We start from the raw sequence: 144,179 nt of genomic DNA, 5'->3' as shown, positions 1-144,179 counted from the left end.
GGAAAACCAAATTAAAGTTAAAGAGGCTGCTAACTCCTAGCACAACCTCCCAGGTTAAAAAAATGAAGCCAATGAGGAAGTGTAAAACATTGCATTTCCTTGAGTTTCCACTTGAGGCTGTCTCTCAAGACCAAGGAAACCTTATTATATTAAATGCTTATTTTAACAGTAGAAATAAACAAGTTTTTGTGCTTAGCTTATTTCATTATAGGTCAAAAATGTATGTGGTATTATAGGCATAACAAGTGTTGTGGCTTATTTAACTGGCAGGCGGGCGCATTGTCACTGTCAAGGAAGCTAGGCTTTACTTCAGGTAAAACTTTGAGCTTTTTAATGTTGTTTTCATTGTGTGAAATATTCTAGCTAGATGGCTGTGTTTCAGGAACCAAGATGTTCATTTGGCCTGCCTTAACTCCGCCTCTTTTCCTTTTCTGGATTGGCCAGAATGTGGCTGGTGTCAGTATTTCCCAAATGCCATCCGCTATTGTTATGTTTCTAAACTCCTCTTCAGAAACCAATGGGCAATGTTCCTGAGACTATATCCATATTTTTAAAAAGTCTATGTGCAACTCCCAACATCCCCTTTAAATAACATCATCAGTTATCTTATCTTGACCCTGACATCTGGTTATTGTCTATCTTAACATTCACAGCAATGATATGCTGTTACTTGATAAGTCAAGCAGCTAACATGTTTCTGTGTGAATGTTTGTGTTCACCTCTGATGTGTAATTGTTAGTCCCCCAGGTGTCCTGGATGACAGCAACAGCAGCCAGAGCAGCAATACTGCCCAGGAGGAGAAGCAGCACTGCTGCTACCCGACACTTGTAGCCCCTTTGCCGTTTGGAGGGCATTTCCTGTCTGTAAGAAAAAGGGTTAAAAAAAAGGAAGCGAGAATTGTGCTTATTACTTAAGGCATTTTAGCTTTCTGTGAAGGCATGCAAAGAGGTTTGAAAAGTGATGATGGGCAGAAAATTTAACACTTTATTGTGTTGGAAAAAAATGTTGGCAGCATTAAATGTTTTGACATCAGCAGTATCAAACACATTAACTGGCAAATAAAAGGATACAAGGAAGCAAAATGTGAAAAATCAAGAGTAGCACTTTCCAGCCCGAGTGAGATCCCTGCACAGCAAAGTCAGAATTGGAAAATTGTTGAAACTTTTTTTATGATGTGCAAATGAGAATACAAGCTTGTCTTAGTAAAAGATGTGTTGAGGAAATTGGGCCGAGGAGAGATTTAACAGAGTTTTGGGTGATGTTATTTTCATAGAAAGATAAAAAGGTTTGCACCTTCTAAGCCTTGGAAGCAAGAGGAAAACAGGTTTGGAGAGCGCCGGTAAACAGCGAGCAACACATTTGCTGCTGTCTCATGAAAGCCTTGCAAATTTTAGCCTCAGGCCTTGGTTGTGTTGTTTATAGAAACTTCAAGTGTATGTGCAATTGGACTCCAACACACTAATGATAACCTTCCAGATAAAATTTGAATCCACCTGATTTTAAAAAAAAACACAGCACTGATTGTAAGGCCCTGTGCTAATCCCAGTGAGCTGTGAGAGCTGCTGTGGAGCTCATTAATTATTACATAAAATAATTATATTAAGGACTAACACCTGTTTCTAGAACAAACACTTTATGTTTAACTGCAAGCAATAGAAGGATACCCCCCCCCCATGTAACTATTCTCTTTGAGTTGAATGTATACTCAGTGACGAGAAACAGTTTCATGCCAGATCCACCATGTGTGCTTTGATGGGATGGAAAACACTGCTCACTAAAAAACAATATTTCTCTTACCCTTGTTCTAACAACAAAATAACACACTCCACATGTGATCATATAGATGTGTGCAATATGGTTGCAATTATTCCTCATGACTTTGAATTAACTCGTCCCAAACACAAAGTGCAGCTGTTTCCTCTTACAAAAAAACACACATTCTTCTACATGCATGTTGAGCAAATGTTTCTTGTTTTCTGGAGTTTCCTCTATAACTTGCACGCAATGTGTGCCAACGTTGTGCATCTCATTATTTCTTTGTACGAACATCATGTGTATTTATTTGAATGTGTTTATACTACATATCTAAGCATTGTGAAGTTATGTAATAGAAAAGACTGGATATTTAGATTGTGGTTTTTTTATGTTTTTTGTGAAATCATGAAAACAACGAGTGTCCCAGCAACCGTTAGTAAACCAATCCCTTGTTTGAACTTGTTGAGATTCCCACATCATGCTGTCTTTTTTATGATGTAATTTCAACCTTGTTTTGACTGTGAGGTAGTGTTGCCTCAGGTGTTATTATCACTGTGAAACATGGCTTTCAATGTCTCCCTCTCTATATCTCACTTTTAAGTGTCTCATAAATTCCGTTTTAAGCTGTATTAATTACAAACTAAATATTTAAATCCTCCGCTGTCATACTGTAACAACACTGCAAAGGCGATGTCTGTTATTCTCTCAATATCAGCTTTCAGAGTGCTGCAGCAAAGTCAGTAAATACAAGCAGGTCAAAGCTGTTAGGCAAGGTGGGATTAAAAGCTGACAACATGCCTCTCTGATGTCTCTGAGTTTGTCTTCTTAACTATACAGTGTTATTGTTAACCTTGGATACCAACAATATCACTTACAGTAACAAGTGTAATTCCAGATTTGTTCTTTTTTAGGTGATATCTCTTTATAGCCGCGACCCATACATTTTTATTTCCTGAGGTCGTTTTTAAAAACACAGGACATTGGAGGGTGCCTACATCAGCTTTTTACATTTTCTAGTTCCCTTTAGTTTATCATTTGAAAATGAAAATATATGCCACCACACTGCCAAGATTACTTACATGTTCTTTTCCCACTCAGTGAAGTAAGTTTGTGTGTTAATGTTGCTGCATGTCAAAGCATAAAATACTGAACAAGCATCAATACTGTATATATTCAGTGCAAAACAGAATGAAAAATGATATTTTTCCTTTTTTAACATCTTTTTTCTTGCACCCATAGTTTAGCATGAGGAAAAAAATCTTCTTTTTAAGTAACATGCGCTTATTGATCTCCAGCTTCCCTGGCTCTGCTGATGGTAATGTAGTCATTAACATCAGCGTCCTGTTGACTCCAGGTTGCCTGAACGCTGTCAGTAACTTAAAGTGATATCCATTACAAAGGTTCAAGCATTTACACTAGTAACCTCATTATTTATACACTCTGACGGACTATTATTAGGTTTGTAAATGATGTGTTCCAAAGCAGGTTTAGTCCAGATCCTCTCATTGACATGACTTATAGGTTGAACTTTCTTTCATCAAACTGGCTGCTATAAATAATGACATAAGCAGACACGGGTAACCATGATTACTAACAACAGGGCATACAAAGATTTCACACCTTCCTCTAACTTAACACATCACTTTACATTAAAAGGTGAAAGGCCTTTGGTACTTTGGTCCAGCCAAGAAAATATAAATATTTGTTTAGATGATATCATTTTTTAAAAGTCTGAATCAGATTAAAAGTAGAAAATTTAAATGTAAAATACAAACAAAATACAAAATTCTATATTATAGAAAAGATCTGATGCATCATTCACCTTGTTCTAAATAAATTATATTGGCTTTAACTGTACTAACAAAACCCAGATAAAGAATAACGTGGACATGTGGAACAGCCAAAACTTACTCTTCATTCATGCAGAAGGTAAACAGTAAAATAATTGCAATTGCAAAGTTTACATGGAATTATGGGTAAACCAAGGAAATCAGCAACCAAGACTAAACTTTGCATTTGACCCACAGTGTCCCTTTAGTAAAACTGCTATCTGAAGCTTGGATGAAATAACTCAAAGTTATTTACTTGTGCTGTCTCTTCTGCCTGTAGAGACTGGTCTGAGTGTGATGACTGCAGATTAAAATAACTTCTCATAAATTAACCCTTAGTAGAGCAGTCTGTGACAGTTAATCACGTTAAACAATGACTCTAACGGGTAAACTGTTTTGTTGACAGGTAAATACATGCATGTGAGACAAAGGAGGTGTGTGTGTTTGTGTGTGTGTGTTTGTTTGTGTGTTTGTTTGTGTCTTACCTTGAGGAGCAGGTCTGTAGATCCTGGCTGGGAGTTCGACTTGGATGTCTGTGGAGAGGGGACGAGAGGAAACCAGGTTTCAGAAAAGGAAAGGCAGACAGAGAATAAGAAAGAGACAGAAGAGCAAGGGAGTGTGCTGTGAGCGGCAGAGATCTAAAGAGGAGTGGCCAAGAGGAACAGGAGTGTTGTACCCCAACAAAACACAGAGTGAGGGAGAGAGGGATCATGGGTGGAGCTATGTACACACACACACACACACACACACACACACTCCACTTTACACCACACCTACCCCACCAGAGATACAGAGCAGGAAGCCCAGCCAGTGAGTGATGCAGGGCCATTCCTGTTGCCCTAATGATTAAGCACAGATACCAATGTATGAAACAAAGTGAGAATAGAAAGAGGGACCTAATTGATCTAATCAATAAAATAAAGTGCAGTGTGGCTGGGTATCTTCTGCACAGGCTATTACTAAGACAGCTCTTATTTACCATGGCCCAGATGTGTTGGTACTTGTAGCTCCTGATTCCACGTGAATCTCAAGTTCTTACAGTGAAAACTATGAGTCATTCTTCCATTTAACAAAGTTGTGTGGAACAAACCGTACATTGTGCAATAATCCAGTATGCTACTTTTTCATGCAGGTAGAAAAAGGCAGAAAACCTACTTTTCATTGTGTTGCTTGTATGTGTCCGAATGGGCAATTTCCGGAAACATGAGAACGGCCAGCATTTTGATGCGTGTCTGTGTATGTCTAATAAACCCATTAGTGGGAGGGGGGAGGGTCGTCAAAAAGCATCAGCCTTCAAAGTACATCTTAATGGACAAAATAACTTGAACATGCCCTGACAACACATCTAAACAACCTTTAGAATTTGTATACAGACTAAACACTCCCCATTCCTCCATTGTTTCTTTTATGTATTCATTCATTCATTCACTATGACATTCACTCAGTTAATCATACCCATTCACCAACCTTTTTTATGCTTAATGTTTACAGACAAAAATTACATCCGGAGACGTTCTGTTTTGCCTCAAATCTCAATGAATTGAACCAAGACCACATTGTTCTACTAAAGGGACTCCATTCAAAGTCAATGTGCTACTCACAGAGGGTGTTAGGCAGCCCCTGAAAACAGATGCATGATATCTTGTGGAGCTCTGGAGGGTATTCAGGTGAAATAGCTCCCGTGACAGCCACCTTAGTATGTCAGCTGTGGCTCACAAGCTTCAGTTTGAACACAAATATAGATTACAAACTAGGAGGAAATGTGTTTAAAAGTTACTGGAATTATCGAGTTGCATTATGGGACGTGTAGGATCCATTTTTTAGGAGTTTGACTAATAAAAGACAGGCTTTCTTTTTTTAAAGCTTTTTTTCAGGATGCTTTATCTGATGCTTTTTTATGACCTTCAAAAGCAAAGGGTCCAATGGCAAGATTTTTTTTATTTCCAGTCATAGTTTTTTGTCATGTCTGTTACAGCTGTCAGTTCTGGTGATTTACAGTCGCAGCAGAAACTCAGAAATAACATTTTTTTTTCCCTTTGCAAAGTTCCATGGTGAGAGGTGTACCCTTTCATCGGGATGTCCAGATGGGGCCACTGAAAATCTTGGGGTGGCACACCAAAACCCAAATCCACAGCTTAATTTCATGTATCTGAAATGCTTTTGTATTTTATGGTATGGGCTGAAGACTATTGCAGACACATGTCTGTGTAGGTCCATAGTAATCCAGGTCATGGTAAAAATGAAGCTTGATCCAAAGGCAACTGGACTTGGTTAAAGATCTTGAAGACGTTTTACCTTTCCTCCCAAAAGCTTTTCCAATTCTACAGTCTAACTAACTGGTGGACGCAAGAAATGAAGCCTCTGTCCAGGGTGACTTATGAGAGTCGTTACCTGAGTTGTTGACTTAGGGCGCACTCACACGAGGCAATCCGTACCGTGCACACCTCACCCCTAAAGTCCAGTTTGTTTGACTAGTGCTTGGAAGAGGTGTGCTTCGGCACAGTACAGTTCATGCACAAGCACAAGCACAGGTACACAATGTGGACAGCCTTCATTATGGAGAAATCCTGTAGATTTTTATGGTTGTAAATGACTCAAAATAAGTCAGTAGCTGTCACGCTCTCTGTGTTGTTCTCAGATGTGCGCACTTGGACTTGGACCACACATTCCTTATATATTATTTTTTAGTCTGCCTGTCTTGTAAACTAATGTCTTGTAAGCGTCATGAACAAGTAAAGTCATGCATGTGTTGTATAACGACGTTATTGGCCCGGTTACTCTTGGAGCATTGTGAGTGCAGGCCAGCGGGGGAATGGGGAGTGGGGACAATCGTGCTTAAGCACAAGCGGGAAAACTTTGCCTAATTTTGCCTAGACTGGTCAACCCTCCCGGTCGTCTGTGGGTCAGTGGGTCAGTGGGGTCAGTGGGGTCAAAAGTTTCAAGGTGGGACTAGGGCTTCAGTTATCTTGAGAGAGAAGTCTAAACAGGTGATATATGGTGTTTCAGACCACCACCCCTGTTAAGGGATGGTTTTTCCACCTCAACACAGATGGAAACAAACCATATATTCAGTGTTAACACCCCTTTCAAACCAACAGTCTTCACTGGCCAGGATGTGCACTTTGTCATCTTCACAGGAGTGTCCTTTGTCCTTCAGATGTAAGTAGATAGCAGAATACTGTCCTGAAGAGCTGGCTCTCCTATGCTGTGCCATAAACAACATTGCTCTGCTGATGTCTGGGAGTTCTGCCTCAAGGTGTTGGATGGTTTGAAGCTTTCCAGGATGTTGTGTCTGTGAAATATCCTCTTTGTTTTTTGTTTTTTTAAACCTGATGGTAATGTCTACTGTACTGTACCGTGAACTTCATTCTATTTGACCCAGGTGTCATCCACTCATCTATACCAGTGGACTGGGGTAGTTACCTTAGTTGCAACGGCCTAGCCATACTGTAGCAATGAAAACGACACACAGGAGTCTCCTGTTATTTGGATGGAACCATTGATAAAAAAAAAAAAAAATCAACACAAAATGGATATTACTCCCTGTAGCTTTAACTTTCTAGTATTCCTTGTTTTTTTAATCAAAATCTGTCTTTTGAACAACTGTATGTTTCACATTATTAGGTAAATACTGATGTTATATTAGTTTGTTTCTGATTAGTCTAATATCATATTTATATTCAAGTTAGGATAAAGATACTGGCACCTTTACTCGCTCTCTTACATATATTCAGCTCTTCAGGGATCCTAATCAAACTGTCAAACTAAGTCGTCTGTCACATGGGAGAATACAACCCACCTTTACCTTTACAATCTCAGCCCTGGGCTTCTGTTGAGTTCACAAGGAATGTGAACAACACTCAACGATCAAGTTTTTTGGGGCTCAAATTCCAACCTACCTCATCTCCTTCATTCAGCACTTTTCGTTATGTCATATTTTTGATTTGACATATTCATCATATATTTTTTAAAGGTTGCTGATAAAATATTCATTTTCTGCCTCAGCTGCACAATGTTTACAGTAACAAATATGCAGACACAATGTATGGTCCACTTTATATGCTTTATAAATCCAGTAAATTCCTCATCACTTCAGCTGTTGGTGGTCTTCTGGTATCTGCTTTGAAAGAAGACATTGATTGGCACTTACTGAATGAAGATGGATTATTTTCAGCTGCCTGAAGTGAGACCTGGAACGCCCTGGTCTGAATGAACCAGACATACAGTTTGCTAAAAATTAGATTTTCACATGGAGAGGAAATAGAAGAAGGGCAGAGAGCTGCTGTTTAACTGTTCGTGTGTTGAGCCTCCTGGATACAGATTTCACAACTCTACTATACTAGTACTGCTGCTGGACTTGTACTATATTGTTGGATACTCACATTTTCCTCACAGAACAGATGCTTCAAGTTCAAATCCTGCAACACTTATTGAGGTCATATGTGAGTTATCATGAAGGCTGCATGAGTCAGAGCTAAACAATCACATTGTGTTTCCTCCTTGCGTATTTCCAAACCAATGTTTTCATTATTTCAAAGTTTGCATTGTCAACATCCTCATGTTCTGGTTTCTTTGAGCGTGATGTTCTCCACATTTTGACAGGAGTTTGCCATAGTTGTATCTTGGGGCACTTTTGACCAGATCCAAACATTTGGTTGGAAAATCTACAAAACGCTCCACAGGACTGTGTATCACGTTGCCTGCTTTGTCATGCACCAGCACTAGACACCAACAAATGAGACCCACTCCCAAAAACAGAGAAGGGCACAAATACATGATAAATGACAAATTCCTTGTAATCTTCAAATTCATTTTAGTAAATATAATAATGAGGAAATGTAAGGCATTTTGTACAAATAATTAGTAATTTGGCTTTACTAAAATGTATTTAAAAAATGGATATGATCATGTTTTAGATTTTAGTTTCCCATGTTTCGGGCTTCTACTGCTTTTTTGGATGCAGCCATAGCCTCTCCCTATTTCTACCCTGTAGTCCTTCTACTGTTCAGGCTTCTGTGTGTCCCATGTTGGTTTCTTTATGTTTCTGCATGAGTGTGTGTACGTGTCATATACATTACTTCACATAATGCTATTCACCTGCACTGCAAACCTGCCTACAATTAATAAACCTGCTTTCCTCCAATCAATGCCAGAATTATAATTCTACAATCAGGCCTGCTTTATGCTCTACAACATAACACCAACGTTCTCTTTTAAGACTATGGGTTATTTTTTAACCCCTTTGTGTGCTATTAAAAAGAAAATGTTTTGTGTTATGTTTAAAAGAAAAGGTGATTATTGTTTCACTGCAATATAAAACACAATTATAATCACATTTGACGTTGCAAAAGGAGAAATGGTATAATGAACTTTCCCTCTGCTGGAGGCACTTTACAGCCTCTATGAGTCAAATCTTGGCAGTGAAGCCCTTGCATCCACATATTCCATATAAGCATTTCCATATTATATTTCACATATACAGCTGAGCTAGGCCTGAGTGGGAGCGCTAATAGCCTATAGCGGTTATGTTGCGCGCCCCATGTACAGAGCCTATAGTCCTCGTTGCAGCAACTGGGGGTTCGTATCCTCAACCCTTTGCTGCATATCATCCCCTACTCTCTCCTCCCAACATTTCTCTGCAAGCTATGCCTGAGTTTCCTTCATTGTTACACAATACGCATGTTTTCATAAATGTGTTGTGTATTTCTCACATCAGCCTGATGGTCAAAGTAAAACTTGTGAGCTACAGTCACTCAGATGCAAGTCTAAATAGTTAATGTAGATAATAAATTACTGGACATCCTTTGTGTAATTCAATCATGTTATATTTCTTTTTCTTCTACATAATATATAATACAGTGTTGTACAGACTTCTTAACACAATATGGAAGGTCCATCAGTCTCTCAACATTACCAATTATAAATGAAGACAGTTGCTGGTCCTCTGAGATTCGCAAAGCTGCCCAGAGTGTGTGTGTCTGTGTGTATGTGCGTGTCAGAATCTGTGCTTTCAAAATGAATCCCGGCCACAGGCTAAGGCAGGAAATGTTGTGGTGGTGTTAAGGCTAGATCAATTAGTGGACAGAGGCACTTCAAATCCGCAAAGAGACCCTATAGACTTGGCAAGGCTTGGTAATGTGAATATCTCTTTCTTAATCGGGTTTGACCCAGCCCTGTGTTCTCCCATTTGTCACTCATTTGCTTTCTAACATTTTCTTGTTTTCTCTTCTGCATATGCTAAATGTTTGCAAAACCACTCCTTTGAACAGGTCGTTTCTCTGTTACACACTCTCTCTTGACTAATGGGAGTTTCACAGATCTTAAAGTTATATAAGGAATTAGATAGTTATACAAACACACAGATGTGTGCTTTGTACCTTGCAAATGTACACATTGTACGAGTGATGTTGAATGAATATTAGCATGGCTGTTAGTCAACATCACTCCATATTCACCAATATCACAACAGCTGTACAAGTAGAACATAATCTTAGGAAGTTAAAATCAACATTAAATTGTAATTATTTTGTTTATTTATTCTTGGCTTCACCAACATAACTAGTTCTGGAGACTGACAGAGACCGGACAATTGCAAAGCAATGGGAAAAACAATTCTGCACTCTTGCAACTGTGTGTGTGTGTGTGTCTACATGCTTCAGCAGACCAGCAACCGTTTGTTCAAAGCACCGGGCTGATGCGGAGTGATACTCTTAATGAAAAGTCGTAATCATGCATCAGCACTTTTAAAATAACTTGTCCATACGTGGTCAAAATGAACTGTTTGTGCGTTCTGCTGTGCCACTGGTAGAAAATGATCCATTAAGAATCTGTGTGGGTGGCTCATTTCTTGGCTGGTGCACTTTAAATCCAACAGGGTCCTCACTGTGGTGGTTCTATTGACAATAGCTTACCTCTGCACAGCAGAAAACTCTCCTCCTCCTGCTGCTCTGATGTACCAGAGTCATCAAAGACGTAACACAACCCAATGTCTCATGCAGTCTAAAGCCGTGTAATAACACTCATCACACTATTACATTTTCAGAAAGGAAACACTTATCCTAATTGAACTCAAAGAATTAAGCGCAATCAGTGTACTGTTCAACACGGGGCATTAAATGCAGGACATGTAACGTGATCTCTGAGGTCTCAAGTATAGCTGTGACTTCAGATTTACTTATGTGCTGGAAGCTGCTCGGTTGAAATGTTTCCCAGTTTATGCCTCTCAAGTGAGAACGTGTCTGTGGCAAGCAGTCAATAACCAACAACCATAGAGGATACATTTTTGAAAGGAGAAGAGGGTGCCATAAAAACTGGAGCAGACATTGTGTATTGGCCTGATGTGGGAAAATGTGTTTTATGATGACGTGTAAAGCTTTACATTAGTGCGTAATATCAGAACTTTTTTTTGTGGATTTTTTTATTGATGTTTATCGTTGTCATTTACAATAAGGCAAAAACTAAATGTGGTAATAGAACTTTTGACCTCCATCCCTTTCTATGAATTTTTTCTTAATCCAAAAAACTAAAGTTTCCCTTTTTATATCCCATAATCATTTTCGCAGACACAAATCATTTCACATGTAGTAAATACAGTCACTGATGGAAGTCAGGCAAGATGTGACAATGAAACTCGCGTATAATCCAATTTAAAATTGATGAACCTGAAGTGTGTCTGACTTCAAATGTTACACACATTTAGATGACTCTGCAGTAGTCTTATTAAATAATAAATGTTGCTGGCAACAAATATTAGTGACTCCAGCTCTGTTTTGCTCTCAGCCAACTCCTGAGGGGAAAATATATGGCTCTTTAGCTGCAAATGCCCTAGTATGTCACCCAGAAGATTGCTAACGATCTGTCAGCAATCTGGTATGAAACAGAATTTAATCTTTTATACTGACAAAAGGCACCAAATATGACAGGAATGAGAACGGGAAAACCAATATTGTAAAGTTACAGGACAGAAAAACATTGTTGTAGAGATATTATTATAAGAAAAAAGTGGGAAGGACTACATACTGGGCTGATAATTCTCTGGTACTGTCCCCTAAACAGCCCTTTCTCTTAAAGGTAGGTAAAGTAGTCGTGTGATTCATTGTTGATATCGTTACACTGATTATAGGAAAATCAGCCCCTTGCTGACTCAACAGACACACAAAAACAGCAAATTACTGAATCCTGTGTCAGTAGATAATGGATAAGATGGGCTCATAAAACATGCATGCAAAAATATATAGAAAATACTGAAGATAAAAAATGTTCTGAAAATAAAAACGATGATTATGTAGTGAAGACATACAGTATGTATTCTTCTTGTTTGGGTTTGCAGTGTGGTTAGCCCAAATCCTGAAGCATGTTGACATATTTTCCCCTGATCTAAAGGAGATGGTGATGTCTTAACACACAAATATAGTAACTTTTGTTTATACATAGTGCACACCAGTATATTGTATATGTAGTCACAGAGTGTCAGACCTATCACTGTAAAATACCGGATACCCTGTAATCAAACACTATGATTGTACATAAGACGATTTAAAACTAATGTTTATGTTCAATAACTTAATCATGTAAATACAGTAATATTGTCCTCATCAATCTGTAAATGTAAATACTGTAAAAACTCTACCTCATGTAAATTAAATTCATCACCTGTTACATAATTACATATTTATTATCATGTTCATTTCAGCATTTTTGCACTACTCATCACAGCACTAAATATATATTTAATGTTGTACTTTTAGTACATTGAGAGCACAGTTACTGAGGACAAATTCCTTAAGCAGTCATGGCCAATAAAGCTGACTCTAATTTTGATTCTGATGCTTGACACCCAAGATGTGACGGTCTCGGGTGTGTAGCGGTGTCCTCCTGTGGTCAAATGACGCAACTGCAACTGAAGGGACATTACAGTAATAGGCCCTGCATTACATTACATAATTTATCTTACATAAAACTCAAAATGCACAACTAAATAGTAAAAAAAAATCAAGAATACTTTTTCAATGACAGGGCAATGATTTAAATATTTTTCTCTGTTATTTACTTCAAAATCTAGAAACAGAATCATCTTAACAGCAGCTTTTTAAAAAGGCAGTCTTTACTGGCAAAACTTATTTGGGCAAACTTATTCACCATGTGAGCAATTGTTAATGGACTGAAAATACATGTCTTTATTTACTTAATATAAGAAAAATCCTATCAATTTAAGATTTGAGACACATCTTATCTCTCTAACATCAAGCAATAAAAACATGAAGCAAGTTCTTTGATGTGCGTTCTAACAGCGGGGTCAGGTTATGGCAAGCAGTGAGGAGGAGTACGAGGGAGGAGCGCGTCTCTTAATTTGAGGGGGAATATCTGCCAGTGGGCAAAGGTGTCACCTCACACAAAGCACCGATCTGTCAGAGCAATCAAAGTTTATTGTGCCATTAATCATTGACGGATTAACGATGCCACGGGGAGTAAATGATACCAGCAGCCACCAGGTCGCTGCTCATCTGTAAGATAGCATTATTTTATAGTAGGCCTACTTGCTCATTCAGTTGTAATAGCATTTTGTGTTGTATGCCACTAGGACTAAGTAAAAGTCTGCACAATCACATGGCCGGAGCTTCTTCATCTAATATATCTCAGAGGCAATAAAAAATAATAGGAGACTCAGATTACCAGGACTTTTAAAATGCATTCATTTAAGTCATATCTTTATATCTAAGCCCCAAGGTGCAGATGCGATAAAGTATTTAGTACCATAGTGTTATTCTTCAATGAACGTGCAGAGAAAACCTGCATTTCATTAATGTCAGTGTGTGTTTCCCTGGAAGTACGCATGATGTCTATGCATTCCACAAGTCCTCTTTGTACAACAAAAGCTTGGATCTGACAGGGAATCTCTCATTTCTCACCTTAGGAGATGCCACATTTAGTGCAGCCATGTGTTTTGACACAATACAGAAATTATTGTATTCTGTCCCCAGCACCAGTCAGCTACAACATATAAGGATTTTTTAAACATTAAGTTATCAAAGTTAGACCCATGGATAATTTCTGTGCAGGCAAATGTGATTCTCTGTGTGGTATTTGCTGGCCAGAGTTGTTTATTTAAGACACAAAGAAACTACTGCAGTAAAATGTGACAAACGGGGTTGCTAAAATATATGTTATATATATGTACAGTAGATAATATTATAGAATGTATAATGTTTCCCTAGAATGCAGTTTTAGTTGATTATTATTACAATAACTTTTTTAAAGACAGCACCTTTGGTCGCGCTATGAAACGGTGAGGGAAAGGAGAATGATGGTGTGATTTACTGTGTGTGTGTGTGTGTGTGTGTGTGTGTGTGTGTGTGTGTGTGTGTGTGTGTGTTGGTGTGTGTGCTGCCTGCATTGTTTTTTTTAAGCGTGGTGGACACAGGGTGGAATTATTTGCAGTTAAAGTCTGTTATTAAATGTATATCCTGACTTTAGAAGAAAGGTAGAAGTAAGGTAAATCTGATGCTGTGTCTTTACAAAATAAAGTTTCTTGCTATAGTTATTCATTCAACACTGTCACTGGGTCGAAATGCCCCATTGGTGCTTGGTCAAGTTCCATGTTTTTTATTACATCAGTGCTTTGCGTACCCATTACAGGACAGAACTTTGGACCCAATGAAATTTAATTAGTAACTTCTCATAAATGTTAACAGATCTGCAAATTGCTTTAACGCAACTTAAAATATTCCTGTACTTCTTCAACATACTGGCATGGAGTGCTTTACAAGACAGTGTTGTAGTACTCGAGTCCAGGACTCAGACTCGCGTTTGACTGAAGTCCAGATTTTAAGGATTTACGACCCGACTGGGACTCCAGCACTAATGACTCGAACATAGACTAGAAGTGAAGCATTTGCTGCATTCAGACTCTGAAGATGCAGAGGAGGATTATTGATAAAGACTGAGTTATTCTTGTTAGTGTGTTAGTTTTTTGGATAAGGCCTGAATGATGTATTCAAGGCTAGTTTTTGACTAGCACAATACATACTACTGTACAATAGTACTGTACAATACAGGTTGAGTTCACTCATGAACTCTGACCTCTATAATAGCATTTGGTTGTCCCAAGTGTCCCATCATCATTAACAGTTTGGCCTTAACAGAACCTTTCTTTCCTTAACTGGACCCTTAGTCTTTGACATGTTCTTGACCCGCTGTATTTTTGTAAATGTTTATTTACCCTTCACTTCTAGTTTAGAAAAAAAAAATCTACCTGTCTACTATTCCTGTGTCATAAAGTGTCAACCTGAAGAATGTTCTTAATTTAGCTTTAACTGCAAGTGAGAGGAAATGCCAATGTCATCAGGGGTTAAGATTTGACCTCTAATACTGAATCCCTATCTGTATTTATAGAACACGGGCCTTTGTCCTCAGGGATTAGAATGCTCAGAGGAAGCTGCGCAGCACAGCATGATGGTTAGTTGTGTACCCACGCCTGTCAACTAGAATTGAGAGCACTGAAGAAGACGGACAGCAGGTTAAATCAGGCGGCATTTTTACAACTCTTTTGCTGTATGGCTTCGAAACATAACCTTTGATTGTGCCTAATAATTTGACATCTTTGTGATCCTGATCTATTTTACACATCTAATTAATAATACAAAATGAGATCTAAACACCATGCGTACTATGTTCCACTTTAATCAAATAAAGCAATCCAATGCAGCACACAGCCAACTTAAAGGTCCCATATTATGCTTTTTCTGGTTTTATATGCTCTTTAGTGTGTTTTCCAAGTGTCCTGTGCATGTTTAGGCACATCTATGTGCAAAAATTCAAAGTCCGCGGAAACGCGGCTTCTCCTACCTCCTCCTGTTAGCTCTCTAAAATATAGAGAGCCTAATTTTCAGTTTTCATAATCAAAAAAGCCATACCAGCTTAATCAGAAAAAGGGAGAAAGGGCAATTATTTTCCTTAAATCAACTTTAGCATTAGCTGCATATAACGCTCGGTTCTAGCCCCCCTCAATAAAAATTTGTCAGTCCGACGTCATTGTCAGTGTGAGATCACTGATCTAAGCCCATTGGCTCGTTGTGGCAAGCCCTGCAGCTCATGTTGCACGCCCGTTAACTTCTGTAGCACGCCCACGATATGCCGTAGCCTGCAGTAGCACATTAGTGCTAAGGTGCTAATGTTTATGCTCCCTCGGACGGAGCCAGTGGCTGCATTCCCAATATGGTAAAAGAGGCGGGACATTTCCGAGAACCGTGCTGAGCGACTGACCAATAACAATAGAGCGGATCGGCAGACCAATCAGAGCAGACTTGGCCCACGTGGGGTCTAACAGTGTGGGCTCAGCAGAGTGTAGCTGCCGGACTCAGAGCGTAGAGGGAGCAAGGAGGAGCAGTACATGAAAACAGACACTTTTTTCAGACTTTAGCTATTGTGAACGTACAAAAGTAGATACATAGATTAAATATACGAACCCCAAAAAGGGCACAATATGGGCTCTTTAAACATCTTGATCCCGGAGTGGACTTTGACCCAATCAGATGAATTTACAATAAGGTTCAGTGATTTCACACAATGAATTTATATCTCCTGGCACACATATAAACACAATCACAGACCCACAAAGTGACTTTATATATTTCCATGGATATGGATAAAATGCAGGATACTACAGAAATGTTGTTTTAATTATATTTGATCATCATTGGAATCTGTTAAACATTGTGGTTTGAAGTTAACCTTACAAGATAAGAGATTTATACAGATATCAGACTACCGTAACACACAATGCCAAATTATACTGAGCTATTGGACACCAAATGAATTTTTCATCTTGATTTCCAACCCTTTTTTTTAACTCGACTGATCGTTCTTTTTTTTCTGTCTGGGTGTATACATTTAATACTTTATGGGATCAACTACAGCATAAATAAATCCTCAGTTTCCTCATCTCTTTTCATTAGAACTAAACAATAAATAGCTCTGATTTTTACCCAAGTGGTTAAATGGTTACCCAAAAAGTAGGATTATTTCTGATTTACCATTTGATTTATAGGCTGAGAACGTGATTCTCTTGTGCCACTGTCATTTTAAAATACTACGCTTCTGCCATATAAGACACTAGATGGATCAATAATGAGCATTCTGTAAAAAACAAGACAAAAGACAAATTACTCGCCTTGCTTTGCAATTATATTTAACATACAAGTACAAGTACTAATGCCCGTAGACAAGGGATTCAGCCTGATAAGGGAGCATTTTATTTATCTCATTTTATGAAGCCACTCTTACATTAAACATTATATCCAGATAAGAGACGTTAGAGTTTATCTTTGTCATTCATTTCACTAAACATATCCACAAAAAATAAGCCACCATTGGCTCAAAGATTTTTACACATACAATGTGAATTACATTCATTGCAGCAATAAATACAATAAAAACAATTAGCATAAATCTATTAGCAGACCCTGAGCCAAATTAAAACTAAGAAGACACAGAAGCAGCAAAGACAAACAGGGGATTGGTGTAAGGAGGACATGACATACACATCTCACTGTGGGGAAACATTTTGTAGCAAGCAAAATTCATATTTATACTTATTATGGATTGTTGTAGATTATTTTGACCAACATCAGTTTGCAAAATCAAAAGATTGATAAGCCTGGATTACTCGTCTGCAAACAACAGAACATCTGTTGAGTGAGCTGTAAAATAGTTGTTCTTTCCCTTTAAGACATTTAACATCTGCAAAATAAATCTTAGTCCTGACTTTGGTCGTCATTCCGGCACCAGTGGACTATGAGCGGTTTCATCAATGGCTGGGCTCCTGTAAAAGCTCAAAGGTCATCTGTGTGATGTGCCGCCATGCCTGCTCGATGTGACGTGATTCGGTAGCGCGAGAGCAGATGGCGAAACGCAGCACAAAGCTGCCAGAGAGCTGGCAAGGCACTAGGTGGATCTCTCTGTTTGTATTGATCCTTTTCAGCAAGTTCTGGTTCCGCTCATTGGAGCCCTAAGAGAAAGAAAGAGAGCACAGAAAGACATACAGCTAAAAACATAATTTTCCTGCCTTATGAACCCTTTGGGGTGAACTGTTTGTCATTATACATTTTATTATGTTTCCTAAACTGAAAGCAGTGTACTTAATCAGAACTGCATTGTAACATGTGAAAGACAATGAGCAGATTGTTCTCTGCTATGAGAGCACACAGGCTTTTTTGAATGATGTAACATCTGATGATATTACCTTAAGTCTGAAGCAGACCAGTCCCATGATGACCTCAGCACAGATCTCAAATCTTTGGTCTGCTCGTACCAGACTCTCAAACTCCTTGGCCAGGGCCACTTGCTGAAAAGAGATGACAAAGAAATCACTGATCCATAAGCTCCTCCACTCGGTCACATAACGTGCATATGATGAAGAGTCTTGTGTCTGAAGTAATCATTAGAGATCTACAGTAACGTCTAATGTTTATTTAGATGATTAAAGAAATGGCACAATTCATTCTTGGTTTCAGGTTGGTATCATAAAGTCAAACAAACGTTGTGTTGAAAAGGTGTTGATTTCAAGCTGTTTCATAAATTTACTCACCAATTCTACATTTAGAATTAGAAGCAATTATACCAGAGGCATGCTATCTAATACTTTCACTAGATGGCAGTGCTGTATCATTACATGGCACAATGCTGTCATACAGATAAAAGGACTTTGCCCAACTGTCGTCCCTCAATCTCCTTTGCTTCGGACTATAACCATCTGTAACTTTCAATGACCAAATCAAAAGAGAAAAACTAAGTGATGGTACAGATCCTGGCAAAGGAAGCCCAGTTTAAACAAATTCAAATGAGAAATAAGTAGACATGAAATAGTTCAGGTTTTTATTTTAATCAAAACTGGTTTTCATGAAATGTTATTGCACTCCTTTGGAATAAATTAAAACAGCAGTGTGCAGTCAAACATGCTCATTCATTCACAATCACTTAGAGGTCAATACAAGCTAATATACACTTACTGGCTCAATGTGTGATTTCTGCTTTGTTTACCCCTCACATTAAAATGGTATTGTATCTCTCTTTTTCTGATGGGGGGTAAATTATTAGTGTTTATGAAGACAAAAGACTATTTTCTCCAGAATAAAAGACAGCCCCTACGACCAGTATTCACAAATTCTGTATTTGCATTTAAGCATATACATTAGATGCTACTAATTTAGATTAAGCTACACTGGACCAAAAGCAAAGACTCAAACTGCTTACTCTAATCTAGAAGACAGAAGATGTACAGTAGAGTATACGTCATTAGTTATAGCTGCAGGGATCAATCCTGCTTCTGCCGCTTCATTTAAAAATGGAGAGTAAACACAAAACAGACTCACTTGATTGACAGAGAAGACTGGAGGGAGGAAGAGGAACATGAAGGGAGAGACAGGCATGCAAGGGGGAAAGCATCGAAAGGAGACTGCGAGGGGGGAAGGGGGGGGGGGGTAAATGTTGGAAAATGTTGCTATAAAAAGAAGAAACAGACCAGACAAATATGACTGACAGGAAGTGCTGATGGAGGCAGAGATGAAGGCACTGAAAGGACTTTAGTGGTAAGGAGGATTAGCTAGTGAGGCAAGGGAGGAGGGAAGGAAGAGATGGAGAGAACGGGTGGCATTTCCTATAAAGACCAATTATGTGTGATTGTCAGAAGTGATTTTTATACAGAAGGGATTGATGGAGTGAATGAAAAACGAAGACTTCTCACCAGTGTTAGCAGTGTGCTTATCTTTAAGTCATTTATAATAAAGGAGGTCAGGGCGCGGTTTAAGTTGTTATCATAACGGGATTGAAGCAGTGACATAACACCCATCTTTTGCAACTATGATTCCAAAATGATCATGAAACCTCAGTAAACACCTACACTGTGTAAAAACAGCAGCACAAGATGTAAAAATCATATAAAGTTTGACATTGTCTTGAAACCACGACTGTGAGGAGTTTTTAGCGGGTTAAGAAATGAACTAAATTTGATATTTGTTTTGGTAGTTATTTTAAATGACTGTTAATGCTGCATCTACAGGTAAGGTGTCAAACACAGTGATTCGTTGCATGCTGCTGAACCAGTCTTTTTTGACATTTGGCATAACAACAAGTCTTAATTAGTGATACTCTACCATAAAAAAAATACCCTGCTACATTTCAGTGCTCCTAATTGTTTTCACTGCAGGGGATTTCTACCTGAAAATGTCAGGTGCTGTTTTGTGTGAGGGCTAAAAAGATATGGATCTAAAAGACAATGGTCAGAATTAGGATCCAGGAAGTAAAGGGTAAAGACACGTGGACTCAAAGAAATCAGTGGAGGGGATCATTTTAGCTGGACTCTTACCTTGCGTATGTGGGCCTGTATGCCTGACAGCCCGTACATACGGAAGACAAACCACATCTTCAGCGAGCGAAATCTTCTTCCGAGTGGAATCTGCCAATGCTGCAAGGAGAATATATATTTAAACTGTGAAAGTTTGATGTTTGCTATGGTAACCACATTTCCTGAAAATTGTGGAAAGAAACTAAATCTTGTATGACCTTACCCTATAATCTGTGACCAGCCCTGTTAAAGGAGAAAATGCCCAGGATCAATAAAAACTGTCCAATCACATAAACAGACCACATTTCTGATACATAACAACTGTTGCTTCTGAAAGGGATTTATTCCATTCTGCGGGTGTTGCTGTCATGATCCCACCCACTTTATCTCACTGATCGCAGGACTGTCGGTCCACACACGGACTAATATCTACAGGAAGCTCATCGCTACAGAAGGGAGCCCTGTGTTAGCTGCTGCTAATAACCTCTAATTAGATTGAAGACGCCGGGTTGCGTGAGTGAAGGCTTTTGTAAGGTGCTGCAGTGATGTAGGAGGCAAACACAGCTTGTCTTTTGTGGCAGCCTGCTCATCTGTCAGACAAATTATAGTGCAGATCTGATTCCATCTGCAGGCTGAGCATTTGCACCAGCACAGAAGCTGCAGACACATATTCACACGGACACTGAATCACATCATGGGGATTTCGAGGTCTAATTTGTTACATCTTTGGCAAAATTTGTAGTCTTATCAAGTCTTTCTGAAAGCACACTCACACTTCCATGAATATAGGGTGTAATAAATAAATAAGCTGTCAAGTAGATCAGCTAAACTTTAGCTAACAAAGAATTCAGAGGCCAGAAAAACACTCACATTCACATTTATACTCCAATCCTAAACCCTGTTGTTAACCTGTTTAAAATGTGGCTAAAACAAGTCCTCTAACTGGCATGATTGCCGTATGAACAGTCATTTATAGAACCACAATGAATCCAATCTAATCAGTGTTTTCTGATTCAAATCAGTAATGACTCTACCTGACTCCTGGTTTTCATGTTTCAGGTAGAGTGGCTCCATCTTGAAGGCTCCGATGATGTCTGCCCTTTTCTTCACCCTAGGAAGAAAAATATACTGACTCTACATATTCTAAAATAATCAAAATAAAAAATATAAAAATTCAGGTTCCTTTCTTTTTGAGGAAAGTACTCCAACATGATTGTGGCCCTACAGTAGATTTCACACAATATAAAGCAATAAAAGTTTGATAGGTTTGGCACTTGTTTCTTGACACCCTTGTGTTAACTAACAACATGAATGTCATAAAGTAGTATATCCAATCCAATCCAATCCACTTTATTTATATAGCACAAGTTTAAACAAACACAAGGTTTCCAAAGTGCTGCACAAGAGAGTAAAATAGAGATAACAAATAAATAAAAATATATAAAAATATGCATGTGTACACATAAAACAAATACAGTCACATAAAACACATAAAATCAACACTCTACGTGGGGGTAAAAGCCAAAGAAAAGAAGTAGGTTTTAAGAACAGTTTTAAAACGAGATAGAGAAGAGGCCTGCATAGTATATTGTAATACCTTTTCATGGTTTAATATGTTGTACTAGACTGTCAATTGTATTGCGTGAAATCTTTAAAAAGAGGTGTCATAAGGATGTAATCAGGAAGTATAACAGAAAATGTTACCTATATCAGAGCATATTTGTTGATGAAGGAAGTAAAAGTTATATCAGAAAAGTGAAACAGAAAATATCTCAAAGGCAACATGTAGCCGCTTCCCCTCAGCACGGTCACACACCTTTGTTTCCGACTCGTGCCGAGCATGTCTCGTTTTGTTTGCCGCTGACAGGAGAGGCAGCTGGAAGGCGTGAGTCTATTTTTACTCTGCAAATGATTCATGTGTTGATGGATAACAGTTTAGAGACGACATTAACTAGGCTACTGGTTGTCGCTCTCAAGGAACCATGAGTCACTCGGAGGTAAACTGTGAAGTATTCTGACTTCTTGCAGAGTTTCCATTGGTTAGGCCTTTCTTTGTAACACACAATACAGACACAGACTGTTTTCACATCATTTCTACACAGTCTATTACTATTATACTACACAATACAGTACATGAGAACAGTGAAGCCTCTTACCACAATGCAGAGCAGTCAAAGTTGACAAGAAGCCATTTGTGTGGGTTGAAGTTGAAAGAATCTGCAAACTTAACAAGAAACACAAAACAGTCACGTTTGATTTCTTCCTAAAACAATGACATTCAAATAACAAAATACTAAAAAATTTTAGTTTTATATCATTTGCTTTAAGTGGGGATTGTATACATAGACTCCAATTAAAAAGATGAAAAAATGACATTAAATAATTGGTCAAGGTGCGCCTGATAGAGGACTATAGCTTCAGAATATGGGGCGCCTGATGTACAGAAGCTATAGTCCTTGTTGCAGCGGCCATGGGTTCAAATCTGACCTCTGCCCTTTACTGCATGTCATACCCCACTCTATCCATCCAACATTTTTCTGACTCTCTTCAGCTGTACCCATCAAATAAAGGCAAAAATGGCACAAAACATTTTTTTTTTTTAATTGGTCAAAAAAGTACTGATATGTCACAATTGTACGTATCAAACAAGCACAATTTGAAAAATGTGTGTTTTACTCCAGCAGAAACACATCATTATACACATTTATTAACCATCACTGACGCAGATTCAACCTTTTCTCCAACATCATCATCTCGACTGAGCAGACACAGTTTATTTGAAATGCAAAATAGGAACATGCAGCCAGCAGCTCACAGGGTGCAGAGAAAATAACCCTTTCCTCGCAGAATTGATTCATACCTTTTTTCCCCTTATCTGTTCTAATCTTATTGTTTGCTATCTTTTGTAATATCCTATTCTGCACCACCATAAATGCAATAACACAGCACAGAGAGACAATGTGAGACAGACTCCTGTCTGACAGTTGCCATGCTGACTAATTCAAAGGGGGTTGGTTGCCTGCTCGCCCATCACTCATATCCTAGCAACAAACCGTCCAGCAGGGCCACACTCTCATCCTAAAAGATCAGGTTCATTCTGCATGTCCCTGAACTATAATTTGCATTGACCTCAAACTGTTTGAAAGTTATGAGCCAAAACTAAAGTCTACAAATTCTACTGAATATTACTGCATGTGGTTTAAGTAGGTTTGCGGATTAGTAATTCACTCTTAATCTAAATTCCATAATGAATTAAAAGTATTGCAAAGAACACTGAAGAAAATCAACAATAAAATTACAAGAAACATATGTATATTTATTTTTTTTACACATCTGTAGCTAACGTTATAGCTATCTATAAGTATGAGTAAGGATGGGACAACAGTTGGTCCTTTTACAATCAAATCAGTTTCCTCTGGTGGCCACCAACATTGTTAGAACTTGTGTGTCTGATAAACGGTGGTTTATAAAGGTCTAACGCTGCCTCAGGAAATTACTCGCTCCTTATCTCTGCGTCTCTGCACAGCTTGGGGAGCAACAGCTGCCTTGGCAAGCCTCAAAAGGCGGATTGATGCTCCTACGCTACCAACGATTGTTCGGCCTATTACTCACTCCTGCGTGCTTTCTCCTTGACATTAACGTTGTGCCATTTTCAAACAGAAAGGAATCAGTCAGATATAATCAGTATGCGCTCAGTGTTGCTTTTCATTTGTGTTATGAGGGATATTTCATGGATAATTGGACAGAAACGGGCTGTCTTGTCATTTAACTGATTCTGTATTTTTGGAGGTGGGTGACTACTTCAGCTATTCTGCTAAAATTCAGCTAAACATCAAGTAATTTTTCTCATGAGAAAACTTGTAGTAAACCTTTTAAAGTAGTCAAACTGAAACTGCAACTTATGTTCTTTAAGTGTTAATGTACTGTATGAACATGAAAGTAAATACTTTTACACACCTCAACACCATTCAGCAAAGGTCTGAACTCAGGGCAGATAAAAGCACTCCCAGCATACGCAGCATCGATGTGCATCCACATGTTTTCTTTATTACCTGGAACAGACAAAGAAGAAAATGTCTCTTAAAAATACATAATCACATCATACAGATTAATATTAAAAAACACTTATCTATTATTGCTTTATTTTAAACTAGTTTTTTTAGCTCTATAAAACTTACTGAATGCATAATTATTGTATATTTGTTTCTCTTTTGTCCACACTTAAGTATGATACCTGGTTCATACATATAAATCTAAATTTGCCCTTTGAAGGATCCTCTTCCTTCTTGAGCCAAAAAAGTGTGTTTTTAAAACAAATACTGCTAACGTGGCTAACAAACTATTTCACATTGACTCACACAAAGGCCCCAGCTCAGTGATGCGATCGAAAGCACATGATGGTGTGGTGCCAAGAGTCGCACAGAACTGAAAGACACAAACACACAGACAATATAACACCCTGAAGTGCTTTCTTAACCTGCTCATTACTTATCTGTAACAAATGTGGCATAGTGTACCTGTGATTTTAAGACATTGGACCTTACATATTTATTTTAATCAGGAAAAGTTCTCAGTAATATATTCAAACAGAGGGTTTTACTCTGGATGATTCAGAGCTGCTGTTTCACTGTTCAGATTATTCTGCTCTGATAGTGATCTGTGGGTCCAGATGAGACCGAGATCATTGTCTTTAACCAGATAGACAAACATTAGGCTCAACAGAAACAATGTTATCCTTCAACAGAAGCCTCAGGGCGTGCACAGCAGCAGTACTGCTAATCATATCACTGTGAGAGGTTGCACGTGTTGGTAAAGCAATCTAATGCCGAATGTGAAAACAATTAACAATATCTGATGTTTGTGATGCTGCTGTATGTTTTTCTCCCTTGTATGTTATCTCTGAGGTAGTTAGTGTATGTTTTTGTCCTTTCTCACATAGAAAGGGATGAGTCCAGCAGCTTTGTCCTCCTCCACCATCTTCTTAAGCGTGTCTCCTCCGACAGCGTAGTTGTTGTCTGTAGGAACCTTCTTCATCACCACTCCTCCAATAAGAGCCGCACGCTCCACTGAAGAATGCGCCTGAGGAGGAATTGCAGCAATTGTGAGAAAGGCAATATAACTGATTTGTCTTGCCCGTCCTTCTTTTGGAAGCCAAAAAGTTCAACAGATAACTCCACATGTAGTGGCAATGATTGTGCACTAGAATGTATTTTATTTGATAGAGAAGATGCAATTCAACATAGTTCCTAGAAAGAGCATGAAATGGATGTGTTTGAACAGAAAACAAGTTTTTATTGTAGCCTTTTCTCATTTTCAACTAGAGATGCACAATCTACTTTTTTTCAGTTCTGATCTGATGCTGATACATATGTACCGATACAGATACTGAAACTGTTTTTTTTTTTTATCATAATGAACAGTGTTAATGTAGTTGGTCTTATGTGTAAGGATACACAAAGCTGTAGTAAACCTGGCATTTCATTTTTTTAAATTTTAAAAATAAATAAATTAAAATGCACAAAAATTAAAATAATTCTAAAGAAATGTATTTGAACTTTGTGCTGCTACTTTTGATCATATCGAAGGAGCTGTTCCATCTCGTCTGAACGTCTTGATGTAGACGATTTGAGGACACTTCTTAAAGTTCGGTCTGAATGTCTTCAAAGCGAGACTGTGCAAGCAGAGAATTTTTAAAATGCCAAACAATCTTGTGGCCGTCAGTCAGATAACCGATATGTAAATTATGTCAATATCGGACACGATACCGATATTAGATTGGATCTGTCCCATCCTTATTTTCAACTCTTGTCCCTAGTTGGGCCTTTACTCATAAAGTCTTATTGTTCTGTAACTGTGTAGTATGGGAATCATTATTTGTCAGAAAAAGGCATATGAATGGGAACCCTTTCTTAACAGACCGTATGTTCATTCATCAAAACACAATTGAAGTCATTCTTGAATATTCACCTAAATAGTTTAAAGACCTTCTGTCAACTTGCATGAGTAAGGCTTTTTTAAATTACAGTTATACCAGAAAAAAAATTCAAACTATACATTTATAGCAAAAATGACTCCCAAGTGATTGTTGAATCATAAATATTGAGGATGATCATTTTAAGACCATTATCATCCTCAGCCCTAGGTTGAATTTTGTTTTACTGACCACCTCCAAAAGAAAAGGATGCGAGAATGAAATAAATACAAATTGTCCAGTTGTAATTGACATTTACACCCTGACAAAAGAGCAGTGTTGTTCAGAAGGGAAACTACAAACAGCTCTCTCAGTAAAGGTCTACGGGGCCCTCAGGCGAATCCCTAACCCAATCACAAAGTCAGCCTGCTATTAAACCTTATCAGAGCTACAGACTGCATGACCCTCTGTCTCAGTCAATCACTGGAAAACTCATTTACTGTTACTGAGGTAACCTTCAAGGATTTAGGATCTGCATTTACCCACAAAGAAAAATAAAGGGAATAAGAGAGAGCTCAGCCTCTGCTTTAAACAGTAGAAGTGACTTTGTACATATCGGTTGTCGTGCTTACTTGTTCAGAGGTGTATGCCACCAGTTCCGAGATGATGGTACCCTCCGATTTTTCCGGCTTTGAGGCCTGGACATGTCGGACGGCTTTACAGCGAGCAGCGAGCAACGACATCAGGGTGGCCTCACTAGCTGTGCCCTGTTGAAGAATAAGAGGCAACTTGTAAAATAATTCTGCTCCAATGTTGTGTTCAGTTCAAAATAAACTAAAGGTACACTTCTGTTTTCGTTGACAATGACAACTAATAAAGCTGGGGATTTTCAAAATGATCTCACAAACAGCCTTTTCGAGATGTGCTTAGAAAAAATAAAGTATTCAGTTATTTGCCTTATCTTGCATCAAATATATACAGATACTTATGATTGTGGAAATGTAAAGCTAGATGTTTGTAGCTTTAGGACCTAAACCCCAATTTCAATTTTAATTAACCCAACAGACACAGCACAGGCAAATATCTGTTGGCTGCTGAAAAACTTTACAGATTTGAATTAACAAATTAACAAATTTCTTACAGATATTTGTGGAGAATTAGAATATTGTTTTCCTTTTTGTGTTTTCTGTAATAAATACTGATGCAAAGCTTTCAATGTGTGTTTTTCAACTGATTTGTAAATCAAAAACACACATAAACCAAATTAACTCACAGCAAGTTCAACATTGTGTTTCTATATGAAGCGGCCTGTGATTTAAAAGCTGTGACACCTCCATCTCCTCATTTAAAGGAGAAAATCACTACAGTTAGTTACTCTGCCGTGAGACAACATTCATCCAGCCTGTTACTGTGAGAATTGTTTGAGGCTATATAATAAAGAGAAGCATGACTTTTTAGGTATCTGGGGATATTATTACAAGAAATCAATGTAATGTTCAAATCATTTGATCAATAAGCACACATCACTTGCCAAACATAAATACAACAACTACAGGATATGACATTTGTGCATTTTGTCAAAACAATTTAAGAGGCAGAGTATAATTAGGCATCTAAACATCGAGTTACTGTGAAGAACTGAAAAGACCAAACCAATAAACAAACCTCAGGCTTCCACACCTCAGGTACCCATGCACACTTCCTGCTTCCTTCCCTTGTTACATGCACGCTAAGCACTAATCTAAGCTGTAGTTTTGATCGTCTATAAATAGTTTCCTCTTAATTTGTAGCTTTTATAAAAGTCTACATGCTCTCCTCCATCCTTACCTAACATGATGTTTAGCTGGTTCTGTTTTAAATGAATGCACTTGACCTCCATAGGCTTCTGTTGCACATTTTCATTTTCCAAGTAAAAAGAGAAACTGCACAGTTGATATCAATTATGAGAAACATTTACTGCTAATAATCAAGCATGATTAAAAAGAAAAGTTGCCTTTTAAAAAACTATAGAGGGATTACACACATTGTTTTCCTCTAATGCTCTGGCAGATCATTCTGTGTCATCTTTTGTCAATTTTAATTTATTTTAATTATAGTCAAGTTGTCTTTTTCCGCCACCAAAGTGTAATGACTCACACCGGGGTAAAAAGGGGAATCTAAGGTCACGAGCGTCTTTTTGAATCCTATTTCCCCTTTGTGTTGACATAAGGTTTATAATAATGGCTGTCACAACAGTCATTAGCCTTGCTGCAGTGAGAAGGACCCCAATGGTTGCTATGGTGAGCGGGTAAGCTGCACTTAAAAAGGAGAGCGGCAACACAGAAACAAAAAGACAACGCACCACATAAACACACACACACACTCACTCACACACACACTCACACACACACACACACACACACACACACACACACACACACACACACACACACAGGTGGTCACAATAGAAAAGGCATGAAATGATCTGTCATCAGAGTGCACTCTCATGCTCCAACACTCAGCATCCCACAAGCACATACACACATATACACACACACACACACACACACACACACGCACACAAATAGATGAAGCTAGTATCCTCTGTTGCCTCTTCGTTTCTGTCAGTGGAACACTAAACTAATGCTTTGCCTTTCGCCACACGAAACAATCCTGTCCCCATCAACGTCATTTCTGCCTGCCTGTGGATGACACATTAAAAGGCAATTTCCTGCCAATTTTCTGCCGGTGTGAGCAAGGGAGAGAGACATCAAATCAATAGCACACAAATTGCTTATGAATATATGTTTGGAGGACATGAATGCATATAACCCCCTTTGTTTTTATTGAAATCAAACTTCTAAGTAAACTTGAGCCATCATTGAAATAGTTCAACTTCCTGTGAGTGTATAAAAGCCGTGAGCCTCTTGATCTGGCTTTACTCATGTTTTAAACTGAAAAAAAGAGTATAAATGGGATTTGAAGTCAGTTTGATGTGAATGTTTTTTTCTCAGAGTTCAAGAGTATTATTGAAAAAAAAGAAATAACCTGGATGACACCTCCTCCATGGCCATGAGTCCCAGCTATAAAATGCTCAGGCAGATTCAGCATCTTCCCCAGCCAATCCAACATCATGGTCTCCAGCTCTGTGCAGGCTGGGCTTGCAGCCTGAGACACACAAACCAGAAATTCAATGCTCTGCATAAATATAAACACAAATCTAGTCTGTAAAATACTAGGTCCAACAAAGGAACAAGAGCTGCAAATTAGCCATAGCTTTAAACTCTCTGTGCAGCACATCAGCTTCATGTTTTGTTTTGGAACTTTGCTAACTGCATCATCCCTATAAAATAAAAATAATAATTAAATACAGATTCAGATTTGGATAAACAGAACAGTGTTTCTTACCCAGGAGAATCCAATGCACCCAATAGCTGTACACAGCATGTCAGCTAACATGGCAGGGTACGAGGAAGCAGCAGGATAGTAGGCAAAGAAGTACGGGCTGTTCCAATGGGTGATCTGAAAAAATAAGTGGTTGCCAAAATAAGTGGTTGCCAAAATCCTTGTTAATACTACAGCTGAAATGAAAAAAAGGGGGTATTCTGGCCTTGTGGTACATGGAAAATATTTAGTTTGTTTATTGGTGTATCATCATGGTGAATCATCATCTTTTACTATAAATGTATAAAGGACAAGGACAATAGAATCTATGCTACTTCTATGCTATAATGTGCATAAAACATCAGGAAAGTCTAATCTCACCCCGGGCATTATGACTCTCTCCACATCTTTTATAATATCCTCATAACTCTCAGGTTCAGTCGGGGCCTCAGTGGGGATCAGGGTACGAAGATATCCTGGTTCCACATCTGGGTAGACCGGTCGCTGTTCTATGTTCTCCAGATAGTCTGCTATATAGTCCACCATCTCCCTCCCTCTGCGCCGAAACTCTGCTGCATCCATGCTATCACTGACACACAGCACAGATAGATACATTCATCTACTAACATGTTCAAATACATATAGAATCAAAATAAAAATTCATTTGATTAATGTATGTGCTAAGTAAACACACACACACACACACACACACACACACACACACACACACACACACACACACACACACACACACCACACATAAATAGGTGTAGTCCTCCTGGTTAATAATTAATATCTTCACCCTGCATGAACTGATTAAATGATTATGACATAACTTCAATACTCCCCATAAAATGTTTTTTTTTTAAATTTTTGAATCAATGCAGCCAATTTTAAAAACTGTTTCAGTTAAAATTTGCCCTATATAAATATATATGTACACACACACACGCACAAACTAACAACATCTCCTTCTCACACACAGTGAGACTAAGCCATGCTCCTTGGCACAGTTTTTATAATCGTGTTCAATTTAAATGCATGTATGAGCCCCTGACCCTCTTAGCAACACAATAAGCCGGACTTATCATAGCTTAGATTACTTTCACTTTACAGAGTGAAGTGAAGAGAAAAGCTTCATTTCTCCATGTTGAACAAGTTAAAGTCTGTTTGTACAGACGACTGTAATAAACTCAATGTCTCATAGCCCAGTGAGCCAAATGGTCATAAACCTGTTTGAAACAAAGCCTTATCAAGATTACCTTGATATCCCCGCCACAATGACTGAGAGACATTAGAATTTGTTCTGTTCTTTAAATGTTTTCAAAGAATAAACCTGTTGCAGTGTATTAACATAAATTCATAGGAATAAAGCACAAAGCTTTGAAAGATATTGTGATACAAATTGTTGGCATACTGACTACTCACATGGCACAATAACAAATGAACATTGCCCCTGGCTCTACAAAAGTGGCTTATCATCCAACAAGTGTTTCACCCTGCACTCTTTCCCTCACAGCACTTATCCTTATCTCAAATAGGATTAAGCATGTTTGTATGCATGTGCGTGAGTGAGTGTGTGTCAGTGTGTGTGTGTGCATACTTACAATTTCAGGTGAGAGCTCCAGCAGTGGTGTTTGGATGGTGGCGTCCACAAACAGACGGACGGACTGACAGACAGGCACGTGGTGAGTTTGTGTGTGTAAGCAGGACAAGAGACATTTGCTCCTTTTATCTTGCCACTAACAGCCCCCACCCCACCAACCCTCCACTGGGCCAGCCAATGGGAACGGGGATCACAGCATATGCAAGAAAGACTGAATCATAGGGAGGCTCTGATGCTCGCAAGCATATACATACAGAATGATGTGTAAATGATCTTTTCAACACTTGAGGTGCCGGTGCTTTGATAAGCACACAAAGTATGAAAATAATTTGGTGACGGAAAAAAACACCTGTTGAATAATCACAGCAAAGTCTATTTTAGGAAAGAGCATGGCAGTACAAGTTATTGTAGCATAGTCTGGATAAATGCTCTATTCTGGTTGGCTGCAGGCTGTCCTTTAATTCCTGATAATGTACACTTAGTAGCCTACTTACAGTGAAATCTGTATATTCACTATTTTAAACTGAGGCACAGCATACTTGGTATTACCATCTTTCTAAAATAAGTACACATAGCAATCACCACAAGTCAAAGACTTGATTTATCATTTGTTGCAACATTCTCACCATCTTAGAAAAGTGATGAGTGATATTTCTTTTGAGTATGAAAATGTTGATAAACAGGAAGCAACTAAAGATTGTGAAACTGACAAGAACATTATGGTTTATTTTAAAATGTTATTTCAAACACGATGTGCAGTGCTTCAGTGACTCATCTTTTGAACACCACAGGACGGCATCTGTAAGACACAAGGTGATAGGCTTACAACCTCCGTCTACACACACTGGTACTATTATTGGTCCTAATAATCATCATCTCACGTCCTGCACAAATACAACTTCTCTCTTCAGGCTGAGGCAGTCAACATGGCCTGTCATGAATATTTCATTGTTGGTCTGAGGAGAGTGGCATCATGGCTCGCAAGCTCAAATTAATGTTTAACAAGCTGTTAAATATGATTAACAGTATGTCCATTGTATGCCATTTTAGTGCCTTTATATATTACTCGCTTATCTTTAGCTTTCAAGCAAGTAGCTGAGCGAAAGTGTGAAGTGTGCAGATTAGAAATGTCTGGGATTGCTAAATCATTTTTAAGATTTGTTCTATTCATTGGATTAGTGAACAGCTTGCACAACTTGAACAACTTTTTTTTGTTAAGCGAGTGACCATGTTATGCAGGAAAATGCCCTTTTTTGGTGTCTATTATCAGGAACTTGAACCAGGTCTCTTTGACATGCGGCAAACAGTGTTTTGCTCCAAGGAGGCAACTTTCTGGAATCAACTCTTGCATTTTTTTTGTTTCAGCCTTAGGTTTTACTCTGGCTCAAGAACACATTATAAGAATGTAATGTAATATTATATAATTATGACAATATTGGGGTATTCATTTGAGGACCAATCAGCATTTAAAAAAAGATTGCACTGTCTAAGATGTATTGGCCAAATAAGGGATGCTCATATTTTAGGTCGATCCTGTTGTTCATATGTTTCTTTTAAAGTTACTGTTGAAATTATTATTGGACTCTAATGATGTTGAGGTGCTTCTTAACTCATGTCATGATCAAGGTTTTGTTTCCTGCATAGTAAGCAAAGTTTGTTTGTCATGAGACACGATCATGAATCCAACATGATACAGAGACATATTTCCAGATGTTTGCTCCCACCAGTTTGTCATTTAAAAGTTATATTTTGACAGATTATTTTCCTACCATACTCATCATTTGTTCAACTTCATCATTGCTGTCAGGATCCACTTCCTACCTTACAGGCTCTTCATTAAATCCCTCATCCCTCATTGATGTTTTCTTTTACTTTGAATAACACTGTCAGCCTAACACCCTGATAAAACAAATGCTATGCAGGGCTTTAACATTTCATCATATTTATTGTGCGTCTGTGGCTTCAGAAACCCATACACATTGATGTAAATATCAGTCTCTTGAGCCTTAGAACACAGATTGTAATACAAGCACCCGTTGTGCCGTTGTGGGGGCTAAAGTTTGATTTCTATGTTAAAATATTTGAATGGTGTATGATTGAAAAGTGTGGGATGTAGCATTTTTGAAACTTTATTTCAATAATTTACAACACAAACTGCTTCTAAACAAATGGAATCAACACAAATTATAAAATGAATCCATATATTTATTTACATTTGAAAGAGCCAACAACATTTAGAATGTATGTATGAAAAAAAGAAAGGCAAAATACCAACACAATAATGCATTTTACAGTAAAAGTAGTATCCCAAATTAAGCCCAACTGAACCCAGAGCTATGGAAGGATAGAAATCAACAAACAATATCTTGGTCTACTAAAACAAAATCAACCGATTCATCGATTAAAAGGGAGACCTACCCCACAAACATATTTGCTGGAGTGGCATTACTTAGAGAGGCCCTTAGGAACTGAATGACGGCAACCCTTGGCCAGGCAGCTGTTTGTAAAAAGTCCCAAACAGGGGCGCATTGCTTAAAGGACGTCAAAGACATAAAATACCTTAAAGCAGGCATCAGGGTCACGCGCTCTGCAACTGCTGAAACGACAAACATTTAGAAAAACTTGCAGCATATTTAGAAAAGCTGCACGTTCAAAAGCAAACTCCCAAAACAAATGCAACGGCTGAAACTCACTGCAAAGACACAAACGTGCTGCAAAGACACAAAAGAACTGCATTAACATCAAACGCGCTGCAAGTACAAGTAACTTACTTTTATTATAAGCTTTAACGTTAGGGTTAATATGAACCTAAGTAAATGTTAAAGTGCACTAAAAGGCCCTTTTGCCGAAAGCAGCCTGATGTGACAAGATAATAATAACGCAGAGTAACATTCTGGTTAACCAAGTGATTAACTTAAACAATGTTACTGTTAGTAGGATATGAGCAGGCGCCCAATTAGCTATTTAACTACAACATTGTGATAGACTGTATTGTATGAACACAGAAAATGTAAGACTGAAAGTCTAAATTAACGTTAGCCAACCAACTAATTAACCATTAGCCTACATTAGCTAACTCTGAACTAAAGCTGGAAATCGTTATGTTACGCCAGCCAACAAGACACAAGTAATGACTTTGCCGTAATTGTTTTGGCATAATTAATAGTATTCGTGTATTGATGTTATTTAGTGTATAATTTATGTTGTAAAATGTATTTTAGGTACTTACCGAAGTGCAACGTTCAATTGAGGGCAGTGAGCGGGACTATTGACCCAGCGCTGAGTTGACAGGTGCAGCTCAGCCGTTGGATCACTTCAGTCAATCTCAATAACCTAATATTGGGTCAATATTCCCACCGTGAACAAAATCAACCCAGTGAAATGACCCAGCAGCCGAGGACCCAGCAATTGGGTCAATGTAAATGACCCAGGATTGCTATTCAGACAAAGTCAATCTACTCTGTGGGAGTCCACAGGGGTCCGTTTTGGGACCTTTATTATTTCTTATCTATAAATGATTGTTAAATATCTTAAATGTTGTTTTTCGAATAAAGTTTGCAGATGATACAGCCCTATTTCTCTCTCATTCAAATTTTAATTTGTTGATAAAGGATGCTTCTGTTGGTTAAACTGCCTTCATGAAATGGTTCATATTAAATAAATTGTCCTGAATATAAAGAATCAAACTTGATCTTTTTCAGTAGCAAAATATGATATTCTTAGGATTTGTCCAAAAGTACAATTGATTCTGTTTAGATGCCACAGGTATAAAAATTGTCCTGAATACAAAAAGTCAGACACTAAGTCCTCATTACACTCACACTGTGTCCTTCCTCATGTTGTCAGTTTGTTAGGTATTCATTCTTGTTACACATTACCTCTACCAGTGTTTCTGAGTGTGTTATTCTTGTGTATGACTTTGTGTGTCATTTACGGGACGCTGGTGGCCCAGTGGTTAGTGCGCACGCCCCATGAATGGAGGCTGTGGTCCTCCAAGCAGGCGCCCAGGTTCAAATCCGACCTGTGGCTCCCCTCCCTCCCTGATCTCCAACTCCATCCACAGTCCTGCCTCTCCAATAAAGGCAGAAAATGCCAAAAAATAAATCTTAATTTTTTTTAAAATATTATTTGTGCGTAAGTTGCAGTATAATATTTTGTGCGAACAAGATATATATATATATATTTTTTTTTTAATTACTTTTTGCGACTTCAGAGGCACCGTAGTGTATCTAAACCTGTCTGTGAATAATCCTTCCTTTTGTACTCTGCCCCTTGGAGTCTGCATTTGAATCATTTTGAGTGTGTGTGTGTTTAGTGGAGGCTCCTTAAGAACACAAGGCAAAGGTATTCCATTCTGCTGTTCATGTCGAAGTTCATTAGTCCTTAATCTTAGAGATCATTTAGAGACCATTCAAAAACATGTTTCACATGGTTTAGTCCTCTGGGAGGCTCTTTACTTTTAGTTTATAGTTTTGTTTTCAAAATAACATGCAAGGGTCTGTGAGAAACAGTGAAATTGTTAAACCACCTTTTTGTTATTCCTTTCAAAGAACGCTAAAATTCTTAAATTTTCAAAATAAATACTGTTCAGCATGAAGCAAAAAGTCGCTATCTTTTAAAAATTTTGAATAAGTATGGATAACAGATGGTTGTCATGATGAGGGATTTCAATTTGATAATGTTTCACTAAAGTTTAATAGCTCTGTGCTTGTTTCAAATTTACAAAGGTCAATAAATTGACCTTATAAATAAAATAAAGAGAATAAATTGTTAATTATGGTTAAATAACGCTTATATAACATGCAAGAATAATTGATAGGTTAGGCTTTAAGTTAAGAATGTCTACATGAAGATAAAGGAACAAAAAAACCTCTACATGAAGACCATGGAGTGGTCCACTGGTCTCAACCTTTTCTAAAAAGAAGTCACAAGTTGGAGGATGGACAAGTAAGTGGACAGTCATTAACCTTAAATAAACATAAATAAAAACAAACAGTTTGGTCTTAATGAAATGGCTTACCTTGATGCAAGACATGCATCTAAATTGGACATCTTTATCAACCATTTAGTAATATTAGTTATTTTTAATAATATTAATAGCTTAATTAAGATGCAAACCCTTAGTTAATGTTAACAAGAGACATTTGTTAACGGTTTCTTAATGTTTAGTATTGTATGAATTAACTGTTAATTAAGGCTTATTACTCTATTAACTAATGTTAATAGCATCCTTAATAAATAATGAATTAATAAATACCTTGGTTAACATGAACATCCTTAGTAAATGATTACTAGACACATTAGTTAACTGTTAGTAACCATTAGTTAATGCTTATGAATGCATTAACTAATCTTAACTAATGTGCCCTTATTGTAGCGTATTAGCTGGAAGGGATATAGAAATATTTTGGAAAATTAATTAATTGTTGTTTTCTATTGTATCTGGGCTATAATAACACCATTTTGCGATATTTTTCCAAACATGACCTTTCTTCTCCAATTTAGAGTCTGTATCTCGGATACGTCGCCCGTTTAGGGTATAAATTCAACATTTATCTCCTTTCTTTTATCTTCCTGTTTTTATATGACCATACCTGTGGTGGGCCTTTACTAACATCTTGCAAACATTTTGATCAGTTATGATAAAAAGACTCCCCCAGTACAGCTGAAAAATGCAGGGGGCCGTCCATCAAACATGTTAACATTGGTTAAAATAAACAATAAAATACATTTAGGAGTCAAATAAACAGTAATCAATATTTCAAATATGTGAGTGACTGTACCTGTTTTATACCCCTATCTGGGCGATGTATCCTTCAGGATACAAACATTTAACACCTGATTATCAAAGCTGTGAAAATCCAATATCATTTTTCAACAAAAACTTGATCCTCCTTAAAAAACCTATTTTCAAAAAAGAAAAAATAACAACACTTAGTTTATTGTCGGTGTATTTGTCATCGCACAGCGCCATTTTGAATTTTGATACAAATTATTTGTATCTATTTGAATGTTGGCATGCTGTCACATGACCTGAGTACTTGACCCACACCTCCCTCCAGCGTTTCTCATGATAGTTAGTGCACCTACTTAATGCCCCTCCACCACAGCCTGTCAAATGTCTTGCACCCCCCAGGATACAAAAACTATAAAAAAAAAAAATTTAGGGTCTAAAAAATTAAACTGAAGCAACCATACATGCTTGGGATGTTGGGGTTACTACGTCTGCAGAAATAACAAGGACTGCAAAGCTTCAGACATGTTAATCTTCCCCTCACACTTAAGGAAACCTTAAGTCTTGTAACTTCATTATATTTGCATGACTTTTAATCCAAAAGATGTGACAGGCTGAGATGGTGTCAAAAGATCAGCTTTAAGTAAGCATGCATCGATGCTGTATTCTTACTATGTGACACTATATTAACATGATTTTCTTTACTTTACATTTTACTTAATAAGGCTATTCTTCCGTTCTTCATTGATTCAAAATGTGTCATTTTTAAATTGTCTCTTATGGTAGTTTGTTTTTCAAATAGTCATTTCACTCTGTGAGCTCTTGAATTTGTTGTGATATTCTACCATCTAGTGGAAAAACAGAGGACTGCTTTCCATACTATTCATTACACATTTACCTTCATAAATCCAGTATAAATAATATATAGGACCTGTTGCTTTAAAGGATGTTATGCACACAAAAACACAAAACAATGCACACAATGGATTCTATAGTATTACACACATACGCGCGCGCACTCACACAGTATTAAGACAAACACAGCTTAGGTTTTTATATCAATGTATTAATGTTTTTTTCTAATTACAATAAACAGAATATATCAGTCCCTTATTTGTACAAAAATACCTGAAAAGGTTACAATTAAGATTTATAAGCCATTCAACTATTTACAGATGAAGCAAAGCACATTTTGAATACAGGAGCTCTCTCTTACAAAAAAGAGAAAAGTTACCGTTTTCTTTTTTTGCATTCCCTGAAATACATAATAGTTTATATTCTTTTATATATAGATATATTTTTTTACTTTACTCATTTGTACAGCCAAGGTATCTTGCACTGTGACAATTAACGAAAATGCACAAGAGTCAAGATGATACACATTTATCCATGTTTGCAGGATAGGGCCAAACTTATTGTTCAGAAAACATGAGCATTGAACTACCTTTTGCCAGACTCATTAGGAGTGTCACTTTCTGAATTTTACACACGGAAAATGAATTAAAACTGCAAGTTTTTTGAGTTCGAACAATCGCCCCTGGACAGTAGCTTTCTGCCATTTGATCTGCATGTTGCGTCTGCTTTGTGCAGACGATGAGGAGTCATCACAGGCAGCATCTATTGTGACACTTGAATTTTTCAGTGTGGGAGGAGATTGGAATCAACTGATCACATAAATGTTTGAAATGTGGTTTAAAATCAGCTCAGGTAGGCAGACCAGTTAGAAAGCCTTCTCACAAGCAGGTAAACTAAAACTCTACGGTGTTAACTGGACTCTTTGAACACAACTGGATCTACTCAGTTTGCTGCAAGGATATCATTAAAGTCAACTAACAGATTGTTGGAACATGGAAAAAAAGATCCCAAGTTAATGCAGCTAAAATATTCACAAGTCACCTGCACACAAGCCATAGAGATCTGATAATCCAGTAGTTTTTAACATGCTCCCAGTTGACCCTGAGCAACCATAGTTACATTCATTTCTGCTAGTTTAAAATCATATCTACATTTTGATTGTTGTTTTTTTTTTTAACAGTTGAAACTAACGTCTGCCTTTTGAATATCAGAACCAAGAGCTGGCACGCTCGACTCGAAAACTCCTCAAAGGCAATCGGTGCTAACTCAAACAGAACACTACAAGCAAAACATGCTAGCACTCGTGATGAAGTATTCCATTGTTGATGATAAAGACAGACGGCAGATGAATGAAATGAAGACCAAGAGCGAAAGACCGTCGTCTGACACAGAATATTTGTTTCCTTTAGCTGCTGTTAATCTTAATCATTAAAATGGAATACTTAAGAGTGCTGAGATTATTTGCTTTTTTTTTTCTTTTTTTTTTAAACCTTTAAATCCTGGCCCTTCACTTGCTGACACCAGCTTTCTTTCACATTAATCAGAAATAATGTGATACTGTGAGGATGACTGTGGAGTGGGTAAACTATTAAAACTTAGAAAACAGAGAGCATTGACCATACAGTGACTTATCATTAGCTTAAATCAACTTTCAGCACCTAGAAAATAATTAGTGTTATTATTAACCAGATTCAACATAATGACTTACAAAGACAGAATCCCTGCATATTAAACTGCATTAAAGACTTCACATCCCTGTTCATTGCAGTTTGAAGGGTTATGAGGGCTGGGGTGTTAATATGCATGTCTTCAATTTGATCTTATTTTAGTGTCTAAGAGGTTTTTGATTACAAATGAATACTTTAGCGTAAAGGGCTTTTATCTACTTCTACATTTCTACAAGTGTGTCTTCTCAAGGCAGTGCGTTAAAACAGTGAATTTTGAGAATGTTGAGGCCAACTCAGTTTCCAAAAGCTTTTTTTTCCCCTTTACTTTGATTGGAATCTATTTATTACTATTTTAAGTGATCATTAATTAGGGATAAGAAAACTTGCGGGTTGGACTTCTTATTTTATTTTCCCCAATGAATCTTGGAGAAATGAGACCAGTAATGGATGGGGTTGAAAAAACAACCCGTTGATTGCTTTGGGAAACTTTGTTTTCAATTTGACAACATTCCCCTTGACATCGATTGGAATGACAATTTCACACCCATGACACTTTGTAACACGTTTTGATGACGACAAGAATAGTTTTCAGATGAAACTCACAACGGGAAACAAAACTCATCCAAAGATGTCATGACAGTAATAATCATTATAATAATCAATCACACTGGTCAATCAATCCATGACAAAAGAAAACAGTATAGAACAGCGCTGAGAAAAATAATATATCTAAAAAGTTCAAGTAATCAGACACATCCCGATAAATAAATACATTTTGCTGCAACAATACTTTAAAAAAAAAAGATTGAGTCATTGAATGCATCTCAGATAAATAAAGGTGACCACTATGCACAGAAAGTCAATACGGTGCTGCTATTCTGCATCTCAGATGTTCAGAAAACCTTAAGACAACCTGAAGGGACATAAATCATGACTGTGGATGTTTCATTTACGGTAAATACAAATCTGTCAGTCTGCTGGGTGCTCAACCAGCCAGATCCACCATCACTGCTTTGACTAAATCAAGTGTTGAAGTGGGGCTTTTTCTTTAGAAATGATGGGAATAGTAGTGGGAAAAATAGGAGATAAGTTGTTAGTCGTGAGAATTTCATGGGAAGGTGATTGTGAACAGTTGACATTAAGTGACAGGTGTGTTTTTTGATGAAAAATATAATACCATTCTAAAAGTACTTTTGGCATTCAACCTAATGTATGTTGTTCACCCAGAATTTTGCTGGTAATTTTTTACCCATTCTTCCAGACATGATCAAGAGGTGCTACAAAGTATCCTTATCTATTTAAAAAGCTATTTGATACAGGCTCCGTTCACTGTTGCTAATTTTAGGAGTTCCATCAAAGACTTGGCCAAAAAACACAAAGTGAGATCCATTCTGTTTTGTCTGACCTTAGCTGGCAAACAAGGAAAACAATCGATCTGTACTGAAATAGCACTGTGTGAGATACAAGGTAGGTGTATCCTCTGCCCTCACACTAATCCAGTTAGACTTTACGTCCTTAGTTTCCAGTCTGGTGCTCTCATTTAAAGTTAATGAAGTTGATCTTCATATGAAAGGTTTACCTGGAGCAGTGTGACCTTTAGGTGTTCTCATTCATGCTAATTTCAGGAATGTGGGTTAAAACTACCAACATGGACCCTGTTGTACTTTAGCAGCCTGAAGTCTGAGATCTTAAAATTCCAGTTTTAAGTTGCTGCCCCCCCCCCCTGCTGAGTTAATTTAACTTCCTCCTCACTTAACAGCATCTAACTTCAACGAGACAGTGGGCCTGCATTCACACAGAGATGGCATGCAGGAGGCAGTACACGTACATGTGATACCATGTGTTCACAAGTACTCGCAGGTAATAAAAGGCAGCATTATATGGAATGTAATGCATAATATTTACTACCATTGTGGAGTCAGTGCACTAAACCATGCTCCTAACCACATTTACTTTATGTTTGACAGCTTAACCACTTCTGGACGCAAATTGGGGAGCTTTACTAGAAATATGAAAAGTGTGAAAGAGAGTCCAGAAGCAGGAGACGTTTAGTTTCAATTGATTTACTGCAAATAAAAAAAACACCTGAAGAAAAATATTAGTGGTTATCCTTCCCTGTGCTGTGGTGAGGAGGATCCATTTAAAGACTGTTACTCTCTTTTTTCCTACTTTACTTTTCAGAACGCGTTTCTTCCTGCCTTTGCTTGCGTATGATTGCATTTGCCGATTTCCCCTTAAAAAAAACTTTCCTGGTTTCTCTTGTCACACCTTGCAATTAACACATCTGTCTTCCTAGTTTCAATTTTGAGCTGAACTACCGGTACTTGTGATTTCACCCTGATAACACCATGTGTATTCATTTTGTGGAGGCTGCATTTAAAAGACTCTAAAGAACTAGAGCATGCGATAAAATAACAAGCACAGCATGACCTTGTCGTAGCTTATGTGAATAATGGAGGGTTGCAAGTTTCCTGAATGCATGAAAAAAACAAAAGAAAAGGAGACATATCAAAGGGGAGCCTGTGTGATCAGAGATGAGTAAATAGAACTCTATGAGAGTTGGAAATGCAGATTTTAGACAGTCTATATTCTTAAAAATACTTTGTATCGATAGTTCCAGATTTTTGACAAATTTCGATCCAGACAGCAACACTCTTTCTGGTGCCTCCAAATCCCATCCAAGTTGAATTTGAACATGTCCTTGCATGCCTGTGACACTAGAGGGTGCTGACACCATCTCAGAGTTCATTGATGCGACGACTTCGAAGTCATGCACCGTCAAAGGCCGCTCCAAGTTCAGTGAGTGCAAAACTTAAGAGACAATCAACTCTCCGCCTACAGTTTCATCTCTTCGTGTGATGAAGCGTGATAAGACTAAATGTTTGTTCTCAGAGAGCAGAGTGGTCCACACAAAGCTTGTCCTGCTGATTGTCCAGTTTAAGGGAAGTAAAGTCGAAAAAAAACCTCGAGGGTCACTGTGTCCGAGCTTATTGATGACTGTGGGTAGCAAGATTGTGGAACATTATGCAACTTTTTTTTTTTTTTGACACAAACGGCAGTGTTCGTTTCCTTAATCTGAGGAACCTTGTGAGCGAGTTGTGCATCCGACTCCTCAAACGTCCATGCAAAACTAAAAGGAATCCAACAAGTCAGCAGTCTCCGGCGGACTCTCAACAATAAAATAAAAAACAACGACAATAAAGAAACATCAGTCATTCACCAGCTTCTTAAAAAGATAAAAACAAGACGAGATTCTTGTTGTTTTGCTTGTTTTAGGCAGAGTCAGGTCAAGTGATAGGACTTATAGGGACTGATGATCGCATGATGTCATAAGGCCACGACGGTGCACGGGTGTTTGAGTTTACAAGGCAGCACTCCTCTGTTGAGCTGGTAGAACTCCACCAGCTGGATCAGGTCGGTGAATTTGGTGGCGCCGTCGTCAAGGCTGAAGAAGACTTGGCCGTCCTCTTCACACTGTCGAGAGACAAAAGGGTCCGGGCAGGAGTGAGCAGAAAGAGAGGGACAGGGTGAAAGAGATGGTTTTAAAGTTTAGGTTTGTGAGTAACAAGTCGCTTTTCAATCCCTACTTATTTTAGAAACATGTAACTGCTACATTTGATTTCATAAAAGACAACTATTTGTTAACACAAGAAAAGAAAAGATAATCAAGAAAGTCATACCGGTAGTATCTGGAAATGTTTGATTTTCTGGTGATGGCACAGCGTGAGCACAAACGCCTTGGGGTTACTCTGACTGACTCTCAGCAGAAACAGCCTTTGGAAACAAGAGAAAAGAAAGATTACGGAGTGAGAAACAAATCTAAAAATCCACATATTCATGCATGACTTTGGGTTTAATTTTAATACACAGCAAACAGAAAAAAACTGCATGTTTTAAATGTGTTTAAGCTCCAGCTCCCTTACCCGTCTACTTGTCCCTGCTGGTGGATGATACGATGGGATTCTTCTCTGGTTATCCTGCCATGGAACCACAACTGAGCTATGTGGATAACTGCAGAGAAAAGACAAAGAATAGCTATAAAATATATACAATTTGAGAGTTGCTTATATTATTTAAGTGACTTTTTTTTTTTTAAATTTTTTTCAAGAAAAGAAGTCAACTACATACATGTACCTGAGTTTAATGAGGAGTGGTGCAGCGGACTGTGGGAGCCTAGTACGTTCATTCGTTGACTCCTCTTCTGAGAGAGAGGCCACAAACAGACAGAAAAATCAGGGATTAGTTCATGATCAGTTCTACATTACAGTTCAGCATTGGTATCTCTATTCACGGTTAACGGTGGTTCAGCTTTATGTCCTAAACTGCTCTGTGTGCTCACAGAACACATATTGGCAGCTTCCCTATACACATCCCACCTTTTGTCAGATAAAAACAACACAAAAAAACTAAAATTTCAACCGGAGGAAGATTTGCTGAATAAATATATGATCTATAGAAACAGTGCCATATGTAGTCAGCCTGTGAGGTCGGCTCTGAGTATTGTTGAGATAAATAGAAAATGTGAGGCTGTGTCTTACCCTCCACGCGTGCCCCTCCTCCATGGCAGCGCTCTGAGCTTCTACAGGGTTGTCAATCACTCTGCCTATCCTCCCTGAGAAATCCATCGCCACAAGGGAGTTCTCTGATACACTACGCTAGGGGGAGACAGAGACACATGACACATGAGACCAGGCAGCAGTTCTGTCCAGATGAATGCAAACACAATTCAATACATATTAACCATACATTGTTACTGTATATCTGAACAATTAATGCGAAGCACAGGTTAGAATGAACACTTTTTTTAAACTTTAACTAAGAGGTTAACTTACCACAGGTGCTGAGAAGTGTGAAAGTAAGTTTTTTCTTTGTTGAGGAATCTTATAATTCTGGTACAATAAAATCCCATACTGTAAAGAAAAAGAAACACACAGGTCAACCATCTCGTACAACAGAGGTTGAACAAAGTCATTGTTAATTATTTAATTTGAAAAGAAGTATCAGAAACATTTTTTAACACAAGTTTCAGAATCAGTTTTGATCCCAGCTTACTTTCTGATCTGGGTTTGGAAGCTCTACAGTTTAGGAAAGAAAAAAAACCCGATGTATCTAAAATGAAGATATTCATGGTGTTACCTTAAAGAGTCTGAAGGCTGTCATCCAACACGTCCTGCCCTGTTCATCCTCTGCACACAGAATCCTCAGCTCCTTCATCTCCCCTCGACCTTTATTAGGCTGTTAAACAGACAGATAATCATCATCAGCCCAACCTGCTCCAATAGCATCACCATAATCACTGGTGGTTATTATGACTGAGTTGAAATGCATACAGGAACAAATTCATTACTCATCTATGACATTTAAAAACTAACAAAAGAGCGATAGGTGAGGTGAAGAAATGTTTAAACATTCATACTTTATAACACAGAGCCTGCATGCGCACCTCCCCAGATTGGGATCATAATTCTTCCTACTCGTGTCATCTGGGTCTCACCTTGATACAGAACTCGTAGTCTGTGGGGGCACTGTGCTGCTTTCTGCCTGTGATGACGGTGAAGATGTTGCTGTCTTCAAGGTCTGCTAGTAACTGTAGATGTCTGGGCTCCTGCAGACAGAAATAATTAATGAGTCAGCACATCACAGGGAGGCACAGCCTGCAGATACATACTGACACATGCATGAAAAGGAAGATTCTTTTGAAGGTAATTATGTTTAATCTGGAATATTTACTGTGTTATTACTGTTACATTTTATAGCACTATGCATAGAAAATGACACTAATATAAACCCTTTCCCCTTGAAGATGAAGAGGCTGTGCTGCCGTTACCTTTGAGGTTCCTTTTGTAGAGCAGTAGAGTCCTGAGCGCCGCAGGAACATGTAAACCTTCTTCCATGACTTCCTGCCCACCTCCTTCACATACAGATGTCCCTGAATCTCTGGGCAGCTGCTGGTCGCCAAGAAGTTCTGAAAGACGGTAAAAGAAAAGACAAAACAGGGGGATCAGCACATGCAAGTTTGGATGATCCGCTCTACAGTATCCTCCAAAAGGACCATCGGCATCAGGTGAGCAACGCCGGATCACATCGGAGGCCAGTTAAGCTCTGTGTCAGCGTCACAGCCCAATACAAAGGGCTGCAGCAGAAACCATCTGTAGAAACATCGCAAGGCAGGAGGCGATTTGATTTTGTCAAGAGGGCAGTGTCATGTGGGATTCTTGCATCAGTGAGTGACATCAAGACTGACAGCTTATGGAAGAGATAAGGGACAGCTTGACTTCCAGCACACAGGAGGAAGGGACCAAAAGACGGTAGGCATTATGCGAGCGTCTACAGTACAGTAGACTTCAGTATATTCATAATGTATGCATACTTTGAGCATGGCCTGTCATGAATAAAAAAAATATATATATATATATGTATATATCTATATATATTCTATTCTGAACTTGTGTATTTGAAATTAAAAAATGCTTATTTTTTTATTTATAATTGGGCTTATTTGCTTTTTTTATTATAAAGGACATCGGATAGAGTTCAAAATTGGGGACAGAGACGTGGGAAAGGAGCCGCAGGTTGGACTTGAGCCCTGACCACCTGCTTAGAGGATACAGCCTCCATACATACAGGGGGCACGACCTAACCGCTAGGCCATCTGTGCCCCTATAATGCCATCTTTAGTGTGTCTGTTTGTGCTACTTGCTGGGTACTATGGATACAAATGAGTGCTTTAACTAACTGTCAATAGGACAGTTAAACTAAGTGAGGTTGTATGATTTCATGTGACGTCATAGGCCTGCCAAGACAAATACAACACATAAATTGAATAAACATGCAGTACATTCCTACTGAGAAGCCTTAAACCCTCAGTTGTCATGAATGTTTCTGATCTATTTTGAGTTTGTGGTTTTCCATGTTTCACAAAAAGATCGCACCATGAAGTGGCAGGTTGAGCTAATGGGGCTGATTTGGAATTTGTGGCTTGCGGCTGGGAGGTAAACTGTTCCAGAGGACTCTTCAATATTTAAAGCACATGCTTCCCAGTGTTTTGGAAACAAAGTACAGTGGGCCTCACGCATGAGCTTTCTCTGACATCTGCAGAGTCACGCTCACGAGTAGCAATCATGCAAAAAGCTTTCTTTTTTTTCTTTTTTCTTTTTTTAAGGCACTCCAGCTTGCTGATTTGGGCTGACAGAAGTATCTTGCACAATTGCAAATAATGTAGAAACACCTGGTTGAGCTTGAGTCAGAGAAGCGTCTTGGTGTTGACAGAACTGCCGACAAAGATGTTGTGTGAAGAGTAAATAAAACACTGGGGATTCCAGACATATATCGATTCCTTTATATGGAGCAGAACAGAGCAGAACATCTACGTGATGAGCGGAAGAGTTAAAAGCTTTCTGTTGGTGCAGAGCATGAAGGGAATGATTCCAGCGGTGGCTCTGCCTCTGACAGCTCCACTACTTGATGCAGGGCAGAGAAAACCCTCCATTAAGACCAAAGCTCTGCAAAATCCCAAGACTTTTCTTTCCTCTGCATGTCTTTTGTGAAATGGGTGTGTGGTAGCATGACACAGGTGTGCAAATTTGTACTATGCAAACACCCGCTAGGCGAGTGAGGGACTGCATGTTCTATTTCTGACTGGCTAATTCCATCCGTCGCGAGTGTCGGGCCTGCAGTGCGTGTGCCGAGACAGTCATGTGTCAACAGGGGATCAACAGTAGTTATTACTGCCGGCTCTGACGAGACACACTGTCTCAGGGTCAGAGGTGAGCTATGTCAGCTTGATTGTACACTATGTGGAGGCTGCTGACTCCGAGGTAAACTGAGCTGTGTGCGTGTCAGGAAGAGGAGAGAATGCGAGACACACAGAGAGGAACGTGTGTGTGTGTGTGTGTGTGTGTGTGTGTGTGTGTGTGTGTGTGTGTGTGTGTGTGTGTGTGTGTGTGTGTGTGTGTGTGTGTGTGTGTGTGTGTGTGTGTGTTGTATGTACCTGAAGGAGCTGAGATGGTGGAATAGTACGACTGGTTTCCTGGCACCATGCGACCATCTGCTCCGGGAAAAACGTCTGGTATAAAAAAGAGGCAGACAGGCAGAAAATATCATCAACTGAGAGGAATTTATGAATAAGCGACTTCATGTAAAACGCATCAGGAGTCATCTGTCACAGTATTTTACAGGAACATGTGAAAAAAAAGAAGCAGAAACTAAAAACATTAGCAACATGGCCGGATCGCTCACCTTAAAGTGGTAAAATCATTACAGTTGCCACTTATTAAGTTTTTAAGATCTATTTTTTTCCTATTTCTTTGTCCTGTTTATTTACTGTTTTATTGCTTTTCTTTACTAACCAGGTGAGAAGCCATTCAATATTTTGTTTTCCCTTGTTAAGATAACAATGGAGTCTTTTCATATATTAATACTGACATATCCTAAACCATTTATTCAAACTTATCTTAAGAAGGAGGTTTCACATGATAAAAAAATGCAGAACAAAATCAACGCAAGCTGTCGCCACAGTTGCATTTTTAAAAAATGTTAAATTGTGACATATTTCAATGAGAAGACGCCAGGAGTGACATGTTATGTTAAGAAAAGCAATTACCAGAGGGTTTCTGAAGAATTCATATTTGGCATAGTTCTTCCTGAAGAGGAATCTGCTGTCACTGTTCATAGAGGCCTGGACCTGAACCACCAGCTCGTGGTCTTCTAGACAGCGCTCTGAAGGGACGAAATGTGGAATGAGGAATAAAAACAAGGTATAACATCGTCTGTCATATATATATATAAACCCCCGCCTGAACATCAATGACCACACACTCAATATTCCGAAGGATTTTTTGGCTATCAGGATTTAATAAACTAAATTATTATTTTTATTGGACCTGTTTAGTGGTCAAAGGGATTCTCAGCAAGACTGAAGCGTTCCTTTTTCAGTTGAAAACCAAATACTCTGTGATCTCCTTGTGTTGGTCAGAGGTCCTGCTGATTGAAATTCTGCCATTGTGATGCTGAAAGCGCTCATGACTCAGTCAATTCCAACGGCATTACGACTTCTCTCTGTCATGCCTTTAATGAAAGACTTCCTTCCCCCCCAGCGGATTTAATTAAAATGTTGTAACTTGTTGAACCTCTGCCATAAAACTGGGATGTCTTTTTTTGAACTTCAGAGAGACTTTACAGCTCCATCTCACATCATTATCACATTTCATGTTTCCCTCTCTTCTTCCTTTTTTCTGCCCTCTCTCGGGTCTCTCTCAGCGTTGTCACGATTCGTCTTTTTCCCCTTTTTGTCGCCTGTCTCATGACTCACTCTTGTTCGTGACAGTGACTCACCCTGAAAACACTACCTCGCTGTCCCACAGATGTTAACCTTTATGGGGTGACAAGTAGAAGTCGGAGTCACTTATCTCAAAGGGCCAATTTAGTCCATTCAGCAGCGTAAAAGAGTGGGCAGTGATAGACGGGAATAGACCGCTCTTTTCAAATGAAACATTGCTGGATTCACTCCTAAACTATTCCTGTCCACCGCTAAACCACATGAGCACACATGAAGAATTACAGCACATGCATGTGCAAGGCAGACGTACAGAGAGCGCACTTAAACTTATAAGTATCCAATTATTTTCAAAGAATTGACATGCACATATTTCAGGGCTAAGCCAACATACAGTAAACACACAACTTGACAAAAAAAGTTGTACTCAATGGAGAAGACATTGAAAGACAACAACAATCACAGATCTTGAGATTTGTTCATACAGAGAAAACCTTTGCCAACAGTGAAATGTAAAAATATGCATTTAAACATCAAACAACTACAGACTATACCAATGACAATGTCTGTTTTGTTATATTATTCTGCTTTATTTTGTGTTAAAACAGCTTAAATGATCTCAACTCTCAGTTTAGTAAAAAAAACACAATTAAATATCTTTATGGTGTTTTTTATAGTTCAACACTGATTGTTGATTGCTAGCTATGAATAATTTTTCACTCTGCTAAGCACTGCACTGTTTGCTTTCGTCACATGAAAGTATATTTTATTGCTGTGTAGGCTTCTTATTGGAGAAAAAGAAACAGTTGATTTTATTTTGAAAGGCCAAGTAATTATGGAATCAAATCGTTTCATCAACCGCTGCGTTTGACAATTCCTGATACAGTACCAGATTGTTTGGCTGCATAAAATGCCGTTCAGAGCTTTAAAAAAAAAAGACAAAATAATTGGTAAAAATTCTTAACTACTGCAATGAATATGTCATACATACTGTATACAGTGCAAACATATAAAGAGAGATAGTGAATGCTACTAAATGGAATTTGACCAGAAATGTATTCAAATAGAATATGTTTCAACCTTTTGAACAGCAGCTAACACATTTTAAGTTTCTAATATTTAGTGAGAGTCAAAACTCCAGATGAGCAGACAGACACACACAGTGTCAGACAGGTCCTGGTTCTGCAGTGACACATGCAACACCCTTCAATTTGAACAGTGAGCATGCTGATGACATTTACGGCAGCTCCTGAACATAAAATATGATCAGTACTTCTTTCAGAGTTTTTAAAATGGAAGCATACAGGTGAGTCAGAAGAGAAGGCAGGTTATAATAGAACAGAGTGAAGGCGAGCCAATGATGATGTCATCTACAAGAAGCGGGGGCAAACTGTGTTTGGCAGCATCGTGTTGGCAGCTCTGATGAGAAGTGTAATCAGATCACGAGGGATGATGAAATATTAGGTTAGAACTTAGGGAGGGGTACTTTAAATAGCACAATATATCTTATAACCGTTTCCTCACATGACAGCATGGCAGACGGTGTGGTTTGTAGACTAAATCTGGCAAAACATAAATATACACTGAAACAAGATTTCAGAATAAAAGAAAAGTGAAATTAAGTGTTTTAACATGTTTTTTTTTTCACCCTGCCTCTTTCTACAGCATGTTTCACTTCCAGGCTTTAGAGCTTTATATAAAACTACACCCCCCTTCTCTCCCACATCTGTTAAACTATACAGACACGAGTGCAGAGCACAGGCTCAACTTGTCTCCATAAGTGCTTTATAATCACCCTTTCCTCAGGGGGAGGTTGGGTTTTTTAACATTCAGCTGGCCACGGCTCTTCAAACTTACTGTTATACTGCCAAGTGTAACACAGAATCAGCAAAACACATACACTTCTTTATACAGCGTTCAATTAAACCCTCGAATATATCATCTCTTTGAGTGTTGTTTTAAACTTTGATACATTTCTTGGGACACTTCACATTCGGTGTTGTGAGCAATCTGGATTATTACTATTTCTTTTTATAAATGTGCTACTAACCTTCCCTCGACTTTCTTATATACCTCAACACATGTAAACTCCTTAATCTATGGATGCTGTACGACAAGCTAACTGCTAACTGCTTATCACCAGCCAAGTCAAAGGCAACAATGTACAACCTTATCTGCAGTGAGGAACTCATCACAAAAACGGTTTGCATTATGTTATGACTGATCCTGTCCTGTAGAAGCGACTGCCGACAAAAAGTCACTGTATATCTTATGGTCCAATCGATGTCACTCTACTCACAGTGAAACTTAGCCAGAGAAAATGAAAGCATAGACTCTTTGAGTCTGTAAGCACTAAATCACTTTGTGGGAATCCTACGAGTTATTAAAAATGACAAGATATAGAACGAGCCGATCTTCTTGCAGATGGTCTTGTTCTAAAGAGGCATCAGTAAATTGAAAGTTTTTTTATTATCACTGAAAAATACTCATAGTATTGTGTGCTTTACTTCCTATACTACACTGTACTTAAATGTCTGTCTGTTGTAGGGGCTCTACTGTCATGAAAAGTAGGCTTTGATAATTATCACCTAAACCTCTCTGCGGTGTCATCGATGTGATAACATCACAGTGTTCAGTTACAGCTTATCATCTCCTAATCTAGAACCTTTAATTATGACCTTTACTCTACTTTTTACTTATTATCTGCAGGTTCTCACTCGAAGCACTTCTTTTTATCCCCTACTGGTGACACTTGAAAGAAACAAAACATCATAATATCAATTTCTTCAAGACAGTTGCTCTGAAAAACTCACTCAGGACGCAGAATACTGTTGAGTAGAACTGTCGTGGATATTTGTTTATACCCAGTCTGATCTGTTTTAAAGCGGCCTGCTGACCTTAAATGAGCCGGTCCGTGTTAAAAATAGCAGCCAAGGATGTCAGAAATCATATGATCCTCTCTGTTGCTATCATTATCCTCCGCATGGACCAGAAACTTTTCTCCCGATCTCTAACAATAAATTAAGTTACTCTGTGATGAAGGCTTCAGGGCTGTAACATTTATCAATAACTGCCTTTGTTCATTGAAGAGTGGGGACCAAAGAGATATTCTGCTGGTTTCTTAAGAGGTCTGACAGTTGTTTTAAGTTTTAACAATGGCCCACCAACAGGACAGTCAACACTTCAATCATTCTATGTATCCAAACACACATGTAATTAGCTCCAGGTTTGGGCAAATTCGACATAATTTATCATCTGGCCTTCAGTGCAACTCAGGAATCTTGTTATCGAGTTAGCCCCGTCACAGCTAAAGAAGGTCTGACCTCATGTGTTGTCCATGCACTGTCTATTTCCGTCACTTTCTGCTTGCACACATGCTAATCAGCAAGTGTTTGTCCAATAACAAGAAGCTAAATGTCTGCCTCAGGTTTTCATGAGATAACATACCCCTACATTGTCTGCATAATTTCTGCACAGCTACAGTAGGTTTCTCACACAGTGACTGTGTTGTACATGATTAGATCACTGGATGTTGCAGCCATGTGCGTGCATATGTTGTATAGCATGTACTCATGCTTGAATACATGCCTGCGTGAGAATTTTTTGCCTGAACTGTCTGTCTGCCCCAATATGTGTGCACGCATGCATACATGTGAAAGCACCTGTGTCAGTGATTGTGTCGCATCCCTCGGCCCACCCCGACATCCAAGAGTTTGTGTGTGAGAAAGTGTGTTCATGTGTGCATTTTTTTGTGAACTGTGAACAATAATTCTGGCCTGCAAGGCACTGCCCCTTACCTAGCCCAAGCAGCGTGTGGTGTTCAACAAGCGCCCAACTGTTGTCGTCTACACAATGGCTTTTATAAACCAGGAGCTGGCACAGGTCTCTGGCGGTCATGTCGGCTGGGATCTCCACGACTTTACACATGCCGTCTTCACTGCAGATCTTCACAATCTATGAAGAGAAAAAATACACGAGTAGATATTATATCATAGAGATTATATTGAGGTAGTTTTTTTTTTTTTTAAAAAGGGAAAAAAAGAGAAGGAACACCATCTGTGAAATTAATGAATCAAACAAACGGTTGGAATGGAATCATTTTTAGATGTCTTATTTTAGAAGAATCTGTCTATTAGGTGGGTGAAGATGGCAATTTCCTTCAGACACTACTTTAGCATTTAACATACAGACACTATACCATACACTGGCCTGTAATTACAGCACACAATAGAAAAGAACAGGCACTCAAGTCTATGTAGCAATTGCGGTTTCAGAAATCACAGACGAGCATTTCTTATAGCGTATATTGTTGGCGTAATATAGACACAAATATAGTGTTGAGTAAAAACAAGCGCCTGCTCCTGTGAACATACAGCAGGACTGCTTACAGCAAACGGGTTTATACTTTAAGTGTAGCTAAGGGGGAAGTAAGCGTGGTGTTTCCAATTATAGCTTATCATGAAAATGTATGCAATGCATGTTTGCTAAGATGAGACATGAGGAGTAAATATGTTTAAGCGTTTGTTGTTATAAGATTAAATTGAAAATGGGTCAGTCAAAATACAATGGACACGTTGTTATAAAGAATGTTGAATTATACTTTCTGTCTAAACTATCAGTTCAGAATAAACTGTACTTACATTATTACTGTCATTTCTCTATAGCAACATTAGGCTTTGTGTGGGTTAAACTCCACTTTAGAGTCCCATATGTGCAAGAAACATCCATTTACATTTTTATAGCTTAACTGAACAAGAAATGAAATCCAGGACGTGCAGCTGCCATCGGATTTGTAGCCAATACTCCTACATTCACTTCCTCTAAGAGTCGACAGGTTGGCTTTTCAAAAAGAAACCATACAGCCACATTGAGAGGAAACGCATCAAATGGCCCACAGAGAGAGCTCGAGCAGCCTTCTGAACCTACAGAGGAATCCAGCCTTGTTAGCCTACACAGGAATCCAGCCTGCTAAGCCTACACATGTCATGTATATACACACTTCCCACATACTGTAGCATGACAAAGAAGAATTCTGTTCTCTCTCTCCTTTAGCAGAGATGCAGCCTCATAGCATCACAGTTCGGACAAAGCAGGCCTGAGGCGCTCTTTCTATCCAAAATGGTCAAAAGCAAAAAAAAAAAAAAAAGGAATCCTTGAATCAATCAAAGCCGCTGACGTATTTGACTCCTTTTTTTTACGTTACGGCTGTGCTCACATCTTGAAAAAAGACAAACTGTCTTCAGCCTTAAAGGTATTTACACAGTCAGTTTGTCGCCTCACAGCAGCACGTCAAAGAGGAATGGTCTTAAAATGTACAAGAGAGAAGAAGGCGAGTAGAGGCAGAGACACACAGGGAGAGATAAGAGACAGAAAAGAGAGCGACGGTCTTACCTCCACGGCCCGCAATAGGCAGCAGTCCGGGGAACACGAAGGCATTTTTTGGAGTGAGCCTGGCTCCCGGTACGCTCACACACACACACACACACACACACACACACCAAACACTCACACACAGTCACCAAGATAGGAAACCTCGCTCTTCTGTCTCCTCCAGAAAGACAAATTTGAATGCCGACAGTTGACAGATGCAGTTGTGCTACCTGTCACAGACAGCCTGCAGATAAGTCCTTCAGTCTGTGTAGGCTGCCAGCTCCCTATCTGTCTTTAAAAAAAAAAAGAAATGTCTCTGTGACCTAAAGCCGCTGTCTGCTCAGCTCACAGGACAGACACACTGAGAGACTGATCAGATGGCAGCAGGTACAGTACAGTGCTTCCAGTGCCGGCTGAGTCTGACAACTATCTTTCTTTCTCTCACTCCCTCTCCCTCTCTCTCTCTCCCCCTCACAAAGGGTTACAGCCTCAGCCACGGGCTCCAAGGCACACTGAATCAAACCACACGCTCGCTAACCAATCATAAGGCTGCAGCAGGCTGATGTAATCATTCCCACACAGACCCAGGCTCACACACACACATACACACACACAGTCCAGTAGACACACAGACGCACAGTCATGCACAGACCCAGGCAACTTTTTCAGACCTCTTTGCGAGCTTCAGTATCTTTTCAGAGCAGGGATCATTTGAGAAGGGTGTAGGGCAGAGAGGAGGAAGAAGAGGAGGAAGGATAAAGGAAGGAGTGAAAAAGTTGGTCTTTGCCGCTTTCTTTGCCTTCTAAAAGTGTGCAAGTGAGGGCTTGTCTCTGCTTCTCTTTTCCTCTCCCTCCCTTCTTCCTGCTTTGCTCCTTTCCTTTCCTCCCTCCTCCTCCTTCTCTCCCTCCCTTCCTCCTTCCCTGTGGCTTAACTTTGAACTCCCCAGTCAGATCTCTCTGCCTCTCGCAGCAGTAACAAGACTCATTACAGAGCAAATGAAATGAAACAAACCTGGAGCAGCACTTGAGCACTCCGACCTTCTCCTCCTCCTCCTCCCCTGGCGGCTAGCTTCGTGCCAACATTCTTTTCTCCATAGAACAGAAAAAAAAACTTGAGACTTTTGCACACACATGCACGCACAAACATGCACGCACTCAGACCCCCCCCCCCCCCCCAACTCCGATATTTAATACGCCATCAGGCAGACAAAAGCCTTGACACACCCTGTCTGGGAGAGGTGACAGCAGTCCTTCACGCTACTTTTTCTTTTATAACCTACTCTACCAAGACAATTTAATGTGTGTGGGTTAGAGTGTTAGAACAAGTGTGTTTGGAAGGGGGGGGGTGTAATCCAGGAATAAGCACAGTTCCTGAACATGAAGGAGGAAATGATGGTAAAACTGGTAGCTGCCAAAGAGATATGTCTTAATTTACTACAGCGGGTAACTTTGGAGAGGAAGAGAGGAAGTCTGTGGCTGGGGGAGGGGAGAGAGCGAGCGAGAGAGAGAGAGAGAGAGAGAGAAAAGTGTGTGTGTGTGTGTATGTGTGTTTGAATGGCAGCACATAGGCACGTATGTGGGTGTGTGTGAGGGGGATAGGAAGAAACAGGAGACAGACAGACAGACGTGAGAAGGAGTGGGAGAGAGAGAGAGAGAGAGAGAGAGAGAGAGAGAGAGAGAGACTGTCTGGTGACACACTGCAGCAGAATGTGCACTATGAATGCTTCCTACTGTTAACTACATATCTAGCCAGCACAGCTGTCTCTCCCACCCACCCCCCCACCTCCTCACATAGACCAGTACACACACCCTCGTCTACGTCACAGTAAGTCAGCCAGAGGGGAAAGCCCCAAGGTGGAAGCACACATCAGAGATGCTGCAATACAAATTTTTGAACTCAGTAATTATTAAAGTTACTAAACCTGTTAACCACAGAGCTTAGATACACATAGACATCTAACTTTTTGCCACAGTTAGGACAAATATGAGTACTGCTATGTTTAACCTTTGCTGACAATAAGTAAACAAACCCTGTGTTACCTGACCTGGCTTTAAAACTGACATAACTGCAGGATTATCTTAACCCTGAGGTGGGGTTAAACAACAAGTTTAAGTCTCGTTAGTCAATTCTAATGTCAGGCTCCAAATCTTAAAGGTTAGTTCAACTCAGATGTAAAACACATTGTTAACCTCATATATTGTCATATCATTCTGTGATGACCAAAAAGAATAATGGTTAGTTATTTAGTTGTAATTTCTAGATTCGGGAAAAACTGCACGTAATTAAATAATAAGAATAGACAATTCTGAATATAATGTAAAAATATGAGGGAAATAATCCCCACTGACTATACTATGTTCAATCAGCAGGGCAAAAACATAACACTGCAAGCTCTAAAATCCTATTTGACATACAGCATTAAGCTAAGTCCTGTTTAATGATCTGGTTTAGTAAGGAGTTACAGTCTTATATGAACAGGGTAGTCAGATCTTTAGAGGTCGAATTCAGGCTGAATACATGTGCAGTATCCCAGGTCAGTCACTGATATGTATATGTAGGCAACAAATTGTGGAGCATTTATTGTAGAGGATTCAAGAAGAAGCTCAGAATCGTATGGTAGTTTAATTTGAGATGAACTTAAAACAGCATGTTAGTTTCTTTGGGGATCTACTTAACTCAAACAAAAAACAATTGAATGAGGAAATACATTGTGAGAGCATAAAGGCAGGAGATGCCATCTCAAAAAGTAAGCAATAATAAATAATAACCAACTTCTGATGAAATAAAATATTATAAGAAAAACAGCTCCTTAACACATTAAGGTTTGTATGTGCCACAGGTGACTTTATAGGCTGTCTAAGCAAATGCTGCAAACAAATAAAATGAACAAACTAAGTGTGGGATATGGAAATCTTATCTTTCACTGTTGGAAAATTATTAGACTGCCACGTGAGTGGAAGGAATGAGATAGCAGATAGAATTGACAGCGACGTGACACATTTCAACTGACCTACTCTACTTCTTCACCGTCTTAAAGGAGAAGACGTGTAGGTAAAGACAAGAGAGAAGGAAAGAAGTAAAGAAGGGGAGAATGAAGGTGTTAAAGAAAGAGATGGATGATGAATGAAAGAGAAAGTATTATGGGCAGAAGAAAAGCAAGGAAGAAAAGACACAGAAAGAAAGTGACTCAAGTATGAGAGTATGAAGCAAGACAGGAAAAAATGAAGGAAAGTATAAAAGGAAGAAAAAAAGATTCCTTAAGATTTATCTGTATCTTCGATGCTTTTAACCGTGTCCTCATTTAAATGGAAGAGCAGAACAGAGCAGGGCCTCTCAACCTCTGTGATGACTCAGGTCTGATAACTTCCTTGTGATGTAATCCCCTAAGGAACGACTGAGAGCTTCAGGCAACTCAAACACACACACACACACACACACACACACACACACACACACACACACACACACACACACACACACACACACACCCAAAACACACACATACCATCAGACACACAGGCACCCAGATGTTCATACACACACATACAAATCTTGAGACATATTGACACATATTGGACATTTGGTGTATATTACAGTTGCTACACACAGACACACACACACACACACACACACACACACACACACACACACACACAGATATATACACACACACACACACACACACACACACACACACACACACAGATACACACACACACACACACACACACACACACACACACACACACAGATACACACACACACACACACACACACACAGATACACACACACACACACACACACACACACAGATACACACACACACACACACACACACACACACACACACAGATACACACACACACACACACACACACACACACACACACACACACACAGACACACAAAGGCAGACTTCAACAGAAACTAGATGGGGCTCAACGAGACAAAGAGAAAGTAAACTGTGCTGTGTGAGAACGTGCTTTGTGCAAACTCAAGTATTTACACAAGCGTGTGTGTGCACGCCTAGCAACTCACACGCATCCATCTCTCTGAGAATTGGCTGCTGCTCTATTAATAGTTCCACTGGTATTACGTACACATTACATGCCATTACATCAGATAGGAGTTACTGTGGGAGATTACGATCCTAAAAGACTATTAGCCATTAGGCATACACGCACACTTAAAGGATCCATTACATGCAGGCAATTTGAAGCTGTTTAAAAAGGGAGACAACCTGGATAATGAGCGTAGGGGAGAGAACAGTCAATGATGGTAATATCATAAAAAAACATTATAAAAGACTGCTAATCACATTTATTTAAAACAAAACATACATGTGCCAGACAGTGTCTAGTCATGTCACATAATATGCAAATTCAACCCTGCGTCTAAACTCTTCCTGGAAGATTGAAACAAAGGGACCATTCTAGCTGATGAGCATGTACCTCTGGGACTTTCTTGCCCGGAGCAGTGCCTTGAGGCCACCACAGCCATTAAAGGACATCTACTATTCAAGATATCAGCACCCAATTGTTCAAACTCTTTTGGTACCATTACAACAGTTGGTGCTAAAACAAGGAAGTAAGGTGAATGCAGTAAACCCCCACTAATCCAGGGTACGTAATTAAATGATGATTTTGAGATAATGGAAATCTAAATAAGAAATTGACTAGAATTGATCATATGTAAGAGCAGTTTAAGATTTGATTTTAACAATATAACATGGTATTCAAAGAGCCCTTGAGTAAAACTAGACTTTATAAGCAAGCAGTTACACCAAGTTACAAGCAACAGGCTCTAGGGGAAAATACCCAGTTATGGCAGGAGGGGAAAATCTACATTGCAACATATCTTGATCAGATTTTAAGATTTTAGATAACTTCCTTTTCACAAACAATGTAGCATTGTCTTGGCTTCACAGATTTATTGAACAGGGATTTACTTGCCTTCTATATCGGTAGGTACAAGGCCCTGGCTTATAGCAGGTCATCAGTCTTGCCAAAACAAACCCCTCCACTGTCCACATTTAGCTTTATCTGCTCTGTCACTGCCCTACAAAACCTCTTTACGTCTTGCCAAAAAAGAACTGTAGCCATTGATAAGCTGATTTAGCTCACACGACCCACCCCAGCGTCATATTCCGAGTAACAAGTGCCCTCTATAAAGCACCGTGAACTGTAATATAGGTCTGTGTGTGGTCTCGGCCGCCCCCTGGAAGCTGGCATCCGGATGATGAGATGGACACACACAAACAGACACACACACAAAAAAAAAACCTGAATGGGTCTTGGACAATTGGCCGTACCCGCTCAGCGCCTGTAGTCAGCAGAGGTGGGAGGCGCGAGCCAAGAAAACTCTGCTGACTCATGAGGAAGGGATGGTGAACTGTCCCTTGTCATCCAATTACTGGGTCAAATTAAGACCCAAGACATAAAGGCCTATCTGGGCTCAGTGAAGCAAAAGATGGCAGAAAGGGATTTGGTGGGCAGTGGACAGGGGGGGGGGGGGGGGGGGGGGGGGGTAGGGGGGGAGAGGTGGGTGGATAGGGGGAGTGATGGTATAGAGAGAAAGGTAGGCGGGTAAAGACGCCCAGTGAACACCAACAATACAGAGTCATGTACAGTGGAGGGCTGCCATCCCTGCCCCTGTGCAGCCATGCATTAGACCGTACACTGTATATTGTGTAGTTAGTTAGCCCACAGAGCCTGCTCTGTCTGTGAGGGATAATGGAGCCCTAACACCCACTCAGGATCACAAAGTTGAAGGTCGGAAAATTTTGGAGCTGAGCCGGGTCGAATTTAATTAGCAAAGGAGGTCCTGCAGCACAGATTTAGGCCAGAGTCTTAGAAAAGCCATGAACATTACTGTTATACAAAGACAGAGTAACCAAACAGAAGAAGAAGAAGAAGTAATCTCAAGGTAGAGAGGAGGAGGTTAAATGTCTATTTGAAGTTAAATATCTATTAATAACCTAATGGTTATACTGGTTTGACAGTTGTGGATTCTATTCCGACAAGTAACTTCTGATGCATGGCGAAATCCCTCTATCAGGGGCACTTGATAGCCTATTGGTTAAGTTGCGTTCCCCATGTACAGAGGCTACAGTCCTCAAAGCGGGCACTCTGGGTTCAATTCCAACCCACGGCTCTTGTTGCAAGTCATTCCTCCCTCTCTCATCCCTTTTTCTGACTTCATCCGCTCTCCTCCTCCACATTAAAAGGCATAAAAGCCTCCTAAAAATATTTGTAAAAAGAAAATCCCAATATTTTTTTAATGTCTACTGTCATTAAAACATGGAGAACCATTAAAGCGCTTTATATGGGCTCTTTGCTCACACATTTTCTAAACGTATAAGGCCATAATCTATTTTGTTATTTGCCCCCCAAATCCCCAACATTCTTGACCAAAACATCCATGAGTGTGTATATTACTTCCTTTAGAAAGAGTAAACATATCTATGTTCTCTTACACACAAACAGAGCATTACTTATAGGCAACCTTGGCTGGGTTAAGATGATGCAAGTACAGTCTCTCCAGTATTTGCTGTCACTTCCTGATGAGAAAGACCCCGCATGGAGCCAAATATTTTACCAACAGGAGTAAAAGTGGGGGCAGATGCTTAATTGTGCACTGGGGGCTGATTGCCAGCAAACCCCAGGCAGCAAATGTCCTTTCAGACCAGTGCTGATTTGGAGCCATTGTCCAATTACAGCAGGAGGGCAGAAGGAGGGGGCGGGGGGAAATGTGATTGGACAAACAAATGATGACATCACTGGCATGATTTTTGATATATCCTGGAAATGTTCCACTGGTTGTACGACGAGCATTGTCAAGTACAAAAAGGTCACAGTTTGTTCAAGTAGATTATTGAAATGATTCTAGGGATGACTGTCAATGAAACTTCAATAAAGATATGAATTACCAGCAAAAAGAAAAAGTAATAAATGTTAAAGGAAGACAGCAGAGAGGCACCTAAAGGTCCATGTGTGCTTAGGGCGTAAGAAGAAGTCGTCCAGCGTCTCAAGCAACTGCAAACAGTCATTTCCTGTTCAGAGGAATCACAGTATGTCCCATAGCTCTGTACAAACTGTCCCATAACACAGAGTTTTCTCTGGAGATGCCAAGATCACAGTGTCGTCTCTCTCCCTCTCTCTCTGCCTCGCTCTTTTCCTCTCTCCCCTGACACAGATGCCAAAGCCAGCTCTTTGAGTCCAGTTGCTTGTGTGTCTTTGTCTCAATGTTCCTGTGAAGGAGCTTTAAAGCTTTTAAATATACTCTGTGATACCAAAACTTTGAAGATTAAGGCCAAATTTGTAACAGTATTTGTTTCCCTTCATGTGGCTGTTCATGTCTATTTTTCCTCTTTAAATAAAAGGGGCCTGTCTATCATGCTTCATTAGGCTTTGTATTCATTTGGTAGACAGAAAAAGACACATCACTCACTTCCATATCGTCGTGTGACTCAATTTTTTACCTTGAGCTGTCGCTTTAACATGATGTCCAATAATAGTTCTTTAATGGATCAGTAACATTAATAATGCAGAAGTTAATTTAAAAAGGAACATATTTATAGTATAGCAGATCATTGAATGCCTATGTGCATGCCAAAAAAGCAACACAAAAAATAAACTTTCATCACTTTTGCTTGATAATGAATGTTATTGCTGTTTAAGTAGCTTCTCAATTTCTCCTCCTGCATATTTAACTTTCTTCCCTCCTTTTCTGCCTTTCACAGCAGCAGCTTCAGAAATCTGAGCTGTCCTACTTTCCCTGAGAGAGAGAGAGACAGAGAGACAGAGAGAGAGAGACAGAGAGAGAGACAGAGAAGGAGACACACAGAGAGAGAGAGAGAGACAGAGACAGAGAGAGAGAGAGACAGAGAGAGAGAGACAGAGAGACAGACAGAGAGAGAGAGAGAGAGACAGAAAGAGAGAGACAGAGGCAAAGGCAGAAAGAGAGCAGGAGATGAAGTCTCCCTGACCTACATGAGTCCAGCAGCTCAGTTCAGTTTAGCCAGATGAAATGCCTACAGGCAGCAACACATTGCTCTCTCTGTGAAACACATGGACACACAAACCCAGACGCATGCGTATAACCTTGTATTTAGGCATTTATGGCTACACAAATTTGTCAGATTAAATTCTATCATCTGCTGAGTAAAATCGTTTTTACATCAATATATCTGTGCAGAGTCAGTAGTCTGCTCGAGGTAGACAAATGCACAAGCAGACACATTTTAAACTCTAAATTATAGAGACAGATACAGAGACAGAGCAGAGAGCAAACATTACCAGGGATTCCCATTAGCTGCAGGAGTAATGGGATCCTGCTCTATTAGCAGGGTGAAAGTTGTGTCTTCTAATCTTACACCGCTTGCCTTCTGGGACAAAGAGTGAAGGATGGACCATTAAAAGGTGCATCAGCTACAGATCCAGGGTGGTCCTCCTGTCAGGTCCCCATAGAAAGACATTTATTTAGCTATTTTTAATACAGGAAAAAACTAAGGAGAGGGAGAATTACTTTTTATAGTATTTAAGGCTTGTAGTTTCCTGTCATTACCTCAGTAAAAACAATTTAAAATGCTGTGGGAAAAAAAGTCTCCTTGTTAATGTATCATGTAAAATGTAACTGTGAAGACATAATTTAAGAAGGTAAAGGATGTACATTCAAATGAACTAACTGTACCTTACAGTATGCCTTCAATGCTTTTATTTATTGTCATAGATGTTTTAAGGCTCTTTTAGCGCTCTACCTGTCTGTCCGCTTTGAGAACATAGTTTTAAACAAATTTGAAAGTAATGTTTCCCTGCTGGCAAAATGGGCAGTTAGAGATTATACCAGGGTTGTGTATAGTATGAACACATCAAGTCAAAGTTTTTAGACAGGTTATTTTACTGTATGCCAATATAGCTGAGTTTATAGATGACAATGTCAGATTTGTAGTTTTTTGATAATGTTACTTTCTAACAGAAACATGCCAGGAAAAAAAAACTTAGGACAGGCCAGACTCAAATAAATTGTTTTTTGTGTTTGCTTTTCTGCATTATAACTACAGCTGCTTTTCAAGATTTTAAGTGTGTCACTGAGGCTTTTTTGATGGCTCATTACATTTACAGTTTTCTGCCACAGTGTGGCTGTTCGATGTGCGCTGCAGATGGTTTGACGGTTGCTGTAGCTGACCTATTTTAACTGGAAGTGCGCACATTTATTTAGCATGTAACAGGATCATTTCAGACCAAGGTTTGTTCCTCTGTGATGGTCTTGATTTTGGGACAAATTTGACATAAACACAAAGGATTTTTATGAGCGAGCAAAGAGACGATACATTCCCTAATGGCATTTTTCATTTCACATGTTTTAAACTGGACCATAACTCAGACTAATGGTTGCAGGCTACCTTATTATTCTTATTAGTGCATGTGTGGGCCTGTTAGTTAGTTAGTTAGTGAGTGTGTGTATGTATGTATGTATGTGTGTGTGCGTGTGTGGTAGTAGCAGGTCGAGGCGTGTTTCCATTTAGCAGCGGGGGATAAATATGGCCCTGACACATGACATGTTCCAGACTCAACCGCAACCTGCCTGTCTCTTCTCTCTGTAACATTTATTCTCCAACAGCCAAACAATTTGTATTTCACACAGCACTGAAAAGTGCAAATCCCCTCAGTGATGTATGTGTATATGGTTGTGTGTGTGTGTGTGTGTGTGTGTGTGTGTGTGTGTGTGTGTGTGTGTGTGTGTGTGTGTGTGTGTGTGTGTGTGTGTGTGTGTGTGTGTGTGTGACTGCTAGAGTAAGAGAAACACAGCACGGACAAATGTATGCTGAAAGGAGTTAAAGTTCAGTCTGCATGCTCTCTTTACCTCTGCCACAATGAGCATCAGATAACATGTGCGTGCATGTGTGTGTGTGTTGTGGTCAGAGACTAAATGTAATGTTATGAATAATGAGGCCAACAGACAGACATGAATCAAATATACACACATGGATGCACGCACGCACTGGCGTAATAAAACATCCAGTCTGAGCGCACTATTTATGCCCACATTAGTAACAAACAATAGCACAGATACAAACAACCCAAGTGGCATTAACAGTACAAATTGCACGCACACACTGCACATACACAATAAAGCAAGTGTCTGTCTGTGTGTAAGTGTGTTTATGTATTTTGTAAGAAAAATTCATTTAAAAGCCCTAATCAGAGTGACGCAGCACATTTTGAGCGCTATGTGCCCTTTGATCTTGGGCAACACGGCCTGCAGAACACATCAGTGCTTCAATGAGAAGCAGGATGCACATACACACACACACATACACATTACACACATGCACACACATACACTGCCTAACACTCTCACATATGTACTATACACACATAAGTATCCCTGCTTGCTTGTAAAAAGGAAAATAGAGACATTAAGCGCACACACACACACACACACACACACACACACACACACACACACACACACACACACACACACACACACACACACACACACACACACACACACACACACACACACACACACACACACACACACACACACACACACACACACACACACACACACACACACAATAAACAAATCTGAACCTTCCCACAAACACACCTTTACTTTAAATACACACACAATTGTGCGGCCCACAGATGTTCCCACACATTGAGGCCGACAGATTGGGCATTGACAGCATTCCACTCTGCTTTTCCGTTTACAGTGGAAAAATCTGGCCTCTGACCCCGGAGTATTTCCAACACTGAGGGCGGAGGCCGCCAAGGAATGCCATGTTTCAGCAGAGTGAGAGGAGGAATGATGGATCCATGCCCATCATTTAAGTGCCGGGTGTTTGTAGTTTTGCTTTCCTTCCCCTTCTTGTCTTCCTTTATGCCACAAGAATGGCTGCTTCTAGCATATATTATGGAAAGTTCTTCACTCAATTGGTAAATATATTGGCACATGGAAGCTGAAAACCTACACTTGTCAATATGGTGATTTCATTTCTGAACTCTGTACTAACCATTATCCTCATATAAACCATGAATCACGGAGCGCTGGTTTAGCTCAGTTCATAGAAGCTCATGGAATGGAATAGAAAGCCTTTATTGTCATTATACAATGTTACAACAAAATTAGAAATGCTTCTCCTCACAGTGCACAGACATTCAGCCATCCACAGCTATAAAGAACTTGCATTCAAGTAAGAGGGACGATGTATATTTAGAAAAAAATCACAGCAGAAAATGTATATTGCACAGTAAAAAAAGTAGCTTGCCACAAGTAAAGAATATAAATATATGTGAATGGACCTGCCCTCCCCGCACTATTACCCAGATGTAAACAAGCCCAGTGAGCGGATAGCATCTTGTAGGAGCAGCAGTAGTACCTTGATCATGAAAATTAAAGTGTATGCAGACTAAGTCAGGTTAAACTGGCATATGGACTGGAGAAACCAATAAAGCATAGGCAGGTGGATGTTAACCTGCTGGGAGGACCGAAGGCTGGCACATTTGATCATTTAAGAAATCAGTCACTTCCCTTGCCATTTCCAACCCTGGCACCATGTTTCTTTCTCACCCTTTACTGTCTATGTTCAATCTTTCTATCTGATAAAAGCACATATTGCCACCCCTCAATGCAGATGCATACGCACCGGGGAAATGATTGAAAACTGTCACTGTTTCAAAATCCGCCTACTTTGCCGATTTCTTTCAGCTTCTGGCGCACACTAGCATTATCAGTGAGAGTATGCAACATTTACATCCTAAAGCCTATTATTGATAAGGATAATGATAATGTTGACTGTTCTTAACAGACGAAGGAAATACTGTCTATACTGTCTGTGTCATTACTGCATCTCAGCTTCCTTGTTACTTGTTTCTGCCCAGATTTATTTAAAACAGGTCACATGATTTCTACAGGCTGTGAGCAGCCTGAGCTCATCATTCAAATTATACTTCAGTACATTACACTTGATACTGGCAGCATTCACAAAATGTTTTTTTTGATAAGGAGGTGTCACAGCTTTGAAGTCTGGCTGACTCAACTTGAGGCAAAGTCACACATCGAGAGAGAGAGAGAGAGAGAGAGAGAGAGAGAGAGAGAGAGACAGAGAGACAGAGAGAGAGAGAGAGAGACAGAGAGAGAGAGAGAGAGACACAGAGAGAGAGAGAGACAGAGAGAAAGAGAGAGAGACACAGAGAGAGAGAGAGACAGAGAGAGAGAGACAGAGAGACAGAGAGAGAGAGAGAGAGAGACAGAGAGAGAGAGAGAGACACAGAGAGAGAGAGAGACAGAGAGAGAGAGACACAGAGAGAGAGAGACAGAGAGAGAGAGAGAGAGAGAGAGAGAGAGAGAGAGACAGAGAGACAGAGAGAGAGAGAGGTGAGGAAAATTGAGATGAGGTGGGGACTGATCAGCATCCCCATCATTAGAGCAAATGTTAATGATCCCTTCGGGGACTCTGTGACTCAGCAGTTTCCAGGAATACATTCACAGGAGAAACAGAAAAAGAATACCAAGGAAAAGTATCATTAAAAAAAAAGAAGACATTTCAGAAAAATGCACGACAGCTGTTCCCCTAAATGAATGTATGTACTCATGTTATATTGTGTCTTTTTATCATTTATATTATATAATGAATGTGAAGCACATAAATATTATTTTTTAATGATCATGATGGAAACAAGAAGGTTAGTTAGAGCTGAAAGGATTACTTAATAGGTTATTGGAAAGAAAAGAAGAAATGCCAAACTTTAGCTTGTTCAAACCTCTTCAATGTAACAGTTTGTTGCTTAAATTTGTCATCCACGGCAGCAAATGAAGAGTCTTTAGGATTTAAACAAAGGAAGACATTTGAAGATATTCTTTGGATCATTAGAAATTGTGATGCACTTTTCACACATTTTGGCATTGTAGAAACTTGTACAGTGACAGATAAATCGGTAAGTTATCAAATAAAATGTTATGTTCTGCCCTAGCGTTAGAGATAACTGATTAAAAAAAGACGTGCAAAATGTTTTATGCTTACAATACATTCTAGGGTACATCTTGATTAAGAACAGCATGTTACTTCATGCATCTGGGCTTCATCTCCAAATCTGATACTACAAAAATGTAGAAATCTAGAAAACATTACAACAAAGAGTAACAGAGAGTAAAAAAAAGTTAGACTTGTGTGACTTGACACGGATACTGGCGCTTACTGGCGGATACTTGTCTCACACCATGCACTATTTTAAGAATCTTACTTCATCATGTGTGAATGAGTATCCATCTGATGTGCTACACTGTTACAGGACACTGTGCACAGAACTCCTCAATGCTTCACTTGGATTTTTTTGGACTCAAGTTAAAGAGAAGTTTGAGGTAAAAACCTAAATAAATGGAGGGATGACAGATGGAAAACGTGTGACAGACAAAAAGATAAACACTCATATGCAGTCCAAGACACTGAGATAGACAGACCAATGGAGAGATAATGAAACACAGACATGGTGTGGGGATCCTGCCATACCAGAGAGCCCAGTGAGCTACAGGACATCCAGTCCAAGTACAGTAAATCCAGCAAAATCTGGCAACCCAGTGATCAAAATCAGTGTTCCCACACTAGAAGGACTTCGGCAGCTTTGGGTACACAGTGTCCGAGTTAGAACATAACTGCGCTCTCTATGGCACCACTGAGGACAGACTGTCACGATCCTGGGCTGAGAAAATTAATGGATATACAAGCTAACTGCCTCGCATTTAAGGCTTCTTATAGGTTTCTACATCGCACGACATGGATTACACAGGACAAGCTCCTAGTATTTCCTTAAGACTAGCATGGCTGTAGTAGCTGCTTTTCAGCCCTTTGGCTGTGTGTGGAAAGATGTTTGGAGCTTTAGAATGACATTAAACACAAATTATATAAGTGATATTTGTATTTCAAACCCTGAGCAGAACCAGGAAGTTAGTTTTTTTTTTGGATGGCAGCCTCCTGTCATTGGATGTTCCTCATGATTATGCAGCTTTTACACAAACCCAATTCATGCATTATTATAAAGTTCTGTGTGTTTCACAAGGACTGTATAAAAAGTGGACGTAGTCTCAGTAACATTACCCATACGCTTCTAAAGATCAACTGGTGAAGCCCAATATGGCGGTCACCATATTAGGAATGTTGAGTTCAACCACAGAGACAAAAAAAGTTTGAATATGGGCTTAGTTGGGGTTGCCTTGGCCTTTTCAAGTGGACACTTGATGAACTGAAATTTTTGTTGCATTTTCAGAAACTGGTGTTCAGCTCATGGTGTTCCATTGTTGGTAAGATTCAGAAAAGCAGTTTAAATGTTAAGTTTGGCGTGAGCTACTGTACATTTTGTAAAATCTTTTGCCGCATGATATGAAAAGGATGTAGGTTTACATTATTTTAAAACCGTCCCTCACTCTGATCAATTATTTTCAATTATTTCCCCTTTAAACATGTAAAGCCATGAAGAAAAGCTGGTGAGAGGAGTGGGGAAAGGGTAAAATAGAGACAGACAGGAAGGAGAGGAGAGCGGAGGAAAGTGAGGTAATTGGGAATCATGTGGCCATGTTACACAGTGTACCCGGAGATTCCTGACAGCCCCGCTCTGCGTCCTCACGCCTCCAGCAAGGAGGCCAAGTAGTGAGGTAAGGAGGAACAGAGGGACACGAGTATGAGAGTCTGTCAGAAAGCGCCCGGAGGTCGGAAAATTCAGTAAACTAAACAGAGAAACTTCTCAGCAGCAAGCTGGCAAAGAGAGCTGCAAGGGAGAGGGCAGATAGAGACACACAGAAAAAAAAAGAAACTGGACCAGAACAAAGCACATGTGGTTGAAATGATGTAGGTTAGAGCAATAATTTACCTGCCCACTTTCCCACTTGACAGACCTCTAAACAGATCACCCACTACTCCTCATATCTTAACCACTCGAGGGAGGAGTACATGTTTGCGAGTAAATTGTGTTTTAGTGGTCTGCATGCCTCTGGACCCCAAAGCACATGGGTGTGATGAGACGTGTCTGCAGGAGGGTCTTTTTTTTTTCTCTCTCAGTGGAAAGGTGCTGAATTGAATTTCCACTAAAGAACAACCACAATGAGACACATTTTCCATTGCTATCAACAATGGATAGACACTGCCAATGCTGTAAATAGTTTACAGAGCTCACAAAGACAAACACACAAACACACATGCATGTCGAAAACAAATAGATCCTTATGCATGGGTGGATGCACAGCACGCTCACACAAGTTCACATGAGAGTGTATACTGTGTGGAAATGGTAAACAAAATGTATTCAACTTTCCACAGCTCTTCGTCATTGCAATAGTTTGATGGTCGATGCAAAACAGACCAGTAAATACTGTGTTTCTTTGCTTTATCCTTCTGACAGTCTAAATGTATAGTATAGTTTTGTTTTCAGTTCATTCAGAGCAGATTTATGGCAAAGCTCAACAAATGACATATGTATGGATCATTTCTAACTCCGCAAAGGATTTTATTCTATAATATGACAGAAGCCCTTAAGTTCATGAGGTTGCTTTAAAACTGGTCAAACAATTTAAATACATGGAAAGGTATTAAAGGCACATTGGGTAGGGGCAGGGCATTAAAGAACAATACAAAGAGTGCAAGCCCACAGACTTACTCCATGTCACTTTTATTTATTTATTTTGTGGCATGGAGTAAGAAAGAGACTTGCTTTCTTAATGTTTACAAAAATCTCAAGTTTCATAAACACACGCCTCTGTATGACCAGGAGGAGGAGCTAGAAATATCATACTGAAAGTACAATGTTTGTAAAAAAATATACTCATATTGAGGTTTATTTGAGCAGACACATTTAGGTTAGGAAGACAAAAGACATTCATTCTTGCTCTTGAACGTTACCGGCAAAACCTCAGAAAAAGGTTGCTTTGATCGTGGGCCATAACTGTAAGTAATGATAAACACAGTAGATCTTAATAGAGATAAAATAGCTTTTGTTTTGCAGTCCCTTTAACTGACCCCAGTCACACTAATACAAATATTACTTTGTCTCATATCTTTATGATCACAAAATAATGTGATCTCCAACTCATCTGCAATGCCTTCATACCCCCCTCCACTTCCTGGTCCAACACTGCACTCTCAACAGGACCATCTGGGAATTCAAAATCCAACAGCATTCCCATCCCGTGTAGCTTACCCAGCCTAATAAAATGTTGTTTTTTTGTAAATATTAATTAGAGCAGTCTGCTTTACTCACACAGAGTCAAAGTTATATCACAGCCAGTAATTCAATGCAGAGCTCAAAACCACTTAGTTTGACATTAATCTTTGACCTATTTACTGTATGAACTCACATTTACCACAAGTGTTGAATTTATGTTGCTGCCTGTAATTCAAGCCTATGAGACATTCCCACAGAAAAGAAAAAAAAAAAACATTCTCACTGCTGAAGCTTAGAAAGAAACGTAACCTTTCAAGTCTTGGTCCAACATTAGAGCGTCATTTCTGTATAGATGGTTACCCAAAGCTACAACTTCTGAACTCTTAAAGCTTTTCCTGGATACCCAACAGTTATCAATTCATCAAGTGATTTATGAGCTGACGTTGAAAAACACAGCAGGTCGTATTAGAGTCATGAATTTTGGCAGTTTGTGATCTCTTACCATAACAGCCATAACCAGAACAGGCCAGGATCACAGCCAGTGGAGTATTTATGAGAAATAGTCCGCCCTCACATTACTGTAAGCTGGTATGTTACTGTAAACCCTGCATTGGCCAACCCCATGTGAAGATCATTAAAAGTGATGATGGAGGGACGTCGACTTCCAGGAATAGACAGTCTGGTCACTAAATCTTTCTTAAAAAATCAAGTCACTAATGTTAACAGGCTGGGAGAAGTGCAGCCATGTGTGCACACAAACACACACTGTTTGCTCGTCCACTCTTCACCTTTTTCTTTTCAGACAAAGGCACAAAACTTTTGAGCAGACATGAACTTTACAGCACGGTGCAAACACATGAAAGCAAACAACATTTCTCCCATGAGCAAAACATGGGGTAGATGTACAGCATGACCATTCATCAATGCTTATGTCCAACCACACAGTTTACCACTAAACCACTGATTTACAATATCCCAATACTGCATCCTCAAAACACAAGTATTTAAAAGTCATACAGGTCTCAGTTATCAAAATAACATTTAGAAAAGTTGTGATACCAGCCTCAAATAAGGAATTAAGTGCAGAACAGATACCTTGAGCGTGCAGTCAATTGACCACATTCACAAATAGCCTTCTTCCTCTGACTTCATGCTCAAATTCTGTTTGAATGTAACGCTGTTGGATTACAAGTTGTAAGTTGTATACATTCTTGGTTTGACACAATATGTAATAATTTTAACTCAACTAGATAGCTCAGAATCTGTAAAAACTGTGAGCAGTAAAAGACTGGAGGGGAATCTAGGTATCATTTGAATTTAAATGACATATCTGATAAACCATTAGCTACGTCAGACAGCAGCTAACATTAGCATTAAGCTACTAAGTAGCTTACTTTTCCTTCAGCTAAGAAGTAGCTAAAGCTTTAATTGTTTTTTGTTTTGAACAATTTAATTGGAAAGCCCGTAACATCATATGAGCCAGAAGGCCTGGACAATTTATGAAAAAAGGGGATGTGCGAAAAAATGGCTAATTATTGAGATATAAATATGAAGAGTAATAAATAAAAACTATAATTCTATGTCTACTATCTTTAACTGTTTTATATTATGCCTGCTTGGAACATGTCTCTCCTGAATCCAATATAAATAAAAAATGTTCACCATGTGAGCACTAATTGAGGCTAGCTGCTAGCTAGCTTGAGCTTTAGCTGACCGTATTAAAATGCTATGAAAGCATGACCATTATACCCAGTTATCTCTTCCATCTGTAAAATCTATGTATGGAAAATAAGAAAGAATTGTTTGGTTACAATAATTTATTGTTTATTGTTTATTATTTATTGCGATAGACTCAGACATTTGTGATGCTAAGCCTTATTAGCAGCGGAAGTTGGCTCTATCCTAAAGCTAGCTATTAGATGAGGTAACCAGCAAGTCATCAAATACAATGCTTAAGTTGAAATGTGGCCTGTGTTCCTAATGAGTGATTGTCTTTTCAGTTACTGATCAACTTTGAAATGATGATGATTTGTAAGAAATACTACATTTATACAACTGAAAAACTGGAGAACAGCAGAACAAAATTCAAACCTCACACCCTGGGTGTGACATCAGAGGAAAACGGCCGCCATGTGAATATGTTAAACATACTGATTCAATATCACAACAACTTCACAACAACAAAAACATCTGGTTTCAGGGGAATTATCCTGTAATGATTATAAATAACAGTAAGGTGCTTGCAGAAAGTGTAATGTCATAAATCAGAGAAAAGATCTTTTTCCACAATGTTAGATTCTACCTTATACTGATCTTGGAGAGGTAATAAGGATCAGCCAATAACCAAGTCTAGGTATCAGAATCAGTACAGGGAATGCATTTGATCATCTTGAGAAAAAAGTTAATCAGCCGATGTTTTGTATCCTGTTTATTTAAAGGGATCAGTATCGGGCATGGACTCCAAAGACTATGTTTTGTACCCAATGCAGCCAAACCACATTATAACGTGTAGTAAAATATTAAACCCACAAACTGCAGGGAAAAAAACAGTTGCTCCGAAAATACGCCTACAGTTCATTTTTGTGTTGTTTGACTTACATATATGTTAGAGGAGGGCTCTCCTGGAGGCAGGGATCCTGGACTGAGGACAGGAGAGCTGGCTGGACTGCAGAGCTCTGGGAAGGGGTTCGGGATGGCTGGGAGAGACGATGTCCTCAACTGCTGCTCCTCCTCCTGTAACCTCCTGGACAGACAAACATTTGTGGTATGGTCAAACATACTTTATAGCACACGTCTGAGGTCGTGACCTGGAACAGCCTCATAAAAAGTGAACAGGAGAATGCTGAAATAAGAGCCGCTGACACATGTGAAATATGTGCTGGAAAAATGAGAGCTGGAATGAATAAAGCATTGCTGTACAGTATCTATGCTCATGTCTGTTTCTATCTGATCTAGCCATAATGAACTGTATCCCAGCAAGTGGAATTCACAGACCCCTGCAGCCTGCTGGCTAATTTTCTGCAATATTAATCAGGCATCAATATTGAATCAAGACATCACTTTAAAGCAGCTTTTAAATAAGGCACATATACTATAAAGCCTAGGAGAGGAACAGCGATCTGACAGATGATCATGAACTTTTCAGAATTCAGTTATTTAAGAAGAAAAAAAAAAAGGGCAGGTCAGTTAGTGAAATCCTAGCTGGGGCTCTCTCTGAGAGAATCACTGGTGAAGACTCTCTTTCTTTCTCTATCAAACTCTCTCTGTAGAGCCCAGCAAGTTCAAAAGAGAGCGGGCCTTTTGATGTTCTCCCATCTGAGCTTGAGAACAGGGTTATAGAGAGGTCAGGCCAGAATAATAAGATCTTCAGGGCCTGAGTCTTTGTGTGTGAGTGTATGTGTGTGAGTATGTGTGTGAGTGTATGTGTGTGTGTCTGTGTGTGTTTGAGACAGAAAGCGTGTAAGACAGAGCGCCCCACTACCTGATCATGCTCTTCTCTGTTTCTGTAAATTCCTTCTGAAGCAGAAAATGAGAGCTGACACCTGCTCTGCACTGCGTGTATGCGACCATACTTTTACCTGTCTCTGCATTGTGTGAGTTAGCACACCTTCTTCTTTCTGATTGCACGCATTGACAGCCGAGGGAGATTACTGGATGCTCTGCCTCTAATAGAGAGAAACATTCGCACTTGGTACTAAAACAATGGGAGTTTTTTACCTTTTTCCTCCTGCTGGTGCAGTTTGAGACAAAAAGGGAGTGACAGGGAGGAACGGGTCATTCAAGGGCTACTGATAGGGAGTGGGGAGGAGACGTTATGCCCAATTATCAAGAGGGTGTGGATGGATGACAGTGTATAGTGAGAGGATTCTTTTTCAGCAGAGACAGGAGGAAGGACTGGAGCTCTCTGTGTGTGTGAGGCTTTGAATGTTCAAATGTATGAGGCTGGAAGTAGTTAGCTTAAAGCTTGTTGCCATACTGTAGGGTCTATAGAAACTGTACAAGAGCAACTTAAAACATGCTGTGTTTACCCTTTTAGTAGAGTGGCTTTAAACTAAAGATGACTTTAATTTCACTGGAAAAAAAATGTTCATTTGTTCGGTTGCAAAAGAGTCAACTGGCGATCTTGTTCCCTTGGGGAAGCATTAATGCTGGTTATCTCACTCTTGGAACAGCACTCTTACAATGAACTATGAACCTTGGGGGCCACAAATATGTTTATGTCTTGGACTGTATTTAGAAAAATGGACAAATTCAATTCAATCCCATGAAGACATTTCTTGAAATGTGTATTCTTTCTAATGACAACTAGGAAAATTACTTCTTATTTCTACTTCTCAGTTGATTTATTACCTCAGTGTATATTTTCTTAATGAGGTTATAGTTTTAAACAGTAGTTTTGAGTTTTCATCAGCACAGCATGAGGCCTAATATGTAAATAATGGTTCTATTTAGAATAAAACCGACAACAAAGCTGGGTATGATTTAAGATGCTTCTACCTGTGATTCAAGGATATAGACTTATAGGAGCATAGCAACCCTGTGTCAGAATACAGTCACTTTGTTTCCCAAAAGAAGAAGAAGATTGTTAAGGCACAAAGGGGTGAACTCAACCGGTGGGTGACGTTATAGTGGTTCTGTCCTCTTTTACATTGATTTCCATGCTAACTGGTCAGATATCCTTTCTCTGCCTTACAAACTGTCTCAGCTGCTGGAGTGGTTAAAGTAATGTCAAAATGTAAAACAACACTTGCCTGACAGCGTGGATGTGCATAGGCTGTGACCGTCGGAGTCCACTTTGTGGCGAGTCGGAGGACGATGGGGAGGATGAGGGCGGCTCTGGGGAGGCGTGGCTTAGAATATGCGTGTGCTGACCCTGCCGAGGCTGGTTGTGTTGTTGATGATGGTGGTGGTGGTGGTGTTGGTTTGAAGAAGAGGTCTGTCCATTTTGCAGTAGTGGGGTAGAAGCTGTCTGCTGACCACTGCAAGTGGAGTACAGGCTCTCCAGTGAAGAGTTCATATCATTAACCAGGGCCTCTAAATCGACATCATCCTCTAGAGAGAATACAGAAGGAAAGACACACATCACAGACTGTTTTTTTTTTTTTTTTAATAAGTTAGTGGTGAAAGTATTGGTTTTCAACGCTGCTGAGGAGGAGGAGAGAAAATGTAGTGCGGAGCAGGAAACACATCACTGAAGCTGGAAATAAACTCCTATGAAACACAATCAAAGAAAAATGTCCTTTAAGTCTGCTGCTTTAGTTATAAACACTTGAGGCATACAAAAATCTGAAGTCTCTGGATAATGTAGGGACTTTCCCCTTTTCTATGTCAGTGTTTCTACCAATTCATTGTGGCCAGGATTTCAACCTGTGACCTCACTTTGCACCAGCTTAATTCTAAGTAATACTAAACAAGAAGAAAAAATGCAGGCATGCACAAAACACACACACACACACACACACACACACACGTAACCAGTTTCGCCAAAGTGCTCAATCAGCATGACTATCTTGACGACTTGCATTCCCTGTGAGCCAAATCTGCAGGGATAACAGGTACGAGTACAAACCTGCCTGTGACACAGTTCAACTCTTACCTCTGTGGTTCACAGCGAAGGCAGCGTGCTGTAAGAATCTGCTCTGAATTCACAATATGTATCAAATATTCTGCTTTTAAAAGGTCTTTAAAGGAAAGAGGTGGAATTCTTTGCAGACAGGGGAGTCTATCCTCAAAGCTGCCGTGAAAAACCTCCAGGCACATTTAAATTCATGAAGTGAATTTTTCAACTGACTCCAGCAGCATGTTGAATCAAAGTTTGAAGCCGGCTCGATTGAAGGGCAGGCCCCGCTCCCTTAATTGCTTCATGCTGTGAAAGTTTTATCATCAGGGTGAAGCGGGTGCCTAACTTTGCTCTTTTTAAATCACAATCTGCAGCAGTGACTCATCGTATGATTAATAATTCCTCATTATGAAAGGGGAATCTATCTCACGAATTCATCATTAAAGCTCTGTTTCCAGGTCCCTCAACTGTACTGTAGGACACAAAATCACCACAAGGGGGAGACAAGTTCTACTTGTGCAGGCTGAAGGCTCACAGATGTGCAGAGTTCATGTGAGGGGACCCCACATATATGTTAGGACACAACATTTAAATAACATTAATACGATTTGTTATCAGATATGGCCAAGGTTACAGTCATATTTCTTTTAATTGACAGAAAACGATTGGATATGTAAACGTATTTCTATCTTGTGTTTCTATTTCTAACAATGTACTGAAGTATAAAATCAACTGTTCAATATTTTTGGCCAATTTGCAACATTAAAACTATGTTTCAGCACTGTTTTAGTTATGTTCCCCTTCATTATCATACCAGATATGCCCCTTTTAACTTATTTTGCTGTGTTTTTATAATTATGAAAGAAGAAGTCAAATCAATCTGAAAAAAACTCAGAGATCAGATCAGAGCTGTACAATTGAAGAAAATGAATGTATAAAACTAGCATAAAAAGCTCTAATTCTTAATTTTAATCATGCATTTAGCTGTCACAACTGCAGGGCTTAAAACGTGTCATGTCCTGTATGACTCATGTAGTTTCCTACAGCTCAGGGTACAGGACAGCTGACAGCTGGATCATGAGAGGTTGTGCGAGGGTCACACAACTCTAAAGCAGCGAAAAGTCCCGCTGCTCAGCAGAAAGCAGACACTGGAAAACAGCAGTCTGACTGATGGAAAGTTTAAAAGTACTGGCTTAAAACTGAGCCTTGATGGGAATGAGTTTATTGGGGAGATTTTTCAGATTTTCATGATAAGAAAATTGTTACAGAGGGATCTACAAAATAAGTAGTAGCGTTAGGATGGCAGGTTAATAAACACCTCCTTCCCTGGATGCAGTAACATGAATTTGTCTCCAGCCCTCATGCTAAAAGCTACGTGCCAAAACCAAAGTGAGGCGCTCTTCCAGAAAACGTGTCAGGTAGCTGTATCACCGGTGACACTGAATCACAGGTGGTTAATCTGTAGGTATTAATAGTGACAGGTAAGCTGGAGCAGCTACTTATAGATATCCTGGAGAGCTAAAGAGTTATATAGCACAGGACACAGGATGCATACAAGGCCATACACAACAAGGCCATACACAAGGCAAGAGAAAGGGCAAAACAACTCTTAACACAGGAGGGAACACCATTATTAGTCTTAAGGGTGAGTGCTTATAAATTTTTTTTTATAAAAAATAACTTTTTAAGGATAAAAATATCTTCTGGTAAAACAGAAACTACATCAAAAGTGAGCAAAATATTCTTCAAAGCACTTTACCTCAACTCTATCATCTGCTCATCATCCATCATTCTCACTCGGTGAGACATGTGCCCTCAAGCTAGGGAGAGAAAATACATTTCCTCATGATTCTGACCTAGTTTGGCCTCACGAGGAGAATGACAGATTTGTTTTCATACAAAGAAACAACACAACCCACAGACGTAGGGTTTTTGCGTCATTATTAGTCATGGCCTCCAATCACCTTTGCATGTCACAATCAGGCAAACAAAGGCCTGCGTCAGGCACACGGGTGTAAGGCAGACGGCTTGATGACACAGACTGCATGCAGGCAGGCACGCACACACAGGATTTAGCCCAGGAAGATTTGGACCAGGAAGAAAACCGACTTGTCTTGAGGTAAAGAAAACAGAAGCTATGCCAGATGACTTAGCCTTGGCAGGATGACATGACATTATTCCTGTCCATCAAAAGCTCAAGAGGACACATCATGCAACAACATATAGCATGTATTAATTAAATCCTCTCAGGCAGCAGGGAGCATAACGAGCTATAGATGGATCTGTGGACGGTGATGATATGAACTAACACTATGGATATTAACTGTACATTTTAAAAGATCAAACTCATCTGAGCTTTATTCAAGTTAGCATGTACGTATGCCTGCATGATTTGAGAAATACTATGCAAAGTGCATAACATCATCAAGAGCTATACGTTGCTGCGTTTCTTCATGTTTTACACAACAGCTGTTTGCAACATATTTGTCCTAAAATCCAAAATAAATTCCAAAAAGCTGATTCTTATTTTCACCACTAAATTGGCATCAACTAATCTAAGGGCAGCTGATCTAGCTTGATGGGTAAAATGTTATCCATCCAATAGGTTAAATGTTAGCATACTCAGGTAGAACGCATTTCTTGTTGAATGAATGAATGAATGTTTTTTTATTTTGGTCATTCATTAAAGAATAACAAGAGTCAAAAAATATTTGTGTAAATAGTCCACTTACAGAAACAGAAACAAAAAACTTTACATGCTTACACTTCTCCATTTCACCCAATGAAATTCAAACAATCAATAACCAAAAAAGGAATAGGCTGAAGCCCAAGGCTTATTAATGTCTATCCTGTAAAATCCTTCATATAAGTCAGAACATAAGCAATCCAACAAAAATATAACAAAAACGAAAGCAGATAAACTCTAAAGCATTTCTTAATTATTCATCATTTCACGTTGTAATCATTCATTCATTTGCACAATGAAACAAGGATTCTTTTGTCAAAACAGTTGTAATATTTGTTTTCTTCTTAACACAGAATCATTTTTCTTCATACCTTTTTGATGATTTTTATATTATTTTATGCTCATATTGCGATTATGTTGAAAATATGAATAATTACACAGACCTTTTGCATGTAGCATTCATCTGAATCTGGGAACTTGCACTCCAACCCGGTGCAAAAAAAAAAGTCTACAGAACAAACTAAAGATAAAGTATATTACCAACGGCTCAAATCTTAGACACAGTACAATCTATTTGTTGCTCCATTGACCATAAAGAGTAATATCTGATGTGCATCATAGAGGCTGGGGGTTTTGGTATTTCGGACTCTGCAGAATAAAATGTGTACATGGGTATAAAAAAGGTTATTCTCATAATCAGAGCTTTTAATATAATATGCAACATTCACTCCAGTAGATGTCGCACTTTAGCACCAGTCTCTCCTAAATATGATTTGGTTCTTATTTCTTTGGTTCTAAGTATTTTCTTCAGTTTCAAAATAAGCTGGTTCTCCTACAAAAATACTCATGCAACAGCACTTTGCTATGCTATGGCTCTAAAACAGCAGCCTTAAGTGGGCGGAGCCATCTCTTTTCTTGACGTGATAGCAGGGCTAACAGTTAACATAGAGGGGTTAACATAAACAAAATAAAATAAAACATGCTTGAGCCACTGAGTACCACATAAACAAGCCGGAGGAAGCACTGTCCCATCAGTGTAAACACAGAGCGCAGAACCACAACTCATAGGGATATTGACTTCACTCTCTTTCTAGGAGGTCATTACTCAATGATGTATTTAGTGAGTGTGATATATTGTGTGCCATAATAATGTTCAAAATGTTGCATAATATATTAAGCTTTTTTTAAGCTGTTTAACACATGAACGCAAACATAGGAAACAAACCCTACATTAACACTCCTTTTTTACAAATCCTTTTTTTAAGGTGAGTGATTATCCTGAATCCAATCATCTTAGGTTGTTTGGTTAATACTGTGCTAAACAGGATTATCTCTAAGTAACCCCTTTTACTATTAAAAAATATTACATTTATTTCTTCATCAATTGAGCCTTTTGTAGTCATTATTATTTTTTTATATAATACTTGTTTTGCCCGAACATCTTCCCTTTATCTCTCCATCTGTTCTTTTAATAGTCTCTCGAACTCCACTGCAGAAGTCATAACCCAAGAAGAAAACTCAGTTGGGTCAAAAGATAACACTGGCAGTATTGTATTGCCTCATTGTTTAATTTCTCCCATGGCTTGAGTTCAATCAAGCCCCCACTCCCCCTGCCCCTAAGAACCTAGAACTTGTTAGATTAGGGGTAAAAATAGCCCCTGCTTCCTCTTTTCTCTGAACCACACTAAATGAAGTATTGACCAACGGTTCAACTACTTCATTCTGATAGGAGTCTGCATGAAAGCTGTTTTGAATGTCTCTGATCATTGGAAAGCCAAAACAAAACCATTGTAAAGAAGAACGATCCATATGGCTCTCTGTTTGTTTTTTAAACTCAGGAATGTAGGCCATGCATTTCTTATTCATTCCTGCTGGTGAAAAAAAAAAAGAGGCAGGGCAACAATCCTGTAGAAAAGGGGACTGTAGGTATACAGTACATGACTTGAACACACACACACACACACACACACACACACACACACACACACACACACACACACACACACACACACACACACACACACACACACACACACACACACACACACACACACACACACACACACACACACACACACACACACACACACACACACACACACACACACACACACACACACACACACACACACACACACACACACACACACACACACACACACACACACACACACACACACACACACACACACACACACACACACACACACACACACACACACACACACACACACACAGAAGACTGACAAGGGGGATAAATACAAGCCCAGCAGAGGGGTTTCCATTCACAGGGATCAGTGGGGGGATAGACAGAGCAAGTCTAAACTGTAAAGCGTGGCTCTGCAGTGGGGAGCACAATAGTAGTGGTGACAGCAAAACACACCCACCGAGGGCCAAGCCTCCTGATTGGGGAGGAGGGACAGTGCGTGAATTTTAGTGGGAAACAGAAGGGAGGGAGGGAAAACAGAGATGAACATGGAGAGCAGGGATTGGGAGTAAATAGAGGGACAGGGAGACAGAAACTCATTTGGGGGGAACTTTGGAACAGGAACAAGAAAAGGGAAAAAGGAGAGTGTGGGTTCTAACAGGGTGAGCAGGACCGAGAGATCCGGTGATTTTACTTCACACAATGTCTAATTTCACTTAATGGAGTAAGAAGCAGTTTTTGCCTTTTTAAATAAATAAGTAAAAATGTAACTTCTCGAACATCATTATGCGTTTAAATATATTATGTATATATTATATTTGGCTCAATGCATTCCAAATACATACAAAATTAATGATATTCACATATGAATCAACTTACTATGACAATGCTAAATTTGCTTCATTACATTAATCTAAATACTAAAATACTAACCTGTTAATATTAAAATTGTGAGCACTTTTGAAGGCAGATGTTAGCATTAAGCATTAACCATAATGGTTTTAGCTTCAAATAGCAGCTAGCATGGCTAAAGTTTGTCGTTGTTGTGCAGAAGATGGATATTCATCATGAGTCTGGTTTTGCTCAAGCCTGCCACTCTCTCCATGTATTTGTGCTCATCATATGTCACTCTCCCTCTAAAAAGGCATTAATGGAATGAGTGTTGGTGGGAATGCAGGGCCAAACCTTCAGAAACTGAACTGCGATGGCATCATTGATGGGATTTTTGCCTTGCAGGTGCATGCCCATCTGAGTGAGCCCCCCCCCCCCCCCCCCTTATATACTGCAGAAACACAAATGTACATATGTTGGACACATTATGGTAAATGGTAAATGGACTTGTATAGCGCATTTCTAGACTTCTGATTACTCAAAGTGCTTTTACACCGCATGTCACACCTACCCATTCACACACTGACGGCAGAGAGAGATTGCTATGTAAAATAACTATCAGCATTAGCTAGCCATTCACAAGCATTTATATGCAGCTGACGAAGCAGTGGGAGCAACTTGGGGTGTCTTACCCAAGGACACATCGGCCACGTAGCTGCAGGAGTTGAAATCAAACCCCGAACCCTCCGGTTGAGAGACGACCGACTACCAACTGAGCCTCAGCCGCCCCCATTATAAATGTCAAAGAACAGTTTGTTATGACATGGGAACAAATGCTAACTGTTGCAATCACACACGCTTCCACCGTACATAAAAACAAAGAATGGCAGTGTATTTAAAAAAAAAGAAGAAAAATCACACTGTATTAAAGCGTTGCACTTGCAGCAAACGTTTGTCACCATTAGACCTACCCAAAACTGGAATATGACTACAAAATAGAAGCAAGAAATGCTATACATCCTCACTGCATCTATGAGACAATTAATTCTGAAGTCACTCTGGTGCGTGTCTGAGAAAAACAACAAGCAGTGCAAGCCTGTGACATCGCATCTGTGAGAGACTGTAGAGCACTCACGTATGTGTCATGCCCCGGCTCAGGACAATGTGTCCTCAAGATTCTCATAGTTATTTAAAGAAAGACCTCCACTGGGCCATTCATATCAAACTTTCTAAAACCCTCAACTTCACAGTAAATTAATATGTGCAAGGCAAAATCCACGGCTTACATGTTGGGAGTATCCTGTGGAGCAACTTCTATTTCTAGACGTCAAATATTGCCTTGCAAATGCCCCGATAAGCCGCTCAATCGCATCTCATTCCAAGCATATGAAATAATGGCAGGTCATGTTCCAACAAAGCTGTACTGTTCCCCCTAAAGTTAATAGGTTTATGACTGTTCTAGCTTCGTAGCAATTCTTGCAAGTAGCTGGTGGCTCTATTAGGGTCCAAAAGTATTAAAGAGTGGGTTTACTGGAAAACAAGTTCAACTACGTCAGCAAGGATAATCTTCCCACTAATAACACCAGCAGTACTGGGGCATAATGCTAAATCTCTTCTCAGATAACACAGACTTTGTAATATAGCTTGTGACGCTTAGAAATGGTGGCTTGCCGACTACAAATGTTCTCCAATTATTTGTGTAACTCAAAAGAGAGAGAGAGAGAGGGCAGTATACGATCTTTAAATGTCTAAAAAAAAAACAAGGCTCAGGAGTCAGTCTACAAATCCATTTCTGACATAATCTACTGATATTTTTCTTCCAAAACATCATTGATCTGACAATGTAAACAAATTATTCATTAGTTAAAGTCATCTAGATTTGTCTGCCTCTCCGGTCCCTCAGAGATCCCTCCATCCCGGCTGATTTCTGTAAAATGACAATGTCATTTCTGCTCCATTTATTTCTCATGTTGGAGCCAAGCGTTCTAATTCAGTCGCCGAGTCCTTGCAGACTCCCCGCCCTTACCTCCCATGCTGAGCCAATATTGTGCTTAAATCTCATGCTCCGATTGTCAGGGATGAACCCTGTATGGCACAATTAGATAGGCGGCGTAATTATAATGGCACCCTGTGTCCACGCGGATCACACTTTGAACTGCTGAAATGTTTACAGCGGAAGAGACCCAAATATATATTATCCCCCCTCGACCCACCGCCCGACTAGAGGAGGATAATGAGTAGCAAGCCGCTTCACACACTGTACTGGAACTACTAAAACAAACACACAGACACACACACAACACCAGTGTAGTAGTACCAGACTTGGGTCATATCTTTGACCTTCTTGTAAACACGCATGTATGAAAATAAATCATGAATACACTAGAGCTTATGTTATACCAAGTCAATGTAAAATAAGTCCCAAATGTGAGCAATAAAATATGACAATATGATATCACTTTGATATACAGTATAAAGATGTAAAATAATGTATAATTAGTTGGGTTTAAGCATTTCTTCTTTTGTGTCATACATCACCAGTGTCACTTAAGAATATTTGAGTGATTAAATTGGCAAGCATCAGACACACACACATGCACGCGCATGCGCACGCGCACACACACACACACACACACACACACACGTGCACACACACACATCCCACACAGACACTATGTCACATGTCTATTGATGGCTAAGACAGACCTTGATGGTTAGGAGAACTCCGATTGGCTGATTGCTGGAAGCCCGGACCAATGAGATCAGCTGGCCTGTGATTGGAGGTCCGGTCTATATTGTCCTGCTGAGAGAGTGAGAAACAAGGACAACATTATGTCATTCTACTGGGGCTTTTTTTTCTCTTTTTATCACAACCGTCACCTTTTCAGGAACCATAAACACAATTTTTTTAGAAAAGTGCAAGTTATTTGCTTTTAATTCGATGAAAAAAGGCAAGTGTTGTAGCATTTTATCCCATACTATGTTCTTATTCCAATGAACTGTTGTGTATCAGTGGTCAGAGAGCATAAAAGGCAAATCAAAAAATGTCAGTAGTCATTTTGTGGTTTCGTTAAGTGACCAGTACAACACCAGTTCTTTAAACAGAAATGCAATGTTATTTAGATATCAGAAAGTAAAGTAGGTAATAAGTGACCAACGTGAAAGATAGGTCCAAGCCACAGACGGGACAAAGACCACACACAGCAGAGCAAAGGAGTTCTTCTGCTATGGGTGAATAGGTACAAAGCAGCAAGTGCACAAGTTGTGATTGATCTAAAATGTTAAATGTGTGGTACAGGCAGCATATATTTCGTCATTCCTTTATTTTAACTTTTGATTTTAATGTTGTATTGTTTTGCACGACTCTTTCAGTTAAGTAAAGCTTATTCTCTGTTAGTATATAAAAACTGGTCAAAAGAGACAAAACTTGAAGTGAAATGTCCGATAGTTCAAAAACTTAACGTGAATACAAAAACATCTCTTTAAAAGTTACATAAAGTGCAACCGTTTTAAAACCGTGTGTGATGGGTGTGTATCAGAGCACAGAAGATAAACCTTAACCACAATGTCCTCGCTTCACCTGTCTCTCTCCATTATTCTCACAGTCACTGCAAAAGGTCTCAATAAGAAGCAAATCCCAACTAATTTATAAAGTATTTTATTTTCACAGATTTCCAACACCTCTAACTTCAATATAGTTCAATGGTGGGTTACCCATTGTGTGGATGTGTGTGGATGTATGTGTGTATATGGGGGGGGGGGGGGGGGATGTCCTGCTCAGAGCCCGACAGCACAAGTGGGAACAGAACGTCCTGGGGCGGTCCACTGTGCTCAGAGAAAGAAAAAAAACAGAAGTGTGTGTGTGCGTCTGTGTATTGCAGCAGACCTCCTCTGATGCTGTAATAAAAGCTGTTGCCGTTACTTGTTCTGCCTCATTTACAGTACAGTTCTCTGACACACAATACAGGCAGCACCCGGGCTTTTTGTGCGCACATTTTTCTTTCTACTGTACATATTAGTCTACCTCATTTTCCATGATACATTCTTTTTGCCTCACGTCAGTTTAAGTTATCTTTGATGACTCAAGAATCACTAAGCTATGAGCATTGTGATTGCATTATTGAGCATTATTGTCTATAATAATGATGATGTCATTTTAAGACCCACTTGTAGAAAATGTCATTCAATAAAGCAAGTCCAGTCAGACATTGAAAAATGTATGTAAATAAAAATATTATTAATTTTATATCCGCATATATACGCATTTTAAGAGCTCAACTTATGCCTCACATGTTATAGACTTATATATAATACTGATCATAAACTAACTTTACAAAAAGGACATAAAGGGCAGTGCAAATGAACTGACTCACTGTGCTGATAGAAAGTGAAGAAGAATTCCACTCTGAAGTGTCCATTCTTTAATATAAGAGCTCGGCTGCAGAGTTTGGATCGGTACAGTCCATGGTTTTGCCAGCTCTTATTTTCAGTGGAGAAGAAATCGCAGGTGTTCCTCCCTGGAGTCTACTGATTCAAAAACTAAGCCTACACTGGATATAACTGCACACTCAACGTCAATATAGGGTCTTTTCCACCTCCCCCCCCACCAAAAAAAACCTCTTCTATACCAACTAACCCAACCGCATCCAATCATTACATCGCATTGTTCCGTCTTTGTATTGTCTCGAGTTCCAGCCGTCTTTGGTCGCATCGGAAAAAAAAGACTTTCGGAGCTTAATGGGACTAACCTTCTTTTGCAGTAAAAAAAAAAGAAAAGAAAAAGAAGTAAAATAACCACTGCATCACCCCATTTGTTCCCGTGACATGGCAAACCCCATCATCAACTCTCACTGTCTGGGGGTCCAGCTACCAGACTGTGACTGATCCCTACCCAGTCACCCAAACAGCACTGGGACGCTGGTTGGTTGGTGGGATGGTAAAGCACAACGGTAGTGTGTGTGTGTGTGTGTGTATTCAGGACAGGATGGCCATGGTTCAGCTCCAGTGAGCAAAAACGCAGGGAGTCTTTTGGACCATATACTGGTCCTGAATGCAGCTTTGCATGGCTGTCTGGGAGTAAATGAGTTAACACACTAAAAGGACTAAAGGGGCCTTTAAAGTACACCTTGATCTCTTTTGTGGATCTTACCCACAAAAATCCGAATCCCAGACAGCCTTTGAGGCCTCCATAGACAATGGACAGAATGCTAACTTGGGGATTTTATCCTATAGATACTGGCCATTTTGCATAATTCTCAGCCATGCAAATGCAAACTTGGAATAAGGTTTTACTTTTATAGGAGCTTTTAAGGATGAGAGTACAAAGAGGAGAGGGAAACATATATACGTAGACACACTTATTTTCTTTCTATCCACTTTCTTTTATGGCGTTCTTGCTCTCATCCTGTCATAGTATCACACAGAGTCTTTGGATATAGACACAAAAGCATGGGCGCACGCAAGTTGCTTGAGTTCTTAAATTGGGGTCACAACAGGACCGAGGGTAGGCCAAGTTAGACTAGGAGCAAATAAGGGGAGGTGTTAACTGCGAGGGGTTCAGGGTTCAGCTCTTAAAAAGGGGGTCAGTAAAAGGCCAGAGACAAGGTTAAGGCACAGAAAGGACAGGACACGCACACAAGGCTGCAGATCGAATCTTGAACAAAATGGAAAAGACTGAGACGCATGTCAAACTTAAGCCTTTAGAAGAGGTCAGACTGAGGTCAAATGTCGTGACCAGGGATTGTATATGATCCATGCTTTGCACGCTGAGAGGTTGAAAAAGGACAGCTGACAATAAACTAAAGGTTTAATGATTTTTAAAAATGATTCCCACAAAGCTTTAAACATATGGAAATCTTTCTCAATGTTCAAACTTCAGACCATCCTGCTGTGAGCATAGCGCTAACTGACACGGTCCTGTTGCAACATATGTGACAGTAGACAGCCAGAGGAAATCCCTTCTTACATAATTATCCAGAATGAGATCAGGGGGTCACACTAATGTCTGCTCGTCTGCTCTACTGCTACATTTATCTGTTTATACAGTAAAAGCTCAGCTGGAGCTGAAGCTGCTGTCACAGCACAGCTGTTCACTTGACAGTATGGCCTCGGAAATATATTTACTATTGATACATTATAATACCAAGATACTGATTTAAAAAAATAATACATTCATAAATAAATACAAATCTAAGAATCTCACAGCCATTATCAGGACATCACTTGTTTGGATAAATGTGGAAATAGTTACTAGTTTCTTTCATCTATCCTGAAGCACATAATCCAGATATTTTGATGCCTATGGATTCAGAAAACTTTGGATATTTCTGTTCTTAAAAGCTGATATTATGCTGTATGAAGGGAACTTTGATGTTGCATAGGTTTAAAATGTAACTTTGTTCCTTTGCACATTTTTGTGACAAATGTTCCACAAACATATCAAATGAATTACAACATTGAAAGCCCCAAGAAAAATAGATTACATTTTGTGATTTCTAGGAACACTGGGGTGTTATGGGAAACAACACGATGCTTGTTAATGTTTAGCCCCAGATCAAACAATCCAGCTCTCCCAGGCTCTCTCACAGCCAAATCAAACCTCAAATGCTGAACTCTTCTTGTTGTTCCAGATATCCAACATAGATGTGCAGAAGCTGAATACAATGGAGGGCATACAGAACTTTTATACACGACAATATCAGTCAACGGGATTCCTTGAGATCTGCTGACACAGAATCTTTGATCCAATCAAATTGTGTTATTCATGAGGGCCAAGGTAACACCAATATTACCTCATAAAGAGTATCATAGGTTCTGTCATTCTTTCTTGAATCAGCTGTGATCAGCCACATACAGTCCTGATTTACCACGTTAGATTTGCAACCGTTTGCACATACCTTCATTTAACCAGCACTCACTATCATACAACAGAAACAAGATTCAAAACGGAGATATAACCCCTGTGATTTAAGTATGACTGATATCTGACACTTGAATCTGTTCTGAATGGCTGCTGCATTTTAATCTGGGAAAGTCTTCCATAACTGGAATTTCACAGTGAATGGGTTTTCTCATTCAGCAGGTCAAGGAAGATCAGTTATAGCTGACTGCTTTGCAAACAGACGAGTGTATGTGTGTCTGTACATGTGTGTGTGTCAAGAGGGAGAGTGTACATTTTTGGAACGAATGCTGCTGGTAAAAGAACAAAATAAATGCTGTCTCAACCCAGAAAAGAATGGAGTAATCTATGTCCATGGCAAAAAAGAAAATATCCCAAATGTATTTCTGTTCAAACCATCCTAGAAACATGACAAAAGCTGAATGATTGGATTTGTTTGAGGGGGGGCTATTATTGCATTAAGCACACGTGGTACACAGAGAAATAAAGCCTGTACACACATTTCAATTTGGACACTGCATAGCCCCTTTCACACATGGAGTCCTGAAAATTTGAGAAAATTCCAGGACAGTTGGCCCTTGAAATTGTCCTTTTCACACATGACCCTCGCAGCAGGAGATTTCCCCTGTCATTAGGGGGGACTGGGGGGGGGGGGGGGGGGGGAGCTCCTGTTGTGCCGTGCTTCTGCAACGCCAAAAAAGCAATGTGAATTCACAGACTGAGACACCAACATTACGCCTTAATATGAACATGATGACGGCTGAGTTTAGTTATGGCACTCTTGCAGTCTGAAAGGAGCTCATGATGTAAAAAGTACGCTGTGGAAGACACAGTGTAATGTCAACTCACCCTTAACTGAAGGCCTGTTACCTATTGATTTTATTTTGATTAGGTTAGTTTCTTTAACTGCTATCAATGACTGAACGATTACAAAAATCTGCTATTCTCACAACACAAGGGGATTCATCTTTGCAGCTGAAGTAATAAAGCAAAATAAGAAAAATACAAGCAGTGGTGACCTTGACTTCACTCCACCACAAATACAAGCAAATCATGGCACATTCACACACACACACATAATCCCTGGTGTGGATCTCTGGTGTCTGTCTCTCTAAGCCGCAGTGATCTGGGAGACTCTAGAAGGCGGAACTCTCTGACCTCTAGTAACTCGGAGGTCAAAGGTCTTAGATAAACCCATGGTCCATATGACAGGCAGACAACAGAGCGGTTTCTGATCAGGCTAATAGTGCTACCGCTCTAATACAAATGTTTGTAAGCCCTTTGCTCCATGGAGGCTGATGTGAACAATTCAACTAACTCTTAAACCTGACTGAAGGTTGAAGGGTAAGTCGAAGTCAAGTCTGACCTTACAGACCCAATGAGAAGTCAGTACTTTAGGTCGCAAGCAATAAAGAGGAATATAGTGCAATAGAGAGGAATTTCTCCAAAATGAAGCAAATTTCTTCATCAAGGAGAGGTCACACTCAGTTCAGCAGAACTCCTTATTCACTGCCTGTACAACTGTCCATGGTGAACTACTTACCAATACTGCATGATTAAACAAAATAAGAATAAGTGCAAGGGTCTGATTTTGACTGTGGAAATTCAAATATACATACAATACTTAACTGAATGAAGAGATGAAAAGATTCAACCATTACTGATATGACATCAGTTACAAAGATGTATTGTCAAATGAAAACAGTCCTTTTCTATCCAGATAGAGCATTGATTTTATACAGACATGACTTTGCATTGGCATTCAGTCAAACTACATGATGACATCATCATCATCAATCAATCGAGGATTGTCTTCTGCATTAAATGCTCGGTATTTTTATACATCATTAAAGAAACTTGTAGGTTAATATCGATGTATCTGTGATAGGTCCATATTGGCTGATTATAATGAACAGTATATCAGACAGGCTGTAATAACTTCTCACACTAAATATGTATCTTTTTTGGCATATAGACGTTTAAATGTGACTTGTCTGTGGTTTGTTTTGCTGTGGGATTAACTCAATAATGTGGAGCTGAACTGCTCATAACATGTGATTTTAATTATCATCATACTCAAATGATTATAGTTCTGGCTTTATAATGAGGTCAGTAACAGTACATAGACCATTCATCTATTCTTAAAAAATGCATAACAGTGTAAAACATAAACCATGGACTGGTTCAGTTGGCCTACAGACGGACACTTAATGAATGCAAAAGAAAAGGCACTGGTCCGTGCCTTTGAATGCCAGTGAATGGGCCGACCACAGCATCAAAATGAAAAGAGCAGCAGTTACCTGGGGCTGTGTGAGCCAGGAGAACATGTGTCTGTGTTGGACCAACACTGTTTAACAGTCCGTCACCCCTGCAGCTCTTTCTTCATTCAATGTGTTAACAATGATGAAAGGTTGTGACAAATCAGGTGAAAACTTACAGAAATGCCAAACATACTTCTAAGAGAAGCCGAGAGAGAGAGAGAGAGAGAGAGAGAGAGAGAATGTGGGATATTTCCGATATTTCCCAGAGAGTTGGAGTCTTATTATACCGATATTTAAAAGTGGAGACAAAAGTGACCCTCAGAACTAGAGAGGGATAAGTGTCACCAGCTGTTTGGGCAAAGTGCTCTGCAGCATCATAAACTCCCGGATCGTTGACTTCTTAAAAGAACACAACGTCCTGCATAAAAGTCAGATTGGATTCATGCCTCACCATCGCACATCAGATCATATCTTCACCCTCAGCACTCTAATTAACCACCATGTACACCAAAAGAAAGAGAAAATGTATTCTTGTTTTGTAGACTTCAGAAAGGCCTTTGACTCCATTTGGCATGAAGGACTCTTTTACCAATTACTAGAAAGTGGCATAGGGGGGAAAACCTATGATTTAATTAAAACCATGTATTTAAATAACAGATGTGCAATTAAAATTGGAAACAAAAGTTATTTCAGGCGGTACCGTGGGGTGAAACAGGGCTGCAACATGAGTCCAACCCTCTTTAACATATATATTAACACATTCACAGAAGAACTGCAGAAGTCCACAGCTCCTGGTGTGACCCTGCAGGACACAGAGGTCAAATGTCTGATGTTTGCTGATGACCTGGTTCTCCTGTCTCCCTCCCCAGAGGGTTTACAGCAGAGCCTGGACATCCTCCACAAGTTCAGCCAAACATGGGCGCTTACTGTCAATACGAACAAGACCAAAATAATGACCTTCCAAAGCAGATCCAACTCTCAGAGAAACACATTCACATTAGAAGACACAGAAATCCAGCACACCAAACAATACACATATTTAGGCTTAGTCATCACTCCCACTGGACATGTTGGCATGGCTGTGAATGAGCTGAAAGAGAGAGGAAGAAGGACTTTTTATGCCATCAAAAGAAAAATTCTAATTGACATTCCGATTAGGACCTGGCTCAACATTTTCAATTCAATAATAGACCCAATCATTTATATGGTAGTATGGGGCCCATTAACCAACCAAGACTTCCCCAAATGGGGAAAACACCGGCTGGAAGCCCTGCATGCAGAACTGTGTAGAAACATCCTGAGAGTCCACAGACACACGGTCAGTAATGCATGCAGGGCAGAACTCAGCCAATACCCTTTAATCATTAACATCACATTCTATAAACACCTCCAATCCAGTGACCCCCACTCCTACCAGTTCAAAGCCCTTCAGTGCCAAGAGTTGAACCCAGATAAGAGTCCCCTCTGCCAGCTGATCCTGAAGCTCCGCCCTCAAACACCAGCGCTTCAGGACACACCCCAAACAATCTGGCCCAACCAAATTATCTCAAAACAAAAAGACAATTATATCAAATAATGGAAGGAAAGCACCAAATCACAAAGTAAATTAGAATTCTATTTGAGCCTAAACAGAGAGTACAAGCTGGCAGATTACCTGAGCACAGTGAGGGATGTGAAACTACGGAAAACCATGACGATGTACAGACTGAGTGGACACAGTCTGGACATAGAAACAGGCGTCACAGACAGAACTGGTTACCCAGAGAGGCCAGGCTGTGTTCACTCTGCCATCAGAATCTCACTTCCACTGTGACATATATAAAGATTTAAGAGAGGCTCTCTTTGATTACATTGATAATAAATATCCTGACTTTCTCCATCTCCCTGATCCTCAGAAGCTGCTCTATGTGGAGAGAAAAGTCTGTGTGCAGTACCAGCTGTTAAATATGTTTATGATTCTCACATACTAAGACAAAATACACTGAATGTTTCTTAGAAATACACTGTAAAAATGATTCATATTATTCTTAATGTTTTTATTCATATTTGTTATCATTTGTTGATCTACATGTTTTCTGTACTGCTTTGGCAACATGGATTGTTGATCTGTCATGCCAATAAAGCTCATTTAAATTGAATTGAATAGAGAGAGAGAGAGAGAGAGAGAGAGAGAGAGAGAGAGAGAGAGAGAGCGAGCGAGAGAGAGAGAGAGAGAGAGAGAGACAGAGACAGAGACAGAGACAGAGACAGAGACAGAGAGACAGAGAGACAGAGAGACAGAGAGACAGAGAGACAGAGAGGGGCAGGGAAAGGCTGTACTGTTGGCAAGAACCACAGTGACCTGAATCCACACCCACACCTTTTCTCAGAATTCCTGGAAGAACTTCTGCATTTCTTTGAGTTCCTCTATGATGGTTTATTATTAGTTTAGTGTGTTGAATGTATAAATAATACCAGGCATCTGACTTACCACAACAGACCTCATATTTCATAATATCATCCAGCTAACGATTTCCCAGGAGTTTCATTTGAGGCTAATGTTCTTGTAGGCCACGCCCACTTAGGTTTGACAATGTTAATCAATATAAAACAGGGCCCATTTTCCCTTTAGATTTCTATCAGTATTTCTATTCAATGTTGTTTTTTTTCTAATAGCTTATAACAAGCAAACTATGAATTACAAACAGTATTTCAGCAAAATAGAAATCTGCTCAAAGATAGATTGTAACTCACTGAAAGGAATTGACATTTACCTGATAATTTGGATGATGCAGGAAATAATCCGGACACCCAGCCACAGCCATATTCTGTGTTCCTCGCCTCTCTCGGACAATGTGTCTGGTTGGATTCAGTTTCAGTACAAGATGAAGAGAGCAGAACCTGCTGAGAAAGAAGAGCAGACAAACGGAGGTTAGTGGAAAACTACAAAGGAAGAAAAGGGGAGGGTGAAGAGGTCCTGGAGAGGAAGGAGAAGAGGACGACAGAAGGAAAGGAAGATGAAGTCTAGCTTCTGAGGAGACAGATATAGCACAGAGCACTTCTTAACCCACATATACTCACAGTAAACAACATCAACAAAGCATCAAGGGGGGGACACTGGTTGGTCAAAGAAAATGTGAAGCATTTCACTTATTCTTGATTATTTCAATGACAGTATGATGAGTAGTTTTTTGCAGCTCCCTGAAGTCCATTGTTGTTTATTAATCAGGGTAAAGTGCATACAGTGGGTATGCTATCAACCAGGCCGCTGAACAAAGAACCAAAACTCGAGAATAAAACCACATTGCAACCATAAGCAAACAACTTTTATTGGTCTTTAATAAATGACTGAAAAATCTGCTGAGGCCTGGTGCATAACTGCAAAAGAAGTGTAACTCAGGAGCCTTTAAAAGGTGTTTTTCTACCCTACCAGCCCCCTCCCCGGCCATCCTTAGGTCAAAATAACCACACATTCAACAACATGGACTTTAGTCTATTTGAACTTCTTAAAGTGGGTATCCTATTAACCTCTTGGCACTGCTGCCGCTGAACAAACACCTGTAAACACGGACCCAAAAATACCCTGCAGGCACCTCTCCAGGTCTTAAGTTAGACCCCGGGGTATTTTTGGGGGCCAAGCGGCTCGGCTCATAACTATGATTCTCTTTTATGCAGCAGTTCATGACCCCCTGCAGGTATTTCAAAAATATGACCTGCCAGTTTATAGCCAGCTAATATTATCTCATGTTTGCATTAGCGGTTTTCAGCATGCTGCTGCTCGGGCTGTAGTGTGTGCATACAGTGTGTGCGCTCATTTCTGCCTGGACATGTGTTTCTGCATGCTTACTTGTACTGTATGTAGTACTGTGTGCATATGCTGCACACGTGTGACAGAGCGTGGGTGTGTGAATGCTCTATTTCTAGGGGTTTTCAAGGTCTATGGGAGGCTCTGAATACATGTGTGGTTCTTGTAGCTTGCTGTGTCACTGAATATTCAGTGTACAGTAATGGGATAACTTCAGTGAAAAGAACTGCAAACAGAACTTGGTGTTCAATAGCTTACTTCACACCAAAGGTGACAGAACATTTTATATGAAGTGTGTTCCCATGCAGGAGACAAGATTGTCCATGTATGTTGGGATGGAAATACCTTAAGGTGGGATGACAAACTGGTAGGATGACAGCAGTAACATGGCTGACAAGTCATTACCAACTACTATCTTAGAACTACTTTCTGGTAAAAGAAAATAAACAACAAAAGAGTGCTGCTAACAGAGGGTACATCATTAGCTAAAGCTAGCTCTTAGTGCTCATGCTTCAATCAAATTTGAGCTTCTTTTTTCATGGTATGAGCCAATCCTCAGCTTTATATCTCCTTTCACACGTGCACAAAACTACTGACAATTTGACCATAATATTTGGGGGGAACTGCATGTGTGATCGAAACGACCATCTTTTTTTTTTTTTTTTTTTTTTTTTTTTTTTACTTCATTCCTGTCAGCCCTCTTTAAGTTTCCGCAACAAGTCCGATGGAGTTGATGTGTGAACACAGCAGGAAATATTCTGGAAAATTAGCCACAAATGTATCACTGATTGCACAGCTCTGGACAGCTCCCTATGTTAATACTGTCCATTTACAACTCTGCTTTTGCACATTTACAACTACCTCCACAAAGTATGTTGTATTTAATATTTTAATATTTAAGACTAGTAATGCTAAGTTAAATCCTGGCTGCATATATTCATATTCTTAGTTTTGATATTTTAAGTGTTTATTTACTTTGTATTTAATATTATATTGTGTTTTTTACTCATATTGTGTGTTTGGACAACCTGCTGCTGTAACGCCACAATTTCCCAGTTTGGGATCAATAAAGTAATTCTATTCTATTCAAATGATTGGGCAGGGTGTTTCCGTTAATATAATGCAACTAGTGGGATCTTTGTTCATCTAATGAAGCTTCAAGGCTTCATTCCCTTCACTTCTCTCCAGTATGTGTTTTCCCACTCTTTCATTTAAACTGGGAATACTTCTTATACTAACATGTAGAATCGATCCGGGGTACCCCCCCCCCCCCTATGATTTTTCTGAGCTTTCCTCTTTCCAAATTCCAAAAATGAAATCAGTTTTTTTTTTAATTCCTCCAAAATGGGCTTGCTTATAATGAGCAAACTATGAATGCATTCTACACAAAGAGCTTGGCACCATGATCACTTGGGCCCATGAAGAGGCCTGCTTGTTATGAATGTGTGTGCATATGTGTGTGTGTTTCTGTGTGTGTGGCCGGGACTGCTGGCATGCAAGGACAGCTCGTCATTTACACATTATTTACAGACACACAGTTTACAACAAAAACAAAACAAATTAACATCAGCCTAAACTCCGGAGCGGCCCCTCATTAGGCGGCCGCCACACACTCACTGACTGGCTGCAGCTGAACTGTATGTTTATTATGTTTCAGGAGTCAGCAGGTTGTGCAACAGAGGCAAAATTATTATTACTTACAGCATGAAAAGCTAAATCAGGTTGTGTGCCACTGGGCTGAGAACTATTGCCTTTATAGTATATGGATTAAATATTAACCATTAAACATGAACAAGGTAAACGTTTGGCCTGTCAACATCCTGGGTGTAAATTCTGTTTCATCTGTGCGTGATAAAACATGGGAAAAAGCTCACGCGTTCCATGTAGCATTAAAATACCTCGCAACTGAGGTTTCAAAGTGCTCATATGTGCCACAGTGACTCTCAGTGACTGCTTTATTGTCCAAACACACACACACCTTTGCTTAATTGCTCCATGACACAATCAAAGCCATTCCAGTGCAGGGATTATACCCTCAGAGCCCTTTGATTTGATTCCTTCTACTTGAACAGCGTACTGAAAGCTAACCATGTCTGACCTTGACAGTGCAATTACCAGCCCGCTGCTGCTGCACTAGAAAGGGGAACTTTAGGTTACGGCGGGCTGTACCCAGCGGTGAGGTGACAGCATCTGGATTAATTAAAGGGATTTTTTGTTCAAAGTTGCACGAGGGAGACTTCAAATGTAAGTGCCATAATAAGGCCCATCGTGAATCATAAATCTGTCCAGCTCAAGCACCAATGATTCTTTACTGAGATGTTCTGTTGGGAAGTTTCAGCAACATGTACCTGACGGTGAAAGGGAATATTTAGGGCGCACTCACACTAGGCAATCCGTACCGTGCCCAAGCAAGCTACACCCTAAACAAATTAGGGCCTTAATATCTATAGTGATGGACTTTTAATGTCATTTTAGTTTCATGGAGGGTCCTGCTGCCAATCTAAAATGTTACTCCTTTAGCAAACACTTTGCAGCAATGTAAGTTGAATGTGATTTGTACCTAATGAAGTAGAGAACACAATGCAATACCGTGTTGGATTTGACCCAATAAGCCATAAAACAGTACCACAGGGCCTGTACGACCTTAAATGTCAGTTTCATTTGACTTTGTCTGAGTGCACTTATGAACCTGTCAGATCCAATAGAGAGTATATGTAAAGGTTAAAGGTCAACACTGTGGTGTAACTCTAAAGAAACTATTTGACCTCTAAGTGCTACATGCTCTGCTGGATGTTACAACATATAAACAAAGAGTCATTATTATGATCAGTCGTTACAGAATAATAAAACCCTCCTCAAGAGCTCATCCACTACAATCAACAAATTCTGCATCAAGTTTTGAGGTGTAGCTGATCTTCAGCACGTACTGCTGGGACAGCATGCTTAGTCAGTCTAGAGGTTAATGTGCTGATATTTGCTTACATCTCCAGGGTCCCGCTTTAACATCTCAGGGTGATAAGTCCTGCAAGGAAGCCAAAGGCGAGGCCTGGGATCACCAGAAACCTGAGCTATTTAAAGCAAAGCCTAATTGAAACAGTAGAAACAAACAGTTTGCCTGTTTCGCGTGCTGGTGGATCAGAGGCTGGCCAGCTCACCACTCCAAACATGGATGTGAAAAGGACTTTAAAGTGCTCGGACGGATATGAGACTCCACAGCAAAACCAACTTTATGCAAATGTCTTTGCAATGTAAAAATATACATTTGGAATCATGTATATTAAATCCCACTTATAGTTTTAAATCCAGCCAATACTAATAAAGGCCATAACTTCCTCCTATTTTAAATAACAAGTTATCAAGTTATTTCCTTTCCATAACCCTCGAAATCAAAGAAGTCCAATAAAAATACCTAGAGGGTTCAACAGAAATATCTCACTTTTAGCCCCGCTAACTGTGTGTGGACCAAAGCTGAAATAAAGTAGCATAGGGACAGTCTTTGATTCAACCTGTTGCTATGGTGTGTCAGTCTAAACTGTCATCCTGCCTGTTAGTTTGGTTTGTATTTCTGCCTGTCTGTCTTTTTCTTTTTACCTGTTTGCTGTCTGTACTGGTGTTAATGTGCCTGCCAGCCTCTTCAAATTTTGACAAGATGTTAATGATTTTCATGTATTTCTGTCCCTTCCTAATTAGGAAAAATATTTTAAATAGATGGGTTATTTTTAGAGAGATATTCAGAAAGTAACTTAGGCATGACCTTGTGTAGTCTGCAGTAGTGATGTGTCTGGTGACTAATATCTCTGTCCATTAAAAGGGAATTTGAATGTAGACTAGTCGACTAGTACAGAGGAAAGGTAATAAAACACTCAGGAAACATGGATAAAGACTGTCCATAACTATATTGTGCCTAGCCTACTTAATAGCTATATGGAAGAGCATTTTGTTCATTAGTCTGTGATGTGTAAAATTGGTTTGTGTGGCTAACATAAGCATTGTGTGGGTTATATGCCAGATTAATTTTTCACAGCCTACAGAAAACTTTATCTCCATTTTCTAGTCCAAAATACAGCCAGACCGCAATGCTTTTCAAGACACCATCCATCCACTGTGCTGGAGTACAGTCCAGTCACGTGGAAGTGTTCTGCTTTACAGTACAGTGTGAACACAACATTTAACACTACATCAAAATAAATACCAACAATAAGTTTGGCTGACTAGTGTATCTGATGTCAAGTAGTGAGGGGGGCACCGTTAAATTGTTTAGTCGACGAATCGCGAGCATACCTATGCTGCAAGTCAGGGAAGGCAGAATACCTTTCAGTCTGATGCAAAAGAAATCTCAAAAGTTCAAGAAAGCACAGCTATGAAAGGGTATGGAAAATGTTCTCATTAAAATGTCCTCCAACACGAATGAACTCAAACTATAGCCTATTAAAGGATTATGTGTAAGTTCATGATAGCTATTCTCTTTTGGCAGTATTTCTCCTCATGTTAAATTGATGGATTACCAGTTTTGTATAAATAATTGGATCATAGGTGTCTAGTTGAAACCCAAGACGGCCTCAAAAACACAGCAAGCTAAATTACTGTACCAATGCATGCTGGGTAAGATTGGCAGTAACAGAAACCTTCTAATAATATGTTACTGATTTGGATACCGGTACCACAAGTCTGTAGCCGGGCAAAAATAGAACAAGTCAAGAGAGTTGAGACATTTGTTGTCGGGTCAAACATTTTCTTTTTTAACTTAATCAGACAAATGGTAAGTATAAGACAAAACCCAGAACACGTTCTTTGGTCTTTATTGTTGGAATATGTGGAACATATTTTGACTACATCACTCATAACCAAAACCCGGAATTGCTCTATCACAGCATCTGTGCTGTTCAGCTGTGCAGCTGTGTCAACTAGTTCCCCTGTGTGTTTAATTGTAAAATGTGTTCATCTCAGTCAACTTGACTTTAGCTGATTGGACTGGACACAGCTTAACATGGGGCTGTTCAGCTCCGCTCAGTCATCTTTGGAATGTAGAGAGCACATTCTTTCCATATAGGCTACTTGGTGCAAAAAAAAAAACATGTGCAATATAGCGAACGCCAACCTCCTGAGCTGGCTGACACACATTGATTTGTAGGCTGGCCAGGGAGAGGGTGGATGGTAAGCAGAGAAAGTGAGAAACATATGGCAGAATATGTGATAATGTGTAAGTATTAGAGTGCATGCATAACTCAAACATTGGTAAGCTTTCTACTTAGGTTTCATAGGGTCAAAGAGGGACTTTTTTTTATGCCTCTAGGGGTCGCATAACGTCAGGCAGCAAAGTGTTTCATCAGCTACGCCATGTCAGAGAGGTCTACACAAGACTGTTGTGTCCATCTCACACACAACCACTCCTGCAGTATGTCAAACCATTACTACCCACTCCATAGATACATGCATAACCCAGCAGGGGTTCTGAAAACTCCCTGATCCCCCTCCCAGACAAACACTTGTGTGCTATAAAAAAATAGTCTACCTATGCAATATAGTTGAGATACTGAGAACAAAAAAGTGATGAAAGCAGCTTCCAACCCTCACCCTTAATTCTCAACAAACCAATCTGAGGTGAAATGGGTTGTGAAGGATGATACAGGATAGCCGTGTCATATACAGAGAAAGTTCCACCTGCGGTGCTCTAACAACATTAATATATTCATGCTGCTGAAATCAATCAGTTTCAACAGTGGGTCAAATAAGTATTACATGGGATGACCTTAGACTGTATAAATACTGGAGAAAGCTAATGTGACATCATCCAATCTTTATTGATTGACACTTTGAATTATCAAGTTTGGCATTTTGACCATCCTTATGTTGTTTTTTGAGCCAAGAGTGACCATATTTTGATGACAGGGTAGCATTAAAGAGAGCAAGGTCAAACAGAACAGAAAAAAGTATGTGTACCATCAGCTAATTCTTTTGAAGCAGAGTCAGCTAGCTAACCTTTTGAAGCAGAGTCAGCTAGCTAACCTGTGGGTTTCCCAACAGACTGGTACTCAGGAGGACTTGTTTAGAATAAAGAATTGTAGCAGACTTGTACCTTGAACATTTATATCTCTTGTGCAGAGTGAGTGACCACTGAACATTACCAAAAAGGGAAAATTTAAAGAAGCAGCCTTCTCATCACTTCAGCCTGCTCCCTGCAGCAATTGGCGCCTAACACAAAAACATTAGCAACAAGTTGGTGAATGAAACACATTCAGCAGCAAAAGAGATAAATGCTTTTTTAACAAGCGTAGGATGAGACCAAAAGAGAACTTAAAGAAAAGTAAATAATCAACTCAGGTTTACTTGGTGTAAAAATCGTATTTGGTCAGTGCTCTTTTTACAGCTTGATTTTCGTGGTCCCAATGTGGGCAAAGAAATCTAAAAAGATAGAGACATAGAAGTGTTTTTCAGTCCTCTCATCCATATACTTCTGGTTCTAGATTAAAAAAAAGTTTGATCAAATTTCAGGCTTCAAAATGTGAGTTTAACAAACCGATGGATCATGTTATGGTGGCCTCAACTGCGTCTTTACAAATTTGTGTCACACCAAGCACAATGCCTGCAAATCTACCATGAGGCTGCCACCCCCTGACTCCCATTATTCACCCATGCTGTACTGTATCAAACCAGCTACCTTCCCCCTCTCCTCAGGCTTTTCTAGCAGACTCAGCCCCCCTATCCGACGCCTACCCTCATCCTTCCCCGCTCCGATCCAGAACATAAACAGTGTCTTAATTCAAGAAATGGCACAGGTCCAACTCTGTGTCTGGGGACTTATGGAGAGCCTATTGAAGTGAATGTACTGACCGTAAACCAACCCCTAGAGAGGGGAGGTCAATTATTTTAATGTATGTTTGAACTAGCCAGACACCGCAAGTGGTGATATTTAGCCGGACGCTGAGAGTTATCAAAACTTCCGATGGCGAGGCAACCTATAGAAATGTCCTGTGTGTAAGACGGGGAGTGGAGTGGGTGGAAAGCTTGTTCCCAGCTCTCCTGTATTTCAATTACCCTCTGATTCCCAACAGCCTTTATGACTTTAGTCACTATATAGCTGGAAAAAAAAATAGTTTATTCTAAAACCTGCAACTGAGAAATTATTTTGAACTTTAACAGAATTTGTCAAGCCAATTAGAAAACAAAAATGTGACCAAATAAGATCCTAATTTTACTTAAACATTGCTAAATACACTTGTATTATTATAACATATCAAACTGCATTGGACTGTAGATACAAACTTTAAATATTTCAAGAAACTCTAAAATTAAATCTGAAAATTATCAACTCAAGTGTGTGTATGTGTGGGGGAGTGTGTGCACTAACAAGTGTGTGGGCCGGTTGTTGTTTCTGCAGCAATGCAACACCACGAGACGGGGAGAGAGAGAGTTGAACAGAGCATCTCTGTCTTCTGTTTTAATCAGCAGATTAGATGGTAGTCACTCCTCGCTGGATGTGCTTGTTGCACATGTTGATTAGTCATTAATTGGCAGCTTTCATTATTTGAGAGCAGCAGCGTAAAGTGGGGCTATAAGAGAGGGCCTGATGTCATGCCGGGGGAGGCTGAATAGCACCAGTCTATGAGAGAAAGGCCTTTTGGAAACATGGACAGTGCCTAATTGGATGAGGATTTCATTGGGCAGCATGGGAGAACTGCTCTTATGCAATGGCATTGATGAATGGAGGGGGCTCGGGAGCAATTGTGCTTGTGCTCCAGTTGGCTGCGATGGTGGCCCCAGAAGCCGGCGTTGGATCTATTTGCCTTCTCAAGACAGCATCTTTAACAACACCTGTTGGTAGCACATAACCTCTTCAAACTGACCATACTGTAACGTACACAATACGACAAATCAGCTGGTAAAACTATAACTGTGTGAAGCTGACCATTTAATACATGTTTAACCAGTGAAGCAGGCTGTAGTTCTGTGTGACCACTTGAGGATTTAATTTACTTACTTGCTCTTAGGAATGCTAACTAACTTGGCTGGCTGAGAAAAATCATATTACAAAGGACTTAACATAAGTCCTTGTTCTGAGAACCAAAGTACACTACTCTAAGCCCTGATTGCTTTCAAGTCGGGGTTTATTACAAGAAATCAAGAGAAGAGAAAAGGCAAACCGTATCTGTCAAAATACATGCAGGCACTTAAAAAGTTCTGTACTCAGGTTGAGATAGGAAATTGGAGTGAGGCTTAGGACTTAGTTTATTTAAAGGACAGAAAAAATGCTTGTATTGTTCTGAAATTTTGCACTGGGAATTTTTTTCTGGACAAAATATAAAATGGCACGTTATATCTACCGAAGCCAACCAGCCATGGCTTGTTTTGATTGTGCATCGCAGATTGCAGCTGGTATGCTAAGGACACAGATCAACAGAGGGAGACAGGCAGATAAGGACAGAGTGAAACTGGGAGACAGAGGCTAGCTATAGAAAGAGACGGTTGAGGGCGCAGACAAAAGGGTAGACAGATGGACAAAGACACAAAGATAAACTGACATATAGAAATAATAGCGGGAGAACATGAGCGCAAAGGGAAACGTTGTGTTGTGTATGTATGACAGATTTTGTCTGACACATCTACCTGAATCCACACAACCATATACCTGCACTGACCCCAGCATACAGTCCCTCAAGTGTTCGGTTACCTTCTGAATAAAGGCAACATTCTTGCCTCTCACGCAGGCTTGGGTTTCAGCCACATTTGGACCAACACCAGACAGTGAGAAACCCAATCCACTGTATACTTTGGTGGTTAGGTAAGCAAGCATTGCATCACCTTAGGTCACAAGTGGAAAGCGGTGAAAGTCAGGTGTGTACAGGTCCATATTTACAGTGCGGGGGAAGAGAGGGAGGAATAATACCGCAAGGTTTTATTTTCTCTGGCAGGTGTTTGGGTTCTTACAAATGACTCCTCCTCATTAAGCGAATCATCATAACTCAGAAGGTAAAGTTAAGATAGCAGATACTCAAACATAAATTGGGCTATATTTGTCAGCAATAAGTGGTCCCATTTGTCTTAAGTTGTGGTTAAAGAAAAACAATTAAAAAAACACACTCAAAAAAACAAAACAACTAAACTAGAGGCTGGCCGATTATAATTTCAAACCATATTAGCGTATCAAGTGGCTATCTGTATCGGCTAATTTTTATCGCAGATATATGTGCCGATATCACTAGATTCATTCACCAGTCAAAAATAATTTCATTGAGTTTCGTTGTATTAAACTAGCAGTTCTCGTTCACCAGCACAGTGTGGTTACTATATGGATTCCAAGCATTAACACTCTCCAGAGTGTCAAGCAATAATGCACAAACATGCACAGTTACTTTACAGTTGAGTGACCATCCTGTCTTTGATACACTGTATATCTCTTTCCACTCTTTGATAACTGCATTGAAGGGATAAATGCAATAAATGTTTATATCTATCTATCTATCTATCTATCTCTACCCATCGAACACAGATCAAGAAAAGATATCAGCCAACTTATCGGTATCTGATTTTTTCTCTTCCTACTAAAGATGTCGATATCTACCCCAAAAGTCCCATATCAGTCGAGCCCTTAAATAAACTACAGAAATTAAAGTGTTGCAATTAAAGTATGAGGGCAGTGCATCAGATGTCGAACATCTTACCAGAAGATAAACCATAAAGCCAATTATTCCTGATAATTTAGCAGAATACAAAGTTATCCCATTAAAGCCATTAAACAAATAACAGTCCCATTTCCTTTCAGACCACTTAAAGCCCAGCTGAGCCTTTCTGTCCAGTTTCTGAAGTCGCTCTGCTTTTACATACAGGCAGCTTCAGTCGATTGACATGAACTGTGAGGCGCTCCCCCAGCAGGCTTGGGTTAATGGTGTCATGACATCAGGGAGGGGGTTTTAACAGTGTATAAGCCTAGACTAACCAGTGCTGAATGACTGATGGCTGACGCAAGACCCAAAGGAATGCTGCCTAGAGCACGACTACAAGCTCTTATACCACCAATACCAGCTAAAAGGATATCTCTGCCACTTTTACTTTTGGGTGGCAGCTGAATCGATACCTCTTAAAGCAGGGACAAGCTGGGCATCAAACTCTTAAGTGTATTTGTACATCAAGAAGTCGCCATGGTTTACAACACTCAAGTTTTGGTTATACAACAAATTGCAGCATGAAAGAAGCATTTCAATCAAAACATGTTGGCGTATAAAGGAGCAGAACCAAATGCATTTAAGATTATTATGAGGTTCTCACAAGGCAGAAAACACAAAGTCAGAATCCTTGTGTAAGATGCGTATAGCTTATTGTACATATAATTATCTACAATATGTGCAGTCAGCAGCCAGCCTCTTGGCAGACTGGAGTCTTACAGAGTTCATGCCCTGTCATGCCTGTGCTTACTGAGCATGGACTTGAAATAGCAGGACTGCTGCTGTGTGTGTGGGGGGGGGGAGTGTTAAAGAAACCACAGTTAGAGCGGTTGCCATGTGCACAGAGATGTGACCACAACATAATTAAATGAAAGAAAAAAGGAAATAATGGGCAGGGGCGAGGGAGAGGAGAAATCCTCTTTTGGTTATGAATAGGAGCGTGTCAAAAAAATGCCATGGTTGAACAGACACAGCTATAGCATGTTTTAAGACTGTATATAGCAGCAGTCACATGATCACACCACTCCATTTTCAACCACACTTTAGAGGTTAAGATGCAGAGGAGTGGAGGCTGCCAAGTTGAGTGGAATATCAGTGGTGGGCCAGGTTGTGTGTTTCACTTTAGAGACTCCAGAGAGGGTTGCTGACTGCTGTGCATGACTTCATTCTGCAAGTTATGTCAAGGTTAAACTTAGGACATACAATGAAGATAATCACAAACTCGCACCCAAACCACCAGATTATTAAATATTTATTTTATCATGATGGTCCTATCTGTATTGTCTAGATTTATTCTTGGGCATTTAAGCCATTATTTGAGAGACAGGACAGTCGATAGAGTCGTAAAATCAGGGGGCAAGAGAGTGGGGAGTGATTTGCAGCAAAAGCAGCCACAGGTTAGATTTGAACCGGGTTTGCCCGCTTTAAGGAATGTAGCCTTTTTAAATTGGGTGTGCAAGCAAACCACTAGGCCACCAGTACCCCATGATGTTCCAATCTATGAACATTTGCGGGTGTAAATCAAATCTTTAACACATTACAATATAATAATAATAGTTTGAGAACAACGTATGACAATATGTGCGGATATCAAAAATCTGATTTTCTTTTGATTTGGTCCGTTTTGGGGCACGCAATCGATATAAGATAAAGTAACACAGCCACGTGATACAATAAGTTAAATCTACGTCAACTTACACACAAAAAAACTAAAATAAAGTGTTTATCATTACTTTATTTGAATGCATGCAAGTTTTCACTTCAAAACAATAATATATAGTTAATGGAATTATCATCCTTTTCATCATACTGATGAGCCTTGAATCCATAACTGCAGCAGATGACCCGTTAAATCTAATGATCTATCTTGAAAATGTGCACTGACAGATCAGATTTGGTATGCAGCACCTCCAAAATCTCGTCATGTGCATAATTCCCTGAGTTTCTCCTTCCAGTCTGAGTCCACAAATTCCCAGTGAGAGCCCCCATCTGTATTCAAAACACAGGCAGACGTCGATAGTTCCCAGAATCATAAATTTGGCTGGTTATGCAACTTTCTGCAGAGACCACATGCAGCCAATAAAGAAATTGATTTGGAGGAGTGCCCAAATGACAGTGCAGATTAGGCTATCTTTGAAGAGCTGTTTTGTCAAGACGTAGCACATTTATTTAGATCAAATAATGATCAGGCCTTCTCCTTCTCTCCATTACTTATCATTTTCTGTTAGCGTTAGCATCATTAAGCACAGTCTTTTGAGGATTTTTTTAAATAGGGAAAAACTATTACCAAAAGGATGATGTAAACTATGAAAGAACAAAAATCCATTTACATAACAGAGGAGTAACATTATGCACTTACAGTTTTCTAGTCATATCTTTATTTAGTAAAGGATGAATTAGTGAATAGGTCAGGGATTGCTTAAGAATCTCACATCTGGGGAAAAAAAACACATTATAAGACTAATCACACTCCCAGTGGGAGCACTTTTTGCTTTTTCATTGATTCTAAACTCCAGTACAGCTTAGCAAGTGCTCTGTTGACACTTAAACAGTGGCTCTGTGATTAAAAACGTATTCCTTTCCCAGAGTTAATCTGCAGCGGCACCAAAGCTGATTCAACTCCGCACTTTAGGCTATACTTGGGACCGCCTGGAACCCACCCAACGACCCCTGGGAGGGTCCCCGGACCACACTTTGGGAACCACTGCCATGAGTAACCCTGGGAAAACGCCTCTTTTTCTGTCCCCCCTCCCCACCCCCAAAGCAAATGCTGCCAGAGGGATAAGGCGATAAGGCGAGACTGGCGAAACTCTCACAGAATTAAGTTGGGGGGGGGGGGGGGTCATGCGGGGGAGCGCGGATAGAAAATAGGCTATCGGCCACTGTAGACTGCTGTTACGCAATTGTAAACAAGGCAGGCTGTTGGGATCAAAATAGTGTTCCTCAAAAGGAAAAAGACACACACATTAAACTTTTATTACACGCGCTCCCTGCCCCACTCCCCGTGGAAACAAGCGCGACAACAGCGTCTATATACGGCAACGTGCTACTCACCTTAGAGCCAGAGGAGTTGAGGAAGACTCCGACAAGTCAGAGACAATTCCACGCAGAGTGGCAGTCAGGAGATGAAGAAGGAGGAGGATCAGGCCACGGTGGTCAACATTCCCGGACTGGACAGATACACACAGAGGCGAGGAGTATAGGAGGAGAGGAGGAGAGGAGGAGACGAAAACAGTGGCTGCAAAGACTGCAGGCAGCTCCTCTCATGCGGGCCGGGGAGTACACACACACACATACACACACATACACACACATACACGCACACACACGCACACACAAACACACGCGCATTGCAAACAACTCCTCCCCTTAAGAAGTGACCACGCCCACAAGTTCGGGGTGATTAATGCGGCGTTCATGTCTTATGGGAACAAGGGTGTGTTCAGAGGGTTCCGCTTGTTTTTTTGAGGGGCTGTCTCAACGTGCTGTCAAGAAATGACTGTTGAGTCTTTTTGAAAAGCTAATTCAACAAAAAGGTTTTAAGACAGACAGGAAGATGCTATACCGCCAATCATTTCTCTCTGCTTTTTTTCTGTTTGGCATGACTTTAGTTTACCACTATTATACTATAAGTCTATATTCTTATTTTGGGGATACATTTGAATATTAGATTATGTTCGGGGTATTTTCATTATTATTGTTTACATTCATGAGTTAATTCCATTCGTTTATTTTGCTACTTGGGGCATAAGGGTGGAGTCTGTACATGGGTGTGTCTAAAAGGTAGCCAGGTGAGACTCAGGTAGGCACCTAATGGGTTAATGTTTTTTTTGTTTTTTTTACCAGGTTGTTTGTTGCCTGCTTGATGTCTCTGGATAAAATAAACCACCCTAAAACCTTCAGTCATCATCTGGACAATGGACTTATATAATATTTATGTAATATTTTGTGTAAGATTCACCCTCTAGGTGCCTCAGTGGCTTTATTATGAGTCTGCGTTAAGTTTATAATTTGTTTGGAATGTTTGTTATTTATAGACTATAAGATATCGCCACTACAACCACCTTCCTTTATCAATCTTTAAGACATGGACTAACCAGGTCTGTTTTCTCTTTTAAATACTTTCACCATGCTCTCAATTCTTCAATTTGTGTTAATGAAAACGGTACGGTCGGTTATGGTGAATCCTGCTGCATCAACATCACTGTGTAGTGTAATGAAAGAAAAACCCCAAAATGTTTAAGCATTGTGAATATTTTAAATGTTAAGAGAAAAGAACATTTAATCTCAATCAGTTGCATGTGGCACTGTAAGAACTGGACATGTAAGGTTATGGCTGTCATAGCTAAACTATACTATAAGTGTTCCTGGCTGTTACAAAGAGCATGTGTATGTCATTGTTAAAGAAATGTACTTAACATATTTGGATTAAATCGGTAAATCAATGTAATCACATTGTGTATATATATATATATATTATTATCATGATACACCGAGTTGAGGACACATCTTTTTATTAAACGTTGTGCTCTGAAAAACACAGGTGGCCAGGAGGCATGCTGCTTGCACAACTGGGGGTCAAATCTCACTGCACCAGAGTTACCTTCCCTGAACTTTTATGTTTTTGTCCCTCTGAGTGTGGAAAGACTATTACACAAGACCTGTCGCTGTTTTTATGACCGTGAACAACATCATGAAGTGAAACTTGAGCTCATGATTACAGTTTTAAAGAGATAAAACTATAAATAGATATACACATCAACATGCTGGCTGTCATATTTCATGGAGAAGCCAAAGTGATGAGAACACACTTATGCAAAAGGTCATTAGTCCTGAGCTGTGTGTGAGAGAGTGTGTGTATGTCTGTGTGTGTCTGCTGGAGGACAACAGGGGGCCACATTGTGCCCCCTTAATGTATAAACAATCACTCCAAAAGCAGACATTCTACAACCGTTGCATCGCACACATACTTGCATACAAACACACATCATGTCAGTCATGTTCAGTGTGCCACCCTGCAACAAAGCTTTTTTTCCCCCCTAATCTCAGGCATGATCTTAACACACATTATGTTGATTTCACCTCATCAGACATGCAGAATCACACAGGCTTTTTGTTCTTATTGATTGATTAGTAAAATAGTAGACTACCACACATCAGAAAACAAAAGTCAGCACAAACCCCTGCTGACGACACTGTGTCCATCACTCAGAAGTCGACGTCAACCCTAACAAAGCTATATAAAATAAGACGAGGCAGTTGGTGAATAGCTTTCTCTAAGTGTCGCACAGGAACATAGATGAGTATGCTTTTAGGGGGAAGGGAAGTTAAGACTTATTCTTCTCAATTTATCTCGTAACTGTGAGCAATAAAAGCAGAAAATATCAAATGAAATGTCAAACTAGCATCCTCATTCCGCCATAACACGACATTTTAACATCATATTCAAAGTGATTTATGATTTCATGACGACATGTTGCCTATCTTCTCTGCCTTAGGCCTGCATGTGAATCTGTTATGGCAACAAATACAAACTTACCAATAAAGTTTGTAAAGGCGTAGCCAGAGCCAAACCTAAATGACTTTATTTTTGTTGTATCATGTGGTGAGATTTTCTGGTAATTCTCGTTACAGGGGTTGTTTACGTTGGCGGTATGGTTAAAATGGTTTGGAACTGTTACACAGACACACGCTAAAAAACACACACGTACTCACAACAAAAATATCACTCACACCCACCCGAAAAACACCCCTGATTTGTAAGGCAGATTAAAATGGTTGGAGAGTGAGCATGAATTTTGACCCACAAAAAAAGCCTGTGGTCCTTTGCAGGAATTTACAGCTCTCCCTGGATAAATCAGCCAAGATCACACTCGTGCACTTCCTGATTTACTCTCACTGCTACTATTTACTTAACAAACCCTGTACTGCTCATGAAATCCCTGAAAACAAGGCCACGGAAGTGCAGTCTTTTTTACTGGAAACACCTTTGCACTAAAAAGAAAGTTGGTTGTTAAAAGGGAACTTGTGTTTTTGGTGATGAGGGACTCCATAAAAAGAGTTTTGTGTGTACACCACACTTGGAGACTAATGATAAAGCATTTACAAATTCTCCACCACTTTGCCTATAATCACTGTCTTTCCATGTGATTTTGCAACAGATGTGGGTGTTTGCATCATTTAGTAGTGACTGAAAGGTGGAGGGGCAAAATGACTGGTGTTTCAGGAATCAGGAACACAGGTTGAAAGTCATTTCAAGTGACCATGTAGTGATGAGTCAGGACCATGAGCTGCTGCCTGGAATAGTCGCTCATCTGTGGGGCGGTCAAAAGAGACTGAGAGAGGGATAGAGAGAGAGAGAGCGAGAGAGAGAGAGGCCACAATATATTTCATAAGGACGTCGAGGTGACCGCAGAATACAGGCACATGATGCTTTCCAGGGCAAGGTTCACAGTACCATCAAAGTAGTTTTAGTGAGGAAGAATGTACAGGAATGTCATTTTACACTTGATTGCAAAATTATTATTTATTGAATCAAAAGTCAGGTGTGTGCAACCTTCCCAAAATAAAAACAACAATGTGCACTTTAAACTCAGAAAGCACAAGCTTATAAAATGTTCAAACTATCAGTGACACGTCTCTCTATCAGATTTCAATCAAATCTTTTCTTTACAAAAATATACAATGCTACAATGTGCTGTAGGCTATTGTGTGGAGAAGGGAACATTCAGCAGAAATGAAATAATCTCCTCTGGTAATACAAAGAGAAACAAAAACAGAAATGCTGTTTACTCTCAGGATCAAACGAAACGGTAATTCTTTTGAATGTTGGAACTTAGCATAAGTTAAATACATCTCTTTTTTTAAAACCTTAAATTAAACTCCTTTTGCTTGTTAAAGCACACAATCCACAGCAGCCAGTATTAACATCTGAATATGTTTACTCTAAAGAAAAATTCAGATTTACCAAAAAACAATACACTCATAGAAGTGCTCCCTCTTCCTCTATCAGTTGAAGCAACCTGATATTGTAAACGTCACCTACAGAGGCGCTGACAGTACTGCAAAAACACCTTCTGAAATCAAGGCCATTGGAAATGACTTCATTCATTTCACTGATCTTGTTGCTCATGGTGACTTACACCATTAATAATCGTCAAAACAGTGCTTTCAAAATTTGGAAACAGAAAGATTCTAATGGGTAATTCTACTTTGTGAAACATTAAAGAACGTTAAAGGCACTGTCAGTCAAATATGTCTACTATACAATATTAGTTTCTGCAGGGCACTGACCATGCCTGAAAAAGACGTTAAGACGTTAAACAGCAGCATAAATGAAAGGCTAGCAGCTAAAACAGTTGCACATTGAGCTAACAGGCACTTGTGTCACCACCTTCTTACTCGCCTTCAAAATAAAGTACTGTAGAAGTTGGCATCATGACACACTGAAAATCATGTTTCAATCCAGTTCTCTCTCTCAGCGGAAGTCAAGTTTTCTGTCATCTGGATAACAAATAATGATATTTCAAATCTGGGAACATCATCAGATCAAACTTATTGCACCCCATAAAGAGCTTTTGCTGCGAACATAATTTACATAACACTGACAGAGCAACAGCATAAGGCATCCTTAACTTATAAAAAATATGTGAAAGTAGCATAAACCATTCTAATTTTCTTTCATTGGCACACATTTTGTACATCATTCCAGTTTAAATCACTGAATTCAAGTACAGATGGCAAAATATGTTAACGCATATGTTATGTGTTATAAAGATAGACATTTAGTTTCTCCAGCAAGCTATTGTTAGAGTCAAACTGAGCAGCACATTTTCACCCAAGACACAGATGTTTTTAATGTTTGGCTACTAAGGGAGCAACGTTCCCACTGAAAAAAACAAATGTGTAAATCTCTTTAGGTTAAAACAAGTCTTTAAAGATTAGTTAATTGGTTTAAGCAGTTTATGAATCATCTATAAAGATATCAAGTGGAAATTCTTTTTTCCTCGTCATTCTTAGAAATGTATATTGTGTAAAAGATAAGATTTGTCAAAATCTTAAATAACATCTTCTCAAATGCAATCTCATGTATGTTGAATGAGCTTAAAAAAAAAAACTGCTATTGAATGTGATAAATAATTCTGCGTTGAGGTGATTTGGCCTTCCCTTCTCACTGCTGAGGGAGTGTTGAGGAGGTTGCTTGGATTGTTCCCAGTCGGCCGTTCACTTTGACTGTCTTTGTGGGCACAGCGACCTAGTTAAAAGAGACAAAACATGTCATGTTTGTAGCTCTCCACTTTGGTAACGACAGGGGTGATAGTTCATGGCATGTTGGAAAGAATATATCAGCTTTTGTGGAGTCTTACTGGATACAGAAAGGAAAAAAATGACTAAATTAAAATATTGTCAAATCTGAGGGGTGTGATAATAACAATTGGTCTATTTTACTCCTTTAAAATAAATCATTCAATTCATGTTTTTTTCTGTCATATCTGTTAAATGGCATGAAAATGCTTCAAACAACAACAACTACTACTCCACAGCTGCTGACCTGAAAATGAACTTTATCATTTCAAAGAAAATACTGACAAAGGAACACAGTATGCTTGTAAGATGTATCTGTGAATGAGTAACAATCTGCGATTCATTTTCAGTTTCTCAGCTGCTGCACGGCAGGAGAGCTTTTCTTTCTGCCAATGATGTCTTCAAACGAGGCAAGACGTGAATGACAAGACCAAAGACAAGAAGAGGAAGAAGCACACTGGTTCAAATCAAATTCTTTATTGTTGTTGTCTCTGGCTCTCTTGCCTCGTTCTGCTTTGTCTCTGCATATTTGCTTTTCTGTCTCTGGTATTACTCTCACTAAGAGCCTCTGTTGGTGAATTTATGCCTCCTTGAGAACCAAAGCTCATGCAAAAATCAAGAAAAATCCAATCATTTAGATATAATTCACTTAGAATGGAAATGCTGAATTTAACTTTCTCCTTCTGTCTTTGTTTTATTTTTTAATATCCTCACTGCTTTGTGAATTAATCTAACTGGGGACAAAAACACACAGTTTTAAAGGCAGTACTCTCTAATGTTATTTGATCCAATAGGATGTGTGTGAAGTTCAAGTTACCCTCAATCCTATTCAATGCTTTCATGAAGCAACAGCAGAATTAAAAATCAAACAGTTGTAATGCAAAGTAGATACAGGGTTTCAAAACTTCTGTACACTTCCCTCTGTGGTGTTAAGAAGATGCTGTATGATTTCTGTATTTATACCTTTTTTAGCCTATCAGCAGCAGATCCAGTGCGTATGGCCTCCAGCATCGCCTCCCTCGCCAAAGCAGGGTTGACGAGGGCGTTAGCACTTGGATGTTCCCCAGTGCTTCTCTGGAGCAAGACAGGGGGAGGGGGAGGAGGTGCCAGCATGGGTGCTGGTGGCGGCCGCAGTGGTGGTGGGGTAAAGACAGAAGGAGAAGTGCAAGTCAAGGAGGAAGGAGAGGGGGAGGAGGGATGACCTGCACTCTTGTCATCCTCAGAAGCCTTCCTGAACTTCTCAAGCTCATCAGCTGCCTCAGATTTGGTCTGTAGGACACAAAGGAGGCAGACAACGGTAACTCTAGACACATAAACACAGGCTGGAGGCCAGCTGCTTTCACATATGCACATTTGACTTCACATTTACGACCTCTATCACACACAAAAAATGCTCTACATAATGATAAGTATTTTTGTGTACTAATTCTGCTCTGATATTATTTATATTTTATCACGATTTAGAGATAGATGTAACTGATCTTTGTGTAAATCCATTTTGCCTTCACTTATTTATCCACTTTTTTTTTTTTTAAGAAAGCACAATGTTTTTGAGGCAGATTTATTCATGCAGCATTCCTGAGATTCCAGTTCTGGTAAGGAACCTCCAGAATAGAACCGCAGATGTTTCGGCTGCAGCAGCACGTCTGCCCCTTTCATTCCACATGGGCCCTTACATGACAGCAAAACACAGCTCGAAGTCCACCCACAGAAATGGAAATAAACACTGTTGCTTGCAAAATTTGGTTTATGCGCGATTCTGTGATGTGTTTACTAGTTAACAATACAAGAAACAAATCAATCATTCAGATTTCACTCTTAACCTACTTCTTATGTGATCAAAGTTCAGTGAGTAAACTTATTTTCCTTATGTTTTGCACAAACTAACAGTATACAGCCGCGCCAGAGGCTCTGTAAAGGCCCTGACACACCAATCAGACGGCAAAGGAACCAGTTGCGACGAAGGCTGCTCGTGGGGTCGCCTCAGTTGCTCTGGAACACACCGCAAAGACTAGAGCCGACGGCCAACCACCACGTACGTTCTGCGCATGCCTAAGAGGAAATAACTCTCCATGCCAGGCGGCGGTAGTCTGTTGTTATGATACGAAAAGACCATTTTCACAGCGCTGTTGTGTAATATAGGTAGCTTACTAATTGAGAATAATGTCTGATAAAAAGTAGAAAATGGCGACAAATAAGGAGAAACCGCACTAATGGCTGAAAGTATGGATACTCCAGCGGCAGGCTCAAAGGGCTTTCCCGAACCTGTGTCAAGAGCTGAATATAATTTAATAGTTAGTTTCTAACTGAACCAAACTTGTGAACTGAATGATAGCATTTGTTCAACAAAGGCATTGGGATTTGTCTTCAGGATACCACGGCAGTCTGAATGAAGAAAGTCAACGTGGCTAAAATGTTTAGTTTATGTGTAAAAAGTAGTAGTAGTAGTAGTAAGAAAAACTTCCATTTGAGGATTTATGTGGACACATTCAAAGAGTGTTAAAGTGGATGGTCTAATCATTGTCCAAACAAACAATCATCCTTTGACACTTGGGGCAATGCTTTACTACCCTTATTGATATTGACAGTCAGGGAGTGACATTTGATAAATGGAATACTGTACCTTCCTCAGCCTTCCTGAGTTGCTCTGTGCTCTAATGGCAGCCAGAAGAGCACACCTCTCGTTCTCCTCTTCAACATGAGATGCCTTCTTCATGCTGCTGGGACCTGAAGTGGTTAACTATGAAAAGAAATAAAAAGAGGGAAAAAAATGTCCTTTCTTGTCTTCTAGCCAAAGCCAACATGGACATTTTGCTGAGAATGGTTATAGAGCTGTTAGATAAGTGCTATACAATAGTTTACTTCCAATAGGGAGTTCTGATCACTGTCTCTTTCAACTATTCATTCATACACTCATCTATCCAGCCATGCCGTCTTGATCTCACCTTCTTGAGTCTTTCCCTGCCTCCACCTGTCTGGATTGCCTCCATCAGGTTGCTGTGCAGAGACGTCTCTTTATCAAAAGATTTACAGATCACAGGTTTGAACTTTTTAACCGGCCCAAACAGTGTCAGCGAGGGAGGCCCAGTCGTCGCGGCACTGTCTGTTACTGTTTCAGAACGTTGTGGTTTTACATCAGGTGTTAGATGGTTGGTTGTCTTAGTCGTGTCCGTTGAGTTCTGAAGACAAGATTTGGAGGTTTAAGACGATATCTTAAAAGTATGCATTCCCATAAAATAAAATATTCACAATACCCATTATACTCACACGTGTCAGGACTTGGGAAACCATCTTGGGTGCAGTGGGTGGTTTGGCAGATGAGTGTACTGTACTCCTTCGCAAAGGGCTTGGGCTTCTGGGAGGAATATGTTTTAGATCATCTCTTTGATTATTGGCTGTTACATGTATTTGGGTGGGGCCACCAGACTGAATAAGATTATTCTTGGTTGTTTCCAGTGTAATTGATATTCCTTTGGTGGACCCAACGCTGCTTTCAAAACCTCCCCTGTCTGGTCCCACTTCTCCAAAACCTCTCTGGCTATCTGACATGTACTCTGGATAGCTTATGGACCTTTTCGGACCAGGAGGGTGGAGTTTAGACACAGATTCATTTTCTTTGTTTTCCGACAATGATGACTGGGAAGACAGTTGTGGATTCACTTGTATGGACCGACCTGATCTCTGAAACCCCAAAGTCTGTGTTTTCATAGATGCAGAAGAGTCAGATACGTTGGGGATGAAATTGGGTTTAACAGCGGTCTTTGGGGTGTATTTATTGATGGCAGACGCCACGTACTGGCTGGAGGTCCGTCTGGATGTTTTGACAAAGGACAGATCTTTCTTCAGGTTGGGAAGTATAGGGGGAGGAAGGACAGGTTTAGTACTTGGCTGCTGAACAATTTTGGACACTGAAACCTTGCTCTCCATTTCTACCTGCTCCTCTTTTGCAACTTTGATGTCTTTCACCAGTTCTTTAGCTCCTTCTTTAGTAATCTCTTTAGGCTGGACTCTCACTGCAGGTTTATTAAGGTAAGTTTGTGTCACTTTCAGGTCATCAGTGTTATTGATTTTCAGTGTAGTTTCTGAGCTGGCAGTATGAGAACTCTTCAGACCATCTGTGCTTTCTTTAACTTTATCAATGGAACCTTTGTTGGGGGGAAAGGCACTCTCTTGTCTCTCATTCGAGCACCAAAAAGCTTTGGCTTTTCCAAGAAGTGGAGACATCTCACTGCCATTAATGCCTGACTCTGATGAACCAGTGAATTTGTTCCGGGAGATAGTGCCCTGCTTCACCATGTTTCCTTGATCGTCGATCTTAATGGCACCGACAGTTAAATTGACCACTGGCTCTCCAGCAGCGTGGATGACGGGAGGTTTGGGAGGAACCACGGTGAATGTGTTCATACCAAAGCGTGATGTGACATTACGAGTGATTTTACTGTATGATGTGTTCAAGCTGGAGTTATTTTGGTAAACTCTTTGCATCTCTTCATCTATCTCCGCAGATCTTTGAGTGGTTGGTGGAAGAACAGTTTTGTTGTCATGAAAAGATTGACGGATACTTTTCACAGGATCAGGTTTGATCGCAGTGTTCTTGCTGTGTTTCAGCATGTCAACATTCGATTTGACTGATGTTGTCCTCGGCTTATCCTCTTTGACCTTGTTGGTGTCACTGATACTCATCTCTTCAGTTTGTGTCTTTTGAATCTTTTTAGTCGTTTCATTACCTCGAGACATGTTCTCTAGTGACTTCCTTCGCAGATCAGGCTGTGTTTCCTTCTTAGTATCTGCACAGATGCCTTTATTACTGCATGCAGCTGTATATGCATTGTTGTTTTTGTTTTGTATCTCAGCACTGGACTGATGACAAAATTCTCGACCTATAAGATGGAGGAAAACGTAAATTCAAAATGAAAATAAAGAAAATGTGAGGTTTTTTTTTTTACCTTACTGAATTGATAGCATAGTGCCTGAATACATGGACATTTAATGGAAAAAAAAAAGGTTAAAGACACTAGCCTAAGTTCTGTATTATTATCACAAGCTCATTGTACCTTTGCTTCCTGCTGACTCAGTCCTGGTAAGTGACCGTGCTTCTTTTTCTTCAATGTTTTGTTCAAAGTCCTCCAGTACTTCATCTATGGCTGTGACTGGCACATCCATGTCCACTACAGACACGGGCACCTCATTGCTGTTTGTGGACATGGTATAGGAAATCTTCTTCATCGAGGATATATCTATGTGGGATGGAAAAGAGGAAACGATTAAGGGCTTAATTGAACAAAATTTTGGGCTCATTTTATTTGATTGAATGAGAATAGTAGTACCATGGCTATTGCCTAAAAAAAACGAACAATAAAAACTGCACCAACATGTGTATTTCATAAAAGTACGACTCAAATTTCAGATTGTGTTTTTGTTGTGGCTTTCCCTCTCACCTGCAAGGTCTGCTTCAAAATCTGCCAAAGTGTGATGGCGTTGAGCTGTGACCTCTGAGTCATCTTCATAGCAATCTCTCATGCTTCCTGTCTTTGTCTTTGTGCTGATGTCATCGTGCCTGAGGAGGGACATGAAAACATATTTATAAGACCACTACACACATAAGTAAGAGGCACGCACACAGAGTTCAAGAACATTGGAAATCCAAAACAGAGATTGATCCATAGAGGCAGCCGTTATACTTTAATCCCCATGACTCCATATTTTTTTATTAACAGTTACTACCAAGCATCTGGTATGAACTGCTAATTTGATGCTGCTGTTACATTCAGCAGACTTCCCGTTACTAATCTGCCACAGAAACCAAAAGGGTAAATGAAAGTTAGTAGAAGAAGAAGAAAACAAATCTGGTACTTTTAAATATTCTGTTCTTATTCAAAGTAGAATTTTATTTTCATTGGAGCCTGTCGTATTTCTAACATGTAACTTCAAGAGTATTATTACCACAGTTAAAACTTTCTTCACTCTCTTCAAGGGTTCAACAAAGCATTCCCATGAGTTACTGGCATATTAGCCATAACAAATTGCTACAAGAAGGCCAAACCAAATAGAATTTGTCTTCTGAGAGACTTGGACTGGACCTCTTTTCCTCAACAGTTCTGAGAAAATGGGGTTACAGTGCTTTCCTGGAATACTGAGCAGCCAGCAGCATCAGGCCAGGCCCTTGATTCATAAAGTTTGTCTGACTCAGAGCAGAGATCAGGATCTGTGGTCTGGGCATATTATGATGCACATTTCACAACACCTTAAAAGTTGAAAAGTGATCTGGGGCAGCACTCATATTCCAAAAATGCCTTTGATTAAGGGCCGAGACACCACAACTAAGGAAGCCCGGGACTAGAGTTTGAGAGTGCCAAGTCTGGCTACAGCTCAAATATAACACATTGCGGAAACTGGTCCTGGCAATAACTATTGGCATAGTAAAATGTGGCTATATTGTCTGTGATGAATCACTCTTTAGGTGAAGGGACAGGTGTTTATACTGAACCTAATCGCTTAATGCAAGTTAATCAATAACATTTTTTAGTGCAGGTGTTAGTCATCGATGGTTCAGCTAGATCTAAGTTAGAATATGGCAAAGTGTAAGCAAAAAGCAAATACTAGGGAGTATATATCCAGATAGATGAAGGATAAAGGTAGACACCGTAAGTTATTCATTTTCTCTTGGGGTCAGTGCAGATGTCTTAAAGGGATAGAATGTGTTTTTTTAGGAGTCCTCCACTACTTCCATTATTCCATCATGGCATCTCTTTTACCTGTGTCTGGATCCCCAGGTGGCGCAGCCTTCATCGCTGTCACTTGAATTGTCTCGTACTGGTCCGAGCAGTCTGTCTCCTCTGCCTCTGCTACTCCCATTAAGAGACAAACTCCCATCTGGGGATGTGGGCTGGGTGTCGGATGGGGAGCTAACCATGCCTGACTCCTCGCCCTCAGCCATGCCCTCAGAGGCGGCGTAACCCTGGTCAGGCAGGCTGCTGCCAGCGCTGCTGCTGCTGCTGCCCAAAGACATGGTTTCCTCCTCGGGTGTTTCAGGTTCTGCTTTCTGGCTGCTGGCTATTGCACTCTGCATGGAGTGGAGCCATGCTGGAAGAGAATAGAGGACATTGTACCATCAGTATTGGGTGTTTTCACTGTGCTTAAGACTTTTGGCAGCTGTTAGCAGCACTTACAGCTTCCTAATCAAAAGGTTTCCAATGGCCTATAGTGGTGCAGAGTGAAATGGAAGTACTTTTTTATCATGCCATGCATTAACGGGAAAGAAAACGTGTCTTGCTTTATCTCCTAAAATCTCTTGAAAAGGAGAACAAGATGCAGTGCAAGAATAAAAACCGAGAGATGCAAGGAAAGGGGAAACCAGGGGAACTATTGAAGTATTTACATTACTTTCATCATTCACTCTGATACCACAGTCACACAAACCAGAACACACAAGCCAAATGTAAAAAAACAAGCTTGAAGCATAACCACTTGAGGCTTGATAAAACAGCTTTAATGATGTGTGGGTGAACTGACAGTAAACAAACCCTTTTAATTAGATTTGTACGGTACTGTTCTTGGTTTGGGTGAAAGATAGTTTAGTTTTATAGCATCTCATCTTTTTAGTACAGTCATGCGCTGGTCAGTCCCATGGGCTTTGGGGATTTTTTTTAGTCTGATACTGTTCTTATTGTACTCAAGGCCTAGAGAAAAAAAATGAATGTCTTTAATTGTCAGGTTTTCAGTAGTCCTGCCAGTATGCACATCACTGGAAAAGCAACAGGGGATCTAAAAAAAAAGAATTCAACATTGAGTGACCCTGTTTTTAATACCAGGTGTCTGTGAATGTGTAAATGCATTCATGCATGATTTGTGCTTCAATATGTTTTCTTGTGTGTGTGTGTGTGTGTGTGTGTGTGTGTGTGTGTGTGTGTGTGTGTGTGATGTGTGAACCAGGCCTTGCAGATTTGGGCCTGGTCCTAATGGTGTGGAGGGAACAGTCAGTTCCAGGAGATGTGGTGATGACTCACAAGGCTGTCCTCCCAGCTCCTTCCCAGCAACAGCTTAGTCATGCCAGCTACAGCCAAAGTCAACACGCACACATGCACACAGACAAATGCACATACACACACACAGTCCCATTCTGTAAAATACTCGCACACATGTACGTTTGCATTACAAACACACAAGTTAACATCCTTCTATAGAAAGAAACCGTCTGACTAAATCTGACCTTGAGTGCATGCTTCAGTTAATGCCAAACAAAAAGTGTCCAAAACAAATCAATACTATGTTATGGTTCAAATTAAACCATGGCAATCCATGCACAACCCCAAACCAAAATCATTGAACCTTGATCCAGTCGTCAACTGTTTAATTGAGAAAAATTGCTTTTGAACATAGATTCTGTATTTCAATCACAACAAAGATCAGCTTTACAGAAAAATGTCCAGTTCATGCCTGTTCACAACTCCAAAGGTGAAATCACTTCATAAGTAGGCCAAACATTTCTTACACAACCCAATTTCTTAGAATTAGCACAAAATAAATTTAATATTACATACAATTGGATTACAGTAAATTATAACCCGTTCAGCCTTCTACAGATTGCTGCAACTAGAGCCAAAAACTAAACAAAATCATCTCAAAAACTTGAAAATTCCCCTACTGATAGAGAAAGAAAAATAACAGTAATGTCATTCATTTGGTACAGCACAAGTTATATGATTAAAACTAGGACAGCCTTACCTTACCTTGATTTAGACAACACAAACAAACAGATGTGTAATCTACCACATGTGGTATATTTTAGTTGTGTAGTGCTCTTGAATAGAGGAACACAATTATTGACATTATAAATAAAAAAACAAGGTACTCTAACCAGTTTTCCTGGCAATATGACTCCCTACGTCACTCCTCACGGGGGCGCTTACGACATGAATGACGGGAAATGTGAACAAAGGTTAAGTTGGCAGCGAGATAAAAAAAAAGAGAAAATGAAGATAGTTGGATAACGTTGGACACAGCGGTTAAAGAACGGCACAGGATGAAGTACGATCAGCGGTTACACCGACACCAAATTGCAGTGAATAATCCTGCACTTTACCTTTTTAGGGGCATGTTAGATTCTTTCGTTTATCAGATGTCATGATGTATCATTGTATCAATTATCACAGTACAGCTATATCTTGATAATATCGTTATTGTGTGCCACGTATCGTATTGTATCATATCATGATTTACTTTGCAATTACCAGCCCTACTCATAACTGTAAACATTGTGTGCTTCATGACACAATCTTTTCCTAAGTGCTTTCGGTTTTCAATCAAAATTAAAGTGATACTCTTATATTTTCTCTGCACCCAAACAATGTACATTGCTTCTTATTGGTGATATCAACAGTTCCACAACGAATGACCATGTGGTGTCATTTCCTTTGTAAGTATGCTGCAGTGAGTTCTCTTTGTAAGAGGTCTTCTTTTCTTTTCTTTTTTGTCATTCATCTTAAAGCAACACTATCTAGAATCAAAATGTCATTGATAGATCACCCTGCCTACAATATTGCTAAAGGCAGCATGCATTTCAGATCTCAGATTTCTAAATCAGGCCGCAACACCCGGCACAGAAAGACAAACATACGCTGTCCAACTATTGATCCACAGATATCACATCACTGAGATATTGACTGATAGATATCACATGGCCTTGCCTCATAGCCTCCTTTCAGCACGTCACTCATCAATCACACTGTAACTGATACGTCCAGGGTTCAGCTCATCTGTCACTGTATAGTCTTCTGACCACATTCTGTGCGTCCACTTTTAGCTCAGCTGTGATCTCATTCGCAATCAATACAAAAAACAGCGGATTACGTTGAAATTCAAAACCACCAACAGTATATACATACATTCTTTAAAAAAGAATGGAAGAAAAAAACAGGAGTAAGCATTGCTCTAAGAGTGAAATTGGAGAGCATGACTTGCTTTCACTTGCAGCCCTTTGTGTCCTTAACATAATCGAACCGAAGCCATCCCAGGACTTGTGGCACCAAGTGAAAGCAAGTAATTCAATTTTATGATCAACGTTACGATAGCAAAGAGACCTTAAAGACATATACAAGAGTAGAGAAGAAACACCAGAAAATGTCTTTAAAGAATGAAAAAAGGGTGATGAACATCAAGAGGGAGGTCCAGCAGAAATCAGGAAGGCAGAGACAAAGCAAAGGGGACTGATGGAAAGGAGTTTTGGACGTAGGAAGAGTCAGGACTTCAGGAGTGTTTGGAGCGCAGACGTACAGGCCCACAGCAGTACACTACAGAAAGCAGGGTGCGGGGTGGGGAGTAGAGAAAAGAGCAGATAAGATTTCAGATAGATAGATAGTGATCATATCACTTAGCGGGATCATAAAGAGAAAAAAAAAACTCAACGTTAAGAAGAAAACTGAGGACATCATACAGTACAATGAAGAGTAGAATAGAAAAACAAGAATGTTTGTCAGGAGAACATAAACAGGAACATAAGGTGGCTTACATATGGTTCATCACTCAACAATGCCTTCCATTATATTTTATATCTACTATACTGGCATGTACTTTTTAAAAGGCACTCAGGTTGATTGGTGTTGACCCTGACCCTGACCTTTTGGACCTAGAAGAAATAATACTGCTTACAGGCTGACATTTATAGATATGAAGCACCTTGACCTCACATGAAGTCAGTATCACTTAACTGCCCAGGTCACTGATGGAGAGATGGAAAGCATGCAGAGTGCAATATTAACATAAACACACACATGCACATGAAAAGGTTTGGCACTAAACGATAGTCGTGAAAAAACACATTTCTGATTGGGGAAAATCAAATCAAATCAGAAGAGCAGCTTCTAGGAAAGAAAAAAAAAGGTGTGAAAAAGGGGGGAGAGGCGGTCCATCTGGAACCTACACTGGGGAGCCGCTTCCTCCAGGGAACTCTCTTGGAAGTTGATTTCTGTGGGCTCATTGGGAGGGGGGGATGGGGTAGGGGGGAGGATAAGCTTGGGTGACTCCCGGGCTGGGTAACGGCGAGGTTTTGGTGGCACTGGTCGATTGAAGGATCCTGTAGAACAAACAGCATGCAGGCAGGGCAAGCACTGGTGGTCATGTTTGGAAAAAAAATTGGGAGCAAAAACATTCTTAATTCAAACTTTCTTTGATCAAACTTAAAAAGGCACAGTAAACATGATGTAATCACCCTGATCTTTGTCTTTTATTTATTCTGGTAACATTTGTTATTTCTTCCTGTTATTCAAACAATGGCTATTTTATCCTTGAATTTTGCTTCTGAGGAAGTTTGAGCTTCTGTGGGCAGAAACTCTTTCTTTGTGTGCTGATCCATGAAAGTTATCACTGTTAGAATACTGTAAGCTACTCCAGTGTTTACTGTACATTCATATCTAAGTGTTTACCACTGCTGCTGCAGAATTTCACATCTTATGTAACGTTGTCAAACGTTGACAACAAGGGTCTGTAGAGGACAAACTTTTAAGAGGTGTGCTACGGGAACTGATGATTTATTACTTTTCTGAATTGTTACTAAGGCTTTCAGTTTCACTCAATAACTAAGAAATACCATTCTGAAGTTATTTTGTAGTTACTACAGCTAGGCAGATGTAACTGGCACTTGGCAGTGAAACTGGATGACTAAGTTTGGATAAAGAGCTGCAGGTTATGTCAATGATAATAAGCATGTATATCACTCTCTTTCTTGCCAAAAAAACAGTTCCAATTTGACCTTTTCTAAAAGAGGCATGAACATTTGAAGGAAGTGAGAAGGGAGTTATAGAGAAAAATGTTGTGCAAAATATAAAGACATTAATACACAAAACACAGAAGACTGGTAATGCCTTAAGACGTGTAGCCTGACGAAAAGGACACAATCAATCTGGATGACATATTGGGTTGTAAGGGCAAACTACTGTAAAACAGCCCTGCTGAAATATGGCCACCTTAATGTCCTTATATGACCAGCAATGCATCAGCGTGCAGAGTCTTAGTCAGCAGGTGCTGTCAATGTGCTGCTTTTTCTGTTTGCTCTGTTGTCAACAATAGGAAGGAAGTAAAACCGCATGCAGGGCTGAGATGATAAACAACAACATCATAACCTTGACAGCTTTGGAGCACACAAACACAGACCCCCACGGATGACTGCAAAAGCAAAGCAGCTGTATTTTTAAGCCATGGTATAACTCCAAATTGTGAAAGCAAGTTTAAAAAACTACTCTTAAAAAAAACTCCATCTCAATAGAATTTGATATCTTGGTCACAAAGTTACCAAGAGGAAATGGCATACAGTTTGACATACACATCAATTTAGCCCAAATGAAAGGCTGTGTTCAAGCTCCATAAATTAAAGACTAAATCAAACCTAGAGAAATGAAAGACTGACTTAGACCTAATTAATAAAATGTGTACATTTCTGTCCCCGCCTATACACCCATGAGGGCACCACCCTTTACTGTGCATGTTGGGTGTAGCTGTCAAACCCTAACTTATATACCAGCTATTTATTCCTGCCATGGTATGAACTGTTCATTTACATCAAAATAGTGCAGCTGTCAGGCTTTACTGAAAAAAGAACATGTTAATAGTCATGTGAAAAACGGATGTTGGCGTTGTGAGAAGGACAACAAGGGCTGCTGGAGAGAATTAAACTGTTTGAGTAAAACTATTTCACAGTAGATCCACATTTCAAACAATGTAAAGGGAAGAAAGGAAAACTGAAACAGGGAAATAGTCAAAGCAAAAGAGAAGATGATGCACTGTCAGCAGTGTCAGGACAGAGGGAAAGGAAGTGGCTGGGTCCATACATTTATTAAAGATCCCACTGCTGTCTGTTATATCCTGACTAAGGCACTAACCTTCTCATACTTCATCCTTTCGCTTCCTTTAATCTGCCTGTCCATCATTCTCCTTGCCTAAACCCCCCTAGTCCCCTTGTTACCACCTTGCCTCCCTGTCATCCGGATGCCAAAGCCTTCCCATGCTCCTTCCTCTGAACTCCATTCTTTTACCGTCACCTTTCCCAACACTTTTTCTGAGGTCTGCAGCTCTCTAATCTCTGCCCCTGTCAGACACAACGGCCCTCTTCTGCAATCTCATGTTGCTATAGGGAAAGATCGAGGTTATATAAAGATCAATACGAGGCCAGCTGAAGTTCAACTTGTTTAAATCTATGATGGATCTGTCTGTCTTTGCATCTGCCAGCTTTGAGGTTTTGTGCGAGCGGTTGCATGTATATGAGAGAGATAAAGGTGATGGAGAAAGAGAGAAAGAGTCAAGAAAAAAAAGAGAAAGATAAGAAGAAAGTAAGGGATTGATAAGCGTAGGCGAGAGAGACAAGGACTGCATTGTCTCACAAGTTATAATGAAAACCAGCTCCTCTAGTTCTTGTACTTCAGCCGTGACGAGCGCACACACACACACACACACACTTTCACCAGGTAATGTACGTCATCGTTGACAGTTTAAGTTTCAGATGTTGCTGCAGGGTGACAGCTTTGCTCTCCGGGGCAGACATTCAGTCACTTTTAAAAAAGGTAGAAAAACTCTACAGGAAACTTTTAACTGTCTTACTTCTTTAACATACAGAGAAAGTGTATTCCATCATTCTGAAGGGTTCAGACATCATCGGCCAAGTTCACCTTCTTTGATAAATTGTTTGTGCAGTGTAATCTAAGTTTGTCACAGTACCAGTTTTAAACTTTCATACTGGAAAACCAAACGATATAGATACGTGTTTCTATACACCAGGAGCAACAGTAGAAGTCCTGGGCAGCTGCTATTGGGTAATTTCTTCTTTGTCATTTCCAGAAACTGCAAGCAAACCCCTGCATACTGTCTAAAATGCACAAATTCATGAACATTGCCAATGTGTGCAATTTAGACAGTGTCAACTCCTCTGTTCTTTGAGACAAAAGTTGCAGCTTTGGGTTATAATATGACAAAAGATTTGCATTTTTTTTTAAAGCTTAAGTTCTTTTCGATTCCATCAATCATGAAAAGAAAATAGAATTTGTATCGTTTACAGTGTGGTATCAAATAGCGGTAAGTATGTTAAGTGTCACAAAGGAAACTTAGAAATGATCAATAAATGTCAATCTTCCAGTTAGTTCAAATAGAAGTAGAATTCATTGAGTAACTGATGGAAGATACTAAAGCTAAGAACAACATTAATATGGTGACGTAAAAAAACAGGGACATCTCACTATAGTATTACAAGAGTACTTTGCTGTCACAGGGCATTTCTCTTGTTGCCTATATACTGAAGTGTGTATTTTGCAATTTTGGTGTCTGTTGTGTCTTGTCTTGTTAAGATGTCTTAAACTGAGAGTAATTAATGCTTACTAGCATGAAAAGGGTTGTTTCAGGTGAGTGTCTGTTTTAATGCTATTTTACAGATATTTACCCATTGCACTGTGTCTCTGGTTCTCAACTTCATCCAGTTTCAGGTTAAGGGCCGACTCGGTCTCTGACCTGGAGCTGCTGGCTGACGTTACCTCTTGATCAAATTTGCCAGCCACACTGCTGGTCTTTTCCGATTGCTCCATCTTGATGCTGGTGCTTTTTGTAACGGTCTGGAGCTGCACAGAACCGCTAGCTGTGCTGCTGCTGGTGAGGGTGCTGAGGGAGCCAGCCTGGTCTAAGTCAGCGTCTGAGTCATCCAGACTATGGCTGAGTTCAGAGCTTGAGTCCTGGATGGCCAGGCTGTCTGTGGTGCTGCTGCTCGGGGTTGGAGAACTGGGGGTTGGGGTTGGAGCAGACACAGGTGGAGATGGATCTGCTGTTTTCCAGGGGGCTGGTTTTACTGTTTGTGTTACCACAGTAGTAGCGGAGTGGGTAGTCGACTGTACCTCCTTAGTGTGGAAGACTGGGGTGGGAGTTTCAGTAGCGTAGCTGTCGGGGGTGGGAGCTTCAGACGGTGAAGTGTCTTCAGGGGTGATGGAAGCTGGAGTAGGAGGAGGGGCTGGAGCCTTTCTTTTCCTCTGCTGGCTTTCTGAGCCAAGGCCCATCTGATAGAAAATAAGAATAAGAAAAGGAGAGAGACAGTAGAAATGTAATTAATGTGAGCACCTTGTGCACGTGTGTGCGTGCTTGTGTGTGTGGTCTGAGCATAAATCAGCTTGTCTTCCAGGACTGATGTAGAGTTTACTACTGAGTAATTAAATGTAGTGGAGTTCTGGCAGGCATCTGAATCCTCGAAACCATCAGAGTGCCAGCATTCCTTTTAAATTGTCCTACAGGATGACATATATATGGCAGTGATACAGCGATGCAGGGATATTGTGATAACATACTGATACTGTTTGTTTCTATAGTCTTTAAAAAGACTTAATTCAAAGTTTATACTGATATGTTGAATTAACTGAATACTGATCAGTGAACACTTCAGGGGCAGCAGTGACAGCTAGGTTGCAGCAGTTATTAGTGATGTGATATAATTTCTTCAGTATGTGTGCAAACACGAAACAAAGCATGTTTTGTTTCAACAGTGTCTCCATGCACCACTCTGTCAATTCAAGTATTGGCAAGGTAAGACTTAAGTCACTTAGGTAAGAACTTAATGATGGGGAAAATGTAAAATGATATCATGTGTCATTCAGTGTTCAACCGAAATCTGTCAACGGCTGTTTCACAACATTAATACCTTGAAACACAGGGAGAAATGTAAAACATGAGGGCAGATGGGATAAACTATGAATCATTTACAAACTAATTAGATGGAAATTCTCAGTTTTATTCCACGGGGAGACGAGACCATTCACACCCTGATGTGCAAGCTGATCTCACTCTGTTAAGAACGTTTCCTTAGAATCCATTTAAAAGTGCCATAGGCAGGTTTCAACAGTACAGATGTCCTTACTTCTTTAAAAAATCCCAATTACTGCTGCAGTGTTCAACTTCTCTTCACTCTGAAATTCAACAGAGAACATGCCCAGAGCTGCATGAAGTGTTGCATCATGCAGTAGGACAAGAGAGAGATCAGGCCACCTTGCCTTACTGCAGGCAAACTGGGTTCACACATGTGAACTCAGTCAACCCAGTTGCATGCTATGGAAATCCAAATGGCCCCCCAGCTGGTTGTCTTTCTCTCCACTGGTCTCCCGCATCTCTCCCTCTCTGGCATTCAAACATACATGAATACAGACTGACAGAAAACATACCAGTGGATGTGGGTCAAAGTTGAAGCCGAAATGGATGACTGACTTGCCCATGAACATAGATCTGTGTGTGTTTGTATGTGTGTTGTGTGTGTGTATGCTTATGTGTGTGCTCCCTGCAGAGTGAAACACAAGACTTGAGCCAAGCCCTGCTATGTAAGGAAAAGAGCTGTGGCCACAACAAATACACACTGACACACACTTTTCTGTGTGACTGTTTAAGCATCCACACTCTCGCATAAGCACTCAACTTTACACACGAGAAGGAACAGTATATCTCGTATCTCAGGCTGAGCTTGGGTGTATGGATTAGGGAGTTGCTGCAGGGTTGCAGGGTTAAATGTGTGTTGCTCTCATGGGCTTATTGGCGCCATGACTGGGAACGCAGCATGTACTTAAGATGGTTAGAGACTGAAGCCAACACTCAAGACTCTTATACCACATTCAAGGTCACACTGTACATTAAGTTAAGCTGACTATATAATGTGATTATGTATACACTGTGTTTAGTTGTTTTTTTTACATCTACAGCTGTTTTTTTTCTCTCCAGAAGAATATCTCTGAAGAACAGATAACCTTTTTCTGTAGACTTGAGCTTATATAGCACTTTTCAAGTCTTCTGACAACTCAAAGCACTTTTACACCACATGGCACACCTAACCATTCACACACTGATGGCAGAGGTTGCTATGTAGTGAGTCCATCAGAAGTCACTATTCCCATTCATACACATTCATACACCACTGACAGCAGGAGTAATTTGAGGTTAAGTGTCTTGCCCAAGGACACATCAGACATGATGCTGCAGAAGAAGGGGATCGAACCCTCGACCTTCCGGTCAAGAGACGGCGACAGCTCTACCAACTAAATTCAACTGACCCTAGAAAAACATTTATATGACATATTTATTTAGGCAATCCTTTTAAGATGAAGTTAAAGACACATAGTTTAAAACAAGGAGTCAAAATCATGGATCATTTTCTCCTATAATCCATATATTCAACACATTTTATCTCTACTTCATACTAAGTATGCTTTTACTTCAAGAAAGGCAAACAGTAGGTAACCAGAAATCTAAGTTTATATCTGGTGATTAGAAAAAGGATGCAAGGATGTCATCAGCTACCATCTGATTAACTCACTTCCTTGTTTGTTATACGGAAAATCCAAAACAAAAGTTAAAACTTGATTACAGCTTTTCATGGCATAAATAGAGCCTTAATCTATTACAAATTAAACAAATAGATTCTTCTCGTCAGGAGAGAGAGCTAAACCAATCAGGATGTGCACATCTTGAACACGCAGTACTTATCTCTCTAAACATGTTCGTTTGTTTAAATACATTCAGATTTTTATTTTCTTTTGTTTGAGTTTGTAGAGGCCCCAAATAAAGATCAACACCACGTATGTGGACACGGGTACAATTTAAAGGGAATGGTCTTTTATCCAAAAGCACACAGAAGGCCATGCCAGGACAGAATGGTGTGTTCATTAAATTTTCCACTCCATGGTTGAGAGACGAAGGGCCCCATGTTGGAGCATGTTGATCAGATAGGGCCACCCATGGAGGCCTCAACCTGTTGCGTGACCATTAATCAGTTGTTTCGAGGGACTCCTGATGGGTGAGGGGCTTCAAGACAGAGCAACATTACAGCGCTAATGTGGAATGTGAAATGGAGTATGTGTTTGTGCGTGAGAAGGGGGGGCCTGGCTGCATGTGTGTGTGCTTGTGCATGTCAACATGGATGAGTACATTCATGTATGCATTTGTGTGTGTACAGATGAATGTTGTGTGTGTGTGTGTGTGTGTGTGTGTGTGTGTGTGTGTGTGTGTGTGTGTGTGTGTGTGTGTGTGTGTGTGTCAGTGATAATAATAGCAGCTATACTGTCTCAACGCTGGGAGGGCATCAAGGTCAAAAACATCCCAACAGTAGGCTGAAGACAGTTAGCTTGTGTTGTGTGTGTGTGTGTGTGTGTGTCTTTGTGTGTCTGTCTGTGTTATAATGAACATATGTGTGGAGCATGTGGGATGCATGATGAAAAGAGTTTTATGTAAAGGGGTTTAAATAATGTGTGGGATGGGGGGGGGGGGGGGGTCTGAAGAAGAGACTAGCTCAGGATAAGGAGACGCACGGCTGACCCAGTTCCTTTGTGGTCTACCTCGTTCCACTGACCCAATGATATTTAATGTTAGCCTTCAGTTTTCCATTCTTTAACGGTGATAAATAAATGTATATAAAATATAAACAGTGAGTGTTGGGTCAGGGGTAAGAAGAGTCATTTTTTTAGCAGTAGTAGAAGCAACAACGGGAGTAATTTTCCAATGATAACTAAATAATGTGATTTGCTAAGGTTGGATTTCTGTAGTTAACACACCAGGGCCCGTAGTCACAAACACTCTGAGAATCCCCCCAGAGAACTCCTAACTTAGCTTAAAAAATCCTAGCAAGGATTTATAGCTTCAGAGTGATTTAGGAAACATTTTCAAAGCAACTCTGAGCAAGGAAGGGACAAAAACTTTTATGTTAGTGGGGAGGTGTGGTTGACGGCACGCACACACACACACACACACACACACACACACACACACACACACACACACACACACACACACACACACACACACACACACACACACACACACACACACACACACACACACACACACACACACACACACACACACACACACATCGTAAATCGTTTCAGACTGTCACAAACATGCATGCGCTTCATTTGTTTGTCCCATCTGTCCTGGCTGGATTCATACACAAGATGTTTTGACAGGTTCAAGTGCAAAGAGAGCCTGTCGTATATTCATAGCATGGCAGGGTGACGTGCCCCCCTATCCCAGGCCCCTAACTCACACTTCACCAATCTTCAAGGTCAGTGCATCAGAATAGAGGGCGTACAGTGCCTACCTACAGTACACTTAAGTCACCACAGACACAGTACCAAGCAGACACAACAGTATGCAGAGCATTTAGTTCACTTATATAAACAATATTTATGTCTTAAAACACCTTTGATTCACCTGTTTAGTGCTTTTAGAGCACTGGAAATCCTCAATCCAACAACATTGATTATTTTTACAAGTCAATGTACAATAGTTCTATTTAATGGTACAGCAGTGTTATAATGTTCATTCTTAGCATTAATAACCCTTTTGAAGATGTATATAAAATGTACATTGCCCTTCTACAGCTGGAGAGCCTGCTGATTTCAGCTGTAGCACGAATGAATAAAAACAGAGGATGAAGGATAAGAGAACAGACGAAGGGCTGCCTGTTTGCTTTGGCAGCAGAAGCCACCTTTTTTTCTTTGCTTCCTACTGATTCAGGGAGAAATGTTTTGTTCCCTCAGATTATGTGGAGAGATACAGTGGAGCATGTGTCAAAGGAGTAAACATCCTCGTCTCCATAGATCCGGACCTCAGCTGACCTCTCACATCAAGAACACCAAGGTTACCTTTAACTGCTTTTCTTTCTCCCTGCCTTGTATTGCCCTCTTGTTCTCTCACAGTCTTATCTGAACGAAGCTAATCCTATCTCACCACAATTGCAACAAGGACTAATAGCAATATGACATCAATATGGCTGCCGTCTTTGTTTATGCTGTTAAATGAGGGTGCATTCACTGATTGAAACTGCGACCAGATAACACGTGTTGTTAAAGGGACAGAACAAAGGGCGTGGAGCAAAAAAAAAGAAAAGACAAAAGAAAAGACAGAAAAAAAGACAACCCTTTAAAGAGATACTCATAACTGAACACACATATAGGAGCAACCTGTGCTTTGTCTAGTAGTGCATTAGAGCAGATTATAGTAAGCTACTGTTGTGGAAAACTACAGGACTGATGGATGGCGGTGAAAAACAAGCCTCGCTCTGCTGCCAACTCTCTTATGTTCACAGAGTGACGGATCATCAGGAGGAAAAAACCTAGCCCTCTCGATCAATCAAGAAGCTGCACACACACAGCAGGAATTCAGCCGGCACAAAAACTAATTAATGCAATGATGCAAGGACCTTCGAGGAGAGTTTTAGGCACTAATCGGCACAGTAATATTGTTTGATAAAAACTTTCAACTCAATACATGCAGTTCATAAATGTTTCTGCACAAACATGTCTAGGCAGCTGTATCAGACACAAGAAAAAGTCATTTGGATTAAATAGAAACCACATTGCAGGAATATACATGCATTATTGTCCGTCTGTTGTCCATACCGCCTGTCCTGTGTGTGTTTGCAGGGGCTGGAGTCAATCATTGCTGACATTGAGCGAGAGGCGGGGCAGACCCTTCACAGGTCACCAGACAATCACAGGGCTGACATACAGAGACGGACAAACTTTCACACTCACACCTACAGGCAATTCAGTCACAAATTAACCTAACGAGCATTGTCTTTGGACTGTGACAGGAAACTAGAGTACCCGGACGGCAACCCACGCACACTGCACCACCATGCAGCCCATGTTGACGAATATATCAAACTAATCATCTGCCCTTCATAGCGTTTCAAACAGCCGTGTTTAAAACGAATCAGCAATCGCATAACAACGTCACAACTTTCTGGGGAAACCCTGATCCGACAACTGGTTTTCTTCTATAATTGTATTTCTCACACAGTTGCAGCATTGTTTCTGCTATGGCTCATTTGTTTACTTTCAACTGCGAGACAGTCATCGCAGTTCCTACATCAGCGCTCACTTCCCTCCGCAAACAGTTGTGATGTGGATTACTTTCTCCATTTACCTTCTTGATTGGCTACGTTATAAATTCATATTTCACAAGTCATTTTTTCCAGTTCTACAAACATTTGACTGAAAGTCACCTCATTTCTGTTTTTTTTTAGTTCAGTGAGTGTTTGAACATTTTGTAGTTTGATGCTTTGGCAAAACTGTTTATGAAACCTTTTCACCAATAATGTAATTTTTCAGCCTGTTGTACAAGCCTCCTTCTTCACTGAGGTACAGACTTTTGTTCAGCGGTGTGATGCTAACTACCTTGTTGTAAATGTACAGTAATTAAAACAGGAAATGGTGCTGGATCCTCGGATCTGTAGGAGATCTTACCCCTGTTTTTATCCATAACAAAATAATCAACCAGGTTAGCTATACGGGATGTCAAGCGTGGTACGGTAATCTCTGTGTTTGGTTAAAATCAAGGCTTCCTTGTCTGGTGCAGACTGCCATGAAGGTGATGGAGGTTTTTGCAGATCTTGTGCAATATATGTTGTGTTGTCATGCATTGGTATGTGCCTTTTTCTGTTTACATGTGGATGGATGTGTTTTTTTTATTGTTAAGCAGCTGAATGTTCGACAGCACAGTGAGTCCAAGACAAATTTCCCCAAGGGGGACAATAAGGTGTATCGTTATGTGTCAAATTGTATTTTTACATTTTTTAGTCCAAATATGTCAGTTGGAATGAAGTATGGGAGCACTTAATGTGTAATAAAACAGAGTCTATGTTCAGCTGTAGGGAATACTTTTGGGAACATTGCTGATTTCTTTTCTTAAATTATTGTTTCACCGTTTCACCTTCTGCCTTTTAATTCCGAGCCTGCAAAATCATGTGTGACCTAATCTTACCTTACTCTCGTTGTCTGTTTACTTTCTATGACCCAAGTCTCTCAGTGTCCCTCTCTTGCTACAGATTCGCTCTCTTATTTATCGCTTAGATTATTTTCTTTATCGTTCAGTCCTCCTTCACCTAGAAGCATGAGCATAAATGCACATACTCAATAAGTACCTTCTGCTACTGTGCAGTGAGGCACAAAGCTCAGAACTACTCTGAACTCCTTTATCACAATATGCCGCGTAGACGTGGCTTCCTTTCCAAACCACAATAACAGATAGCCTATCACTGCTGTGTTTCTCTGAACGCAATGTTCCAAAAACAGAGTTTAATTCACTGCTGCTCTCTTATAGACAGACACAGCTTGTTGATTGTTCAGCTGAAGAAACAAAGTTGTAAACGTCCCTGCCTCTATGACGGCTGCAGCATGTGCAAACATCTGATTGTCCTACATGGAAATACAACTTCACGCTCTTCCTGGAATACTGGGTCATCTGTTTTAATGCTTTAGCTTTTCCCATTGGCACCACTATAGCAACCCTTCCATCGGGCATCAGAAAGGTCATAAACCTACTTTCATATTTCTAAATGAAACTAGATCTAGAAATAAGGTGTTACTATTGCTGTGTAAATACAATACCATGAAATCAATCCATAAAGTCTAAAAAAGCAGAACAATTTGTATGAATGATAAATAAATACATTTATTTAAAGGGATACTTCACCCATTTGCATTAAGCTTTGTATCATTAGAAACCTGGTAGTATTTTTGAATGGTCGTGCATCCCACCCTCATTTTCCCCTGAGATGGGAAATCTTTGTATTTTTAAGTCTGTAAAGGAGCTTCCAGTGACGAAAACGATGATTTTTGCGTCACTGGAAGCTGTTGCGGTTAGCGAGGTGAAACTACAATGCTAGTTCCTCATATTTTAGACCACTGAAGCTACAGACCAATCACAGATCAGTGGCTGGGAACTCACTCCCAGAATCTAAACTTAATGTCCACCATATTGCTTGGAAGCTATGCTAACAGGCTCTATGGAGAAAGCTGATAATGTCGAAAAAATATAAATATAGCGGTGAGGTGGCTGCTGCCGACAGGTCGGTCTTTTGTTTTGGCTGCTGCGGCCGCTGGGCACTGGCGATTTGGTGTCTTTCATCAACATGAGCCAAAAAGACACTTTCTGCCTTTTCACGACCAAGAAGGCACCAACTTCAAAATGTATTTCACATTTCTACTACATATATGACCCAATGTCAATACAGATTCATGTTTCAACCAGTGACGTATCCCTTTAAGTTACTAAAATCTCCCAGAGACACAGTTCTGTCGACTTTCTGAACTAACTCAAGTAGTTATTATTATTTTTTTAGTACATAAGAGTTTTAAATGTGTTTGAATAACTGGAAGAACAGTGAGGAGCTCTGACACAGTGGGACAGATGATGTTATTAGCAGTGCTTGAAATGTTTGTTTTTTTATGTTGGTGTTAATTCTTCTTGAAATAACGTTTAAGTATAAATAAAAGAACAATAATACTACAGGTAAAATGTTACATAAGCAACAAAAGATATATCACAAATCGGACTGGATCAATTGTTATACAGTTGTTGTAAATCTTGCCCTATTATGTGATCCAGATGTGACCAATTGCTCAAAGGTAACCAGAAGGACATTAGGTCCTGCTAATTCTGTCCATGATGGTAATCCATAATGTTCCTACCATTATTTTAATGACCACTCTTAGTGATCCCTGACTTCCACAGGCTATTTCTGGCATCTACCTTTGTTAAAACAATCTTATCATCCTTATAGCTTATATCATGATGTAAATGTCCATTACTGCGTCTTGTTAAGCCAAATTGAGTTGTCAACCTAAGCTCATTCTGCACAGAGGGACGTCTATAATGAGGGCAGTCCACATAGAGAGCTGTCCTCGGATAACCTGCTATCATGTTCCTAATCCTCCTCCAGCTCAAACACACACCCACACATATTCTCATACCGTATGTACACACACTATCTACATAAGGTGGGGTAAACTTTCACTCAAAGTGGCATGCAGACTTGTCACGGTCTCAAACACCATCTCAATTCTGCGAAGTCCAACAGACATAAGAAATCCAAGAACAACAAATGATAGGCTATAAATCATGTGTGAGTTCTGCCAGGCAAGCTGGCCCACGTCCAGCCCATCCCTGGTTGAAAAACCTGTATCTGAACTACAACTTTTTCAACAGTATTGCGTGACATCTGTTTTCCCTTGAGCTTGAACTTTTTAAAGATGATGCACTCCTCAACTGACATGCAAACGTGTCTCGTAGTGTAGCTCAACACTGCCTCTGGCAACTCTCTACCATGCCATATTACATGTCAATTTGAAAGTACAACGTGGATTTTGATTGTGATTTGATTTGTTTTGACATGCACAATTGTTCCTCTGATCCAAGTCATGCAGAGCTCTTTAATGCCAATGCCCCTGAGAAAGTCTCCTGATAAGACCTGGCTCCTATGACACCCTTCACTGCCATGAAATTAAATCCTTTCTAATCACACACACACGCAACAAACGCAAGCTAATTTATCCTCTGATGACGCTCGCTAATCATATGTTGTCCTTATGAAACAATATCCTTCTATAAGTTAAATATTTTCCAGTCATGACAGTATATCAATTAATATGATGACAGCTTCCTCTTTAAAAATGCACATAAAGGCAAGTCTAATTTTTTACTCCAGTTGTTAGGCTGTTCTTCCTGTTAGGCTACACACGTAGTTATCACAAAGAAATCCTAGAAAACAGACAGGTGAACAGGAGCGCTGTCCTGCAACCCAGTACGACCTCGCGACATGTGGACGTGTATGAATATACATGAGACTTGGTAACAGTTCAGAGATGGCATAAGAGCGAGATAGAGAGATCTATTATTAGCCAGGTTGTCATCACGTCCTCAGATGACCTTCCAGACTTCTGTTCTGTGAAGTCGGCCTTGTGACTCTCGGTGGTGTATCAGAATTTCAGCTCTGGTGTCTGGTGTAACTCTTAATCTGACAGGTGGACAGATAAATTACTGTCTGACTCTGCAAAAGTACAATCTGCAAAAAAATAAAAAACTAGCTACAAGGAGCTTCATAGAGTCACAATGCACTGCGAAAGGAAAAAAAACAACGACACTAACAATCTATGAAAAAGTCAAGATTAAAACCGTCTAGGAAAGACATTTTGAGCTTTAGCTGACAGTAGAATCTTGCTCTATTAATGAATTTTCAAATGGCCCACAGGAGGATATCTCACTAACTAACTTAACAAAAGTTACTCCAATGGTCAGATAAGATAACATCTTAAGGGGAAGGTTAATTGCTGTCCTCCTTTGTTGCTTTACATGCTTAACGTATTCAATCTTTTATGGAACTATGGGAGTCAGTTGATGCAAGCTTGTGTTTGAACTGCAGCACCTTCAACAACTATTCCACAGAAATGTTTTCTGCTCACACATGCTCTGCAGAGTGTAGTTAATTAAACTGCAGAGGATAATACTGTGCTTAATGCCGTCCTGAGAACAACATTTCCTCTCGATAACATCCATCAAGAACACAAGCTCCTTAGGCTAAACACAACTTATTATCAGAGGGAGGGAGGAAGGATGCTGGTTGCCAAACAACATTTCCCAGCATGCCGCTATAGCACTGTTTAATGAGACTGCAGGGAGCTCGTACTCGTAAGTAGACGATACAGGTCACCGTGACATTGAGGAGCTGAATCTCAGGTCAAAACACCCACAGGAAGGACTGCATTAAACAGATTGCAACTTTCAAATGTGCTACTTCGGGTCAGTACTGAGTGCTCAGGGTTCTGATATTTTACAGATGAACTGAGCTTTTCAAAAGATAAACCGTTATGTTGTTGGAGATTTTGTTTTTTCGCTTGCAGGTTTTTGGTTTTAGTGCTTCTACCAAATGGACGTCTGCAAATGTCACAACTTTAAACTCGGCCTAATGTCATCATGTGAAAAGTTGAAATTAGAAATGGATGCAGTATTTGTGGTATCATTTCAGCTTTGTGTCAAAACATGGCATAAAATTCCGCTCTTTCAACCACTTACCTCATAGCTCTCAAAGCTGGTGTGTCCCATGGTCAATGTTGGGGCCCCGGGCAGTGCAGGGGCCCTCCTCTTCTTAGTGTCGGCCTTTGGGGACATCCGGAGAATGTTAGTAACTGACTGAGACTGGCCCAAAGTGCTGGGCCGATCTTCTACTATTCCTGGAACAGTGGACAGACCCTGAGGGAGATGGAAAGAAAACAGAGAAGGTGAGGTAATATATGTACAATAGAATGATAGAGAACAATGACAGAGATTAGAAGCTAAGGAAGTCAGACACATGACCTCTGAGTCAGAGGTGTATAAATTGACATTTTGACATTGAACCTCACATGGCTGAGCATCAGCAGCTGTTTGAAGCTTCAAGCCTCTTGATAAGAAACTGTAATCAGAACTATATTCTCCTTTGAACCAAATGTATTAGCAAACAGTTACATAACAGGATATTCTGCCTTTTAACCACCATAAAACTGTTGTACATGACAGTATATGTATACATATGACAAGCAGTGTTTATCTCAAGGTTAAAGCTTTAAAACAATATACTTACACAAGCTTGAAACAGATCTCCACTCTCGTCAGAGTTTGTTTGATTCAAACCAAACGTATACATACAGTACTTATGCAATCAAAGCAGTTCTGGATATACATTTCATTTTTCAGTCTCAACAATTATCTCTGCATCTACTTGATTGACTTGTTCAAGTGCAACCACTGCAATTTAAAAAGGGTGGCTGCTCCTGACTAAAACATTGGAACAGAAATTGTTTTCAATATCTGATCAAAGAGAGCCCAAAGTGCTCCTGAAAATTGGAATCTCCCCGTGGCTCAGCTTGGTACGGAAACCAACCACTCACACCCCCACGGTTTAAAAAAAGAAAAAGAAAGAGTGTTTGAAAGCAGATTAATTGATGGGTTCAGACAATGCCTGGTCAAGAATTAAAGCAGTGCAAAAAGGGCCGTAAGGTGCAGGTCATTAGAAGTAATTGGACCCGGGGTTTGAACATCTCAGCTGGGAGGTTGGGAAATAGTCTTTGAGGAGAGAAGTACAGCAGGAAAGTCTGCAGTTTCTTTTACATGTGTAAACAGTGTTTTGAATGCTGATGTTATTTAATTCTCACAAAATGCAAAATAATATTTGATTGAGGAATCTTTTTTGCCTCACACTGACCCTGTACAGATGGAAATATAGGAAACATTGGTACTAGTTTTACTTTAGAGGAAAACAAACCTTCCTAAACCACCTTCCTTCTACATCTTGAATGTAAGCACTACTGAAAATATTAACTAACATTTAAAAACTGTCAAAATTATATCAAGAACTGATTGTGTCTTAAATCGAGGTTACAACCAGTTTATCAGTGATAAACACATTCACAGACTTAGACCTAACCCATATTCCAGCAGAAATAAAGTATGATCTAGAAAAAACACTGATTTAGTCATTTTTTTGTTACTCTGCTGAGCTGGGTGGATAGCAGATGGAGGCTGACAGAACAAAGAAGAGATGTTCGCAGTGAAGGACTGATGTTATTTCCATTTGGAGCATGTTTTCACCTAACCAAAATATAATGTTCAAAGCAGCAAATTCACATGAACTCTGTCTGACTCTTCTCTACTCCCCTCCTTCTGGGAAACAATCTGAAATATGTGACAGTGAAAATGGGGAATGGGGAAAGACTGTACTGCAGCGCCTTAACTTAAATGTCCTTTTGATTACAAAGGTCATGACCTAACAGGAGAATATTAAACATATGAATTAACAGCCTATTAGTGCTTAAAGGACTGATCCTACAAAACTACACATGCAAATGTAGAGAAAACACAGTACAGTACTTATACTAGTTGAATCCTGCTACACCTGCCTAGAACAAGGAGAAGTTTAAGTTATTGACAGCAAATTAAATCCTTTCAGTTTATTCTATAAACTGTATTTAGACGACCTTCCGTGCAGGAAACTTTTGACGTTCAAAATAAAGGAAATATCAGAATTTTTGGGTGAATGACAAGAGACTTAGATGAACTTAACACTGATCTGAAAGGCAGTGTTTCACTGCCCTCTCTGGTTAAAAGTTTTGTTTCTGTTTAATCTCTGATCACACCAGGCATCACTACTGGTCAGACATGGTCAGAATAATGGACTTTTGGACATTTTAACCACACACAACAGTGATGTCATGAGCTGTGTACAGGCTCAGCAATTGTGCTCATAAAATTTTTGTAAAGGGAATCTAGCCGAGCGGAATTCTGACAATTAAAACCCCCCGTAGTATCACCATCACAGACATCAATTCCTCTGCGTGTATTAACACCTTTTAATAGGTGTTATTTCACTCTTTAAAATCAGGGGTCTGATTCGTGAAAAATCAAATTACACTACTGTCAAAACTAAAAGATGCTCCACAGTACCTTATTTAAGGGAATTATTCATACCACTGGGAATCCCAAACCACCAATGCTTGTAATAAATGTATTGTGCAATCATGTTTATGGTATTTAAAGGAGAAAAAGTACATAAAACAAAAACATGCACATTAGTCAGTGTGTTTCAGTTTCAGTTCTGATTGATGCTTTCAGAGCATGTTACTGGTATTTTTTTTAGATCACATGCACGCACGCACACACACACACACACACACACACACACACACACACAGTTGTTTAGCCCCTAATGATCAATTAGAGATAAGAGGCAGGGCTTTTAGTGCTAATGTAGCCAAGGTAGAGTAATCTGATGCCTTTAGCCTGATAACATTGTGCGTTTATGTGTGTTGGTCTGTGTGCATGAATGTGTGTGTGGTCTGAGAACAGCCATGGGCAGAAAAACAATAATAACAGAAAGAAAGCTCATGTACATTAAAGCTAAGGGACAGTAAGACCTGGCTTAGTATAAATACGTATAAACTAGTTGCATCTTTCAAAGAGGATTCAAGAGTCTAAAATAGATTCCAGTATTCAAGCATGATGTCTGTACATTAGCTTGATTTTTTAAATTCATACATGTTTCTCTCTGTTCTAAGTTAATATTTCTTCCAAAGGGAAGCTAGCTGTACAGTCAGAAACATATGATGCAGCCTTCAATATTTTAATGGTGGAAAAAAATATGATTCAGTGTTGGCATACCAAATGTGTGATGTTGAAGAAATACTGACAAAAAAGAAGGGTGGAGAAGTGAATCCAGAAGCTCTGTGCTCTCTGAGACAATGAAGTGAACCGGAGTGAACCAGAGAGTGTTTTCTAAGCTAATACAATCCTACACCATATTGATCTGAGGTGAGCCACAGTGGCTCCTGCTGAACTGAGGTTCATGGTTTCAAAATCACATCAACATGATTGAGTTATGGGTATAACAGAAACATTAAGCAAGAGAGCTGCTTAATGCAGCATCTGAGGGCACATCTGGCTATCATCAATCACACACACTGAGTGCTTGCTGGGAGTTAATATTTGGGTAAAAAAATACAACCAATAATGATTGTTATTGCTTTTTAATGATGAAACACCACATCACTTAAGCTTCTGATTCTTTCCAGAAGATTCATGTTCTTGCTACTTACAAACTCTGTCTGGGATTTTGTGTAAGCTGCAATGGATCTAATAGCCTTTTTTATTAATTTCATTTTTTTATTTCATTTGATTCATTTGTAAGAAAGAAAAAGAAGTTTGGGGCAAACAGAATTGTTGGTACTAAACACTGCAAACAGATTGCTGACAAACAGAGGCAGTTGCTGCCCTCCGGTGGCCATCAGAGCACATTACTGAGAGTCAAGCATCACTAAGGCCGCAACAAGATCCTTTTCTTTGAACATGGGACTGAGCTTAAAGTTCATTTAAACTTGGTGTATTTAAAAAGCGCATGACTATTGTGACCCAACAGCTCATGGTAACTTTTCACACTAACGTGATTTCTACATGAAATCATAGATATGGTTCCTAAGGGAATCTTCAGCCGCAACTTTACAAATGTTTACAGTAACAACTAATGTTGCCCTTTTTTTATAAATCAGTTCATTTATTATTAAAATTAAAAAGTATTGACAAGGAAATGTGTTATTATATTTTAAAAAAAAACATAATCTATAACCATTGATTTAAAAATGTTTTTTTCTTAATCCACAAAATACTTAATAAGACATTTTGCAGAATTGTGCTAAATCCTCAACTGTCTTTACTTTTAATGTCCTCTCGAGTGATATGCTCAGGCAATATTGGAATTGTTAATCTGCTCTTGTGTGACCTGACACTCAGTCAAAAGTTCTCAATAGTTAAAGACAGAGCACCTCAAGTCTTTTTATACTTTACGTCACTCTTAATGCAATACTGAAGTAGAGGCAGCCATTCAATACACAAACATAACAACAGAGACGCCTCAATGAAAGCTCTGACCTGCAACTGTTTTGCTATATTTCTACTGCTACATTGTATATTTTGGAGAAACTGTAACAATCAAATTTCCCTCTGGGATTAATAAAGTATTTCTGATTCTGATTCTGAAATCGAGGACCTTAGTGGGAGTGGCCTGCAGTGCTGTGCATTCTGGGATTTGGTGTCTTTCATCCACATGAGCCAAAAATACACTTTCTGTCTTTTCACGACCAAGAAGGCACCAACTTCAAAATGTATTTCACATTTTTACTACATATATGACCCAATGTCAATACAGAGTCATGTTTCAACGGGTGAAGTATCCCTTTAAGGTAGAATCGCATTTAAAAAAAAGACTACACTTTGATTTCATTGATCACATCTGGATACTGTCACATATGTTAGCATTACTTACATTGTATTGTGAATCTGTATGTTGGATTGCATTATCATCAAAGTCATCCATGTCCATAGAGGTTGTGTCTGTCTGCAAACAGAGGGCACAGCAAACATGCAGCATTCAACAAGGCATCCATGCATTTAGTATGCTTCAGCTATCAATCTGAATAAGTACAACTGGCATGCAGGACTCAAGGTTAGTTTGTCAATTGTTACTCAACAACATCATATTTGTATTGCACATATGAATATCCCTTAGTCCCTGCTTCACTCTGTGACAGTTTCGTTATCTCTGCTCTCTGCTCAGATAATGAAACAGCATTACACAGTCAAATGATTAAAGAGTGAGATGAGTATACTTCCTGCTAAATTCAACCATCTGACAAAAAACAGAAAATATAAACAGTAAAAGAGCTGAAGTCTTACTTTGTTTTTCCTCCTGCTGAACTGGAAGATACCCAGGAGGCCTTTCTTTTCTGCTTTGCCCAAACTGGTGGTACTGGAGCAGATGGAGTCTAAAGAAGACAGCAAGGAGGAGGAAGAAGAGATAGATGTATTATAGAGTCTGTGAAAAGCAAATGAGGAATTCAGTAGTGATAGAGACAATTCATGCTGGTATGCAGGGGTTAATTAGGTTAAAAACAAAACACAGTGTTGGAGAAATATGTTAGATATCTTCTGAATTCATTCATAAAATGACCTCACTATATCATCAGACATTGAGGAAGCATGCTTTGCTGAAGTGCTGTCTTCTCTGACAACAGTGCAGCAGCCACTATGTCATCCTCCTAAGTTTAGATTTGTGTCAAGAATGGTTTGTTTTTTCCAGAGAAGGTAGGCAGTTTTAAGGCACCATCACACGGCCGTTTTTTTTTTTTGTTTGTTTTTTTTAAACAGGTGTTGCAGCGATCAGAGCGGGAAATCAAACTGGTTAAGATATAACTGATTCTACCTGACATAAAAAGCCTGGGAACATTCTAATAAGCCCCATGACCAGAAACGTGGTAAAACTAGGATACATATTGGAGATGCTTTTAAAAAAGAGAGTGGCAGAGTTACATATTACTCCTTTAAGGTAGATTTACTTTCTATCTGATTCATTCAATTGACTTGATGAACAGACATAAAACGTTATGTCCATGTCTGTTAACTTTCTAGAAATTAGTAGTTGTATAAATGTGCGTCACCAGTTTAATAGTACTGAGTTTTCTCAGCAGAGGGCGCTAAAGCTTTATTTTTCTCGAAGACACCCTCTGCTACAAAGTAAAGGCACAACTTAAATAAAAAAAACTCAGAGCTATACTATCACTTCATCTGGATTTAAAAATAGCTGGAGAACAGAAGGTTAGTAACAGATCATAATTGAGGATGTTAACACAAGTTTCAAAATTAAAATGAACAAAACAAGCGGATCAACACACCGACATGCTCGTCCAATACAGTTCAGCAGGGTTAATAAGCAGACAGCAGCACGTTGGGTTATTCAGCTTCATTTTTTAAAAACCAGCAACACTTAAGACAAACAAGAATTACTGTGACTTATACCTGAGTAGTATAGAGCGGGGGCTGAAGCCATTTTAGGCTGGAGAACTGGAAAATATCACAAGGTATAAAAACATGTGAATCAACTGAATGCTTACTGACTTTCATTATGTATCCATTTTATTTTCACCACTGGAAAACCAACACAGATGGTTTGATTAAACTCCAAGGAGACAATTCATGACAAAAACAAACTAAATGCTTTTTGATATGTTTTTATAATCTGTCCTTTATGAGTCCAAGAAAGGTTG

At 39.7% G+C, this 144,179-nt stretch overlaps 4 protein-coding genes across 17 annotated transcripts in view; all 4 read right to left on the bottom strand.

The window, feature by feature from the left end:
* entpd3 (ectonucleoside triphosphate diphosphohydrolase 3) overlaps window positions 1–4,263 on the bottom strand; it is an 11,098-nt gene extending 6,835 nt beyond the window's left edge. The window contains exons 1-2 of one of the 2 annotated variants that reach the window (XM_061051041.1): window positions 4,070–4,263; window positions 720–861 (exon numbers count right to left, since the gene is read on the bottom strand). In XM_061051041.1, coding sequence (XP_060907024.1) covers window positions 720–854 — 135 coding nt within the window. In that variant the 5' untranslated portion in view covers window positions 855–861; window positions 4,070–4,263. Of the gene's footprint in view, window positions 1–719; window positions 862–3,666; window positions 3,693–4,069 lie in introns of those variants that run through there. The other variant, XM_061051040.1, reaches the window with a different exon arrangement.
* Window positions 4,264–16,811: 12,548 nt separating this feature from the next.
* On the bottom strand, window positions 16,812–30,948 carry ddc (dopa decarboxylase). Of its 2 annotated transcripts, none has more exons than XM_061051043.1 (14): window positions 30,805–30,948; window positions 29,579–29,786; window positions 29,222–29,335; window positions 28,862–28,981; window positions 26,467–26,601; window positions 24,859–25,002; window positions 24,282–24,348; window positions 23,881–23,975; window positions 22,080–22,147; window positions 20,958–21,034; window positions 20,147–20,166; window positions 19,945–20,043; window positions 17,824–17,925; window positions 16,812–17,589 (listed from the first exon to the last, which is right to left on the bottom strand). In XM_061051043.1, the coding sequence occupies exons 2-14, from the start codon at window positions 29,777–29,779 to the stop codon at window positions 17,389–17,391; spliced, it is 1,443 nt and encodes a 480-aa protein (XP_060907026.1). In that variant the 5' UTR covers window positions 29,780–29,786; window positions 30,805–30,948; the 3' UTR covers window positions 16,812–17,388. The 2 variants fall into 2 exon arrangements, with proteins under 2 accessions (XP_060907026.1, XP_060907025.1); XM_061051042.1 differs by having other exon boundaries at window positions 29,579–29,816; window positions 30,805–30,912.
* A 10,510-nt stretch (window positions 30,949–41,458) lies between these two features.
* Window positions 41,459–106,793, bottom strand: grb10b (growth factor receptor-bound protein 10b). Of its 6 annotated transcripts, none has more exons than XM_061051022.1 (17): window positions 106,521–106,793; window positions 92,781–92,907; window positions 83,575–83,671; window positions 74,616–74,916; window positions 72,463–72,607; window positions 52,131–52,287; window positions 47,662–47,777; window positions 47,050–47,124; window positions 44,887–45,024; window positions 44,554–44,664; window positions 44,196–44,294; window positions 43,892–43,969; window positions 43,598–43,714; window positions 43,188–43,260; window positions 42,983–43,070; window positions 42,740–42,833; window positions 41,459–42,533 (listed from the first exon to the last, which is right to left on the bottom strand). In XM_061051022.1, the coding sequence occupies exons 2-17, from the start codon at window positions 92,829–92,831 to the stop codon at window positions 42,387–42,389; spliced, it is 1,887 nt and encodes a 628-aa protein (XP_060907005.1). In that variant the 5' UTR covers window positions 92,832–92,907; window positions 106,521–106,793; the 3' UTR covers window positions 41,459–42,386. The 6 variants fall into 6 exon arrangements, with proteins under 6 accessions (XP_060907005.1, XP_060907009.1, XP_060907011.1 ...); XM_061051026.1 differs by having other exon boundaries at window positions 43,188–43,257; XM_061051028.1 differs by having other exon boundaries at window positions 43,194–43,257.
* Window positions 106,794–109,969: 3,176 nt separating this feature from the next.
* Window positions 109,970–144,179, bottom strand: part of cobl (cordon-bleu WH2 repeat protein) — a 54,216-nt gene continuing 20,006 nt past the window's right edge. For 3 of the 7 annotated variants that reach the window (XM_061051014.1, XM_061051015.1, XM_061051016.1), the window contains exons 6-19: window positions 143,932–143,976; window positions 142,813–142,901; window positions 142,403–142,474; window positions 137,626–137,802; window positions 126,194–126,797; window positions 122,693–122,845; window positions 118,530–118,857; window positions 117,213–117,331; window positions 116,829–117,011; window positions 115,042–116,654; window positions 114,720–114,953; window positions 114,398–114,514; window positions 112,738–113,043; window positions 109,970–111,724 (exon numbers count right to left, since the gene is read on the bottom strand). In XM_061051014.1, the coding sequence (XP_060906997.1) occupies window positions 111,641–111,724; window positions 112,738–113,043; window positions 114,398–114,514; window positions 114,720–114,953; window positions 115,042–116,654; window positions 116,829–117,011; window positions 117,213–117,331; window positions 118,530–118,857; window positions 122,693–122,845; window positions 126,194–126,797; window positions 137,626–137,802; window positions 142,403–142,474; window positions 142,813–142,901; window positions 143,932–143,976 (4,124 nt within the window). In that variant the 3' untranslated portion in view covers window positions 109,970–111,640. The remainder of the gene's footprint in view (window positions 111,725–112,737; window positions 113,044–114,397; window positions 114,515–114,719; window positions 114,954–115,041; window positions 116,655–116,828; window positions 117,012–117,212; window positions 117,332–118,529; window positions 118,858–122,692; window positions 122,846–126,193; window positions 126,798–137,625; window positions 137,803–142,402; window positions 142,475–142,812; window positions 142,902–143,931; window positions 143,977–144,179) is intronic. The other 4 variants (XM_061051020.1, XM_061051018.1, XM_061051017.1 and 1 more) reach the window with 4 other exon arrangements.

The sequence above is a fragment of the Labrus mixtus genome, chromosome 11 (genome assembly GCF_963584025.1).
Source record: "Labrus mixtus chromosome 11, fLabMix1.1, whole genome shotgun sequence".
Taxonomy (NCBI): domain Eukaryota; kingdom Metazoa; phylum Chordata; class Actinopteri; order Labriformes; family Labridae; genus Labrus; species Labrus mixtus.
The sequence above is the reverse complement of the archived record's forward strand: the minus strand, read 5'-3'. Positions and strand labels throughout refer to the sequence as shown.

Coding starts and splice junctions, on each gene's coding strand:
- ddc (XM_061051042.1), bottom strand. CDS start 29,812: ATGTATCTATCTGTGCTGTGTGTCAGTGATAGCATGGATGCAGCAGAG. Junction 28,982..29,221: donor GGTGCATTGGATTCTCCTGG/GTAAGAAACACT, acceptor TGTGTGTCTCAG/GCTGCAAGCCCAGCCTGCAC. Junction 24,349..24,858: donor CTGGACTCATCCCTTTCTAT/GTGAGAAAGGAC, acceptor TGTGTCTTTCAG/TTCTGTGCGACTCTTGGCAC.
- grb10b (XM_061051022.1), bottom strand. CDS start 92,831: ATGGCTGTGGCTGGGTGTCCGGATTATTTCCTGCATCATCCAAATTAT. Junction 43,970..44,195: donor CAGCCTTCAGACTCTTTAAG/GTAACACCATGA, acceptor TTTTCTTTACAG/TATGGGATTTTATTGTACCA. Junction 43,715..43,891: donor CACACTTCTCAGCACCTGTG/GTAAGTTAACCT, acceptor GTCTCCCCCTAG/CGTAGTGTATCAGAGAACTC.